The 103,989-nt window shown below is 42.1% G+C and overlaps 4 protein-coding genes across 7 annotated transcripts; 3 read left to right on the top strand and 1 right to left on the bottom strand.

Annotated features, from left to right (window-relative positions):
• Window positions 1-6,889: 6,889 nt before the first annotated feature.
• Window positions 6,890-48,416, top strand: LOC124273766 (monocarboxylate transporter 14-like). 4 transcript variants are annotated; one of them, XM_046709076.1, is made up of 6 exons: window positions 6,890-6,939; window positions 38,033-38,257; window positions 44,024-44,167; window positions 44,965-45,915; window positions 47,563-47,613; window positions 48,228-48,416. In XM_046709076.1, the coding sequence occupies exons 2-6, from the start codon at window positions 38,056-38,058 to the stop codon at window positions 48,356-48,358; spliced, it is 1,479 nt and encodes a 492-aa protein (XP_046565032.1). In that variant the 5' UTR covers window positions 6,890-6,939; window positions 38,033-38,055; the 3' UTR covers window positions 48,359-48,416. The 4 variants fall into 4 exon arrangements, with proteins under 4 accessions (XP_046565032.1, XP_046565029.1, XP_046565031.1 ...); XM_046709073.1 differs by lacking the exon at window positions 6,890-6,939 and adding an exon at window positions 11,382-11,549; XM_046709075.1 differs by lacking the exon at window positions 6,890-6,939 and adding an exon at window positions 17,032-17,133.
• An 8,477-nt stretch (window positions 48,417-56,893) lies between these two features.
• LOC124273765 lies at window positions 56,894-59,423 on the top strand. The gene is made up of 3 exons (XM_046709072.1): window positions 56,894-57,121; window positions 57,289-57,435; window positions 59,412-59,423. Exons 1-3 carry the CDS (start codon window positions 56,894-56,896, stop codon window positions 59,421-59,423), a joined length of 387 nt encoding a protein of 128 aa, XP_046565028.1.
• Window positions 59,424-60,981: 1,558 nt separating this feature from the next.
• LOC124273764 (monocarboxylate transporter 14-like) lies at window positions 60,982-85,666 on the bottom strand. Its single transcript, XM_046709071.1, has 7 exons — window positions 85,537-85,666; window positions 68,811-69,028; window positions 66,398-66,541; window positions 64,564-65,493; window positions 63,719-63,769; window positions 62,001-62,125; window positions 60,982-61,116 (listed from the first exon to the last, which is right to left on the bottom strand). The coding sequence occupies exons 2-6, from the start codon at window positions 69,001-69,003 to the stop codon at window positions 62,007-62,009; spliced, it is 1,437 nt and encodes a 478-aa protein (XP_046565027.1). The 5' UTR covers window positions 69,004-69,028; window positions 85,537-85,666; the 3' UTR covers window positions 60,982-61,116; window positions 62,001-62,006.
• An 8,561-nt stretch (window positions 85,667-94,227) lies between these two features.
• On the top strand, window positions 94,228-97,404 carry LOC124273763 (E3 ubiquitin-protein ligase TRIM33-like). The gene is made up of 2 exons (XM_046709070.1): window positions 94,228-94,368; window positions 96,315-97,404. The coding sequence occupies exon 2, from the start codon at window positions 96,316-96,318 to the stop codon at window positions 97,402-97,404; it is 1,089 nt and encodes a 362-aa protein (XP_046565026.1). The 5' UTR covers window positions 94,228-94,368; window position 96,315.
• Window positions 97,405-103,989: the final 6,585 nt, after the last annotated feature.

The raw sequence follows: 103,989 nt of genomic DNA, 5'->3' as shown, positions 1-103,989 counted from the left end.
CTATGTTTTCATAATATTGTAAACTTGTTGGTAAGACATACCAACAGCTCTACAAGTTCTGTAATAAACCATTTCTATACTAATGAAAGGTTTACCTCTGTCTTTTTTCAAGCACAAAATCTTATAAACCTTTGCAACAATCGTCTCTGCAAATAGTTGGCCATAGTGGACGCTGTGATAAAGATGTGCATGCATGACGGAAACTTATTTATAAAGACTTAACATTTATATTAATATTTCTTCAATAAAGAAACGATAATTAAGTAAAGTAACACAAACATTCAACATTTTTCTGTTTAAGAAAAACGTCAAATTATATTTTTACACCACCTGTATTATTAGCATAAATGTAGAAGACTATTTCCAGATTTCTGTTGTTGAACTCTGAAAAATCTTAAGTTGTTGTTTTTGGTACAAAATTCTCTCCTGTAAACCGCCCTTGTAAATGCATGAGATGTTAAAATCAATTGAAAATAAAAATTCAGGTACACTATAGGTGAGTTGATATATTGACAACATAATACATTTATCACCTTTCTAAAGATATTAAGGCTAAAAAGCATTTTTCTAGCATTTCCGACAGTACTTTAAGCTACCCCACCCAACCTCCCACAAATAAGGTGAAAGTGTATTACATTCACTCGCAAATAGGTTTAGTTTACAGCTTTTAGTAGTATTTGATAAACTATCTTTGTTAACCGAGCGTAACTTAGGAAAGTACCCCCAATACAGCGCTGATCCTTACGTTTTACACAAAGTGTGTGTGGGAGAAACAAGGGCTTCGTGTATTGCTGTAACGCACATTTATGAGAGATTAACAGGTTGTATCCTGTTTGACAGAGACGTCACTAAACATTTTCACTGTAAGAAAGAGGACGAAGTTCATACAGTGTATGAAATAAGGACCTTCCGACCGCCCGAGACGGGCTAGATTTCTGTCGGACGGTCTAAGTTTACAGCTAGCAAGCCCGATGGACGGGTGATTTTTTTTAATTCAGATAACGTGTCCAATGGCACTCTCTATTTAGTATATAAGAAGGACTGGTTAAATCTCATCTGGGCTGTAAGTTTTTGAAGTTACCAGCCCAAATGTCTGGCTGGGTTTTTGGCTTATTTCATACACTGGTTTATAGTACGCTTTACACATCCAAAGTGTTCCTTAGTCACCGTCAAAGTTGCGTTGCAAGTGTTTAATTTAGACCTATATTACACATCTATCAACTGCGAGACAGAGCCTCAAATAAGCTCCCGCCTACGGAGCTTCATCATGCTCTAAACCAGTTGTCTCTATGCTGGTTAAGATTCCCCAAGATGAGACTTCCAGATATGTCAGCAGAGAGGTTCAAACTGTGAATATGTACACTATTGAAATAGAAATAGCCACGCAAATTACAAAGATACAATCCCAAGAGAGTTTGCATCGTAATAATAAGCACATGACCCATTTTTAATTTTTCAATCCATTCTAACAGTAAATCCACACGTATGGTTGGTTACTTGTTTTATTTTATCGGCCCGATATCTGAAGTCAAGCGACCCGTGAAGATCCGGGTTGTATGTTTTATGCTCTTTTTACCACTGTCATTTTAATTCATGTGTACATTCACGTGACACAATGATAAAATATTGTGTCTGTCTGTCAGTATTACAGCTGTTGACGGAGCACAGTTGCTTTCTGTCCTCTGGTCTTCAGTAACCCATGCTTGTCATAAGAGGCGACTAACGGGATCGGGTGGTCAGGCTCGCTTGATATATGCTTGATTATATTGTCATCGGTTCCCAATTGCGCAGATCGATGCTCTGCTGCTGTTGATCACTAGATTGTCTGGTCCAGACTCGATTATTTACAGTCCGCCGCCATATAGCTGAAATATTGCTGGGTGCGTGGCAAAAACTAAACTCACTCACTTTCACTCTAAGGTCAACAGTATCTCCAAGGCGAGATCTGCTACACATGTCTAGTTAATGAACTTACCTGTCACTTCAACATGTACAGTTGTTAGATCATCATGAGTGGCTACGGGAATTGTGGGAATGACCAGGGTAATCTAACGGTAATAAGCTACGCACATATATAGTCAGTTTAAGTACACTGTTACTCCAGAACCATGCATAACTTCTATACTGCCCAGATGGCACCGTAGTGTTCTAGGTAAACTACGCTGTGGTACACTTCCATTAGAACTAGAACGTGGTGGAACTAAGACGCCACTGGCAGACAGGCTTTGTCGTCACTGTAGTGGTCAGGCTGTCGAAAACGAAGTCAATTTATTAGTTAACTGCCCTTATCATTCTGATCTTCGATACGATTTGTTTCAGTAAGTGAGTGAGTGAGTTTTGTTTTACGCCGCTTTTAGCAATATTCCAGCAATATCACGGCGGGGGGACACCATAAATGAGCTTCACACAATGTACCCATGTGGGGATTCGAACCCGGGTCTTCGGCGTGACGAGCGAACGCTTTTAACCACTAGGTTACCCCACCGCCCACGATTTGTTTCAAAGCCCTCAAGTTATTTACAGACCGCCGCCACCATAGCTGGAGGGCGGTGTTAAAAGCAACAACCCCAAAACAAACTATTAGTTCCCTGGCTCGTTCCTGCCTATTTATCACATAAATGTTATTTTATTGACTCAGTTGCTATTTCTTTAAATGGTAAAGTCTCCAATAGGCCCCCAGAACTTCTCATTTCCCGACTGATACTGCCTTAGAAGTCTAGGAGGTTCAGGTTCTGAATCTCCTATCTCACTGAGGTTTCTTTTCAATTTAAATGGGTTTCTGTGTTACTATCAAAATTATATATATTAAGAGTATAAGCGTTTGTATATAAAATTATAGGTCACTCAGACCGCCAGGGGAATATCAAACAACAGCAACAGATGAATCGATTACGTGTTTTCATGGCTCGTGCCTGATCTCTCGGTCAGGTCACTCGCGAGTTACCTCCCATTGGTAATCATCACATCATTAGTTATCGCCGACCCAATAAGGTGCCTGTAAGCTGATATTCGAACGTGGACGCAGCGTTACCATGGTTACATACGCTGCATTATCCCTTGCTTTAGAAAACGCTCAGCCGTGCTAGATCACCCTTTGAAGCAGCGCGACATCGTATTGTCAAGTGTGCTGCTGCCAACGTGTTGGAACAACCCAGGAGTCAGTAGGCGTACAGGCAAGTACATGTATGTTGTTGTATCCGGCTGGGCGAAGAGAGTAAATGGGAAAGCCTAGTCGTTGTCGGTGTTAATTGGCAGGTTATATATCAGTGAGCATGACTGACGGACACACACAAAAATAGACACGCACATCACACATGCATACCACACGCAAACACACACACACATCACGCATGCGCGCGCGTATCATACATGCATAACATCCCCGCCCCACCCCACCGACACACACACACACACATCGGACACACATCAAACACACATCGAACACATCAGACAGACATCGAACACATCAGACAGACATCAAACACATCGGACGCACATCAAACACATCGGACGCACATCAAACACATCGGACGCACATCAAACATACATCGGACACACATCAAACACACACCGCACGCACATCAAACACACACATAATCGCTCCATCATTGCCACCCAGGATTGCATTTCATCTTTTCATTTATTGAAAACTAGCTCTGGACATAGCGATACATTACTAGACATGCACAAGTCTCTAAAGCAATACTTCTTAGCTGAAATCATAATTCCTAGATTACATAAAAAGATATGATGGTGATGATGATGTGGTTTCCTTATGAAAATCATTCGTCATACGATGTGCTGTTCGCGTATATAGACTTGCATGTAGGGTTATGGTTAGCATACATCTGTGGAGTTATCGATCAGTACAGCCTTACAGATCAGTGAAGGGATTACTCAATTTCAGAACCTCAAACCATCACCTTCCACTCAAACCATTACCTTCCACTCAAGTCATTACCTTCCGCTCAAACCATCACCTTCCACTCAAACCATTACCTTCCACTCAAGTCATTACCTTCCACTCAAGTCATTACCTTCCACTCAAACCATCACCTTCCACTCAAACCACTACTCTTCCACTACAAGTCATTACCTTCCACTCAAGTCATTACCTTCCGCTCAAACCATTACCTTCCACTCAAACCATTACCTTCCGCTCAAACCATTACCTTCCACTCAAACCATTACCTTCCACTCAAACCATTACCTTCAACTCAAACCATTACCTTCCACTCAAGTCATTACCTTCCGCTCAAACCATTACCTTCCACTCAAACCATTACCTTCCACTCAAACCATTACCTTCTGCTCAAACCATTACCTTCAACTCAAACCATTACCTTCCACTCAAGTCATTACCTTCCACTCAAACCATTACCTTCCACTCAAGCCTTTACCTTCCATTCAAACCATCACCTTCCACTCAAACCATTACCTTCCACTCAAACCAAGTTGTTCCACTCAAACCATTACCTTCCACTCAAACCATCACCTTCCACTCAGACCATTACCTTCCACTCAAACCATTACCTTCCACTCAAACCATTACCTTCCACTCAAACCATTACCTTTCACTCAAACCATTACCTTCCACTCAAACCATTACCTTCCGCTCAAACCATTACCTTCCACTCAAACCATTACCTTCCACTCAAACCATCACCTTCCACTCAAACCATTACCTTCCACTCAAACCATTACCTTCAACTCAAACCATTACCTTCCACTCAAGTCATTACCTTCCACTCAAACCATTACCTTCCACTCAAACCATTACCTTCCACTCAAGTCATTACCTTCCACTTAAACCATCACCTTCCACTCAAACCAGTATCCTCCACGCAAACCATTACCTTCCACTCAAACCAGTACATCCACTCAAACCATTATCTTCCAAATAAACCATTACGTTCCACTCAAACCATTACCTTCCACACAAACCATTACCTTCCACTCAAACCATTATCTTCCACTCAGACCATATTACCTTCCACTCAAACAATTACCTTTCACTCAAACCATTATCTTCCACTCAAACCATCACCTTCCCTCAAACCATTACTTTCCACTCAAACCATTATCTTCCACTCAAACCATTACCTTCCACTCAAACCATTACCTTCCATACAAACCATTACCTTCCACTCAAACCATTATCTTCCACTCAAGCCATTACCTTCCACTCAAGCCATTACCTTCCACACAAACCATTACCTTCCACTCAAACCATTATCTTCCACTCAAAGCATTATCTTCCACTCAAAGCATTACCTTTCATTCAAGCCTTTACCTTCCACTCAAACCATTACCTTTCACTCAAACCATTACCTTACACTCAAACCACTACCTTCCACTCAAACCATTACCTTCCACTCAAACCATTACCTTCCACTCAAGTCATTATCTTCCACTCAAACCATTATCTTCCACTCAAACCTTTACCTTCCATCCAAACCATTATCTTCCACTCGAACCATTACTTTCCACTCAAACCATTACCTTCCACTCAAACCATTACTTTCCACTCAAACCATTACCTTCCATTTAAACCATTATCTTCCACTCAAACCAGTATGTTCCTCTCAAACCATTACTTTCCACTCAAACCATTATCTTCCACTCAAACCATTACCTTCAACTCAAACCATTACTTTCCACTCAAACCATTATCTTCCACTCAAACCATTACCTTCCACTCAAACCATTACCTTCAAACCATTACCTTCCACTCAAACCATTACCTTCCACTCAGACCGCCTCCGTGGTGTAGTGGTTAGAGCGTCCGCCCGGAGAGCGGAAGGTCGCGGGTTCGATCCCCGACCGCGTCATACCAAAAGACGTTAAAATATGGTACTTGTTGGTCCCTGCCTGGCGCTCGGCATTAATGGGTACAACAAGGACTGGTCGGCTCGGAGTCAGTATAATGTGTCTGAGTGGGGTATTCATGCTTTACTGCGGCATGGTATCTCAGTGAGCTGGCACTATAAAACCAGCTTCAGTCTGGGCTAGTACAAGCAGCCGCACATACACATACACACACACACACACGCATGCACGTCGTCATATGAGCGAAATATTCTCAAGCACGACGTTAAACCCCAATTTCACCTCACCTCACCTTCCACTCAAACCATTACCTTCAAACCATTACCTTCCACTCAAACCATTACCTTCCACTCAAACCATTACCTTCAAACCATTACCTTCCACTCAAACCATTACCTTCCAGCTGAAACAGGACGATGGAGTAAAACACCTCCAGATGAAAGATTATGTTCTCTATGTTATGCAAACGATATTTGAGACGAATTTCCCTCGAAGGAAAAAAATATATAAACAACTGTTATTGTAGAAACCCGAACATGCACCAAATGAAGCATCTGTGTCACTCTAACAAACTAGGAAAAATTATGAAAACAGCAATATTTTGCACAATAATAATGTCTCATTTTCAGCATCGCCCGAATAGGAAAAATAATAACGCATGAGTGTAACATTGTTCATTTAACTGGTTACATGCATGTACAGACTTAATGTATTCTTGCAACCAAGCGATAAGCATAATTATATTACCATTTGGTGTATCATACATGTATTTAACACAAATAAGCTGTACATAATAATGATGTAAGCATGAGCCTCTAAAGCCGCAGAACGACCGGAGTTTAAATAAAGTCCTGTACGCCTTGGGGCAAGGCTATATAACTGTACGTTTCAGGGCACAGCTGCCGCCTGTATTGGCAAGTGCAGCTATACTGCATACGGCACCATTAGGGCTATTTCACGACATATTGTGATTTAGCAATGGTTGGTCGGGTTTTGTATTTGATTTATATTGACTAGGTTATTTTCAGCCCCAGTGTTCGTATTTGACAGACAAGGATTTCTGGTGCGAAAGTATTCACAAGCGTTCCGACTCTACAGACCGTGGGTGGGGTGAGTGTTTGGTTTGTTGTTTAACGCCTCAGTGTTACAGCTCTTAACGCGGTGGTCTGTAAATAATCGGACTGGACCAGACAAGCCAGTGATTGACACTATGAGCAAGTGAGTGTGTGCGTGCGTGAACGTGTACATCACGATGATCTCGACAGTGTGTACAAAGCCGTCGAGACATGCTGAAAGCAGAAAGCTATTTCTAACTTAAGTGTTTTGAACAGACTACTTGTACGTTGTTTATCGTTGTTTTATATAGTAATAGGGCTGGGTCTATATACCTATATGTCTTTCTAACGCTGTTTCTAAGCGTGACACACCCCTGTGGTTGTGAGCATATACCGACGCCATGTTCAGCAGGAGTTTTCAAAATGCCATGTTCACCTTACATGTTTATCCACGGTCACGCGAACCGACGTCGTTGTAACCTACTTTTCTATGAATTAGGTTCATTGTGGTGAGGTGAAACAGAGCATCCCCCACAGACGTCTCTCATAAAGAAAGTTTTCTTCACTCGTATGTGTAGGTAAAAAGAAAGGTTAAGGTGAAAACCAACAAAACCAACAAAGGATTGAGGTACGCACGGGCGGACTTGTTAACCATTATATACCCTGTCCTTCAACGGTTGGGTGCCGTGTAGAACAACCCTGGCCTCCCAAATGGTGAGGTGAGGTGAAATAGGGTTTAACGTCGTGCTTGAGAATATTTCGCTCATATGACGACGTGCATGCGTGTGAATGTGTATGTGCGGCTGCTTGTACTAGCCCAGACTGAAGCTGGTTTTATAGTGCTAGCCCACTGAGATACCATTCCGCAGTGAAGCATGAATACCCCACTCAGACACATTATACTGACTCCGAGCCGACCAGTCCTTGTTGTACCCATAAATGCCGAGCGCCAGGCAGGGACCAACAAGTACCATATTTTAACGTCTTTTGGTATGACGCGGTCGGGGATCGAACCCGCGACCTTCCGGCCTCCCAAATGATTCCATAGGCTGAAATGTATACTACCCATCAAAAGTTTAGACTCACTAGTGTAAATGTAGCCACGTACTTCAGTCAACTGTTCTAAACTAGATTTTGCAAAATATACCCTACTGTTTAAAGGTACTGTTTACACATGAACTAATGTATTGTAAAACACGTGTATTGTAAAACACATTTGTAACGTTGAAAAGATTATTGTAATGAGTTCAATAAATTATGAAACTCAGTGAAAATTGGCGAATTCTTACAAAACTTTACATTTAAACGCAGCTATTCACATGCACGATATTTGCACATGCTTTTCAGCAATTTGATGCATGATCCTCGTGCAATTCATCTGCATACGGTTTGCAGTTGGTTCCCTCGAGTTAGTGGAGAAATTAATCTTCGATGTAACCATATATATAGTGTGAGTGCTTTAAGTGAGTCTAAACCTTTGATGGGTGGTGTAGAAAACACGCATACAGTCCGTTTGACCACTTGCTGGTAGAACAGTCAGGTGTGCGAGGTGTACGTGTGAGATTGAAATTTCACAGCTCACGTTGTTCATTACTTGGCTGTTCTACCAGCAAGTGGTCCCCCTCCTAAGAAATAGCGAAAAGTGACAACAAAATACTGATCGTTTGTTAAACAACTTTTTTATTCGGGTGTCCAAAATTATGAGACAAATCATCAGAGTTGGTCTGTCGATTTCATGTGACAGTGCAAAGTTTGATCTTGTTGCATTTATTAGGGTTTGTGTTAGTGAACAATTCATCGGTCTCAAATGAAGTCAAACGGACTGTAGTTTGTTGTCGGTCTAATCCTCATGTTGATAAACACGAACACAAGACAGAACAGAAGTACGCCATATTCGTTTTACCAGTTGTGAAACACAAAGGCAGTAACTCTAGTCTCCTATTACAAAAACAATAATTAACGGACAAGATTGTTACTAACATTATTTTTCAATAAATCATAAATAGTCATCGTTTTCAAAATGTGTAAAAAGTGTATACAAATAAGATCAAAAGGTACGATGACGGAAGGTTTTGGGATATAATGCAAGCTTTTCTTGTTCTGTGGAATTATGACTACATATTGTAGGAGTCAATGTAGATTACATGTACATTTACAGCAAAACTTCCTCCCATATGGCAAACCGCAATATCATATCCACTATATTATATATGGTTTTGCTTTTGATGAAATATTGCAGCAGGTGTTGAAAGTAGATGTGTACCAACATTTCAATATTTGTAATTCTATTGAATAGACTGTTTGGAAGTGCTGCATATTAATTAACATTTCTTTGTTATTATTGATTAATTTGTCTACTGTGTAACGCCGCACTCCGCAATGATATTCCAGATATATGGCGGCGGTCGGTATAGTAACGTCCTCGCCGACAACGTCAGTTTCATGTAACATATGTTATATTTGGGATTACACTTACTCAGTAAGTACAGGTTCTAATACTATTGTTGAATTGAGTCTCAATAGGGGACTCCGTAGGAAGTGGTCAAAATGAAAAATCACACGTGTTATATTTGGGATTACACTTACTCAGTAAAGTACAGATTCTAGTACTATTGTTGGATTGAGTCTCAATAGGGGACTCCGTAGGAAGTGGTCAAAATGAAATATCACACGTGTTATATTTGGGATTGCACTTACTCAGTAAAGTACAGATTGTAGTACTATTGTTGAATTGAGTCTCAATAGGGGACTCCGTAGGAAGTGGTCAAAATGAAATATCACACGTGTTATATTTGGGATTGCACTTACTCAGTAAGTACAGGTTCTAATACTTTTGTTGAATTAAGTCTCAATAGGGGATTCCGTAGGAAGTTGTCAAAATGAAATGTCACACGTGTTATATATGAGATTACACTTTCTCAGTAAAGTACAGGTTCTAGTACTATTGTTGGATAGAATTCCATCCGGGATTGGAATGTGGTCAAATGTAAAACATATTATATTTGGTATTACACTGTCTCAGTAAATGACATTTGTAATTCGCATTGTGTAGTCATAGCTTTCGCCCGTGGGAGCCGTGCCAATCTACGCTCGTCAGAGGGGTACACATAGTCTATTGGTATAGACTACCAGTTGACCGACTTCCAGTTTGTGGAAGCCGCGCTGGCCGAGTGGGTGAGATGGCTAACTTTATGTGCTGGCGATAAGGTGCCTGGCTCTGAGGGTGTAGGTTCGAATCCCGGATTCCCGGGTTCAACCCAACAAAGGTACTAGATCTAGAATCTGTACTTTACTACGAAAGTGCAATCCCAAATATGACATATGTTACATTTGACCACTATCTAAATGGCATTGTGTTTTCATAACGTCAGCTCCATCAATACGAGCAAGGGGCGGTGGGGTAGCCTTGTGGTTAAAGCGTTCGCTCGTCACGCCACAAAGGCCCGGGTTTGATTTCCAACATGGGTACAAGGTGAAGCCCATTTCTGGTGTCCCATATTGTACCCATGTGGGGAATCTAACCCGGGCCTTCGAAGAGAGTGAGTGAGTTTAGCTTTCCGCCGCTTTTAGCAGTATTCCAGCAATATCACGGCGGGGGACACCAGAAATTGGCTGCATTGTACCCATGTGGCAAATCGAAACCGGGGCTTCGGTGTGACGAGCGAACGTTTTAACCACTAGCCTATCCCATATGGGTACAATGCAGCCCATTTCTGGCGTCCCTCACAGTGATATTGCTGGAACATTGCTAAAAGCTGCGTAAAACTAAACTAACTCACTCACTCTTCAGTAAATGAAGTGTCCACTCCCTGAAATGCTACACCTAGTCTGTCTCACAGCCCCCGAACTGCGTTATTTTCACTTCTGCCAGGCCCTTTCTGCAATGCTAAACCCCTAAATGAAGCAAGTCTAGATTTCCTCTGTTTCTGAATCTGCCTCCGCACCCGGACTCCTTTTCAATTTAAAATTAAGGTGTTGTTTTTATCTATCAAGATTATATATATTCAGAGACTAGAGTTAGTCTATGCTTCACCCAGTGAACTATCATGCCGTCCCAGATCATTCAATGAGCTCGGCTGTGGAAACCCGTGGGTTTTTGTTTTGAGACAATATCTTTCAGTTAGCTCTTCAGAAGGTTCGAAATGTACTTTCAAGACCCATCACACCACCTACACTAATGTCCCTCTCATTGTTTAGTGCATAATGTTGAATTTATTTTTTAAACATGTTAATGGACCGTAACGAAAAACCTTGTACAGGTGTACAATGCAAATAATGCGTCACAGCGATGAGCTTTCGTGGCCTTTGCAAAGTCTAGTTTGTCGAGGCGTATCTAAACATAGGCACATTCGTACCGCCTTAGACTAATGCTTAGTCTCTGAATATATATAATTTTGATAGTAACAAACAAGCCCATTTAAATTGAAAAGGAACCCCAGGGAGACCAGAGATTCAGAACCTGAGGAAATCTAGACTTGCTTCAATTAGGGCTTTATAATTAGCACTGCAGAAAGGACTTGGCAGAAGGGAAAATAATGTGGTTCAGGGACTGTGAGACAGGCTACTATCGCCTGTAAGATCGAGGACATTTTCAACCAGTGTGTCTGTTCCGTTGAGACCGGCTGTATTGATACAATGGCTGGCTTCGCGGCAGGAAATGGCGCGGTAAGTACATGGAGGGAATCTAGAGGGTTAGGGAAGCCGAAATGAGATTCAACGTCTCGATCAAGGTTATTTCACTTTAACGATGACATGTCATTCGTGACCAACTCGTGTTATTTCGGGACAAGCCGAATAGCGAGGTTACGGAAAGGGCGAGTGGTGACGAATGGATGACATGTGTGTGTTGTTTGTCACCACTCGCCTTTTCCGTAACCTCCCGCTTGTCCCGGAATAACCCGAGTGCGTGAGAGTGTACGACCCTGAGGCGTGTTCAGAACCGCGAGCGCCCGCGCGATTGCCTCCCGCGAGCGCTCGCATCGGCCCTGAACGGACGCGAGCGCTTGGTTACAATAAACCATTCGTGACCAACTCGTGTTGTTCCGGGACAAGCCGAATAGCTTCTTTTATTATATTCTTAAGGGTGAAATACTGTAAATATTGGTGAAAAGAAAATGGTATTTTCATTTTCACTGAGTAGAATATCACTTTTGCCTGGAACTACGAAACGCGAACTACGAAATCGATGTCTCGATCATTTATAAACAATGATCAAAATATAATAAAGGAATATTTTGTTAATGTTGTCAATGGTTACGCCACTCGTGAACATATCAACTTTGTCAGACCACTCGATGAAATATACATGTTATTTGACAACATTAACAAAATATCCTCCATGCCTTCTTTTTGGAGGTTCCATGCAGGTAGCAAAACACTGTAAGTACCCATGGTCCCTAGTATGGTGATCTACCTTCAGTTGTTGGCGATCTATAGCCCAATTTTACATTGTACTGTCCGGAAATAATTTTCTACTTTTAAAGATATATGCTAGCTAGTTTTAACTCAATCTGTGATAATCTAGTGGTTTTACTGTCCTTCGTTGACAGGGTTTTATATATTATATGTATGTATTATAAATTTAGAACTAGTTTTAGTCACGATATGGCTGAAATATTGCCGATGTGACTTTAAATCTTAACTCACTCACTCACTCACTCTTTTGGAGGTTACGGAAAGGAGCGAGTGGTGACGAATGACCTTAAACATGATCGCCATCTTGGTTCGCTTGGCGAGGCAGCTGTGAGAATGGTTCGCGTGCGCGCGCGGACGCTCGAACGGACACAGGCGTTCAGGATCGAGCGCTCGCTTGCGTTCGCGGGCACTCGCGATTCTGAACACGCCTCAGCTGCTTGTACATTCGCACCACTCGCCCCTTTCCGTAAACTCCAAGAAGACCCGTCCCCGTCTCGATGCTTGTTATGTGCGAAAATACGACAAACCAATCAGAACGCACGTAATAAAGGCGGTGCTTTGATAAATATAATCCCGAATACTTAAATCGTTTATGGCATTATGTCATTGTTTAAAAAATCTTGAAAAGTATGTATCATCATATTGAAAGTACAAGGAATGTAGGTAACATTATTGTTTTGGCTCATGTGTAGTTTTAGTAAAGATATTGCCATGGAAGGTGAGAGATTCAAATCCACGCACGTGCGTTTGTTTACATAACGGCTCTCATGGGTCCAATTGAGTGTATTTCTGACGATCTTGCGGGCTTGTTCTGGTGATTGTACGTGCGCTTCCAACAGTTTTAGGAAACGTAATCATAAATCGCTACGAGTTTCAAAACAATTATGTTATATCTGTATGTAACTAATCAACTTTAATCTTTAACATTAGGCATATATTTCACATCTCTGGGAATATTTTAGTCTGACTTTTTTTGTCATTCATATATTTTCAGCGAATTCATTTAAAATTCCACTTGGGGTGTGACAGCAAGGTTACACGAATGCTCAGTGTGAGAAATATTTTAAAGTCATTTCTGAGTATCTGCTTTGGGACTTCATTTAGCTGAGTTTTAAAACTCTTATTTGCACATTCAGTTAAACAAATCCCATTTGTGACTATTAAACCCTATTCAGAAATATAATTGGAAACAGCTGGTAATAATTACGTTTGAATGTTGAACAAATATGTCTTTTCACCTTCTTTTAGTTGTATCAAAGACGTTTAATTGCTTAAAATGAATAAGTAAAAACCAAAACAGCAATACAATGTACGAGTGCTTCGGTGATATTAAGTACCAGTGGAATCAAACAGGAATAGAGTTATCGTTCTTGTTTAAAGTAGTTCTGATGTTCATGCGCCAGTATGAAAACCTTCCGGCTTGTCCCGGAATAACACGAGTTGGTCACGAATGCTGCTTGTAGTGAGTGAGTTTAGTTTTACGCTGCTTTTAGCAACCTTCCAGCAATATCACAGCGGGGGACACCAGAAATGGGCTTCACACATTGTACCCAGGTGGGGAATCGATAATAGGTCGTGACGAGCGAACGCTTTAACCACTAGGCTACCCCACCGCATCCTGCTCGTAGTACTCCAGACTAATACTGACGTTTTCGATATCATGCCACATTTAAGATGGGTTCCCTACTGAGACCCCGACCCCTGTCCTTGATTTATACCATCATTACTGAGCGCCTGGTGTACCCGTGAAGACCCGGGTTAGAATCGGCCTTCAGTAACCCATGCTTGTCGTAAGAGGAGACCAACGGGATCGGGTGGTCAGGCTCGTTGACTTGGTTGACACATGTCATCGTGTTCCAATGTAGATCGATGCTCATGCTGTTGATCACTGGATTGTGTGGTGAAGATTCGATCATTTACCATCCGTCGGCATATAGATGGAATGTTGCTGTGCGCGGCGTAAAACAACATACATACCTAGCCAAGCCCGTGTGGGCAACAAGTACAATCTTTTAGAGTCTTTTGCTTGAGGGATCGAACCGCAGACCGTCCGCTCTCCGTGCAAACGCTCTGTCATCTAGACCATGAAGTGTGGTATGATTCCAAATGGTAGTGTAAAGCAAGCGGTAGCATATCTTTATCGAAACTTATGTTTCTGAGGTAACAGAGGCTGTTTTGTTCCGGGAATTGGATATAAACTTGTATACCGATCTATCGTTTATCTCGAAGGTGTCAACTTCGACAATGTGTGAAGCCCATTGAAGCCCGTGATATTGCTGGAATATTGCTAAAAGCGGGTAAAAAAAACCTCACTCACTAACTCACTCAATCTGATGTTTTGGTCTTTGCCTCCTACAGTGAATTATTTTCATACCGTGTCGAGATTCATGCTTTATCTACATATCAAATGATGATGAGTGAGTGAGTGAGTTTAGTTTTACGCCACACTCAACAATATTCCAGCTATACTGGCCACATAAAGAAACTGTGCACACAGAAATATAAATATAGGCACACAGCGTATTTATACATAAATACATTTGTGAACATAGCAAGTATTGGAGACATTCAAACGCTCATGCACGTGCCAGGCGACGTGACGTCATTGACGGTCGCGTATGACCTTGCAATGTGTTACTGCACGTGCAGCCCGTACAGCTGCACACAACATGTGAAACTCTGAAATTGCTGTCACTGTCGAAAGCGTGATCTTTGGTCATTTAAACGTTCACAAATCCACATGAAAAGTCACATGCACATCATGCCAAGATTAACATCTGCTCAACGTCATGAAGCCATTGGAATGGTTCGAACAGGAATGAGCCAACAACAGGTGGCAGCACTTTCCAATGCCATCGCCGACCACCCACGTTCTGGGCGTTCCCGACGTAACGACGCCAAGACAGGACAGGTGGATTCGGGTGACTCATCTCAGATACAGGTTCCAGACAGCAGTGACCACGTCCCAGACCATTCCCCAGGCCTCCAATGCTCATTTGGTAGCCTCTATGCGTCGTCGTTGCACTGCTGTGCTTCACGCACATGGTGGTCATACCCGTTATTGATTTTGTGACTTCGTCATGTGACCACCTACTCGATTTTGAACTTCTGACGTCATCGTTACGGATATTGTTCATGTTCTTTTGACATTTTCCTGTGGTCCGATACTTCAGCTTATAAAGTGTCTACATCATTTCGTCTTTGCTGTGTTGTATTCCAATTATGAAGGCATTTTCTGTGTGCACAGTTTCTTTATGTGGCTAGTATATGTGGCGGCGGTCTGTAAATAATCGAGTCTTGACCAGACAATCCAGTGATCAACAGCACGAGCATCGATCTACGCAATTGGGAACCGATGACATGTATCAACCAAGTCAGCGAGCCTGACCACCCGATCCCGTTAGTGGCCTCTTACGACAAGCATGGGTTATTGAAGATCAATCTTCAACCCGGACCGTCACGGGTCAAATGTTGATGTCTCTTCCTGACATCGACACACTGTTGTCTCGAACACACTCTCAAACCTGCGTGTATACTGAGGCTAACCCCTTCACAGTGAATAACGGATATGCCGAACGTCATTGACTTTCAAATTAGTTCGTTATATTCGAAAATTGCACGTGTACATGATGCCTATGCGACTAACGGGATCGGGTGGTCAGGCTCGCTGACTTGGTTGACTCATGTCATCGTAACCCAATTTAGATCAATGCTCATATTGTTGATCACTGGATTGTCTGGTCCAGACTCGATTGTTTACAAGCCTCCGCCAAATAGCTGGAATATTGCTGAGTGCGGCGTTAAACAACACACCGACAAACCAATACGTGGACTAGGGTAGCTCGGTGGTGGATGCGTTCGCCCGCGACACCAATGTCATGTTTGATGGCCTACATTGGTCGTACAATGATTCACAATTCATTTGGCTCACTGGTTACACCTGTTATGTGTTCTTTGTGCTAATTAAGTGTATTTAAGCAACGTACATTGTGATTGATATAATATCAAGTCCGTACCAGACCGCCAAACCTTTCTAGCGGCCGAGCCTCGTTTTGAGGTTTCCATGATTTCCAGATTTCCGTTTGTCAGAGCGCGCTGTGCGACAGAGCACGCTGCACGACGGGTTTGCTAGGATTAGAAGGAGCGTATTGTTGCAATATACACGTAATTAGATGTATAAAAACATACTGATTAATATTTATATATAGGGGCGGTGGGGTAGCCTAGTGGTTACAGCGTTCGTTCGTGAAGTCATAGGCCGGGGTTTGATTCCTTGCAATGACACCAACTGTGAAGCCCATTTCTGGTGTCCCGATATTCTGGAATATTGCTAAAAGCGGCGTACAGCTAAACTCAGTCAGTCAGTCCCAGCGTGTGCTGCTCGTAAGAGTGAGTGAGTGAATATGGTTCTACTCCGCTTTTAGTATCCCAGTGATGTCACGTCGGGGTCAAAAACGGCGTAAACCCCAACTCACTCACTAGTCTGGCATGACCTTAACCCCGACTGTCCTCCTTATAGCCTCAAGAGACCGACCCCAATATCCCCAAAACAAAACGGCGACTTGAACGGGACATAAAGATTACCCATGGCTCTCCTGTATACACGGTATCTGTGAAGTGTCATCTATGCAGTAAATGTCACGTGTTTCAATGTATACAGCCTACTGAGTGATAAACGTCATGCTTCACAAGTAAGGCTTAATGAGACAGCGTTACAGCTGTGTATTCCAGATGCCCGTGTATTAGTCATAGGGTCCCGGTGTTTTCTGCTTTGTGCGCCACAGCTACCCAGCTGCTTGTGTAAGCTTTCCCCGTCGGAGTTATACATTCTTGTGTGAGTACATCATTATATTTGTAAAGACTGGGGTAAATAGAACAAGTAAGAGGATTCGTGACAATATTCTTGACAATGGTTACTTCATATTTATGTTGCGGATCCATGAGCAAGTTATCTGACGAGTGAGTGAGTGAGTGAGTGAGTGAGTTGGGTTTAACGCCCTGATAAGTTCATTTCACGAGAGTTTCAATGGTCATTTATTAACCCACACCCCCATCCCCACCCAACCCCGCCCCTGGATCCGTTCCATGTTCACATTGGAAATTTCAGCAGACCCCCACCACGCAAACGAGAAAACGTGGTATTGGACAGCAGGATATATAGACTCAAATGGCGACTTTAAACATTTAACGTATAAGTTAAAGTATATTGTTTGTTTTACATACAGATTGAAAGAGTCGATTTTACATGAGAGGGTGTACATCATCTACAGTGTTTATTCAAGATCCCCCATTACCCCTACACCTTTTGACCCCGAAAAGTGTAGGTGACTTGAGAGTGTAGGGGTACTGGGGGGACACCTTTCAAAATCCCTACTCGCGTGTAAGCCCCAACCCCACCCACGCCTCCCTATCTCACCCACCCCTCAAACTCTTGTGACCGTCGATGATGTATTGACTGTATTGGTTCATGCTTGCATCCACGTTATGACTTTTTGGGACATAGAAATAGTTTTATGAAAGGTCATCACCAAATGTTCAAGAAAAAATTATGGGATACATTGATATTCATTTTTAGAGCCAGGAAAGCATTGATTTTAACCTTACTAATGAGGACACAAAAAATATTGACACATCTAGTGATCGAACCTGACCCTATACCCCGAATACAGGTCACAGATCACTCAAAAGTTCACGACTTCCTGTCCAGACTAATGCAGGTGCTTCCCGCGATGCCTCCTTTGGCTAGTGACAGTTTGAAATGTGTCCATGTTCAACCAGCAGTGAGTGGGTACCCGGTAGGATGACATGTTGATGCAACTGTTAACCTTCTAGCGCTTTCGGCTGGATTAAATTATTTCGTCTGTTAAATGATTGATTTTGACGATCTGTTGATATCCCAGAAGAATAGTGCCTACCAACTTTAAAAATGCACCTATAAAACGTACGAATGTCTCTTTAGGGGTTTCACACGTATGTTTACTAAAATCCCCGACAATCAAATTAAAGATGCGAGTTGTTGTAGGGGTATATATGAATATTTTATGTCACCTTTCAAGCATCACTTCCTCTTCTGTGGGAATAAAAAAATAAATATAATTAATCAGTGTCTTGTGCGGGTAGCCTAATGGTTCACTTGTCACGCTGAACACCCGGGCACAATGTGTGAAGCCCATTTCTGGTGTCCCCCGCCGTGATATTGCTGGAATATTGCTGAAAGCGGCGTAAACCCATATTCACTCTCATTCCACACCACTTGGATTTATGCCAAGTCAAGGAGAGAGACAAGGGAAGCATCTTTTTGAAGTGTCATAGTGCAAATATTTGCTGTATAATTCATATAATATACTATCCAAAAAAAGAAGAAGAAACGCATAGGCCAAAAATCTGTTGCGAAAATGTAATTTGAAACATCTATAACTCGTCCACAAATAGACTTTAGTACATGAATTTTTACACCAGTTTAGAAGAAGGAAATGTCTATACAACCAAGTGGATAATTTTAGATAACGGAGACGCTGAGCGCGATGGTGACGACATAGCACGGTCCAGACGTCGGGTCTCCTGGCTCTCAGTCCAATCTCTCTCAACCTGTTCCGTACAGTTTGACCGTATATCCTTCGAAGTCCAGGCACCCTGGCTGCTGTGCTCTCACCCGTGGCAGTATGATCACGTAAATGTAGTACCCGGATGTATTGATCTTGGGCTGCAATGGTGACTCGAGGTCTGCCTGTACGGGGACGGTCATTTGTTATACCTGTTTGGTTGTAACGAGCTGCAAGCCTCGGACTAACATTCAGACGCCTGGCAGCTGAAGATTGGTAATCTCCAGCGTGCATTCTTTCAATGGCGACGTTCCGTGTCGCAGCGTCAAGACGTGGTGTAGTGATTTGACCTTGAAACTCCTTCAAAACGGATTTCTGAATTTTTATAGCCAGACAGTGCATGCTCTTTGCAGCACAATTTTCAACTGGAAGTTGTGTTCTGTTGCGATGCCTTTTTATCCTTGTAAGAAATCTCACCAAAATCAACATTTTCAGGTGCAATTGTGTAAAATCATGTTATCAACACTTTTCTTACATATTTTGGCGATTGTTTGAACACATTAAGTAATCAATAGATTTTAAAAAATACAAAACGTCTATACGTTTCTTTTTTGGGATTGTATATTTATATAAATATGATATTCCAAATTTATAAATGTATCTTCGTAATTATTCCCCTTATATAAAATGAGAATATCCCACTGAGGTTGTAAAACACGCCATCAGACATATTGTAGACAACAGAAGCCCCTTGACGCTAGTCACCGGCTGCTTGTCACTTTCAGAGTGATAGGCTGACCGATCAACCCCAAGTTACAATAGTATTGTCAAGGGTTATCAATCAGGGAGTTGCTATGCGACCTCCGATATATAAGTATGTGCAGTTTGACTGCTCGTACCTCATCACCATCGACTGCTAGGAACGCTGATGTCATAATTTATCCTGAATTCATCTATTTCATTTTTTTAAGGTAAGACATTTTCATGCGTAATTGTCCGTGCTCGTCTAAAACCTGTTGAAAGTGTTTCATGATTATTGTATTAGATTTCGGGAACTTAAAACTATATGCATTAATGTTTAATTTCAACTGCATGTTTATGTTAATTGTCAAGTTACAGTTCAATGCTTTCCGGGGGCGATGGGGTAGCCCAGAGGTTAAAGTAACCCGGGTTCGATTCCTCACATTGGCACAGTGTGTGAAGCCATTTCTGGTGTCCCCCGTCCTGATCTTGTTGGAATATTGCTAAAAGCGGCGTAAAACTAAACTCACTCAATGAGAGAGAGAGAGAGAGAGAGAGAGAGAGAGAGAGAGAGAGAGAGAGAGAGAGAGAGAGAGAGAGAGAGAGAGAGAGAGAGAGAGAGAGAGAGAGAGAGAGAGAGAGAGAGAGAGAGAGAGAGAGAGAGAGAGAGAGAGAGAGAGAGAGAGAGAATAATTTTTGACATGTTTCTACATCTGATATCGTAAGATAGGCAGTGCGGGTTTCAGGCCAAGGTCGTCAATGGCGAACGGACACAATTCTGTTTGCGATGAATAAATACGTAAACTCATTTTCACAGTGAGGTGTAAGTGTCTCCGAAAGAATGGCAACTAGCGCGTTGACAGGCGCCATCAGCTCAACATGTTTTGGTGCATGTCGTTTGTGTATACAGTGAAATAAACAAGAAATGGGTGAGTTACCGCTACAAATTCTGAGCAGTGATTTTGGCTCGGAATCGAGAAAGCACGATTCCTAGTAATATACGGAACATAATGGGTAGATCCACATCTTACAATACTTCCTTTCTACCGTCTGTTATCCAAATTTGGAACTCCCTCGCTAATACTACCCGAGACACCCCGACACCTGCACAGTTTAAACGTATTTTAAACAAGGATAGACCTCAAGGATAGAACTTCGGATCACCCCATTGTCAGATGATACTATGCAAACTCCGTTTTGGTTGTAGCGGTTTGAACTCTCACCTTGTTGATTAGGGCTGCGCAAAATAACCGGTTTACCGGTATTTACCGGTTCAGACATGCAAACGATACGTACTGCGATACGCTGATCGAAAACCGGTATTTCGACATGCATTCGGAAAACTTCGTAACACTCGGAAATCTTCGGATATTTCCGTTTTATGAATTGTTCTTTTCCGTTTCATTAGTGCCAAATGTTACTTTCATTTTTATTTTGTCATGATTAAAAGTTTTTATTAAAGGTTAATCAATCATAGTGATTTTGTTGTGTTTATAAATAGTTTTTGTTAAAAAAATAATTCTTGCAATATATTGTGATACATATCGCAATATATGCTTCCGCATCGCAATATATCGCAATATGAAAATTCTCTGCAATACCCACCCCTATTGTTGATAGACATTTAGGTGACAACCCCTCCTGTCCTTGTGGCCCTTCCACATAGCTATAGGATCCATTACATTCAGTTTTTGTGTGTCCTCGTTTTAACCATTTAAGACAAAACAAATACGTCTACGAGTGTATGTTCCGTATTATGTTGGGAGAGGCATTAACACAGGCATTTTTGCCTGTTTGCCAATCACCAAAAATCCCGTCACATGTAAATGTATTCAAATATGTCATCAAAGAAATATATATTGTTTAAACCACTTAGAATAGATGCTTGCGTCACATGAAACAGTTTTATAACGGTTCTAGGAAATGATTTCCCAATATTTGAACGTGCAGATTATAAGGATATTCAGACAAAAATCCTCTCGGACCATAGACTTGCCGATTGTTAGTATATTACATAATGCTTTATATATTCTTTATTTCTACTTAGATGTGGGTAATTTTGGCTACCTGTAGAATAATTTGCAGAATAATTTTTTTTAAACTTATCCTATCTCACGGTATGCACCTCTCTTCTTCTTCTTCTTCAGCCATGTGTGGAAACGTGCTGTAGGCTAAGTTGAAGCAAACTTTCTGGCCTCTGACCCCTGACCTCTGCCCCACTCCATAGCAGGACCTGTCAATCATCTCAATAGGCCTGCAGATCGCTCAAGTGATCACCTGACAGCCTGCCCTTGTCATTCTCTTTCTTGTCGCCCACTGCTGTGGGCGTGTGTTATGCTCTGTCTGCCACTCGTCTCTACTTTTTATCATGAGGGAAGTAATTGGTCTTCTCGGTAGAGATAACACTGTGACAATTACGGAAGTTTTTTGTTTTTCATGCCACTGATCCTCATACACTGTACGTTGATTGTATCGGAAGGTGTGACGGGCCTCACCGTTGCTCTTATTGTGCCAATTTGGACAATGAAGCTTTCTCCGTTATCGTGGAATGAACACAAGACGAGTGGTAGACAGGGATGGTCGGAGGCTTTCTGAGGTACCATCATGATCTCAACATTCGAAGTGAGATCGTCCGTACTAAACAGCTCGCCGTTTATCACCATCACCGGACGAAGATTCTCGATGCAGCATCGGATTACTAACTCAGCGAGAATTACGTTGGGTATTCCGACCCAGACTGCTAGTCCAGTGTCGGGACAGGATGACTCCCCCCTACTCGGCAGTGAACTTCATACATCGTCGCCACAGTCCCGATTGACAGTTCTACTGTAGCGACTTTACTCAAACACATGATACGGCATTGTCAGCACCTACTGGCAATGTGTCTCTAATTTTCTGTATCGGCATTTAACTTACTACAGTGATTAATTGTAGTGCGAGCTTGTCTACGGCGATCCCTCCAACTCCAGTGATGATATCAAGTACAACAATCCCTGTTAGTTCGGCGTTTTCTGTCGGTGTTACGCTCCAGTGCGTCGATTATGTGGGTCGAGTGTACTCCAGTGCGTCGCTCTCACACAATTATTATTATTTATTATTTATTATTACGGGATATTTATATAGCGCACATATCCACACACCAGTGCATGCTCAAGACGCTGTTATTATCCCTCGATCATTGGATGTCAATCTCAACGGCTCATCGTATTATCAATCTCAACTCCCTGGGGAGTATACAACTCTTGCTGACACAAGGCGCACCGAGTTATTGTGGCTTTCTCATCCTAACGAGGTACCCATTCACAGCTGGGTGGACTGGGACACATAGTCACAGTACTTTGTCCAAGTTTACTGCACGTTGCTGTACCCGCAACTAGGTGTTTGCACGTATTCATGTGGCCACCATCTGGTCATATACCAACGGATTCGTGTTTTTTTTAAGTGCTCAGGGTTGTGTACTGTACACTAGGGGTTCATTCGTCACCACTCGCCCCTTTCCGTAACCTCCAAGAAGACTCGTCCCCACTCGATACTTGTTATGTGCGAAAATACGACAAACCAATCAGAACGCGCGTAAATGAGCGTGGTGCTTTGATAAAATTAATCCCGAGTACTTAAATCGTTTATGGCATTATGTCATTGTTTATAAAATCATGAAGAATATATATCGCCATATTGAAAGTACAAAGAACGTAGCTAACAGGATTTTACTGCCTATTATGAAGTTTTTAATAAGAATCATGCGATTGACGGTGAGAGATTCAAATACACGCACGTGCGTTTGTTGACATAACGGCTCTCATGGGTCCAACTGAGTGTATTTCTGACGATCTTGCGAGCTTGTTCTGGAGATTGTACTTGCGCTTCAAACAATTTTAGGAAATGTAATTATAAATCGCTACGAGTTTCAAAACAATAATATTATATTTGTATGTAACTAATCAACTTTAATCTCAAACATTGGGCTTATATTTCACATCTCTGGGGATATTTTAGTCTGACTATTTTTTGGTCATTCATTTTTTTTTCCAGCGAATTCATTTAAAATTCCACCAGGGGTTTGACAGCAAGATTACACGAATGTTCAGTTTGAGAAATATACTCTCACAAAAAAGAAACGCACCATGAAAATAGCAATTTCATGTAGCAATGAATTAAAACGTGATACATTTTACAAAAGGTTTTGCTCTGTTTATGAGTCCTATGGTGTTTATGTTTTGAAACATCACAACAAAACGCACCATCCGTAAATACCCGTATTTAACAGCATGATTTTCAATTTTGGCGTGTAGTGTCACAGAATACACAATTCACATGCAATGCACGTGAAAGTTGGGGATCAGATAGTCTCAATGATGGGTATAAAAGGTTGATCGCTGTCTGTCGATTATTCACTGTATTTGGAATATTGTTGACGAACGCAAAATGCCACGTCTAAGTGAAGCCAACCGTTTTATCGCCATTGGTTTGCTTGAAGATGGCCAGTCTCAACGTGCAGTTGCCCGACGCATGAATGTGCACCATAACACCATTTTACAGCTCTGGGAGAGATATCGCCGGCAGAATGCGGTAGCAGATGCCCCTCGTAGTGGGCGACCTCGAGCGACCACTGCGGCGCAGGATCGCTACATCCGGGTACATCACCTGCGTCATCGAACAGCTACGGCCAGACCAAATACCCGGATTGCTTTCGCACAGACCGTCAGGAACAGGTTGAGAGAGGCTGGTTTATGCAGAAGATACCTGTGCTTCGACAACAACATCGTCGACATCGAGTTCAATGGTGCACCAACGTTCAGGCCTGGAACCTACCGAATTGGCGTAGAATCTGGTTCAGTGATGAATCACGATTTCTATTGGAACGACGCGATGGAAGAATGCGGGTGTACAGACGTCGACGTGAACGTTTCGCCGACGCTTGCGTTCCCCAGGTGGACAGATTCGGCCGGGACAGTGTTATGATGTGGGGAGCGATCACCTGCCGTAGGAGAAGTGATTTGGTAATGATCCAGGGCAACCTGACAGCTCAACGGTACTGTGACGAAATCCTACGCCCACACCTCCTTCCAATCATTGATCGCCAGAGGGAGCTGTTTCAACAGGACAATGCCAGGCCCCACACAGCACGTCACACTAGAGACCCGATCGAACATCTGTGGGATGCCCTGGACAGACGGGTGCGACGCCGTAACCCTCAGCCCAAGACACTTCAGCAACTCGCACAGGCACTACAGGCAGAGTGGGCTGCGATTGGGCAACACGAGATTCTGAGACTTATTCGTTCGATGCCGAGGCGATGCCGTGCAGTTCTGGATGCCCACGGTGGTCACACGAGGTATTGACTTCAGCGCCACCACACGTCTCCATGTGACACTCAAACTGACATTCCTCGAGTTGGTGCCAAAGACGGATAAGTCTGCATTCCCAGTGTGCAATTTCGCTATATTTCATTGACTCATAAAGCCTACAAGATGTTTCAAAATGTACATAAAAATACAGTTTAAATTCCTATATGCGTTTCTTTTTTGGGAGAGTATATATTAAAGTCATTCTTGAGTATGTGCTTTGGGATTTAATGTAGCTGAAACTATTAAACTTTTATTGGCATATTAAAAAAAAAAAATTCCCATTTGTGATTAGTAAACCCTAATGGGAAATATAAGGTTAACAGCTGGTAATAATTACATTAGAATGTGTCTTTAACAAATATGTTTTTCTCCTTCTTTTAGTTGTATCAAAGAGGCTTAATTCTTTAAAATAAATAAGTAAACAACCCCCCAAAACAACAACCTAGCAATACAATGTACATGTGCTTCGGTGATAATTAAGAAACATTGGAATCAAACAGGGATAGAGTTATCGTTCTTTTTTAAAGTAGTTCTGATGTTCATGCGCCAATATGAAATATCCTTCCAGAGGGACACAAGTCGCTATTCGGCTTGTCCTGGAATAACACGAGTTGGTCACGAATGACTAGGGGTTGTGACAACACCGAAAGAGTCTGCACACAAAGTTGACTCGAAGGTTTTTACACCCGGTCACAGGTGGGCTCGATCCCGACACGTCGACCTCGCTGGATCACTAGCCTGGTGCCTTAGCCAGCTCGCCCACCGCACCCCCAATTCGACGCTCCAGAGCGGATCTACTGCAGTACGCTTCTGTTTGGTTCGTCACTGCAGGCCAGAGCGTTGTTTCAGTTCGGTACGGCACTTTGTACCAGAGTGTCGCTCTCAAAGGGAAGAAGAGGCCAGTTCACCGTTTCACTTCAGTTCACCGCTCTTGTCCGGTCCAACTCATTAGCCCAGTGCGCCGCTTTCGATTGGATCAACACTTCAGCCCAGCGTGCCTTTTCGATTGGATCAACGCTTCCGATCAGTGTTCCATTTTCGATTAGAACGATTCAACCTAGTGAACTGTTGTTTGATCGGAACACCTTTGCAGTCCAGTAGAGCATTACTGTATGCTACGACGTTTTAGACGAGTGCATCGGTCTCGATTGACTCAGCGCTTTAGATCACACTGCCGAACTGGATCACAGTACCGAACCAGATCATCTGGTTACCTCTATGCGCCTACTGTCATCATGACTTTGTTGCTAGTTCGCACACTACGTTACCTACAGCGACTTTCTCTACTGCGAGTCTATCTTCCACACTACTTCCAACTTCGGTGTTGATGACTTATTCTACAGTTTACCGGTGCTCAGCTTTGCTTTGGGGTTATGCTTCCTGCTTCTGTGGTGTTCACGTACGGACAGTGCGTTCACTCCAATGCGGTGTTTCTGCTGGTTGTACAGAGGTAGTAGTTATGTCAGTAGCGCAGGCGTCTACATTACGGCGGCGATTGACGATCCCGGATCTTTAAGATTCCTCCGTCATCTACCTTCCGATCTTCACCTTGGATGAATGATTCGATTCAACGACTCTACCCTTCGACGCAGTTGTCAGCTCTACAAAAACCCGGTTTGACATATCTGTCCAGAATTTGTTGATGTAAAGGAATGATGATGAGGATGACGAAACAGGCCATAATTACACCCAGCGATACATCATAACGCTGCTTCGAGTAGTCTGTAGTAACAAGACTCAGTGAAGCGTCGTAAATATTCCTGAATATCAAGCTGGTCTAGTATGCATAGTTTCTGCGTGGGGTACCAACAGTGAGTTGTTGTCAAGTAGCTAGCGTCCATTAACCTGGAATCTTATGGACTATGAAGTGTCATGACTGACTTGTCTTGGTCCCACGATGGGGATAACTATCCCAGCCTATAATTGCCAGTGATGTTGGACGGTGCCATTCCCGGTAAGAGTGACTATGTCGAGATTCGTCAGTCAGGCGAGAGATACTCGGTTTTTTACATTAGTGTAGCCCTCAGTGCAGGGGTCACTGCAGTTATGTCCGGATGGTCCACAAGCATCGATTTTACTGCCTTCGTGTCCCTTACGACCGCTCCTGGGATCTTGTACCTCCGCCATTCCATCAACTTTACAAATGTTCTGGCAGATTGAAGATCCCCATGCGTCAAATCTACTACCTTCTCTCACTCCATCTGGCGGACCAACACTTCATTTGGCGAACTTAACGTTCCTGCGATCACCGTTTGCACAACCTTCATCACCTTCAGAATACTAAAGATCACAGCTTATCAATCTCTTGTAAGATCGGTACTGGAATATTGCTCAACTTTATGGGACCCCTACCATCAAGTCAACATCACATCTCTTGATAGAGTACAGCGTCGAGCAGCCAGATTTATAACATCAGTCTATTCACAGACTAGTTGTGTCGCTAGATGCTAGCAGACATTGGCTTAAAACCACTCAAAGACGACACAGGGAACAAGACTTGTACTACTTTACAAGATAGTGAATGGGCTAGTGGCACTACCAACGATCAACTCTGATCCCCAACACCACCAGAACCGGGAACATTATACACCGAACTTTAAACACATGCTTTGTAACACAGAGACATTGAAGCAATCGTTCTACCCAAGACTGGAACTTACTCCCTGACAGGGTAGTACAGTCATCAACAGTCCGTTTGGCTCAAAAGCGGACCGATGAATTGCAATCTAACTCGAAAACTAATAAACATAACATACTCAATGAAACGCTGATCATAATCAAAACATCATACCCACTCTGTGAGGTTTTTGCAGAATTTTTGTCCTAAAAATAATGAAGATGTTTAACAAACTATCAGTAAAATATTGACACAGTTCACTATTTGTTACGGGGGGAGTGCAGAGAAAGGGACAGCCAGGTGTTCGAGAAGCACGTTCACAGACAAAGTTGACACAGTTCACTATCGTACCTTCACTAGATCACTCTATGATGACCAGTGGAAGAATTCTGAAGCGTACTGCAGGACGAAGGGTGTAGCATCTCACCACAGATGGTTGCGGAGTACCTTCAACATTTTCGAACCTCCAGGAAGCTTAAGGGTTCTACACTGTCTAGCTACCTGGCTGCTCTTAATACAGTTATTGCACCAGCCTCGGGTCCGAAGGTATCTACAGTTCCTGAGATCCAATCTCTCCTCGGATCTTTTAAACTTGATCAGTCCCGGAAGTTCTGACCACCAGCTTGGGACCTTTCCGTTGTGCTTAATCATCTTACGTCAGCAGACTATGAACCTTTGGAGGAGAAGGACTTTGAACATGTCTCCTTTAAGACCTTCTTTCTCACGGCTTTGGCTACTGCTGCCCACATTTCGGAGCTACACGCCCTCGACATTTCCTGGGTGAGTTTTAAGAGGTCAAGACATGCTAAAGTATTCCTTAGGTTGAGATGGGACTTTGTCACCAAGAATCAACTACCAAGTCAGCCGGACCGCACGTTTACGATCCACCGCTGTCCACTATATTTGATCCTGATGACACGGAAGACCTTTCCCTGTGCGCAGTTCGGGCATTGCAGATATACCTGGCTGCTTCTTAGGACCGACACAGTCTGTGCAAGAGACTCTTCATCCCGTTGTCTACTGCCTCTACCTCAGAAGTCTCTCGCACTAATTTGGTGTTCTGGATGAGATCCACTATCCTGCGTGCCTATACTTATGCAGACCTTCTTCCATCCTCGACAGCGAATCCTCACGAGACCCGGACCTTAGCCTCTACCATGGCGCTCCATCGGGACTGCTCCATTACAGCCATCAGGGATGCTTTTGGAGATCGGACACATTCTTCGCCTCACACTATCTCCGAGACCTCTCAGTTACGGACGTGGAAGGTCTGCACCCTTTGGTCCTTTGGTCCTGGCCCAGCAGCTGTCATCGACCCGTGCTCGCAGATAAGAAGCAATCCTTCCTTGGGTCGGTCTTGCTCTCTGTACCTAATAGAAGATATCGATGTCATCCATATCTTGGTACTGTTTTCGTTTGGGCATAGACCACCTCACCTAGGGAGTCATAGATATGACTCAAAAGACTGAGAGGCCAGTGGTTTATTTCCGAAGCAGGGACTGTCCAGGGACTGCGGGGTCTACTTGCCAAACTGCGTCCTTTTGCTTGTCAAAAGTTGCGGCTTAAAACCACATTAATTCGGAAGCGCCCACTCCCTAGAGTTTTTGTGCTGTGTAAGCCAAGGGGTTATCCGAAGCAACCCATCACAAGTTCGGAGTTAGCATATCGGGAGTTGGTGCTTTCTCCTGGCCCCCTTGTGTTATGCGTCCTCACGGTTGAAGAGTTGACACAGGGTAATCTGCGACCCGCATTCCAACCATGGGATAATGCAGACCGTGAGTAGGATAAGCTTAAAAAATTTAGAAATTTTAACATAAATTGTATATTTAGATACTTATCCTATCTCACGCGATGGATGCCCACCCGACCTGCACCACATCACAGATTACTGGAAGCTCCAAGACGAGAATGACAAAGGCAGGCTGTCAGGTGATCATCGGAGCGATCTGCACGCCTATTGAGATGATTGACAGGTCCTGCTGTGGAGTGGGGCAGAGGTCAGGGTTCAGAGGCCAGAAAGTTTGCTTCAACTTAGCCTACAGCACGTTTCCACACATGGTCGAAGAAGAAGAAGAGTGCTGCATACGGTGAGATAGGATAAGTATATAAATATACAATTTATGTTAAAATTTCCAATTTTATTATGCAGAGATTGATAATACATTCAGCATTGGGACAAGATATTTTCAGAGTAACATACTTTATGCCCCGGTTGATAAAATGTACGTAAACTATTTGCAACTTGCAAATGTGGCAATGTGGAGAGTACTCAGGAATCAATTACACATAGACTATATCAATGAATACATTTGTATTCATGGTAACTATAATCTTTCGGTGCAGTATGTCTACTTATATTTATGACAGGTCGACATCAATTAATTTGTTTTTCTGGTACGTGATCGGGAACGCTTGTTTTTAACCATATACTCAACCGGGTGGTAGGGTAGCCTAGTGGTTAAAACGTTCGTTCATCACGCCGGAGACCAGTGTTCGATTCCCGACATTCGTACAATGTCTGAAGCCCATTTCTGTTGTCCCCTGCTGTGATATTGCTGGAATATTGCTAAAAGCGGCGTAAAACTAAACTCACTCACGCACTATTTCTGCTCCAAGTCACCCTTAAGCTATCCCACCACTAACATATATTTATTACCCACGAGGTCAACGTATGGGTAGTTGCATACTAATCTCGTACGTCACACGAGTGTCGTATCGCGTTGACCTGTGTCGTAACGACTTGACCTGAGATTCTAACGATTTGATTGGATAACCGATGACCTCTCAATTAGGTCACATTCTGACGTAACTATTTTTTCATTCATAACAAACACGTGAATTCATTCATTCTACAACTTACATGCATTGTGGGAATGTAAACATTGCGAACATTGCCGTGTTGCTGTTTATTTGTGAGTCGAACTGAGACATTATATCCGTCGAAAAACATAAACGCAATGTTTCCACCAGTGATATTAACCGAATGAAGCAACTGCAAACCAAGAAACGGGGTGCTACGGCGTAGTTTACTGTAGGAGGCTGTACGAGGCGATGACAACTGATATGCATCGTGACGTCGGTTACCAAGGCAGTAACGTCATTACAGTGTGACGTCATGCAAATATTGTACTACAGTACAAAACTCTTCCGCAACCTCTTTATGAAACCGGTTTTGGTTTGAAACCAAAAACATAACAAAAATACGCTATTTTGTCAATTTAATGCATGTAAGACGTGGGTAATAAACAAAATACCACACTCGGTCTCATTACATACGAATTATACGAAACTCGTGACCTTCCTATGTTATCTTACCTCGCTTTCGCTCTGTCAGATACCATACGAAGGACACTCGTTTCGTTTAATTCGTATGTAATGAGACCTTGTGTAGTATTTTCTATGTATGACTGAGTTTGTTTGTAAAACTAATAAAATGTTCAATAAAATGTCTAGTACAGATATATAAGCATAAATACCAATAAGTGACGTGCTGTTTTAACCATTTATTATCCTGTAAACTAAATATTATTTCTTTACGGACATGTTATTACTTGGACTAAAAAATATTCATCAAAAGTGAAGTCAATCTGTATCGAATGTATCTGTGTTGGTCCTTTTGACCACAGCACTTCCACTCTCTGCGCATCGAGAGCTCTTATCACTAAACCTGAAACAATTACAATGTTGCTTGATGGGAATTTAGAAGTTGGAAGGCAAAATTGCCCCTTCATCAGGTGAATGCCCATTCAACCTTCACTAAGGTTAACGTTGACACACATTCTTTAACATTGCACTAAGGTTACTTAGTGTCTTACGATCACCTTAGTGCTTTGTGAAAGGAGGCCCAGGCCAGTAGTGGCCAGATGATGAGAAAGTTGAAGTCCCATAAAAGGAATAATATTTAATGAAATTATTTATTATCATAAACATTTCTCTCCATCTGACACATGTGTGATTGACATGATTCAGTACAAAATGGCATGACTTCGCTTGTGAAAACAGGTACCAGACTGTCCGACTCCCCATTGTTTTTAGCATCTTAGGTTTGATACCTCCCGATCTTATGGCAGGGGGCGGTGGGGGTAACTAAGTGGTTAAAATGATGGCTCGTCACGCCGAAGACCCGGGTTCAATTCCCCACATTGGTACAGTGTGTGAAGCCCATTTCTGGTGTCCCCCGCCGTGATGTTGCTGAAAGCGGTGTAAAACTAAACTCAATCAATCAATCGACCCATTCGCTGTCTGAGCGGCGTCAGGGGCGCTTGGGGGAACTAAGGCTAAAAGATAATAACTTTGAGGGTGAATTCAAACAAAAGAATAACTGACATGAACGTTTGGGTCTTACAGACGAAACTGCATTTATCGACTGTTGTATCATTCCACGTTTGTAAACGCTTTGCAAGAAGCCACGATACATACATGTGTACGTTGTTGACATTGACATTGAACCCACACGTGAAGATCAGGGTGAGATTTGATCTTCAGTAACCCATGCTTGTCGTAAGAGGCGACTAACGGGATCGGGTGGTCAGACTCGCTGACTTGGTTGACACATGTCGTCGGTTCCCAGTTGCGTAGAACAATCCTATGTTGTTGATCACTTGATTATCTGGTCCAGACTCGATTATTTACATACCGCCCCATATAGCTGGAATAGTGCCGAGTATGGCGTTAAACAACTAACCAACCAACACAATGAACCGATGCACATGCCTCTCCAGATGATGTTGCGTCGGTGAACTGTAACACTCGGGCGAACATACAACCAATATTAAGCACATCTTGTTATACGCGAACAGGATTCAGCGCTGTGACCGTGACGTTTTGATAACAGTGAACGTGATCAGCAACTTTAATTCAGTGCGTTGGAGGTAGATATTGAACGCTGAGACTAAGTGCTGCTTAATACTAAAAAACGAGGCACATTATTGTTTTATGGGGTACTCGTACTGCTGTCAATCACTCTTCAATGTGCCTCGTCGGGTGGCACTCGTGGACCAAAAACTTTATGACTGCTCTGTAATGAAGCGTATCTATTTCAGCCGTTTTAGTAGGGTACATGTGATTAGATGTCACGTGGCCGTATACTACCAACATGTGCATGCCAATATTACGTTTATGTGAATGATATAAACCATTCTTCAATATCATACAGTTATTTTTATCAGGAACACATCAGAAGTATTTTAGGCTCAAAACTGTTTGATAACTCCTCGTATTTGTAGTGTCTCACGGGATAATCAGCACAGATGTCACTGGTAGATATAATGCTGGATATTCTACTTGACGGATCAATGGATGACACTGGCGTTTGTGGATGAACTATGTAACTCTAGCAATTTAGCGAACACAGGTTGTTATTGATATAACTGACAGAAATAAGGACGAACGATATTACAGGTGAAGAAACGTCATGCGAGCCATGTTGATTTACACTTGCCAGAGGGGTACACAAAATAATTAAATTTCGATCTAGATTATTAGTTGTCTTGCATTTTCATGGAAGCTGATTTATATGGAAGACACAAGGCTGGGTGGGTTGGAGCGCTGATTTCTATGGAAGACACGAGGCTGGGTGGGTTGGAGCGCTGATTTCTATGGAAGCGATGGTGGCTGGGTGGGTTGAAGCGCTGATTTTTATAGAAGGCACGGTGACTGGGTGGGTTGGAGCGCTGATTTCTAAAGAAGCCAAGATGGCTGGGTGGGTTGAAGCTCTGATTTTATAGAAGGCACGGTGGCTGGGTGGGTTGAAACGCTGAGTTTTATGGAAGACACGGTGACTGGGTGGGTTGAAGCGCTGATTTTTATGGAAGACACGGTGACTGGGTGGGTTGAGCGCTGATTTTTATGGAAGACACGGTGACTGGGTGGGTTGAGCGCTGATTTTTATGGAAGCCACGGTGACTGGGTGGGTTGAGCGCTGATTTTTATGGAAGACACGGTGACTGGGTGGGGCTGGGTTGAACGCTGATTTTTATGGAAGACACGGTGGCTGGGTGGGTTGAGCGCTGATTTATATGGAAGCCACGGTGGCTGGGTGGGTTGAAGCACTGATTTTTATGGAAGACACAGTGACTGGGTGGGTTGAAGCGCTGATTTTTATGGAAGACACGGTGACTGGGTGGGTTGAAGGGCTGATTTTTATAGATGACACGATGGGTGGGTGGGTTGAGCGCTGATTTTTATGGAACCCACAGTGACTGGGTGGGTTGAAGGGCTGATTTCTATGGAAGACACGGTGACTGGGTGGGTTGAAGCGCTGATTTCTATGGAAGACACGATGGCTAGTTGGGTTGAAGCGCTGATTTTTATGGAAGACACGGTGACTGGGAGGGTTGAAGCGCTGATTTTTATGGAAGACCGGTGGCTGGGTGGGTTGAGCGCTGATTTTTATGGAAGACACGGTGACTGGGTGGGTTGAAGGGCTGATTTTTATGGATGACACGGTGGCTGGGTGGGTTGAGCGCTGATTTTTATGGAAGACACGGTGACTGGGTGGGTTGAAGGGCTGATTTTTATGGAAGACACGGTGACTGGGTGGGTTGAAGGGCTGATTTCTATGGAAGACACGATGGCTAGGTGGGTTGAAGCACTGATTTTTATGGAAGACACGGTGACTGGGTGGGTTGAAGCGCTGATTTTTATGTAAGACACGGTGGCTGGGTGGGTTGAAGCGCTGATTTTTATGGAAGCCACGGTGACTGGGTGGGTTGAAGCGCTGAGTTTTATGGAGGACACGGTGACTGGGTGGGTTGAGCGCTGATATTTATGGAAGCCACGGTGACTGGGTGGGTTCAAGCGCTGATTTGTATGGAATCCATTAACCATTAACCCGGATGGCACATGTCATCGTATTCCAATTGCGAGGATCGATACTCTTGTTATCTCCGCATTGTCTGGACCAGACACGATTATCTACAGACAGCCACCACATACCTTGAATATATTGCTGAGTGGGGCGTTATACTGTAACAAACACGTGACTATTTCGGTTGCACTGCATCATTTACCAGGATATAATGCATCACACACCTGGGTGCAATGCAGTATACACCTGTACACCGCATCATGCACCAGGATATAACGCATCACACACCTGGGTGCAATGCAGCATACACCTGTACACCGCATCATACATCAAGACATAACGCATCACACACCTGGGTCCAATGCAGCATACACCTGTACACCGCATCATGCACCTGTACATCGCATCATACACCAGGATATAACACATCACACACCTGGGTGCAATGCAGCATACACCTGTACATCGCATCATACACCAGGATATAACACATCACACACCTGGGCGCAATGCAGCATACACCTGTACATCGCATCATACACCTGTACATCGCATCATACACCAGGATATAACACATCACACACCTGGGTGCGATGCAGCATACACGTGTACATCGCATCATACACCTGTACATCGCATCATACACCAGGATATAACACATCACACACCTGGGTGCAATGCAGCATACACCTGTACATCGCATCATACACCTGTACACCGCATCATACACCAGGATATAACACATCACACACCTGGGTGCAATGCAGCATACACCTGTACATCGCATCATACACCTGTACATCGCATCATACACCAGGATATAACACATCACACACCTGGGTGCGATGCAGCATACACGTGTACATCGCATCATACACCTGTACATCGCATCATGCACCAGGATATAACGCATCACACACCTGGGTGCAATGCAGCATACACATGTACATCGCATCATACACCTGTACATCGCATCATACACGTGTACATCGCATCATACACCAGGATATAACACATCACACCCTGGGTGCAATGCAGCATACACCTCTACATCGCATCATACACCTGTACATCGAATCATGCACCAGGATATAACGTATCACACACCTGGGTGCAATGCAGCATACACCTGTACATCGCATCATACACCTGTACATCGCATCATACACCTGTACATCGCATCATACACCTGTACATCGCATCATACACCAGGATATAACACATCACACACCTGGGTGCAATGCAGCATACACCTGTACATCGCATCATACACCTGTACATCGCATCATACACCAGGATATAACGTATCACACACCTGGGTGCAATGCAGCATACACCTGTACATCGCATCATACACCTGTACATCGCATCATACACCAGGATTTAACACATCACACACCTGGGTGCAATGCAGCATACACCTGTACATCGCATCATACACCTGTACATCGCATCATGCACCAGGATATAACGCATCACACACCTGGGTGCAATGCAGCATACACCTGTACACCGCAGTTTATACCTGCTGCACCGAATCACACACCTGAGTGTAATGCGTCACACATCTGGCGTACTGCATCATACACCCGTACACTGCACCATGCACCTGCACACCGCAGTGTACACCTGTGGACTGCTTCATGCACTAGCATTATGCACCTGTAAACTGCATCATGCACCTGTACACATCAGTCTACACCTGATGTCCTGAACCACACCCCTGCGTGTACTGCGTCACACACCTGGGTTAAGTGCACCGTTCACGTGGATGCACTAAATACACGTGGATGCACCAAATATACGGGGGTGCACTGCATCAAATACCTGCGTGAAAAGCATGATTCCCATGGTGAGCTGGAGGCAGCAGGTGACAATATATGTTACTGACGGGTCAACGCTTTCAAAATACGCCCTTCTCTCGTGAATGACTGAAGCCTCGGTGATAGCTGTACGAGGCACTCAATAAATATTTGACAAGTGTTTCGTTGCGCGTTTGCCCTATTTCTTTCGTGTTTTTTTGCCCCGAAAGCTCTGACAAATCAAGTGTACACTTACGGTAACAGTAGGACAAGGGTCGGACGCCGCCGGGTGTGGCAATTTCACTGGACGACCAACCCTCCGCGGACGTGATCACACAAACCTCGTCAGCTATTGCTGGAAACGCTGGTACGTATGTTCTTTAAAGAGCTAAACAGATAGCATTTATGCTGAAACACATTTTACAGTGCGTGAGTAACCCTTGTAATATACAGCTCAACATGTGAAAAGGATGGGGATAAATCTGTCTGGTTGTTGGGAGCTAACGAGGATAACATAGTTTATGGTGACCTCAGATAAGATGAGTTGAAATCTCTTGGTTACCCAGAATGATATAGTGCTATTATGAAAACAAACCAAATGAACCCATGAGCAAACAAGTAATATTACCCATAGCACCGACTTACCTAATTGCTCAAGCTTAGACGATCCGCTATTATACAACCTTGATTGTATGATTTTTGTATAAAATGACTGTAACTAGAACTGTCACCTGTCACTGTGTACGATTTTTGTATAAAGTGACTGTACCTATTGATGTGAATAATGTGAAAAAAAAAAGATGAGTTGAAATGGGGGATGGATGTCGGGTAGGTCATTTAGCGAAAATGGTGACGCGCGCGCGCGCGTGCGTGTGTATGTGCGTTGGTAAGTGCTTGAGTGTCTGCTTGTGCTAGTCGTGACAAATCGTGGTTTAACAGAGATGGCCGACTATGGTACCATGCTGCATTTTAACATGGTTACTCCGTACAGTATTCTGTCTCAGAAGCGATCATCTACTTCATGCCGAGACCGGGGCCGGTGGGGTAGCCTAGTGGTTATGGTAGGTTATGGTTATGGCGGAAAACCCGGGTTCGATTCCCTATATGGTTACAATATGTGAAGCCCATTTCTGGTGTCCCCCGCCGTGATATGGCTGGAATATTGCTAAAAGCTGCGTAAAACCATATTCACTCACAGAAGTAACACATTTGTAAGGCTACCGATTGTATTCTTAAATTGTGTAGTTCGTGTTGTGAATTCCATTCCTATATTTCACGATATTACACGTCATCGTATCCCATTTGCGTAGACCTATGTTCATTCAGTCTGGCCTGATTCATACGCCATTACACACCAGGGGAGGATTCAGCTTTTCGAGTTTTAGTGGTCATTTTATAACCCATCAGGACAACAACAACAAAAAAGGGGGGGGGGCCGCTGACCCCCCCCTCCTTTTACATCCCCCTTCCCTTCCCCTGGATCCGCCTATGCACACATCATATTGCTTGAATATTGATGAGTGTGGAGGTAAACAAAAGACAAACAAACAAACACCAGACGAGACCATCAGGACTGACCAAGCTTGACCACAATGCTGTCTTGTCACCTCAATTTGTCCTTCCTTGTACAGGGATACCCTACAGAAATTAAGTACATGCAAATTTCATTAATATGTTTCTGTTTGTTTGCTACGCGAACGGTGGACTTCGGACAAACATTCCATGACAAAAGCCCACTTGACATTCAGCATAAAGAATGATGACTGTTTTGTGTGTGTTGGGTGCCCTGTGCACCGTGTCGTGACAGTGTTCCAGGGCTGTCAGTTTTATGTTCTGGCATTGTCCAAATAACTATCGCAATTGTAACTCTTTCAGACATGACCTGAAGCAGCCCGGATATGACATCACGGCAGTCACGTGACATAGATGGCGGCTGGGCCTGGGTGGTGCTGCTGGCAGCCTACGTGAACCTCCTGATAGGCCCAGGTCTAGCGTACGTGGGAGGCATCTTCCAGGCGGTGTTCCTGGAACAGTTTCAGGAGAGCGTCGCGCTGACGTCATGGGTGACGTCACTGTTTGCGTCACTCTTGCAACTGGCAGGTACGATCCATCACAACGGCATACTTTCATAGCTGGTAAGAATGGCCGTGAAGTAATGGTGGATATATTCAGGATGTATTAATATATTGAGACTATTGATTCCACTCATATACTGATTGCATCATTTTGTGAAGTTATTAACATTTGTGACGTGGAAGTGAGTGCCGTACAACTCAGTGCAATGTGATGAGTCCCCAGAAACATATTATATTCTAGGGGCCTACAAATTGGGCTGATTGGCCAAGTTCGATATATCACATTGCCATTCGTCAGTTGTCTCCAGTTTCATCATAGGTCAGTTTTCGCCATAAGTCCATGTGTTCAGTTTTCCTCACAATGACCAATGTTCAGTGTTATATCCCAGGTCAGTTTTCCTCACATAGTCTAGTGTTCAGTTATACATCACATCTTATTGTCTTTCAGGTCCAGTGTTATATCACATCTTATTGTCTTTCAGGTCCAGTGTTATATCACATTTAATTGTCTTCCAGGTCCAGTGTTATATCACATCTTATTGTCTTTCAGGTCCAGTGTAATATCACATTTCATTGTCTTCCAGGTCCAGTGTTATATCACATCTGATTGTCTTCCAGGCCCAAGGTTATATCACATCCCATTGTCTTCCAGGTCCAGTGTTCAGTGTTATATCACATCCCATTGTCTTCCAGGTCCAGTGTTATATCACATGTCATTGTCTTCCAGGTCCAGTGTTCAGTGTTATATCACATTTCATTATCTTCCAAGTCCAGTGTTCCGTGTTATATCACATCTCATTATCTTCCAGGTCCAGTGTTCAGTGTTATATCACATGTCATTGTCTTCCAGGTCCAGTGTTCAGTGTTATCTCACATCTCATTATCTTCCAGGTCCAGTGTTCCGTGTTATATCACATCTCATTGTCTTCCAGGTCCAGTGTTCAGTGTTATATCACATCTCATTGTCTTCCAGGTCCAGTGTTATATCACATCTCTTTGTCTTCCAGGTCCAGTGTTCAGTGTTATATCACATCTCATTGTCTTTCAGGTCCTGTGTTCAGTGTTATATCTCATCTCATTGTCTTCCAGGTCCAGTGTTATATCACATCTCATTGTCTTCCAGGTCCAGTGTTCCGTGTTATATCACATCTCATTGTCTTTCAGGTCATATGTTCAGTGTTATATCTCATCTTATTGTCTTCCAGGTCCAGTGTTATATCACATGTCATTGTCTTTCAGGACCAGTGTGATGCCTCATCTCATTGTCTTCCAGGCCCAGTGTTATATCACATGTCATTGTCTTCAAGATCCAGTGTGATACCACATCTCATTGTCTTCCAGGCCCAGTGTTATATCACATCTAATTGTCTTCAAGATCCAGTGTGATACCACATCTCATTGTCTTCCAGGCCCAGTGTTATATCACATCTAATTGTCTTCCAGGTCCAGTGTTATATCACATGTCATTGTCTTCCAGGACCAGTGTGATACCACATCTCATTGTCTTCCAGGTCCTGTGTTATATCACATCTGATTGTCTCCCAGGTCCTGTGTTGTGTCACATCTTATTGTCTTTCAGGTCATGTGTTCAGTGTTATATCTCATCTTATTGTCTTCCAGGTCCAGTGTTATATCACATGTCATTGTCTTCCAGGACCAGTGTGATACCACATCTCATTGTCTTCCAGGTCCTGTGTTATATCACATCTCATTGTCCTCCAGGTCCTGTGTTATATCACATCTGATTGTCTTCCAGGTCCTGTGTTGTATCACATCTTATTGTCTTGCAGGTCCTGTGTTCAGTGTTATATCTCATCTTATTGTCTTCCAGGTCCAGTGTTATACCACATGTCATTCTCTTCCAGGCCCAGTTTCAAACGTTATACCACATCTTATTGTCTTCCAGGTGCAGTGTTATATCTCATCTCATTGTCTTCCAGGCCCAGTTTCAAATGTTATATCACATGTTATTGTCTTACAGGCCCTGTTTCAAATGTTATATAACATCTCATTGTCTTCCAGGTCCAGTGTTATATCACATTCCATTGTCTTCCAGGCCCAGGGTTATACTACATCTCGTTGTCTTCCAGGCCAAGTGTTATATTACCTCTTATTGTCTTCAGGGTCCAGTGTTATATAACATCTCATTGTATTCCATGTTCAGTGTTATATCACATCTCATTTGTCTTCCAGGTCCAGTGTTATACCACATCGCATTGTCTTCCAGGTCCTTTGTTATATCACATCGCATTGTCTTCCAGATCCAGTGTTATATCACATTCCATTGTCTTCCAGGTCCAGTGTTATATTACATCTTATTGTCTTCCAGTTCCAGTGTTAAATCACATCTCATTGTCTTCCAGGTCTAGTGTTATATCGGCTGTGAATATTCAATATTCATAAGTTATTATACCATCTTGCCTTTTGAATCACAATCTCCAGCTGATTTTTCGCTTTCATGAATCTTAAGATGGGTCGAGTGACCTAGTGCATGAGAGGTCCAGTGGCCAAGTACATGGGAGGTCCAGTGACCTAGTGCATGAGAGGTCCAGTGACCTAGTGCATGGGAGGTCCAGTGACCTAGTACATGGGAGGTCCAGTGACCTAGTACATGGGAGGTCCAGTGACCTAGTGCATAGGAGGTCTAGTGACCTAGTACATGGGAGGTCCAGTGACCTAGTGCATGGGAGGTCCAGTGACCTAGTACATGGGAGGTCCAGTGACCTAGTGCATGGGAGGTCTAGTGACCTAGTGCATGGGAGGTCCAGTGACCTAGTGCATGGGAGGTCCAGTGACCTAGTACATGGGAGGTCCAGTGACCTAGTACATGGGAGGTCCAGTGACCTAGTGCATAGGAGGTCTAGTGACCTAGTACATGGGAGGTCCAGTGACCTAGTGCATGGGAGGTCCAGTGACCTAGTACATGGGAGGTCCAGTGACCTAGTGCATGGGAGGTCTAGTGACCTAGTGCATGGGAGGTCTAGTGACCTAGTGCATGGGAGGTCCAGTGACCTAGTACATGGGAGGTCCAGTGACCTAGTGCATGGGAGGTCCAGTGACCTAGTGCATGGGAGGTCTAGTGACCTAGTGCATGGGAGGTCCAGTGACCTAGTGCATGGGAGGTCCAGTGACTTAGTGCATGGGAGGTCCAGTGACCTAGTACATGGGAGGTCCAGTGACCTAGTGCAGGGGAGGTCCAGTGACCTAGTACATGGGAGGTCCAGTGACCTAGTACATGGGAGGTCCAGTGACCTAGTGCATGGGAGGTCTAGTGACCTAGTGCATGGGAGGTCCAGTGACCTAGTGCATGGGAGGTCCAGTGACCTAGTGCATGGGAGGTCCAGTGACTTAGTGCATGGGAGGTCCAGTGACCTAGTACATGAGAGGTCCAGTGACCAAAATTCAACCTGAATACAACTTTGCTGTTTAGGAATCATGGTGTAAGTTTCACCTGACCAATATTTACCTTGACGGGCGGGCAGTAATGGATGATGCACGTGCATTCCACCCTCTTATAGCACACCCGTCACATCACTTACTGCACGGACTCAAGTTCATCTGTACTGAATACTCTCGAACCCAAATACACAACCACGTATTAGTTAATATGTTTATTTTCTAACTTCGTAAACTCAACCGAACATAAAACATTTACAAATAATCACGCAACTCTGTATTTGGGGACGTTCACGTCAGCCTCAAGAACTAAGAGAGCGGGCAAATGAAAGGATAATATAAATCTTTTTAATCAATCATTTACAACTGGCAACAGGAGATCACAACATTCAAATTCCCAATTTTTTCTACACACTGAGTCTTGCTAATAGGCTATCCTTCACATAAGAGTCTTTTGCAGTCTCTGACCGCCACCGACCGTGACGCCTAAATAGCCTGTCCGGCACTCCAGCATTGGCCGCCTCGGTCGTCTCTCCCGAACTGAAGCTGTGCACCCCAAAATCTTGTCTCTTTAGACCAACAGTCTCCAACACACTCCAACGTACTCAGAATTATCTCTCGCATACGTGTATAAGAGACTGGCTTGCTGCCTCTTAACTTATAAGTCTTTGAGTGTTTCTACAATAATTAACTGGTTTAAAGATATATTCATCACAGTAATGTTTAAATGCTTGTTCTAGGTATGACTTCATAATACTAACTCAACTGCGCAGATCGATGCTCATGCTGTTGATCACTGGATTGTCTGGTCCAGACTTGATTATTTACAGACCGCCGCCATATAGCTGGAATATTGCTGAGTGCGGTGTAAAACTAAACTCACTCACTCACTCATAAAACTAACTGGGCACATTTCTGATTGGGTTGCATCAACAACCAAGTGATGACCATCTCGATATTTATCAATTTTGCTTTTCTCTATAAAGATAACATGTGACCTTCCCGGAAGATTATGTCAGAATATCTTAAACTTGGTGCTCCCGAAAACCTGAGGAAGCCAGCAAAAGAAACTATACAAAATGTTAAATTTCTCATGTTATATAAGCTGTCAACAGGAAACCTATCTTTTAACATTTTAGTAGAATATCTCCTGTTATAGGCTCTTTTCGCTTGATTTGTACACCGAGAGTTCTCCATGTTTGTAGATACAGCCGAGACACGCAACAGCTGTCCTGCCCCGTCAGTCGTGAATCTCAAGTGCCTGATGCACGTGCATTCCACCCTTTTAAAGCACACCCGTCACATCACTTACTGCACGGACTCAAGTTCATCTGTACTTATACTCTCAAACCCAAATACACAACCACGTATTAGTAAATATATACCTCATTGCCTTCCAGGTCCAGTGTTATATAACATGTTATTGTCTCCCAGGTCCAGTGTTATATCACATCTCATTGTCTTCCAGGTCCAGTGTTATATCACATCTTATTGTCTCCCAGGTCCAGTGTTATATCACATCTTATTGTCTTCCAGGTCCAGTGTTACATCACATCTCATTGTCTTCCAGGTCCAGTGGTATATCACATCTCTTTGTCTTCCATGTCCAGTGTTATATCACATCTCATTGTCTTCTATGTCCAGTGTTAATATCACATCTCATTGTCTTCCCATAGGTACAATGTGTGAAGCCAATTTCTGGTGTTCCCTGCCGTGATCTCGCTGGAATATTGCTAAAAGCGGCGTAAAACCAAACTAAGTCAGTCAGTCATTGTCTTCCATGTCCAGTGTTATATCACATCTTATTGTCTCCCAGGATCTAGTGTTATATCACATCTCATTGTTTTGTCGGTCCAGTGTTATATCACATCTCATTGTCTTCAAGGCCTAGTGTTATATCACATCTCATTGTCTTCCAGGTCCAGTGTTATATCACATCTTATTGTCTCCCAGGTCCAGTGTTATATCACATCTCATTGTCTTGCAGGTCCAGTGTTATATCACATCTCATTGTCTTCCAGGTCCAGTGTTGTATCAGATCTTATTGTCTCCCAGGTCCAGTGTTATACCACATGTCATTGTCTTCCAGGCCTAATGTTATATCACATCTAATTGTCTCCCAGGTCCAGTGTTATATCACATCTCATTGTCTTCCAGGTCCAGTGTTATATCACATCTCATTGTCTCCCAGGTCCAGTGTTATATCACATCTCATTGTCTCCCAGGTCCAGTGTTATATCACATCTCATTGTCTCCCAGGCCCAGTGTTATATCACATCTCATTGTCTCCCAGGTCCAGTGTTATACCACATCTCATTGTCTTCCAGGTCCAGTGTTATATCAGATCTTATTGTCTCCCAGGTCCAGTGTTATATCACATCTCATTGTCTTGCAGGTCCACTTTCAAGCGTTTTATCATCACAAGTCAGCTGCCGTGCGTCCGTCATCACAGGGGCGACGTTGCTAGCAGCTGGCCTCGCGATCAGCAGCTTCGTCAACAGTCTACTCCTCCTTCTTATTTTCATGGGTATTGTCTCAGGTGAGAATGCTTGGGGTTGTCTCGGGTGAGAGTGCAAGGGACTGTCACAGATAAGTGCAGGCTATTGTGAGAGATCAGACCATCGTCTCAGGAGAGGCTGCAAAGCATTGTCTTTGGAGAGAATGTGGGAAATTGGTTCAGGTGAGACTGTAGAATATGTCTCAGGTGACAGTACAGCGTATTGTAGAGAGTACTGAGTATTGTATCAGGCGACACTGTGGAGTATTTGTTCAGGTGAAAGTGCAGTCTTCTAGTCTTGTAATATCCAACTTTTCTGTAGAAAATATATAGCCCCACAAGCTCTAAATATAACTCAGACTGACCCGCCTGTAGGCTCTTCAAATGTGTACCTAACCGGGCCGTCTCTATTATCGAATGGGCACACATTATAACAGCATATGTTAATCTTTGAAAGCAGGTTCCTTTAGCACTAACCTTGACTTGAGATAATTAGCTGTGAAAAAGTGACCGATCATTTGACGTTCTCGTGTTACTCTGTGTGTTTTCAGGATTGACAAAATTGTTTCCAATATGACTAGAAAAAAACTAAGACTGACTCGTCCTCGATTTTCACACTAAATATTAAATGGCTGAAAAATTCTGCAATTCCGTTTATACGCTTTCGTTTTACTGCAGGTATCAATCATGACAGGAAATCATCCGATGGCCCTGAAGTTCTTTTTATTAGTATTCTTGTTTCTCATAATCATGATAATAATTTTTCACGCCGTTTGAAATAGAGATCGGGTGCTTGATGTTGTGGGTGATTTCTAAATATCCTATATTCTTCTACACAGGTATAGGTCTTGGACTCACCTACTCTGCCTCCATAGTTGTCGTCAATCTGTTTTTCGTGAAACGGCGGACATTCGTCACGGGACTTGCTCTGTCTGCAACAGGTGCCGGGATACTCATACTTCCGCTCGTGTGTCGCCACCTGCTGGACGCTTTGTCATGGCGGGAAACTCTGGCGATCCTTGCAGGGTTGTCTTTACAGATGGCGGTGTGCGGAGCTGTAATGTTTCCGGTTCATGAACACAACGACAAAGGCTTCTGCTTCAAGCTGTTTAGGAAACGTGATAAACGTTTGCCAGATGCCGACTCAGAGAAGGGGAAAATGTTTACACAGAATGATTCACCTCAAACAGAAAGGGCTGCAACTTGTGAAGACCAACACTTGACCGCCAAAGACCAACATTTGGCTGTCAAAGACTTAGTCAATTCAACCATCAGTATTTCAGGATCTGTAAAATTTGAAATGTCAAAGATCAAAATCCATGAACCAAAACCACTTTACGCTAATATAGGCTTCTTGATTTTGTGTTTCTCTCTTTTTCTCAATAATTCTAGCATAGGTATATTTCTCATTCATTTCCCGAGCTTCGCTAAAACGTTTGGGGTCACCGAATCGGAAGTGGCCTTCGCCATGGCGATGAACGGTCCAGCACTAACAATTTCGAGAGTTCTGATTGGTGCAATGGGGAATGATAGTAAAACGGACCCTCTCTCAATCTTCGTTGGTCTGATACTGACATCGGCTCTTATTTTAATGTTGACGCCTGTGTTAGCTACCACGTCTACTACACAGACACTGGTCATGGTGTTGATGGGGTTATATTGCGGGGGTTCATACGCTTTTCTGACAGTTCTAACCATTGAGTGTGTTGGTCTTGACAAACTTGCTGCTGCCTTTGGCTGGGAAATGATTGCTGCCGGAACTGGTTACCTGGTAGCGCCACCTATTGCCGGTAAGTATGTTTGGCCAGTCGTTTACTATAGTGTTTGGCAGTGGGGTAGCCTAGTGGTTAAAGCGTTTGCTCTTCACATAAAAGGCCCGGGTTCAATTTCATTCATGTGCTGAATGTGTAAAGCCCATTTTGGTGTCTCCCGACGTGACTTTCCTGAAATATTGCTTAAAGCGGCGGAAGGCCTGACCCACTCACTCACTTTAATAGAGTGCAACCCTACGCCGTACTCAGCAATATCCCAGCTACAGTAGTTGGCCATAAGTGAGTCATCATTAGTGAGATTTCCAGAGACTTACATGTTAATTAACTGCTACAAGAATAATTTTCATAAATTTAGTAGAAGTCATTTTTTGATAGTTTGCAAACATCTTGGAAATCATCTTCAGCTTTCGTTGATTAGTTATCGAATGACGCCTGATTAAGGTACCATAAGTACAACTTAACTTTAATTTATCCCATAGACAGCCATGTTAAACCTGATTAAATATGTCTAATATATGTTGTTTAAATAGTTGCAGTTTTCTTAATAATCATCGGAAAATTGAATGGAAATTATTGTATGTAGCTGACATGATTTCCCAGCTGGTAGATTAGTATTGAAAGCACTTCGACCGAAACAAAATTTATGAAAATTATTCTTGCAAGAGTTAACTAACATGCAAGTTTATGGGACTTTCACTAATGATGACTCGCTTATGGCCAACTACTGCATATGGCGGCTGTCTGGACCAGGCAATCCAGTGATCAGCAGCATGAGCATCGATCTACAAAATTGGGATACGTTGACATGTGCCACCACGTCAGCGGGCCTGACCACCTGATTCCCTTAGTCGCCTCTTGCGACTAAATCTAACCGGACCTTCACGGGTCGGGATCTCTGTACGTCTACGAGTAATTAATAAAAATATGTGGTGTGGGGTGCTACCGGTTGTGCAGGACATGCTTACTCATTTCGTGAACACCTGGTGTCAACACTGCTTTGTTCACATGATGATTCACATGTTCCACGCAACCTCCAATAACAATCTGACGAAAGGGGCCGACCGGGTGGCCTAACTGTTAAAGCGTCCGCTCTTCAGGCTGAGGACCCGGGGATCGATTCCCTTCAGTGCTACAACGTGTGAAGACCATTTCTGGTGTTCACTGCCGTGATATTGCTAGAATATTGCTAAAAGCGGCGTAAAACCATACTCACTCACTCTTACAGAAGAGGAAAAGAAGTCTTATAAAGAAAGGAAATTAGCATCTTTTTACAATAGTTTACTGAAATGGTAGCATAATGTCTAAATGCTGTATCTAATGGTTAAGTGAGTGAGTGAGTGAGTTTAGTTTTACGCAGCACTCAGCAATATTCCAGCTATATGGCGGCGGTCTGTAAATAATCGAGTCTGGACCAGACAATCCAGTGATCAATAGCATGAGCATCGATCTGCACAATTGGGAACCGATGACATGTATCAGCCTGACCAGCCGATCCCGTTAGTCGCCTTTTACGACAAGCATAGTCGCCTTTTATGACAAGAATGGGTTGCTGAAGACCTATTCTATCCCGGATCTTCACGGGTCTCTAATGGTTAAGTATTCAAAGCCCTAATTTGATGCCCGACACTGATACTGATACCAAAATATTTCTAATTTTGCTTTTAGGATGGATTGTCGATTCTACTGGTTCGTATGCCAACAGTATATATCTATCAGGTAATTAGAAACCAAATATATATCATAACTATCCCTACACTTGCACTAAAGCTGGAAACCAGGATCCATGAGTTCGAATCCAAGATTCTGATCCACTGGTATCTATACTTAAACATATTGATGCCCATTCCAGATTGCACATAGAGACTGTCGTTTTTAAAGCTATACTTAGCCATGGCTGTGTTTAAGACCTTGAGAAATGTTAATTTCAGAGAAAAGTCTCAGCACATTATCTAGTTTTCTTTGTTTCGCTGTGTGTAGAAATCCTGGTTTAAAAGTTCAAGCCTAAAGAGATACAGAAAGAGATCTAGTCCTTGTCTTATCCCCTATCTGTATGGTGTCATACATCTTTTGACATATTTTGGTAAGATGCGGTTGGGAATCTAAGCACCCAGATCTAGTCCTTGTCTTATCCCCTATCTGTATGGTGTCATACATCTTTTGACATATTTTGGTAAGATGCGGTTTGGAATCTAAGCACCCACATTTCGCTGTTAACTTTACTAACGGTCGACTCTTATCATGTAATGTGACGTGAGTCGTTCCACAAACAATCAACTGTACAGCTTATGGTTAATGCTCAGAGCTACACGCTGCCAATGTCCACGTTTCAGGAGTGCTGTTGTTTGTGGCGGTGTTGGTGATTATGATGATACCTGTCTGCGGTGGACGTCGTCATCAACACTCTCCCCACCACCCTGATGACACGACGCTTGAGGTTGACCAAGAAGACAGCCCGACGTGATCGGGAACGCTTGTTTTAACCATATACCCAATTTGGAACAAACATTGTTTTTAGAGAAGTATATTTGTCTTGTTATGATTTCGACAACTATGCCCCGGAAAGTAACAGAGGAAAATCACTTCGATCACCTCTGGCTTGAATACACATTGGTATGAAATTCCAAAAGACAATAATATGAGTATCACGTGGCTGTCACATGACCTGACTAGATCATAATGTCATAAATGGATCTATATCCGTTTGCCGTCATGTTCAAGTCATGCATATTTCTATTAACTACCTGTCTTCACGAGCTGTCGCGTGGCAAGATCTATACATCCTGCAGGGTCTGGCGTTAAAGCAATATTACTCAGGTATGAGTGAGTGAATTAGTTTAGTTTTACGCCACACTCAGCAATATTCCAGCTATATGGCGGCGGTCTGTAGAGTCTAATAATAGAGTCTGGACCAGACAAACGAGTGATCAACAGCATGAGCATCGATCTGCGGAATTGGGAATCGATGACATGTGTCAACCAAGTCAGCGAGCCTGACCACCCGATCCCGTTAGTCGCCTCTTACGACAAGCATAGTCGCCTTTTGTGGCAAGCTGGGTTGCTGAAGACCTATTCTACCCCGGATCTTCACGGGCCCTTAGGTATGACGAGTGCGACGAGTTTACGCCACGAGTGAGTTTAGTTTTACCCCGCTTTTAGCAATATTCCAGCAATATCACGGCGGGGGACACCAGAAATGGACTTCACACATTGTACCCATATGGGGAACCGAACCCGAGTCTTCGGCGTGACAAGTGAAACCTTCAACTACTAGGCTAGCCAGCCAACCATTTACGCCAAGAAGGTAAAGGTATAATTGTAGTTGACCTGAGTGATTGTGTGTTGGCTAGTTCATCCGACATAGTTGCCAGTTAAAATCTGGACACAACTGATTTGTGAGGTTCGTTTTCAGAACATACTTGTGCCCCTCATAGATTCATTCACAGGGGTTCGAATCAATGTTTGGACAATATTTTATTTTTTTTTAAATATAAATCTAGACTTTTGCAATGATATTTTCCTTTATATGCTATCATTAATATACTTTTCAGATGTGAACCAAATCGGTGAAGAAATAAAGATTTTAGAAAATTATACAGCTACACTATTATATAGTATACCCAAGGGCTGACACTTCCGATGCTAAAAACCTGATCGAGAACCGGGCAGCCCGACTCTTTTAACGTGCGGTGCTTACGTTTTTCACAAAAACGTGTGTTGAGCTTGCAGGCCATTCTTTGACCTATCTGCTCATCGTGTGCAATTTGTCCAACTGCATTTCACATGTGACCACTGACCCTTAACGTTCGTTGGTTCGAATAACACATTCGCTGAAAGGTAGATGTGTGTGTCGCATTCGCGACAGAAACAAAGAATTAAATATAGTTTATATGCCATACTGGAATTATTTGAGACATAGTAACCCATACTTGTCGTAAGAGACGACTTATACGGGATCGGATGATCAGGTTCACTGGCTTGTCATCGGTTCCCAATTCCGTCGATCGATGATCATGCTGCTGATCACTGGCTTGTCTGGTCCAGACTCGATAATCTGAAGACAGCCGCAATATAGCTGGAATATTGCTGCGTGCGGCGTAAAATAACACACCAACTAACCAACCAATGTTTGAGACATACCGACAAACATACGCTACCTAGATTGTTCAGTTGAGAGGATGGTACGCTTTAGCATCCGGGCTCAAAACACAAATCAATGTAATATACTCATGCCAATAACGGTTGTCACCCCTCCCCCACCCAACCCTCTCAATAAAAAATTGTTTAGGGGTGACAACCATTATTGGCATGAGTATATATACCAGTCAGCTGTATGGCCTCGTTCTGTAAATAATCGAATCTGGACCAGACAATCCAGTGATCAACAATATGGCCATCGATCTACGCAATTGGGAACCGATGACATGTGTCCACCAAGTCAGCGAGCCTGACCACCCGATCCCGTTAGTCGCCTTTTACAAGCATGGGTTACTGAAGATTAATTTTAACCCGGATCTTTACAGGTGATAGAGACATAAAAACGATCAAAACGAACTGATCAAGATGGTCACCGGCTGGTCAGTCTGTGTGACTTGACGGTTTGGCATCACTGTGTTTCGATGGCAGAACAGAACAGAATTTTTATTACGCTCAGGCCGGGATACTCGGCATATAAGGTACAAATATACAGTTGAGAATACATGGGATGGCGGGATGGTTTACATGGAAGATTGTACAGTTTTCATGTTGGTATTACAAAATATGCACATTTGTTTTTAAAACACTAATTCGTTTACAGTTAAACAATTCATTAAATCTTACCACATTGTTTTTTTAACATAATGGTTTGGGATATATGTTTTCCGATGATGTTTGAAGAAAGGGCAGAGAAATATTCCAGCAACATAATGAAATTCATCGCCAACATCACACTTCATCATTCTTCAGGTTTGAGTTTAATGTGCCACCTACCCGTACTTCTGTGGGTAAACGATGGCAGGAAGTTCTAAACAAGAGAAACTTAAGAGCCAAGGAGAAAGGGATATATAAATATTTGTCAAGGACAAGTTCAGTTTTGAATACGCGATAAGTGGTATCTACAGACTCGTGCTAGTTATATTCGGACACTTGACGTCATTTCTATAGACTTACATGTTCTTTCAGTGTAGCATAAATAATTTTCATGAAGTGAGTTTAGGATGGATCTTTGTAAAATTTGACAGGCATATGTGAAATCATCTCTGCTCTGCGCACAAAATTTCAGTTCAACTTTCCGACCACTACTTAACTAATGACATCACATTTATCAACTTACGTATGGTTCCACAATGCACAAGTCCGCCATGTTAAAGGAGTTCACTGCACTGTACATATGTTGGTTAAATTGTTGCCATTCAATAAATAAGCAACGGAAAATTAAACAGAAAATATTTATGTGATTGTAGGTAAGATGATTCCTCACAAATGTGCAAAATTTGACTTGGATCATAAGAAAATGAAATTCATGAAAATTATTTATGCTACACTAAATTAACATGTAAGTCTATGGAAGTTACTTCAAGTGTCCGAATATAATGCACAGGTCTGAATATAAGAACTTGAAATCTCTACGCGCCATGTTTGAGTTGCTATATCATGTACTAGTAACCTTAAGGGAGCAATCGATTTAATTTCATTGGGAAAGACAGCTTGTTGACTTAGCCAGTAAAAGCTATAGCCAGTTTCATTAAAACAGCTTGTTGACTTAGCCAGTAAAAGCTATAGCCAGTTTCATTAAAACAGCTTCCACAGATTTTATCCATTTTAGATTGTTATTGTTCACACATGCTTCATTATATAACATATGGTATAACGACCGCCTCCGTGGTGTAGTGGTTAGAGCGTCCGCCCGGAGAACGGAAGGTCGCGGGTTCGATCCCCGACCGCGTCATACCAAAAGACGTTAGAATATGGTACTTGTTGGTCCCTGCCTGGCGCTCGGCATTAATGGGTACAACACGGACTGGTCGGCTCGGAGTCAGTATAATGTGTCTGAGTGGGGTATTCATGCTTCACTGCGGCATGGTATCTCAGTGGGCTAGCACTGTAAAAAACCCAGCTTAAGTCTGGGCTAGTACAAGCAGCCGCAGAGACACATACACACGCATGCACGTCGTCATATGAGCGAAATATTCTCAAGCACGACGTAAAAGCCAATTTCACCTGACCTTACATATGGTATAACACTCTTGGCAGCTTTTGTTAGATAGGACAGATAGTTTAGCCCAGAAATATACCATACGATATTTGATCGTTAATTAGGGTTACCCTTTCAAGTTCTCCATGTAAAATGTACAATAGCGTGCTTCTCTTAACGGAAAGTCAGTGTCCGTGGTGTAGCTGTAGAATTGGTGATTTCGCCTATAAACAACATTCACTCACACCCATCATTCACACATTTATTTGGGTAACACGTCGACCTTTGCACTCATATAAAGGTATTTGAATATCACAAACGCTCAGGGCACTGGTAAATGCTTTTGAAGTTACATTAGGGCACTAAAGGCTTGTTCCTATCTCGAACCTGAAACGCAATTCAAAAGGCATATTTGAGTCAAAAACAAATCAGACAAATAGAATTAAAACGCGGTAGGGTAGCCTAATGGTTAAAGCGTTAGCTCGTCACGCCGAAGACCCGACTTCGATTCCCCACATGGGCCAATGTGTGAAGCCCATGTCTGGTGTGATATTGTTGGAATATTGCTAAGAGCAGCGTGAAAATAAACTCCCTCTCTCATTAAAAGTATAAAGACTGTGCAAAAGTAAGGTGAGGTGAGGTGAAATTGGGTTTAACGTGGTGCTTGAGAATATTTCGCCCATATGACGACGTGCATGCGTGTGTATGTGTATGTGCGGCTGCTTGTACTAGCCCAGACTGAAGCTGGTTTTATAGTGCTAGCCCACTGAGACACCATGCCGCAGTGAGGCATGAATACCCCACTCAGACACATTATACTGACTCCGAGCCAACCAGTCCTTGTTGTATCCAGTAATTCCGAGCGCCAGGCAGGGACCAACAAGTACCATATTTTAACGTGTTTTGGTATGACGCGGTCGGGAATCGAACCCGCGACCTTCCGCTCTCCGGGCGAACGCTCTAACCACTACACCACGGAGGCGGTCCTGTGCTAAAGTGACTGAATGGGTACCGTTGTTGCCATGTCATCTTTGGCTATATTGAAGCAATATCGTGTCAGAGACGATTGCAATAAACTTCTCACATTGCACAGGGGCGGTGGGGTAGCCTAATAGTTAAAGCGTCGGCTCGTTACGCTGACGACCCCCCACATGGGCACAATGTGTGAAGCCCAGTTATGGTGTCCCCCGCCGTGATATTGCTGGAATATTGCTAAAAGCGGCGTAAAACCCAACTCACTCACTCACTCACACATTGCACCCATACTGGGATTTGAACCTTGACCTTCGACGTGACGGCTAACGTCATTACCGAGCTACTTCGCCCATTAAGAGTCGATCAGCTTCAAACGATCTTTTAAAGATCACATATACTCTAGGGGGGTACAAATACATAAATCACTAACTGGCATCGCTATAAATGAAACCCCGTCATTAAAACTACTCACTTCGGTCTTTAATTAACTTAAATCGACCTTTTTGACAACAGTGCACAATTCTCACCCGCGAACGAAATTTCAACCAATCAGAGTGGGGCGTCTCTGTGACGTCATATGAGGAATAGCTATGAGGGCCGATGCAGAATTCATCTACATTTCAGGGGGTAAATTATCTTGTTTACTATGGTGGCTGATTAGGGCCATCGCTTTCTCGCCTTAAAATTCGGAGGCGAGAAAGCGAGAAAGCGATATCACGAGACGAGAAAGCGATAACACGAGACGAGAAAGCGATAGCACGAGACGAGAAAGCGATAGCACGAGACGAGAAAGCGATAGCGCGAGACGAGAAAGCGATAACGCGAGACGAGAAAGCGATAACACGAGACGAGAAAGCGATAGCACGAGACGAGAAAGCGATACCATTACGCGAGAAAGCGATAAAGCGAGAAAGCGATAGAGCGAGAAAGCGATAAAGCGAGAAAGCGATAGAGCGAGAAAGCGATAGAGCGATAGCGAGAGAAAGCGATATTACCCACAATTCAGTGCTGTCTGCGCATGATCGACTGCAAACGGGAGCTCAGTCGCCATCGTAATTTCTGGATAGTATTAAATGGTTTTCAGTAATGTTCTTGCCCACGAATGGCGGTGTATGACTAGACTTTTAGAAAATATGTAGACTTTCCTTTGACATGCAATTTGCACGTATGCAATAGTCATATCGTGAAATAACGGAAACGTTCATTTTGTGATGTGACTTAAGGAATTACATATTTTTTGACATAACTGGATTCGAATTGTCTTAACCAACTTAATCACACCAACCAATTGAATTGTTTCTTTGATGGGCATTTTAGATTTTGAGTTGATGAAGAATAATGACAATTATATTGGATATACAACTTCTTTTATTCTGTGGAGGCGACGTTTCGACATAGATTCTAATGTCGTTGTCAAGCAAGTGATACATGAGTAACAAATTGAGAGAATATATACATGAGTTGTTATTACGGTAGATAGGGGATGAGTTGTTTATACATTAAATGAGGTTGATGTACAACGCTTGTAGAAGAGATTGAGTAAGTTGATTGGAAGCCAGAAGGGTGATATACAAGGACTGAATTAGAATTTATAGCAGGCCAGGTGGATGTATATACAAAAGATGGGTTTGATGTACATAGTTGAATTGAAACAGATAATGTACACAAGAAATATTATTGATTACTTTATCAAGTAATAATAGGCATTGGGAATGTACTATCCTTGCTCTCTGTTGAGAGCGGATCATATCTTCTTGATGTGTACTGCTTCCAAAAGTTTCCGAATTTTCTAGTCTGACTGGTTCTTTTTTATGGTTTTCTTTGAATTATGATGTTGTGTGAGAAATGTGTCGGAAGTGCCAGATGAACGGGAGGGACCTATGACAAATAAGGCATTGTGACGAGTATATTTTCATGTCAATTTCCACCATGAGTGGCCAGCACTAAGACAATCAACCACATCCAAACCAGCATCCTAAAATAAAATCACCGAGTGAGTGTGTGAATTGAAATACATGTATATGTCGCCTAAGAGCAATATTCATGTTTTAGGTTCATTGTTGATGGTTTTGTGACGCCATATTGTACGCCATCAGTTCAATTCCAACTTAATGGAATGGTGAGTTACACTTACATTTCAAACAAATTGGAGCTTGCGTTTCTTTTGCAGCTCAGTTTATTACATATACATCACATTCAGAGAGTTTTGAAGTATGTGACACTATAAATGAGCTGTATGTAGACAATTCAAAAATAATTATCAGTTCTCGCTGTTTGGTTATAGGTGGAGAAATTAGAAATGAGGCATGGGAACTTAACCGTTTATGTTTATGTCACTTTATTGTATTTCAGGGTGATCAAAATACAGCTGTAGTTTCTTTGAATTAATAAAAACGATGAAATTTATTAACTGAAGAACTTCACCTACATGAACCCTATTCGCTCCTACCCAAAGATAGAGGAGACGCACGTGACAGTAAAGCACCTTGGTACCTCAATGTAGTAACAGAACCATTCCACAGTCAATGGTGTAATCTAAGCAAATAAAAGGATGCAGTCAAACGTTCGTCTAATCAAAGCTGAAAATAGTACGCAGTTAAACGCTGGTCTAGCCATATATAGTGAACTTCTTTGGATGGCATTTAGAAGTTGGTGTGCTTAACAACGGGGAAAGTTATATGGATATACAACGCCTTTATTATAATGTAAGAGACATTTTGGTCCGCCAATTTCAAACCTGTTCTGCCATCAAAATATCTATCAAAACCCATCTTTTCCGCCATGTTTTCTTCTGACAAAAGTTAGATAATAGACATGTTATACCAACAACTGTTTTTCTACAATATATTATTACCCTCCGCCGCTATTTTGACTGTATGTAATAATTGATGTGTGTGATATGTACTCTTATACCACCATTGGTGGTCTATTGAGAATAAAAGTAAAGTAAAGGCTACAGCTGGACGTGGTCGCATAGGTTTTGAAAAGCTGATTAGTGTATCCAGTTAATCCTTGTAACATTTTCGTTTCCAGAGGAGGACTTGAAACTCGTTCAATATATGGAACTATCTACCTGTATCATCTTGTTTATAACCTGGTCAACTCATGTCAAAACGATTCAAATCAAATAGAGCAATAGGTGGCATTCACTGGGATGCAGACAAATAAACCCTCCTACACATCTACAAAACATTTATCTTGTACACACAGGAGTGAGTCGCTCCCGTCCTTCTCTATCCCCAACGAAACTCCTTACAATATATTAAAAAAGTCACAGGTGCAAAGACTAGTACCTACTACCTATTACTTACTAGAAGAAACCAAATGACTCAATAACTACCAGACTGGGTCAGAAAATAAAATATCAGAATATATATAGAATAAACCCTTTAAAACATCCCTATCCAGCCACACATTACAGTGTAAACTCGATTATCCAGACTAACTCACAATGTCAAGGCCACGCACCACACGTTTCACAACCAAAACATAAACACCGTACCCTCGCTGGTGTCGTACCTGGAAGTAGACATTTGTTATTACAGTAAAAATCCTTTGATGTTCGGCCGAGGTAGATACATGTTGTTTTAAAGGATTAATGAGATGGGTGACACTAAAACTTGAACTGGTGAGTGAACTCGGAGTTCACTAATTAGTGATATGAACTCACTAGTTCTAACTATGAACATAGTTGCTGATATGAACTCACTAGTTAAATGACAAATAACACAATTATGATTATTTGATTGATATCAACTCACAAATTAACTATAGAATTTAGATTGATTGATATAAACTCACACTGGGTATATATCATGGTAATTCCACCAAGAATCTATCACTGTCAAAATGGCAAACCAACAGTTAGACTATAAGTTTCTCTCGACTTCACGTGGTGGACGTTATCTAGTTGTTGAAGGCTTTGTGTTTCGATTGAATCGAAGACGCAACGATGCTTCATGGGCATCTTGGAGATGCCAGGAGAAGACATGTGCTGCGACTGTCTCTACTGTGAACGACATCATCACCAAGCATCCCAGCCCACATAACCATGGACCTGTCCATAATGAGATAAAGGTATGTTGTGCGTAAATGTATCTATAAATTATAATATTAAAATGGTATAAAGCTCTGCTACATTTGTTCATTATTTGCACAATTTTAGACAAATGTGCTCGAAAAGCACTTCATTAGATTTATGCAGCCATAACATTACATTAATTTTGGTTATATCTTATTTACAGGTCAGAGAGACACTGGACAGGATGAAGATGGTGGCCAAGTCATCTCTGGGTCCGATACCGACGCTGTACAACGAGGTTCTGGCCTCAGTGAGCGATGGTCCTTGTTCAGTACGCTGCTGGGAGGAAACCGCCACCAAAAAGGAGGAAGTACATCCATGTCAACTCAAGACTAGAGACTTTGAAGCAAGAACTCCGAGCAAGAACTCCCAGCCCTACTTTTTAACATTTAACCCCAATTCATCTATTTAGTAGACTCCTTATGAGCTTATCAGCAACAGTTTAACTGTTCTGCACAATAAGTCACAATATACTTTACACCACTTATTGAACTTATACGCAATCAACTTCCCACCTTCTTCCGTCCAACTTCTCAGCTCCCCATCTAAACTAACGTATTTTCAATATACAGGTGTTCATCATATAGTGCTTTATTCCCCAAGCAATAATTTTATTACGTTTTGGTTAAACACACCTACCACGTCGGTCGATGAATTGTGGCACTGTCTCAAGTCGATAGTTGGGAGTTCGGGGACAGACAGACATATACGTATGTACACAAGCCATTCTTGTAGAAGTATGAGAGGTTATGGCACATACATTTAGAACAATACCTTTTCCACATAATAGTAGATATATATATGTGTGAAATATGCACACATTAAACGACCAGATGAAAGGCACATGGTGCATAAAATTCCACCACGGATACAATACAGCCCGACGGGGAGTTGGTTTGGTTGGTCTGTTGTTTAACACCGCACTAGGCATTATATTACAGCTATATGGTGGCGATCTGTAAATATTCGAGTATGGACCAGACAATACAGTGATCAACATTATGAGCAAAAAAAACGCCACGGAGTTGGGTTACGATGACATTGTCAACCAACCAAGTCAGCGAGCCTGACCACCCGATTCCGTTAGTCACCTTTTACGACAAGCATGTGTTGCTGAAGACCAATCTAGCCCGGATCTTCAGGGGTAACATGGGGAGTAGGCAAATGTGTAGCTTAGCCCAGTGAAAAACAGAGCTCATAAAACAGGACTCATAAAATACCTAAAGGTATTAAGAGCAGTTATGGGCGTAAACTTCTGTATTTGTATAACACGATGCAACGGAGAATATTCTTATTCTCCATCGAGTGAATGAAAGCTGAAGACGTACAGTGATAAACAAACAGTGATAAGATAACAAGGGAAGCCAGTACTTAATTAGCGCTAAATTGGTAGGGTGGATGGACAAATGGAAGCCAGGGATTGTTAATCCCGGCATGAATAATGAGATAACAAGGGTGGCATTTAACAAGGGAAATGACAATAAAGAAATGCAAGCCAGGAATTAATCCAGACCTCATTTCAACGAAAACACACTCGGTTTCTGGTGTTATTGTTGGATTATTGTTTGGACAAGTCAAAGGATTAATTACAAAAATGCCACAGAATTCGAAAGCATGTTCATTTTGTTTCTATACGATTAAACCAAATGACAATAAAGCCTCCTGTTGGATTAAATCATACGCAGGTTAGACGTCATGTGCAGACAGGGCAGAATTATGTGAAATATCGCTTTCTCGCTTTCTCGCTTTCTCGCTTTCTCGCTTTCTCGCTTTCTCGCTCTATCGCTTTCTCGCTCTATCGCTTTCTCGCTCTATCGCTTTCTCGCTCTATCGCTTTCTCGCTCTATCGCTTTCTCGCTCTATCGCTTTCTCGCTCTATCGCTTTATCGCTTTATCGCTTTCTCGCCTTGGTATATCGCTTTCTCGCTCTATCGCTTTCTCGCCTTGGTATATCGCTTTCTCGCTCTATCGCTTTCTCGCTCTATCGCTTTCTCGCTTTCTTGCTTTATCGCTTTCTCGCTCTATCGCTTTCTCGCTTTATCGCTTTCTCGCTTTATCGCTTTCTCGCGTAATGGTATCGCTTTCTCGTCTCGTGCTATCGCTTTCTCGTCTCGTGTTATCGCTTTCTCGTCTCGCGCTATCGCTTTCTCGTCTCGTGCTATCGCTTTCTCGTCTCGCGTTATCGCTTTCTCGTCTAAGCACATTTTTATTTTGTCAAGGAAACCTGGATAGGCGAACAAGCCTAGTGGCTTATATAGACGCAACTCCATTACATTGTTCCAATAGCTGGATACATGATTGAAATAATTTGACAACAAAAGAAAAATACTGAGACAAAAGAACAGATAAATGATTGAATAATAAATATGTTCGGTATAGTGTTGGATATGCCTAGCAACGAAATGAGCAGCCGCAGAAAATCAAATATATAAAACGTGCCTTACATTGAATATATACGTAGATTTGATAATTACTGTAAGCGGTTACTTTTAGTAATGAACTGTTGTAATGAGTTCAGAATATCACTAATAGTTGAGTTATTCAATGTGCCGTTACCGTATAAAGTAGTTTTCACATCGTATCCTTGAATATAAAATACATCATTGCTCTTAAATTTTGATAGTTCGGACATGATAGTAGATGTATTTATTATCTGCAATCCGATTATCTTATAACAAACTAATTTTCCCTATAAGATTTTAGTTGGTGCCGTTTTCGCCATCAGATTTGTAGCCGTTTTCGCCAAGTCGAGGTTCCGTTATGTCCAAATGGTGCCGTTTTCGCCAGGTGCCATTTTGCTGTGGTTCCGTTTTAGCCTGAACCCCTGGTGAGTGGACGTTAACCACGTGAATGTAGCAAGAAATTTATCGCGCAGTATTGTCACTTCGACACCCACCTCGCTTCCGTGGAAGAAATCGTTATGTTATAAAGTTGTGTCATGCAAAATCATTTTGGTTATGATTCAAATACATATTTAACTACGAGTAGAAAGTTGTTTTGATTTTCTAACTTGATGAAAACAAACCATAATCTCATTAATTCTAACAGACTTTAGCCCGTCGCTTTTACGATTTTCAAACATGGCGGCCCCTGTCGCGAACATACGCTAGTCTGAGGATAAATGCTATTTAGGTTTGTTTTCACCGAGTTACAAAATCAAAACTTCTTTCTACTGGTAGTAAAGTATGTATTTGATTGATGGCCAATAGGGTTTTGCATGACATAGCTTTATAACATATCTCGTGGCAGCGAGCTGGGTGTCAATATAATACTACTGACAATATTATTGTTACTTCGACCACAACCTCACTTCCGAGGAAGAAATCGTTATGTTACAAGTTGTGTCATGGAAAATCTTTATGGTCATCAATCATATACATATTTTACTACAACTAGTAAGTAGTTTTGATTCTTTAACTTCGGTGAAGCGATCTGAACACAAGTTCAGCGCTCGCTTCGCACTCACAAACATACTAGTAACCCATTTTAGCACGAACTGCGGGGTCCTGTGGAAATCTGTGCATGGTGACACCATCGCCCGACCCTAGAGCAATTGACGACAAAGCAACGATTCGGCATGTCGTCCTTGATGTCGAGAAATCATCAAAATGATGAGCGTGCTACACACTTTCTATACAATTAACTGAAAATCGTTCCTCATATGACGTCACTGCAGTGCTCGGGCGAAAGAGTTACGTAACCTGTCTGTGGTTTCGTTGGCGGCCGAGAGTGAAGCAGGCGACTTTTTGGCCACTTTTAATCGCTCGGTATTAATTAACCACAAGTTTTTTAAGAATGAATTTGGTGTTCCGCATAAGTCTAACCACAAATCTTTCATATGTAATAGTTAAAAGAGTACAAAAAAGCAAAGTTTATTTGTTCTTTAAACAATGATTTGAAGCTGTCCGCCCGGGGAAGTTTTGCTTAGTGCTCCGACAGTGAATGCTACTTGCTTGACAACGATACAAGAATCTGTATCGAAACGTCGCATCTACCAAATAAAGAAGTTGTTTATCCATAAAGTTTGTCTGTATAAAACGTCACGACAGGGTTGTCATATTTCCTCCACCAACTGACGGAGCCAAACCACACATTTAGATGTCTCACACTCACAAACATACAACACGTGGCCCGTTAATATTCACAGCCCAACTCCAGAAATAAATATATAATATGTCGTATGGATAACTGCATACTAATCACAAACATCCAGGAGTGACGTAGCACATGGCGTTTGGTTTGTAGCATGTAATATCATCATGGACGTATTAGGTGAGGTGAGGTGAGGTGAATTGGGTTTAACGTCGTGCTTGAGAATATTTCGCTCATATGACGACGTCCATGCGTGTGTATGTGTATGTGCGGCTGCTTGTACTAGCCCAGACTGAAGCTGGTTTTATAATGCTAGCCCACTGAGATACCGTGCCGCAGTGAAGCATGGATACCCCACTCAGACACATTATACTGACTCCGAGCCGACCAGTCCTTGTTGTACCCATTAATGCCGAGCGCCAGGCAGGGACCAACAAGTACCATATTTTAACGTCTTTTGGTATGACGCGGTCGGGGATCGAACCCGCGACCTCCGCTCTAACCACTACACCACGGAGGCGGTCTGGACGTATTAGGTTTGCAAAGATACCCGTGAAGATCGGGTAAGAAATGACCCATGCTTGTCGTAAGGGGCTACTAACAGGATCGGGTGGTCAGGCTCGCTGACTTGGTTGACACATGTCATCGTATCCCAGCGAAGATCAATGCTCATGTTGTTGATCTTTGTCCAGACTCGACTATTTACAGACCGCCACCATTTAGCTGAAATATTCCTGTGTGCGGCGTAAAACAACAAGCAGACAAACGTTCTACAATTTTTACCCGGAATCAACTGTTTCCACGTCCACAGCGTATTCTCTCTGGATATATTATATGGTACTCGTTCTTAGACTTGATCAGTTGTGGCACCACGAAACCCACCACTACAGACAGGAACATTAAACCACCTACAACAGTGGAGCATTTAGAAATAGTTCTCAGGACTTTATTTTATAATATGATAAGGTAGAAACGACCGAAATGATACATATCACTGATATTAGAGAGGTTTGGGGGTTACCATGAATAGCACTCTCCTACCCAGAGTTCCATGCGGCAAGCCAGCATAGTATCTCTGCCACAGGCCAGAAAAATGTGACGATTCGTCACATCTTGCACCGTCCATTCAATATAATTTACATATTTCTCAACTCTTTTATTTTTGACGAGTCTACACAACTAATTAAACATCCCTGATAGAATGGTTTAGTTTCATTGAGAAAATATCCTAAAACATGTAACACTATTTCGATTTGCGTAGCGATCCTTTGTTTACATAAGTTGTATGGCTCCACGTGCTGTCATCGAAGCTGATGGACAGCAAACGATGCAGCCAGTTTGATATCTAAATATGTACTGTCATAGACCTTACTGTCTCAGTTGTGGAAGAATATATATGTAACAATGTAAAACATTATGAAGAGAGCGCCGAAAAGCTTTCGTGAGTCAAGTCTCTTCTTATAATGAATATGCGCGTTTGATTACAAACAAGAGAAAAGTCCGGTCACGTGGTATGCAAATTAGCCTGTGGCAGTGATGTTATGTTAGTCATCGCTGTGCCGGAGTGTGCATGAATAGAGCTCGCTGTTTCCGGCACGCCCAAGGGACGCGACTCTGCACAGCGGATTTAGGTGTTGACATACCCCTGGGACACATTACGAAACACATCTGAAGCATGGTTGCGTAATGATGCGAGTAAAGGCATTAGGTCATTTGTCCGTATCACGAAAGGTATGACAGGTTCAGCTTACCTTGCACTTGAACATCGATACTTCTGTCAAGGGGCGGTGGGGTAGCCTAGTGGTTAAAGTGTGCGCTCGCTCCCTCCCTCCTTCCCTCCCTCCCTCCCTCACTCACCGAAACCCACATACTCACTCACTCACTCACTCACCCACCTACTAACTATACTCATGCCAATAATGGTTGTCACCCCCTTCAATTCTTTTTAATTGGAGGGGTGTGGGGTGGAAGTGTGAGGTGTGTCTGGGGTTGGGGTGGGAGGGGGTGACAACCATTATTGGCATGAGTATATTTATGCTAGGTATGCTTACACTATTCGCAAAACCCCTTTTCATCAATAATTTTCAGTGATCCATTCATATATGTATATTCTGCCTTACGCACCCAATAATGGAAACTGGTTATTCCCAGGCTTTGACATTCTACATTTTTCAATGAGTTAGTGAGTGAGTGAGTGAGTGAGTTCAGTTTTACGCCGCTTTTAGCAATATTCCAGCAATATCACGATAGGGGACACCAGAAATGGGTTTCACACATTGTACCCATGTGCGGAATCGAACCCGGGCCTTCAGCTTCAGCTTTAACTACTCGGCTACCACCACCGACCAACATTTATTTCAGTGATTACGTTACATTGTTCCCTGACCCATGCTTTTCATTCAGGAAAGCGTCTCTCTGACGTTTACACATTTTTCATTTCCAGATTTACTCATATACCAAAGATGGCAGTACACACTACATCTGTGTCGGCTCTGTCTCACCTGCAAGGTACATACTGTAGTCATATGATCCTGTTAAATCCACAAACCATCCTGAAAATGAAAAAAAGTTTGTATAACTGCAGTTTGCTCAAGACAAATTTCAAATCACAAACTTACTTCTGAAGTATTATGTTGTTTGGTTGTTGTCTTAAGTTGGTTGGTTGGTTTGTTGTTTAACGTGAGTAATCGAGTCTGGATCAGACAATCCAATGATCAACATCATGAACATCGTTCTAAACAAATGGGATACGATGACATGTGTCAACCCAGTCAGCGAGCCTGACCACCCGATCCCGTTAGTTGCCTCTTACGACAAGCATAGTTGTGGAGATAAATTCTAACCCGGACCTTCACGGGTTATTGTTTTAAGCCACATTTAGCTATGCCAGCTATATTATGCTATCAATTATGGACTGTGAACGACACAATCCAAAAGACTCACACCGTGAGCATTGATATACGTACATGGGAGACTTGGAAGTCACAAGCAAAATGAGAGACTAGTAAGTCAAAATCAAAAGAATTTTCAAAATATTTACATTGTGTTCATATTACATATTGTGTTAAAGAACTTAATAGCCCCCCCAAAAAACAAACAAACCCAACAACAAACAAAAAAAAAAAAAAACAAACAAAAAAACCAAAACCAACACAAAACAAAAACGAACAGACAGACAAAAAATACAACAAAAAACAAAAAAACAAAAAACGTTCTTTAGTATATCAGTTTTTACGTCTAATATATATGTTTCCTTGTTTGAAAGAAATATCGGTGAAAGTTTTAACCGACAGGACATTTGCAAATATCTGAAGCGAATTTTGTGAACATTCTCTCTCATACTCACCTGCTAGCGGTGGCGCCACAAGCAAGCCAAGCCCAGCACAAATCAAAGTCACCCCGAACGCTGTCGCCAGCCTTGTCACACCGACACATTCTATTGTCAGGATAGGGGTAAGAGCATACGATCCGCCCAGGTACGTTCCGATGAGAATAACAGCTATCAGCTGAGTAACATATGTTTTGGCAAAGAGAGGCATTAAACAAAATATTGTACCGGAAGTCAACAGAACTCCGTTGTAAATGATCCACACGTTCTTCTCGCTGGCGTGTGAAAACGCCCCCAGCAGGATTCGCGACACCATGTTGGCTGGGCCGTTCACTGAGAGAACATAGGCGACCTTTTGAGGAACTGTTCCATAGTACTCACAGAAGGCTGCTAAATGAATGTTAAAGATACCACAAGATGCATTCACCAGAATCTGATTCACACAAAGCACAACGAAAGCCAAGTTCTTGAAAATATCCAACTGACTTTCAGTTGTCCCACCACTCTGAGTAACGGTTCCTATTTGAGGAGGTTCACTGTCCCCTCTGAGAATTTTACTTTCTTGCCCACTGTTCTCATTGAACGTAACCCTTGGGTGATTACCATCATCGCTTGCATTTGCTTTGATCAAACTGCAGGAATTGACATCCTCTGAAAGGCCTTCACGTCCCTCTTTGCAAAACTTTGAGAGATTTCGTCCTCTTTTTCTTTCGTGTATCGGAAACATAAGGGCTCCAAACAGGGTTATATGAAAACAGATTCCCGCCAAAATGACCAGGCACTCTCGCCATGCATAGTTGTCCAGTAGGTATCGGAACAGTAGAGGCGCGACCAGGAATCCGGTGCCGGCGGCTGAGAGGGCCACGCTCGTCACAAAAATCCGTCTTTTTTCAAAGTAGTAGCTGACAATGACGACACAGGGTGTGTAAGTTAATCCTAATCCGAGTCCTGTGTGGAAACAGACAAGTATGAATGGTGGACACAAATCATAAATATAATACTAGTAATAATCTTTGACAGCCGCAACACATTTATCTGTGTCGGTGTGTGGTCATGTGCATATAGCTAGCCCAGGTCACAAATCAGGTGAATTTAAGCAACGTTGGGCGCGGACAGGCCTTGGATGCGTGACCGTGTTCAGCCGCTTAAATCCTGAGAGTTTCTTGGACTTCTGTCCTGCCACAACGAAGCACACGTGACACATGTGGTCTCACCGCAAGTAAATTGCCTCTGTTCACCCAGCAGTAAATGGGTACCCGGTGGGATAAGTCATATGACTGTTAATCTTTATCGCCACACAGGCAGCTTGGGTTATCCGATGAAATAATGGGTCAGCGCTTTGATCATGCACAGGTGCGTGGAAATAGGCGCTTTATAAATAGCCATTATTTATTATTTTTAATAACGGAAGTGAGAACAATCCAGAGGATTCCGGGTAGGAACATAGGCCTCAACGAAATGGGTCGGGTGTACACGCTGACGTGGCTGTCCGTGTCCCATCGAACCCCAATTTCGTTGATTGATGTTCTTAATGTCAATCACAAAATTATCTGGTATTTACAGATCAACGTTATATGGCTCGGTTATGGCTAAGTTGCCTCGTTGAATAACAAACAAGTAACAGTATTCGACGATGTCAAGTATGGTTCTTTCTCACGTGATACATAAATAGATACTTATCAGTGTTTAGAAAGTAGCTGTTAATGAAGTGAAATGATAAACAGGCATACCATCATTCAGTCGACAAAGACAAGCTTCGATTGATGACAGTCAAATCTTTAAGCCGTGCCCTGAACGGACCCTTAACTATTTAGGTACTTCACCCAGTGCCATGTCCCGGAGTAAAACCTACCGGCAATAATTCCGAAGAATACAAAAAATACAGAGAGAGATGTTGCAAAACTACTTCCGGCCAGACCTCCCGCGAGGAGCAGACCGCCGAGCATCACGGAAGTCCGACAGTCGAAGTAGGAAGTGATGAGACTCGCCAGTGGACCTGCAAGTAAACGTGGTCTTCAGACGATGCTATGGAAGATTGTACAGCTTCATATTAAGGACGACATTCTCAAACACAAAGTTGAGCCATAACAGTAAACTTACATCTGTATTACCAGTGTACTATTGGTACCACAACGTTACAAGACAATGGATTCATATGTTCTCAGCTCTGTAGCCCTTTGACGAGTAGAGTGAGATGTGAAAGACATGTTGCTGAGATATCCAGTATGAATTCGTGACACCTGGTGTTCCTGTTCAGAGCGTTTCCTTTGTGTTTCCTGCTGGTAGTGATGGAAATAAAATTCAAAAACAGTATGCATTGGCCAACCAAACGCGTGGTTGTCATTGCTCTCATTTGCTCCATTCCAAATGCACCATTTTCTATCTCATTTAAGCCTGTTAAGGTTCGAATGATTGGCTATTTCCTATATACAAACACGATATGTCAGTGTAAACTTTCTTTTGCCCTTCAGTATTGTTGAACCATGGCTGCTTGTTCTTATTACGTTATACAAGCGCATAATCTTGATTCAGTACACAAAGAAGGACTACCTTGCGAATGACCAATCCAGTGACCTTCACCTCAAACGTCGCCACCAGAAACTCGAACGTCATGATGATTAAATTTTACCCTTTTAGAGTGAACGCACGTCGAGGTATCGTGGACATAATACTTACACCTATAGTGAATGACCTTGATAGTGAATAAGACCTTCAACCTAAGTGAAAAGTATTTGAAGAACATTTCTGACGGTAACGCAACTTAACGTAACATAAAACAATTTAACGTAACCTTACCTAACGTAACAACAAGAAATAGCACAAATTACACGTCACCGACAACTGAGCTAATATTGTCATCATATATGAGTATTCAAATATCCAACTCAGTTGCGTGGTTCAAGATATCAGTCACTGGTTTGTCTGGCCCAGGCTCGATTATTTTCAGGGCCAAAGCTTGAATATTGCTGACCAAACGAAATATCACTAGCTGTGAAGATCGTGATGAGCCAAAACGTAACAGAGACTTCTCTCAGTGATAAGCACATTACACGGTCATTGTCCCTTTAATGTCATGTTGATAAGGTGCCGGTTGTTAAAGTGAAAATGAAACCGGCTGACAAATATATTATTATATGTCTTCTTAACAAGACCATGTTGAACAGTAAGTGAGTGAGTGTAGTTTTACGCTGCTTTCAGCAATATTCTAGCAATATCACGGCGAGGGGCACCAGAAATGAGCTTCACACATTGTACCTATGTAAGGAATGTTGAACAGAGATGTCTGTTGTTGGTAAAAGCAGGGTATGACAATCCCCAAAATTTCAGATTAGATGTAAATCTTGCCAGCCCTGACCAAAACTTACCTGCCCACACACAAAAAATATACTAATATATATGTCTAAATTTTAACCCGACCGTCGGGCAGGTGAGTTTGAAATCTGGCAGTACGTGTTGAAAATAACCCGTCCCGAGCGGTCGGGCAGGCAGGTATTTCGAACGCTGGTAAAAGGTGACTTTGAGTGATATATTAAGAAATCGTTATAGAAACAGAAGGTGCCGCACCGCGCAGGGTGCTGTTGTACAAAACAGCCTTAACGCTAAGACTACCTGAAGTCTATGTAAAGGTATGGGAGTTACGGTCACCTTAGAGCTAAGACTACCTGAAGTCTGTGTTAAGGTATGGGAGTTACGGTCACCTTAGCGCTAAGACTACCTGAAGTCTGTGTTAAGGTATGGGAGTTACGGTCACCTTACCGCTAAGACTACCTGAAGTCTATGTTAAGGTATGGGAGTTACGGTCACCTTAGCGCTAAGACTACCTGAAGTCTGTGTTAAGGTATGGGAGTTACGGTCACCTTAGCGCTAAGACTACCTGAAGTCTATGTTAATGTATGGGAGTTACGGTCACCTTAGAGCTAAGACTACCTGAAGTCTATGTTAAGGTATGGGAGTTACGGTCACCTTAGCGCTAAGACTACCTGAAGTCTGTGTTAAGGTATGGGAGTTACAGTCACCTTAAGGTATGTTAATGTATGGGAGTTACGGTCACCTTAGCGCTAAGACTACCTGAAGTCTATGTTAAGGTATGGGAGTTACGGTCACCTTAGCGCTAAGACTACCTGAAGTCTGTGTTAAGGTATGGGAGTTACGGTCACCTTAGCGCTAAGACTACCTGAAGTCTATGTTAAGGTATGGGAGTTACGGTCACCTTAGCGCTAAGATCTCTTCATACAACAGCACCCTGAACACAAAATTTACTTTACCTGCTAAAAACATGAGCGAGGCATACACTGACGTGACCCAGGCTGTGAGGCCCACACTCTGCTTGAAGTGCTCCAACAGAACCACCTGGAACATCCCACCCATGTAACACACTCCTGACAGCAGGAACCCGTTCATATAGGACGCCACCAGAACCACCCACGCCCAGCCTCCGTCTACGTCCTTCTTCGTCATGGCGGTGTCTGCCGAGATGTCACCTCTGAAATGAAACAAGCTCATTTCACCAGTGCCAACCTGCGTGATATGTGAACCAATACAGATTATGAATGCATGAAAAATGAATGAACGAGGAGATAAATTCTTCTAAAATTGTGAAACTTCACAAATATGTACAGCGCATGGAGTGTTATCCCTCCCTTCAGCCCAGGGGGCGGGGGTAGCCTAGTGGTTAAAGCGTTCGCTGACGCCGAAGACCCGGGTTCGACTTCCCACATGGGTACAATGTGTGAAGCCCATTTCTGGTGTCCCCCGTCGTGATATTGCTGGAAAATTGCTAAAAGCGGCGTAAAATTAAACTGACTCACTCACTCTACAGCCCATATAGCTGGAATACTGCTGAGTGCGACGTTAAACAACGAACCAACCCTCCCTCTCGTTACATAACACGAGTCCTGCCTATCGCAGCGAGTCTGTCTGTGTCAGAGGTTTCACATTTACAGGATATCATGTGAAACAAACCGTATGTCGTGAGAGATTGGAAACAGTCTGTGAGTTGAGAAAAATCATGGTCACGTCTGTAGTATATCGGCTTTATCGTGACAGAAAGCAGATTAAAAAATAATAGCACGTGCACATGTTCTATTTGAGGTGTGAGTGAGTGAGTATGGTTTTACGCCGTTTTTAGCAATATTCCAGCAATATCACGGCGGGGGACACCACAAATGGGCTTCACATATTGAGCCCATGTAGGGAATAGAACCCGGGTCTTCGGCGTGACGAGCGAACGCTTTAACCACTAGGCTACCCCACCGCCCCTCTTTTTTAGAAACCATTCTTAAAAATTAATCGAAGTAGTTTTCTGAAATGCGTCGCTAACGGGAATATTCCTACGCTTTAGACTATGACAGCCAGGGCCTCCTTTCACAAAGCACTAAGGTGATCGTAAGTTACTAAGGAAACCTTAGTGCAATGTTAAACAAAGGGAGTTAAAGTTAGCCTTAGTAAAGGTAACTTCAAAAAGGAGGGAATTGACGTTTAATGTTAGTGATTAGGTGAGCATAGTTTTACGCCGCTTTTATCAATATTCCCGCAATATCATGGCGGGGAACACCAGAAATGGGCTTTACGCATTGTACCCATGTGGGGAATCGAACCCGAGTCTTAATCACTTGACGAACCCATCGTCCCCTGGTCTACTCTTAGGTCATAGTGAAGAGCAAACATGTTGAATCGAAAATCTCTTGTGTGTGTTTGTCCTGAAAAGCCACACTCAACATTATTCAGGCTACATGATAGTGTTCTGTCAGTATTCCACTATTACTTTGTTGCTTAACGCCGCGCTCTGCAATGTTTCAGCTATATCACTGTGGTGGGTAAACAATCGAATCAGAAGGACCGCCTCCGTGGTGTAGTGGTTAGAGCGTCCGCCCGGAGAGCGGAAGGTCGCGGGTTCGATCCCCGACTGCGTCATACCAAAAGACGTTAAAATATGGTACTTGTTGGTCCCTGCCTGGCGCTCGGCATTAATGGGTACAACAAGGACTGGTCGGCTCGGAGTCAGTATAATGTGTCTGAGTGGGGTATTCATGCTTCACTGCGGCATGGTATCTTAGTGGGCAAGCATTATAAAACCAGCTTCAGTCTGGGCTAGTACAAGCAGCCACACATACACATACACACGCATGCACGTCGTCAAATGAGCGAAATATTCTCAAGCACGACATAAAACCCAATTTCACCTCACCTCGAATCAGAAAGACACAATCCAAACATTTGGATAAGAAATTAATGTATCATCCCGGTTATCATTGTAATCAAACAGTTCTTGTGTGTTCATATTAACGGTACTGAAACAAGATGATCACAGCATTTCCCACTATGTGAAATACTGGGTTCACAGATGTTGTAGCCTTTGACATGAAGGTTCATATGACCTCATTAAGCTTCTGCCGATCAGGTCTGGTTAGGCAAGAGGACACGTTTCCATTAGGTCACCAGCTTAATCACTTCCCTTCAACCCCTTGCCAGTTCTTTAGTCAAATCTGACTTTGCGTTTGCTTACATGTTGAATTATAACTCTTTTTTCGGTTTATTTGGATTCTTTTCATAACCCAGGACATTAAACTTTTCGGTTATTCAATTTCTTCATTCGTATCTGCACAAGTACTCAAAGTGAAATGAGTTATTCTTCTTTTAAAAGTATTTTGCGTATTGTAAGGAAATACGCAGCGTATCTGGCGTTCTGGAGACGTATCAATGCATTATCCCCTTGCACAAAACACCTCCTCTCCTTTCCCTGGTTCCATAACCCAATGGAAAATTGAGGAAAGTCATGCCAAATGAGAGATCACAGATAACGTTTTTTGAACTGAAGACACACATATCACAGTAAAGCATAATGTTAGCTTTTTCTCCATTCCTTAAAATACAAAACGACAAAGTAACAAGTACAACCAATAAATACATCAAGAATACTGTGGAAATGTTCGTAATCGACACTTTGTCTTCTAAACTTATCTTCTATATTTACATGGCGAAATGGGCCGCCTCCGTGGTGTAGTGGTTAGAGCGTCCGCCCGGAGAGCGGAAGGTCGCGGGTTCGATCCCCGACTGCGTCATACCAAAAGATGTTAAAATATGGTACTTGTTGGTCCCTACCTGGCGCTCGGCATTAATGGGTACAACAAGGACTGGTCGGTTCGGAGTCAGTATAATGTGTCTGAGTGGGGTATCCATGCTTCACTGCGGCATGGTATCCCAGTGGGCTAGCACTATAAAACCAGCTTAAGTCTGGGCTAGTACAAGCAGCCACACATACACATACACACGCATGCACGTCGTCAGAGCGAAATATTCTCAAGCACGACGTTAAACCCAATTTCACCTCACCTCACCTCACCTCACATGGCGAAATGTGTGAGATATTGATATTGACAGACAGTAGTACCGTTGAACTATGCACGCAATGACAAATATAACAATAGTTATGTCCTCACCATCCATCAGTCTCGGCATAAACATTTTTATGAAAACTGTGGAATATAGTTAATAGCGTCATTTCTCGTCTTCAGAATCAATGAGAGACACGTATTGTTCAAATATATCTACTGCTGTAACAATCGTTATATCCGATGATAAGATGCTTATAATTGACATTGTAATATTTTCAGGTCACTAAAGAGGTAGGAAAATGAAAAAATGTCTCGGCTTCAACAACTGAAGACAGAATGTTTCCATTTTACATTTATGCAGTTGCCTGTGAAGCATGACCATGTGTACAATATCAATTATAAGCATCTTCTATTTAGCAAGTGATTTTAGTTTTACGCCGCTTTTAGCAATATTCCAGCAATATCACGGCGGGGGACACCAGAAATGGGCTTCGCACGTTGTACCCATGTGTGGAATGGAACCCGGGTCTTCCGCGTGACGAGCGAACGCCCCCTCTACTGTTAGGTCTTTGTTGACATATGGATGAGCGATCGTGCTGTTTTCTCTTTTCCTTTGGTTTATTAACTTGCAATTGCGTGAACATTTTAGATAATCAGTGGGATCAATAAATACAAGAGTACACAACCCAGTATAATTACGATGCTCACAACGTCTAGAACATGACTCATGTCAACAGTCCTACTAGTAATGGATTCCTTGAACGTTGTAGGCTCGTGACTTGGGTCATTGATCAATGGCGGTAAACACCACGAACACTCGGCTTTCTGCGGGACATATTCCACTGTTTGTAGATATAAATCGACATGGCAAATGGATATCCCAGTCTTGACTGTCCTCCGAAAGAGATTCCTGTTGGCGTAAAGGGACAAATATACTCATGGAAACAAATAAGGGAACACGTGAAAGTACAAGTGTTCCTTTATTCTTTTCCAGGTTTCTTCACAAGGTATGTATTGCACTGTGAATGAAATTCTGGACATAAATAAAGGAACACTTCTACTTCCATGTGTTCCCTATTTCATTTCTATGAGTATATGTGTGAAGTCACCGTTTGTTTGTTGTTGAACACCCCACTCAGCAATATTCCAGGTATATGGTGGCGGTCTGTAAATAATAGGGTGTGGACCGGTCATTCCAGTGATCACAGCATGATCATCGGTCTACGTGATTAGGATACGCTGACATGTGTCAACCAAGTCAGCGAGTCTGATCTCCCGATCCCTTCAGTCACTCACAAGCATGGGTTGGTGAGTACCAAATAACCGGGATCTTCACGGGTCAGTTGATCACTGAAGATCAACGATAACACCAGGTGTTCCAAAAAGGCTGAGCATGTCCTGTCATGAAAATTTGTTAGGCCAAACAGTGGTGCAAATGAACGCAACCAAAACAAACAATTAGAGAAGGAGTCATGGCACATCACGGTTTTTGCAACATTCATTTTCCTGTTTGTTTCAGTCAGTAGCCGTACGTTACATCACCACATCGCCGTTTGAAGTAGATGCTGTGAAGTAGATGCCTGCTTTCACAATGAACACACCACACAAGGATCTACTAAACAAAGACTGGCGTTTAACGATCAATGTATTGCTAACCAGTCCGTTAAAGTAAGTGAGTTGGGTTGTTCATATGTTTAGCAATATTCCAGCAATATCTCGGAGGGGGACATCATAAATGGCTTCACATTGAGGACCGATTTGGGGAATTGAACTTCGGCGTGATGAGCGACCGCTTTAACCTAGAGACTACCCTACCGCTACAGAGAAGCAGTAAGATAAGATGAACACACCTTGTATGCAAACCAAAAATGGGATCAAAGATTATCGTGACTTACCTTCCGCACGAATCGAATCTGCTCTGGACTACAGGGCGACGAAGGACGAATATGCTTTTCAGCGTAACAGCTGGACTATTTTCATATTCATGTCAGTCATGTAACACGCCCCTTCAGCTTATATTAGCAGTATATCACATCGTTGCTTTTGTATCGCGTTATTTCTGTGGAAACTATGTTGATGTTCATAACATTTTGTTTTGACAATACACTTGTCAGGAATGTACCCCTGTAATGTAAGCATGGCATGGAAGCTACTGTACTAACGAGCTTCTGCAGTTCATTATGTTTCTGAGTAATTGGTTTATTCAATAAAGGGGTCATAGGCCCATTATACAGTTACATGAGTCATATCATGAAAGTGGAAATCTGGAGCGCCATAGCACTGTACACTGTGCATCAATAAACATACACTTAATGGGTTGTAAAAGTTTTGTTAAGGTAATTGTTACGTTGTTTGAATGCAAGGAACTTCGCTAAACGATTTAAAATACCTAAATCGTGTGATGTGCAAAGTAATACAAGTTTATCATAAGAAGGATGAGTAGAATAGAGCTCAGGCAAAATTGTATGTCTGAGATTATAGCAAAAAGGACATTCCAAACATATGTGATATTCTGTCTCAATTACAGGTATAACACAAAATGGACATAATCTAGAATTTCTTGTCAGACCAGATTTTCTTCCAGACTCTATCATTAACTGATGACCTGAACAGCGAAATATACTCAGAGCCTTACGATAAGCTGGTACATCCAGAGAAGTTAAATACACCTCTCTCTCAAAAGAAAGTTTAATGTCACAATATAAATTCAGTTTATGATAGGAATGAATACGTGTAAACCAAGTTTGTGTATCGATATCAATACATCTATTTCTGAAGGTTTCTATAAAAAGACGAAAGATCTAAGTCTAGTTGGTTTTACCATACATATCCAAAACCATACTTGTCTATTAGCTGTTTTGCTGTTTTTCTTGTAACGCCCAACAAGGTATTCCAATTTCTGCTAGTCTATGTTGATAAAGATAAGCATTTGATAAGATTATATTGTCATTCTGTTGAATCAACCGTACCCAAAAACTGATAATTCTTACAAATTGATTTACTTTCACTGAATAACGACCTTATTCACCACGAGCTAAAATATTTGGAACTCCTCTTGGAAGATGCAATATTTCCTTTAAGAATTTATCATGTACATTAAGAATATCTTGAGAAGGATGGAAACCCCAAATTTCTGTAGCATACATCAATATAGGTAATATCTTAACATCGAAAAGTTTTAATAGCACATCTAATGGCAAATTAGTAAACATATGGATTCCACTTTTAAAGAAAACAAAGTTTTCAAAGCTTGCTGCGACAAAATCTTTTGGGTTACAAACCAGCTTCCAGATGATGACAAATGAATACCAAGATATTTATAAGTGGGTACAATGTCAAGAGGGGCGGTGGGGTAGCCTAATGGTTAAAGCGTTGGCTTGTCACGCCGAAGACCCGGGTTCGAATCCCCACATGGGCACAATGTGTGCAGCCCATTTCTGGTGTCCCCCGCCGCGATGTTGCTGGTATATTGCTAAACTGAAACGTTCATATTTGCGAAGTCGCCCGGCCTTACTGAAAACAATTATCTTACTTTTGTCAGTGTTTATTTTAAGTTTCCATCTATTACAATATAAAAGCAGTTTATCTAGACGTTTCTGTAACCCGTTTCTGGAACAGCAGATTCTAATCTATCATAGTATGGAACAATCCGGAGGTCATTCTAACACGTCACCATTCTTATTCTGGAAACCCTTTTGTTCAGAAACTCTAAGCGCTGCGGGCAGTTTCTGACAAAGGATTTCACCTTTGGTGATTTTAACACCCGGTGTTACCGTTGATCATTGATGTGTATACATATCTTCAAGAAAGAAGGAGAAAATATTCAGAGTAACAAAGCACCGCGTGGTCACTGGAATAGTGTGTGAGTGAGTTTAGTTTTACGCCGGACTCATCAATATTCCAGCTATATGGCGGCAGTCTGTAAATAATCGAATCTGGACCAGTCAATCCAGTGATCAAAAGCATGAGCATCAATCAACCTAGTTGGGATACGATGACATGTGTCAACCAAGTCAGCGAGCAGGAACCCCCGATCCCGTTAGTCGCCTCTTACGACAAGCATGGATTGCTGAAAACCAATTCTAACCCGGATCAGCACGGGTCCGGTACCTAAACAACCCGTTTGGGGTCTCTCATAGTTATCGGACAACTTCATTGTCAGGTTCCGTTTCCCTCATGAGAGAAATATGATATCACCAAGCACACTTTTCTGAACTGTTTTAAAACCACGAAGGGATACAAACCTGCCATCTTTGCGTTTGACGTCCATCATGGTGCCAGCTGCGCTATACAGATTGTTGTCACAAATGTCAATGTTTGTAGAGACCATTGTCATTGTTTATCGTCCGTTTGGCTCAAAATCGGACCGATGAATTGCAATCTAACTCGGAAACTACTAAACATATAATACTCAATGAAACACTGATCATAATCAAAACATCATACCAACTCTGTGATGTTTTGTCCTAAATTTTTGTCCGAATTTATGTCCTAAAAATAAAAAAGTTGTTTAACAAACTATTATCATTAAAATTTGCCCTCAGTTCTCTATTTGTTACGAGGGAGGGGTGCAACGAGAGGAACAGCCAGGTGTGCGAGAAAGGATGGAGACAGCACAGCACAGGTATAGTTTGGCATGAAATGCATGTGGACCCGTTTTTTTGTAAATATCTCTTCATCCAATGACCAAATCGATCTCAAACTGTGCAAGTGGATGTTTTGTCAGACAACCTAATCACATTGTAAATCACCGATTTTATGCATTTGTATTAAAGAATCTGTCTATGTAACTGTCAACAAAATAAACAGCAGAACGCAGAAGGCTTGCAGATGGAGGGAGCCTTTGACCTGTAACAGCGGCAGTGTTTGGTCATAAAGGTCAACGATCGTCAATGTAGGTCAGCTATGCTGATGACCCTGATGTCAAAAGAATCTAACTTTGGATGCCTACCTTTTTGTACAAGGTTTTGTTTATTGGTTGTTGGTTTATTTTTCATAATTGTTAGCACGATGTTCTTTTTCATGCCAAGAGCAAAAGTTGTACGTTTCATGTAATCCGACACCTTATAAATCGGTTTGCTACGTTTGCTCTCTTTTTTATAAAAAATTAAACACATTGCTAATTAAACGTTTAGCATCATCTGAATAAGCTTTCATGATGACAGCAAGAAGTAGTCAATGTTAATGATTCAAACGGTCTATCACTGTGCAGTGCACAGGTAACTATCATGAACTGCACGTGCATTTACCTTTATGACCCAACACTGCCGCTGTTACATGTCAATGGCTCCCTCCAACTGCAAGCCGTCTGCGTTCTGCTGTTTATTTTGTTGACAGTTACATAGACAGATTCTTTAATACAAATGCATAAAATCGGTGATTTACAATGTGATTAGGGTGTCTGACAAAACATCCACTTGCACAGTTTGAGATCGATTTGGTCATTGGATGAAGAGATATTTACAAAAGACCGGGTCCACATGCATTTCATGCCAAACTATAAATGATTCAATAACTTTGTCGGCACTTGTGCATGTGCTCCGCGTACACCTGGCTGTTCCTCCCTTTGCAGTCCTCCCTCGTAACAAATAGTGAACTGTGTCAACATTTTAATGATAGTTTGTTAAACATTTTTGTTATTTTGATGAGTCTCGTCTGTAGTTAAAACATTAAAAGACCAATAATTCATTTTACAAAGAAGTGGTGCCGCACAACTGGACCTAAAACATTAAAAGACCAATTCGTTCTACATTGTTTTAGACAATAGAGCATGCAAAATTAGACGAAACCATGAAACGCATCATATTACAAAATGGAGCAGCTCAGCTGTGGCCATTAAAAGTATTTGGTACAGCTCAAACTGAGATATATTCTTAAAACACCAACTCATTGTCGCACACCTAAACTTGAGTTGAACCAGAAAAGACCAACTCATTGTCGCACACCTAAACTTGAGTTAAACCTTAAAAGACCAACTCATTGTCGCACACCTAAACTTGAGTTAAACCAGGAAAGACCAACTCATTGTCGCACACCTAAACTTGAGTTAAACCAGAAAAGACCAACTCATTGTCGCACACCTAAACTTGAGTTAAACCTTAAAAGACCAACCCATTGTCGCACACCTAAACTTGAGTTAAACCAGGAAAGACCAACTCATTGTCGCACACCTAAACTTGAGTTAAACCAGAAAAGACCAACTCATTGTCGCACACCTAAACTTGAGTTAAACCTTAAAAAGACCAACCCATTGTCGCACACCTAAACTTGAGTTAAACCAGGAAAGACCAACTCATTGTCGCACACCTAAACTTGAGTTAAACCAGAAAAGACCAACTCATTGTCGCACACCTAAACTTGAGTTAAACCTTAAAAGACCAACCCATTGTCGCACACCTAAACTTGAGTTAAACCAGGAAAGACCAACTCATTGTCGCACACCTAAACTTGAGTTGAACCAGAAAAGACCAACTCATTGTCGCACACCTAAACTTGAGTTAAACCAGAAAAGACCAACTCATTGTTGCACACCTAAACTTGAGTTAAACCAGAAAAGACCAACTCATTGTTGCACACCTAAACTGGAGTTAAACCAGAAAAGACCAACTCATTGTCGCACACCTAAACTTGAGTTAAACCAGAAAAGACCAACTCATTGTTGCACTGCTAACTCTCAACCTGTTGCTCATTCTTGCACTTCTAAACTTCAGTTAAACCTTAAAACACCAACTCATTGTCGCACATCTAAACTTGAGTTAAACCAGAAAAGACCAACTCATTGTTGCACACCTAAACTGGAGTTAAACCAGAAAAGACCAACTCATTGTCGCACACCTAAACTTGAGTTAAACCAGAAAAGACCAACTCATTGTTGCACTGCTAAACTTGAGCTCAACCTTAAAAGGACAACTCATTCTCGCACTTCTAAACTTCAGTTAAACCTTAAAACACCAACTCATTGTCGCACACCTAAACTTGAGTTAAACCAGGAAAGACCAACTCATTGTCGCACACCTAAACTTGAGCTAAACCTTAAAAGGCCAACTCATTATACTGGAAGTTGCGCTGGTCAGCTGGCGCGAAACCATTAAACGACAAACACATTATGCTAGTAAGTGGCATTAGTCGACATTAGTCGACTGGAGGTAAACATTAAAACACAAAGGGTGTCACAGCTGGAACAACTAGAGCTGAAACATATGAAGTATAACTCATGTAGAAAAAAATGCGTATCGACTAAAAGTAAAACATTTAATAGACAGTGGTGCGTATCAACTGAAGGAATACCTTAAATGCCTACATAGTTTAAGCAGTATTTGGGTCAGATGAGTTCGTTGCACCAGAAAGTGGCGCGGCTTAGCATGTAAAAACAAACTGTTTATAAAGACATGTGATGCAGCTTAGATGGACGTGAATCGGTAAAAGATCCAACACGTTCTATACTGAGTCAAAAAAGAAACTTCACATTCTTTCTTCAGGGCACTATAAAAGAACAAGAGATGGTAAGATGGTTAAATTGTTATTATTTCATTGCTGAGATCTGTGTGATGTACTCGATACACTGACAGTGCCATAATCAGTTCCATTAGGCTACACCGCCTTTCCAAAACATGGGTATACAGAATGTCAAGTCACAAGAATAAAAATGCGAAATTTCTCAGTTCAATATCGTGTATGGCCGCCCTGCGCATTCACCACTGCCAAACACCATCTCCTCATCGACTGCCTGATGCTTGTGAACACGTGGTTGGGGATTCTGCGCCATTGCTCTTGCAAGGCAGCGCCAAGTTCCTGCAAATTCTGAGGTTGGTTCCTAAGACCACGAAGCCTTCTCCCAAGTGCATCCCAAACGTGCTCTATTGGATTAAGGTCAGGGGACCTCGATGGTCAGTCCAAGACGTTGATTCCAGCGTTCGTTTTGAAGGAAATGTCGTGTCAACATCGCAGTATGCGGCCGAGCATTATCATGCTGGAACTGTAGACCTGGGCCATGAGCCGCCATGAAAGGAACGAGTTCAGGGGTGAGCACCTGGTGACGGTAAGCAGCAGCTGTGAGGTTTCCACGGATGACCAGAAGTCAGGAGCGGTTGTTCCCACAGAAAGCACCCCACACCATGCAACTTCCGCCCCCGAATATGTCGACTTCCTTTACACAACATTGGGCATACCGTTCACGACGTCGTCTCCAGACTCTATGCCTGCCGTCCGCGAATCTGAGGGTAAACCTGGATTCATCGCTAAAGACGACTCGATTCCAGTCTCTCTGGGTCCATCGGAGGTGACGTTGGGCCCACAGCAGACGTTGACGTTGATGAAACGGCGTCTATATTGGCCCACGATATGGACGTCGAGAATGGAGATTGGCAGCCCGCAACCGATTTCGAATGGTCTGTGAGGACAGTCGACCTCTAAACATCTCAGCCCTGTTTCGTGTAGCCGGCAGAAATCTGTCACGTAGGTGACGTAGGACGATTTGACGGTCTTCTGCTCGTGACGTCACACGTGGACGACCCGACCTCGGGCGATCAGAAGTGGTGCCAGTTTGTTGTAGACGACCTCGCAAGTCATACACAGTACGACGGCTGCATACCATTGCTCTTGCGACGTCAATAACTGATCTTCCCGCTTGCAACATGCCAACGGCACGTTCACGTTGCACATTTGACAATCGTGGCATTTCAAGTACCGTTAGAACTGTGGTTTAAAAGTGTTTTTTTCAATTCTTGAGGCCAATGCAAACACGTGCATATGGAGAAAACTTCGATGCGAAGATCACGTGATCGACTGCACGTGCAAAACCTGATTTGGCACTAACGTCATTTGCACGACGAATGGATGGGTTTGAGTTGGTTTTGCTAACGTTTTTCTAGAGTCGACAGATAGGGATCCCATTTCGGATACATAGATGTATCATAAGGGAACATTATTCATTATTTTTCAAATTACATTTTGTGAAGATTGTAGCGCTAAGATGATCGTAACTCCCATACTTTAACATGGACTTACGACAGTCGTAGCGCTACGATCGCTTTGAGTAACGGGACAAGGGCAAGGCTCACCTTGAGCTGAACATTTGAAGAAAAAAACACTTAGTCAAAGGAAGTGGCGCAACTCAGCCGGAGCTACAACATTAAAAGACCTGCTATATATATTACCTGAAACATTAAATGAAAATCTGATATACAGATATTACGCGGTTCAACTGGAGCTGAAATATTGAAGGGCAAATTCCTTATGGGAGGAGGTGGTGAGGTGAAATTGGGTTTAACGTCGTGCTTGAGAATATTTCGCTCATATGACGACGTGCATGCGTGTGTATGTGTATGTACGGCTGCTTGTACTAGCCCAGACTTAAGCTGGTTTCTTTAACCCCCCTGGATGCCACAGGGACATATATGTCCTTCCCTTTCAACCCTCAATTTCAAGTCCAATAAAAATCAAAATATCCCACGCACACAAATACACTTCACAGTTTCGAATTCTGCGGGACATTTCCTGTTTCTTGATACCATCCAATATTATTTTAGACAAAGCTCAAGTGCTGAAAATGACCTTTCCAAATAGGCTTCATCGAAAATGTCGCCATTTTTGCCACAGTACGAAATCGCGATTCACAGCGTTATTTGCTGTATGTTTTGAAATGTGAAAATCGGATAATTACTGGGAGTATTGAATTTCAAAAATAACATACTCATGATCACTGATATCAGTTTTACATGAAATCGCTAATTATAATTCTGAAACGTTGCCGATGAATGTAGAATCGGTTGGGATGTTTTCGAAAATGCACTTACACGAACGCCATAGAGCGCTTTCCGCCATATTGGATAGTGTTTACAAAATCACGTTTTGCGAAGGCCGGTGTTGAGACGCCTATTACATCACGTATATTTCATATTCAGCTTCGAAAAATGCATCACTGAATTCCCCATACATTTTAGAAACAAATTGCAACTGGTCTTCGTCACCAATACCAACTGTCCACATAAAATGAGACGAAACATATTGGGTGTGAAAACGATCGCTGTGCTCGAAAGACTGCGCTGGTTCGAAATGTAAACAAAGACAAATTCCGATTTTACACTGCGTAGCATTTTCTGAAATTTTTCAACATTCATCCGTCTATTCATTGCTTGCAATGGCTCAATACCTTTGGAATATGCATGGAAAGAGTATCGTAGTAAGAAATAGGAAATTATAAATAGATACAATGCAATGATTTGATAATTCATAAGAAATTGTCAAAGTTTCCGTGCAGCGTGACGCCATGACTGACGCAAAATCACGCAGAACGACAACTGTAATTATCAGCATTTCTGGCTTCTTCTCTTACTTACGGTGAAAACGATAAATACATATAACAATACACAGATAGTCAGAATCATTCTGATTACTTACATGTCACATTTATGTACAAACGATCCCTGAATCAATTGAAGGATCCTCGCAAAATCCTGTGTATCCTTGACAGCAAAGCCGCCATTTTGTAAGAAATAGGTCAACGATGGTGATGTCATACGTCAACATTGTTGTACATATTAGGCAATTTCTTTGAGGTGAAGGTCGGTTGAACAAGGGTAAACACAATCGCCCAATCCTTCCGATTACACTGTCAGTATTATGATGTATATTTTGCGGATAGTTCAGATACTTTTTTTATGAAACTGACCTCAGTATCTACATTTAGCCTTGTCCAATATCATATCATACGTGCATATAGGATTTACGGTGTTTTATTCTTTGAAAGTTTTTGATTGTTTGAATCATATTTACATAAGAAATTGACACATTTAGTGCAGTAGACCATATTCTAAACCTTTACACAAGTGTTAGAAGATCAAACGTAGCCATAACTGCAATTACTTTAGTTCCTATGATGTACAATATTCAATGCATTTGAACTAATATTGCAATGAGCAGGTTAATGAACGGCGATTTGATTAAACCTTATATGTAAAACTGATAATATTTAATGAAAATGATTTATGTATGTTATGAAATGTATATGCACACACATTTAAAGGAATTGTCTTGTTCATTACACTTTTTTTGTGTCGTTTTATAGAGAAAACAATGATGTATATTGATTGGCCAGGTGCGCGTTTGTCGGAAACGTTTTATGATTCACTATCATTGTTTTCGATAATATAATCAATTCATATTCGATTTAAAAATATTGTGATGACAGGATATCAAACTCTAACTATATTTATACGAAAATTGTTTAAAAATATATATACCATGTCATGCCTTCATTAATTTGGACAAATCTTACATCCATATTCTAATATTTAGTACGTACTAGTTCCATATATAAAAAGCTATCTTTTTGCATCTTCCATTGCATACTTATGAAGAGAAATAGCTACATAGTCATAAATAAAGAAAATTCTTATCCTAAACAAAATATTCGGGTGTTGTGAAATGTTATTTTTCATTTTCGTTAAATTGATGCCAAACAGGTGCGCGTGTTGCTCATGATAAGATACACAATATATCAGTCAAACTGTCTAATTGTTGATATATTCAGGACACTATTTAAATGGAAAAACCAGTCATTTTATGTTTTGTTTAAAGAGTGTTAATTCTGACAAAGAAGCCGAGTCCTTTCACACAGTAAATGGAAATTAGGTGCGATATATACTAATCAGCATACCAATGTCGTCCTTTTCCGACGTCGCAAAATGCATAAAACAAGCAATGACGTCAACTAAAATGTTGTATTATTTTCAGCAATTTCATTACATTTCAAGATATGGCTAGTATTCTGGTAATAACGATGCACAATTAGTCAAAATACATCTACACAAACAGGAGAATATGGGAATCTAAGAACTAACTTATATATCGGATAGGGCCATTCAAATCGCTATTACGTGCTTTCACATGTAGTTCGTTGTCATCTTTTCTTATAAACTGTGAAACTACCAAAGCGTATCCGCTCACATTGGGGAACTTTGAATTGGAATAGTTTGGTTCACCGTGAACAAAAAATAACGAAAATATAGCGTCCGTATCCACAACAAATTCTCTCCAAGTGATCTGAGTTACATTGACCAAGTGTTAAGCATAACGGAGTTATGCCCCCTTATCCTTATACGTGTATGGCCTCTCTGTCGTTGTCTGACGTCATAGAAGAAAATCCATTTTTTGACATTTATTGCGAGTCATTTTTAATGTTGAGCGTATAATGTTATGCATAAGCACATAAATCCAATTCACATACACTTATGTCGTTCAGATATCAGGCTGTATTTTCTTCGCTCACTCTTTCCGGAAAGATGCCAAAATAAAAAAATCGTAGCACAGTGCTTTTATCGGTGCGCGATAAAAGGCGGAGAAATTTCCTGTTTTTTAACGCATAACAAATATTTGGACAACATTTAGCAAGGTCTATTTCTCAAACCGCAGAGGTTGTTGCACTTATATTTATACCAACGGATAGGAAATTTAATATTCTACATTTCTGTGTAATTTTATAGCCGTACGTAGATCCAGCACCACGCGAGCGCAATTCTCGCACAACGTTCACTTTTCAAAGCATATGAAAATGTGCGCCTGAAAAAAAACTCGGCAGCCAGGGGGTTAATAAATAATGGAATAATTCATTCATTTCATTGAAATTTTTCATGGTTTACAAAGTTAGTGACGCCGAAAAAACATTTACTGGAGCAACCATTGTTTCAAAGTCTATGTCCCACCCTACAGACAGGCGGTAGGGTAGCCTAGTGGTTAAGGCGTTCGCTCATCGCACCGAAGACATCGCGAACGTTGCCGTGTCGCTGTTTAATTGTGAGTCGAACTGAGACATTATACCCGTCGAAAAACGTAAACGCAATGTTTCCACCAGTGATGTTAGCCGAATGAAGCAACTGCAAACCAAGAAACGGGGTTCTACGGAGTAGTTTACTGTATGAGGCTGTACGAGGCGATGACAACTGGCATGCAACGTAACGTCGGTTACCAAGGCAGTGACGTCATTACAGTGACGTCATGCAAATATTGTACTACAGTACAAAACTCTTCCGCAACCTCTTTATGAAACCGGTTTCGGTTTGAAACCAAAATATTAACACAACTACGTTATTTTGCCAATTTAATGCATGTAAGACGTGGGTAATAAATAAAACACCACACTCGGTCTCATTACATACGAATTATACGAAATTCGTGACCTTCCTATGTTGTAGTATTCTCTATAGATACCCGGTAGTCATTCTAAATCTTTTGAAATGTATTTTTTGTAGCAGCGAAATAAACTTTGACTCTCACAACTAAAAGTCAAAGCTTAGATTATTCCTAACTGTGACTTTTGACATTGCTCCTGACGTCGTCGGTGATTCGAACCAATTACACAAACAATATATTATATTTGACAAAATGATATACATTATTTTTTTATCAAGAGTGAACCGTTATTGCAAGTATGTGTTGAAGCACTTTCTACTCACCTAGGTTTTTTTAACGTTCGTTCCAATCAAAACAATATTTTAGGGCTGGAAGTCACGTTGAAAATATTTTCTTCGTGGATTGTCTTCAAATGAAACCAAAATTGAAAACACAACTTTCAGAGTAGCGCTGAAGTAATCGAAACACGAGAAAAGGGAGTCTAAGCACATTGAATCAGCAATATAAGTGAATTGTTAAACGGCTTTACCATATTAATTTGTCATGCACCGCCTCATTTTAAACATTTCTGCACGTCTGCTTCCACCAAAGAGTCTGAATAACGCGCATGAAAAGTTCGTGCAACGGAAGTGTGTCCCGACTGGCTAAACTCGTAACCATGACAGCACGTGATTATTCTGGCGAACACCTGAGTGAAATATACAACGCTTTTGGCCTGATTGACACGTGTTTATGTAAACAATCTTAACCGATGGAGGTGCGGTGTTTGGGAAGTCGAAATCGAGTAAAGTAAACACAACACGAACTGCCGTGAACTGCAACGGTGAATCAACGTGTAATCAAAGTTGCAATAAATATGTGTCAAATATAATTACATGTCTGCGTGCGTGCGTACGTCCGTGCGTTTACACAGGCATTCGAGAAGTCGAAGTCCCTTTATCACAAATATGTAGTAATACGTGTACTTAAGTAAGAAATAAATAATTTAGCTATGACTAATTTCAAATTGTCCGACTCACCATTGTTCTCGGTGCATAGAGGTTGTCGTAAAAGGCCACTTACGAGATCGGGTGGTCAGACTCGCTGACTTGGTTGACACGTCATCGTATCCCAATTGTGTAGATCTATGTTCATGCTGTTGATCACAAGGTTATCTGGTCCCGACTCTATGATTTACAGACCGCCGCCATATGGCTAGAATATTACTGTGTGCGCCGTTAAACAACAAACCAACCAACCAAACCAATTTTAGTGCATAGGTTTTGTAGACATACAGACAGAAAGACAGGTTGTTTAGTATAGTCTCACCTCGTGACAGTCATTATGATAAAAACGTACATACATAATATATACATGATAAAAACTATACATAACATAAGACAATATAAGCATAAAAGTAACGAGCCACCCTGTACAGAGTTATGGCAGACTTTAAAATCATAGACCGCCTCCGTGGTGTAGTGGTTAGAGCGTCCGCCCGGAGAGGGAAGGTCACGGGGTTCGTATACTGTGTCTGAGTGGGGTATTCATGCTTCACTGCAGCATGGTATCTCAGTGAGCTAGCACTATAAAACCAGCTTCAGTCTGGGCTAGTACAAGCAGCCGCACATACACATACACACGCATGCACGTCGTCATATGAGCGAAATATTCTCAAGCACGACGTTAAACCCATTTCACCACCTCACCTTTAAAATAATAACATCTATAAAAACATTCAAATGTTAAGAACTGCAGTCACTCTATAAACTTACTGGCAAACAGGGTTAAGTTGAGCACCAACCTGATAATTGACCCGTATTAGCATGTATGAGTGCCTCCCACTGGCGCTTGCCATTGTTAGCGAAGGGGCCCAGGTTGTCCGCGATCAAGTGTAGAGCGATGTGCAAAACGCGTGGCCTGTCTCAGCAAACACCGAGTTCGAGGTGCATTTGTTTGCCTTTTACGTTAAGAAATAAATGGGAATTTATAGTCTCTCATAACCATTAATAGTTGGCTCATAAGCTACTATGCTTTATACGTTTACAGAATCTGCTTTTGATATCAGGCGTGACCTGAAAAACATAACTCTCCATCTGTCATGCAATTGTGTGAGCGTAAGATACACATGTGTACTTGCTGAAAATAAAATAAATTCATTTTGCAAATGTGAATGAATCACATTGTAATGAAGCAAAGTAGAACGTTCTTCTGTTTGGCATAAACATTACACGGTCATGCTTGAAATAACTGAAAGTAATGCCAAGGTGTCATAGGACCTATGTAACAATCCATTAATAATATCTTGTTCATGTTTATTGTGTGCCCGTGCACTGTCAACTTGATACTGGCAGCGGGATATAACAACACTAATCATCACAGTACGATTCGCTATCTGATTCACTCGTAAGACCAAGTTCGACAATGATGTTTTCCATTTCTGATTCAATCCGCGAATTCACGTTGCCAGTACCCATCTTCAATACCTTGGACATGCTTACAGCATTCCGACCATTCCTTGGAACCGATTGCTGACATTCTCTCCTCACATTGTGCCCGAAGCGATGTCTTTGTGAACTGCAAGTTTTGCCTGGCAACATGATTCTTCACATTGGCCCAAATCAACCCAAGTGGGTTCAAATCTGCATGGTACGAGGATAACCGCAGAACGATATGCCAATGTTCAGCGATATACGGGACCAGCTTTGTTAGATTTGGCAAGAAACAACAGTTCGGCTTTGAGCATTTTGTCGTTGAAGGCAATATCGTGCCTTTTAGCCAAGCTTTGATGTCATCCTTCCTATTGGCGGTTGTTAGGCACTTGTCAACTTGCTTGCTATGGTATGGAGCGTCGTCCATAACAATGACAGAGTTGGGTGGAATATTGGGTGTCAATTTTTCACTCAACCATTTTGAGAAATTCTCAAAATTCATCTCATCGTGATAATCTGCCGTTTTGAGTCTAGCGTCAAATATTAGCAGTGCATTTGACACAAATCCGTTCTCAAAGCCTGCATGCACTACTATCAGCCGATGTCCAGACCCAGACGGTGGTCGAACCCCACCTAGATCCATGTCACCCTCCAGTTGCCAATACTTTGGGACAGCATGGTGCACATGTAACCACGTTTCATCAATGAAGATGATTCGGCGGTTTTCAGCTCGGTATTTTTTAATTGTTCGTAAGTATTGCATTCGTTTTGCAACTATATCTTTCCTTTCCATCAATAGCTCGCGATTTGACAGCATTTTGCGCCATCTAAATCCCATTTGCTTCAGAGCTAACATTCTCGAGAACCCGCATAGATCTGTTTTGACCATCTCATGGATACTGTCAAGAGTTGGAAGCTGTTTTCGCACTACATATGATTTTTGCACAAGCTGGCGAATTGCACACTGGTTGAAATCATCGAGTTGGGATTTAATCACAGGACGATTTCGCGACTTGTTTGGGCTAACGAAACCACCATCCCCATTATCACGATCGACACCTTCTGCTCAGATGCGCCTCAGTGAAGAGAGAGATAAACTGGTGGCATTGCTAGCTTTTAACAGTGCCTGTTTCGTAGATGTACATTCTTTCTCCATGTGCTTAATAACATTGTATGACACTTCTCGGATCTGAGAATGTATTATCTGACCGTGCTTACCTAACTTTGACATGTTTAATTCTCTCGAAATATGTATCTATGTATCCGAATATTACCGGCTTGCTACACCGACCACGTGAGAGTCGTATGAGCAAGGCGTGTCCAGCTCGAGCGGAATCAATTTCATCGTCTTGTAATGCACGTGCACTAGCCTACATCTGCTCTACCTTTCACATACCAAATGGGTTTGCTCATTGCCGTGCACCGCCTACTTCCCCTAAACACGTTCTCGCCGCCGGTCCAACTTATCCTTGTTTGCCAGTATCTCTTGACCGACATTGTGAGAGTAGCCGGATTTGCTGCCAAGAACATAACCCTTCTGACACTCTGGATAATGCAGAAGGATGCAGTGCTAGGGAGTCTGCCATTCCCGAATAGTTCGACTGGGTGCTAAGGTACTAACCGGATAGAATGGCCAGGCCAGGTGATATGGTTGCTGCATGTCATTGCATCCAAACTGATCAGATCGATGCTCATGATGTCAGTCACTAGACCGCCGATCATATAGCTTAGCGTGGCTTTAAACAAAAGCCCATGATCATAATCATCTTGTTTACATGTGTACACATGCCCACAAACAACACAGCCGATTATATATAGTAGGGGAAACAACTCTTGGTGGCCTCTCGCCATCAATTCTTTAACACGAACAACGCAAGGGGTACAGTATGGTCAAGATGCATTAGCATTCAAGTTCCCACGTAGTAAATATTTTTTTCGCTGAAGTCTGATATATACTCAACCAAATAAGAAACGTGACACCCATATTATTGGTACATAATTGGGAGGTGGATGAACGTTTTCATTATGTTTTTGTGTCTCACACACGGTAACGACATGGTGTTGGACTGACTGACTGAGTTTGGTTTTACGCCGCTTTTAGCAATATTCCAGCAACATCACGGCGGGTGACAACATGGTGTTGGAGACCGACGAGAAAACAATTTAATCACAAAGCGTGAAAAAGAGTGAAACACAATAATAATGTTCAGCGAGTCACGTGGTTATCGCAGGAGCATTAGAATAAAACATTAAGACATTGTTTAACAGGGAAATGCATCAAAAAGTGCTTTGAAAGGGCAGGTGTACCGAGACTCACTCAGCTGTGACAGTTGTACGGGATTTGGAATGTAGTCGTAGGACCTGACGTCACGTGTACAACAGACGGGCAACGATGATCGCACAATGAATGGGGCGCCGCTTGTGACGTCACACCAACTTCTTATTTAAAGCTAGTCTTGATGTCACCCACTTGCCTTCCCGTTCTCCAGACTTGAACCAGATCGAACACATTTAGGATGAGCTCAGAAGACGACAGCGACAGCAGATGAAGTTTATGAGCACTGGCGACGACTTCGGGTTGGAGTCTTCCGACAGGTTATCCTGTCCACGTAAAGACGTCGCGTTGCTGTCACGGTCGTCCTTGGAGGTCACATCCGTTAATACGTCTTCCGTTCCAACAGTTTCAACAGTATGAGTTTTCGTTCGGGGTCAAGGGACGTTACTAGTGTTGGGAATTGGTTGAAATCTCACAATTGATGATTGCTTCATTACCAACGAACAATCCTCGACAAAAATTGGTTAGCGTCATTTTTCAGATTTTCCTATCCAGGTTGTTATTGCAGATATGTATAACATGATGCAACTTGCTACTTTCAAATGATGACTAATATATCATGAACATAAACTTCCCGGAGTCTTCAAGAAATATTCAGTCATATGTTTTCAGTTAGTGAAGTGAGTTTTCTAAGAATTAAACACGTTTTCAGGCCCTGACAACTTCAACGATATTTTCCATCGTCAAGTATTTCAAAGACTAAAGCATTAGTTCCAAAATCGTTTATGTTCGATTATGAGAAAATGTGATCGATTGCTTGGTCGTTTGGTCACTGCGACCAATCTTCGATTATTTCAATTAATCGGAACACCACTAGACGTTACACATCATTGTTTCAATAATGATGATGCCGCTATACACCTTTCATCGTCTGTGTTGTTGTGTATCTCTAGATCTGTTAACAACAACGCACACTTGCAGGATTCAGTTAGCTGAGAATATGTCTGGGGTATATTCCACACTGCAATGGTCAAGTGTCATCATTTGACCACACCTACTATACAATGATACCAGTTTAACTGCCAACAGACTTCGTTGCTTGGTGCATCATCCGAAAGAATTCACAAAGAAATGCCTCCTGGTGAAATAATTTGGTACAGTCATGTAAGGATGGTAACTATAAAACATTCTGGTCTGGTGTTAAGTCATTATCAGGTAAACCGGTTACACAGGCTACATCTATCAGCAGTTTGCAATGGGTTGATTACTCTAAAAATATTCAGAATCTGAATATTTGAGATGTTAACATAGACGAAAATGTTATAACCTTTGCCAAGTAGGATATATTGCAAAATGAATTTACATTGATTGATGATGACTCCAATAAAATTCTAAATAAAGAGATAACCATAAATGAAATAACAAAATTATCAGCTTTAAAACTTGGCATGTGGTCCTGATGGACTGCCTCCTGAAATGTGGAACACGAAGGTCATATTTAACTACCTTATTTGTATGTACTGTTTAAATGTATTTTTAACTCTGCTTGGTCACAATGTATTATCTTTCCACTTCACAAGAAGGGGAACAGAAAGGATGTTTATAACTATAGAGGTATTTCCTTGATGGACATATGCGAAAACATATTCACTTATATTTTAAGTGAAAGTCTGAAATCATTTGTTGATACAGAATGTCAAGCTGGATTCCGCTCAGGCTATTCAGCTGTTGACAATATTTTCAGCTTACAGGCTTTAATTCAAAAAATACTTGTCTTAGTCTAAAGGTCGTTTTTTTATTGTTTATATATTGATTTTCCATAAAGCATTTGATTGTGTAAACAATATTCGGGGTAAATGCTTTCAATATTGCGTACATTAAATCAATTTCAGCTGTAAAACTATCAAATTGTAGTATTTAAGAATATTACAATTCCTTGATTGCTGTACGCCAAGGATGTATACTAAGTCCAATTTCTATTCAGTATCTTTGTAAAACAAAGGAAGAGGTATTTTGTTGGAGCAGAATTTTTAGAGTTCTTTATTATTCTATGCTGATGATTAATGTCTATTTTCTGACACAGTTATAGCTTTACAAAGGAACTTTTAATATTTCATCCACATTTTGCACAAAATTGAGCTTAAATGTTAATTTTGCAAAAAACAAATTTATAATTGCATTTTCGCAACGGAGGTATATTAAAGAAGATCGAAGAATGGATGTTTTACTATGTGAAGTTGGAAACTACAAGCTATTACAGCTATTTGGGTATTTCAGTTTCCAGCAGCTTATCTTGGTCTAAAGCAGTCCAGACTCTCGTTCATTATGCTAATAAAGCCCTTCTTCCAAATATACAGCTTCATCATAAATTACAAAATCTTTTGCCCCTGTCTTATTTCAAATGATTGAAGTTAAGCCTATCGCCACGTATTGCTTGGAAATATGGGGTTTCATGAACGGATAATGCCAGAAAGATTTCTTATGTTTTTGGTGTTGGTATTACCACAACAAACACAGCTGTTTTATCTGAATGCAGTCGTCATTATATTTGTTGTGATTCTATAATAAGAAGAGTTAAGTATTGGTGTAAAATATTAATTATGGAAGCGACTAGATATCATTAACAAACCTATGTTAAAAAGAATGGACGATAATAACCGAAAGTCATGGGTTACTGAAGTGAGGAAATTAATTTATATTTCTGGTCTTAGCTATGCGTAAGTGTTCAAAATATTGTTAACACTGACCTATTTGTTAAGTGGATTTCTCAACGATTTAAAGGTTGTAACATCCAGTGTATATTTTCCAGTTCTGAAAAACATACTGAAATGAATGTTTCATTGATATTTTGTTTGTGATTATGACACATTAACTTTACATAGGAAACTAGATGTTAACACTTTGATGGTTTTGCAGACTGATCATTACGATGTCATATTATTATCATATTATAGTCATAGTCACACACTGTCTTTCAAATGACAGTATTTGAAAATGCATAAAAGCATTCAAAGTTTCTAAAACAGACTTTCTTGTGAAGCATAAGGTAATCTTATCTCGTAGATTTAATGCTCATCTGAATGAATCAGGAAAGAAAGACAAAAATGAAAGTTAATAAGTGATAAACTGTCTTTAAAACTGTAACAACATAAGTTGAAAGACATATAGCATACACATTTTTAGGGAAAATCTGGATTGTTACTCAAAATATGATCTTTAAGGTCATAATATGAGCACAAAGCAAATCTAGATGAACAAAGACCTACCGGAGATAACGTTTATTTTCAAATTTGTATTGAATTGTCTTTGCAGTTACAGAATTTGTCTTTCCAATAACGACCTTTTGACAAGAATTAGTATGATTGCATTCAGACAAGAAAGTCTGAAACATGTTTCAACCTCAGCATATATAAACCTTAGATCATTACCACAAGTCAACTGTTAATGACATTAACATTAAACTAAAAAGAATATGTGACTAATCAATGTTGATGTTTCTTTGAAGTAACACTCGAGGTCTTTCCAATAACAAAATAGCTGTTACAGAAAAGACTGTTATATGAAAAGACAAATTGTAAGAGTAAATTAAGAGAAAAAATAATGTCTAGTCCCTTTCCCATTTCAGACAACATTCTTGTGTTATAATTATGGTTCCAAATGCAAAAAGAAAAAAACATACTTGTGGAAAATTGGGTATTTTTTTAATAATTGATGTTACTTAAAAGACACCGTTAAAAAAACTCGAAAATGCTGACCTTTTCAACTTGATTTTCTTTGAAAATTTCGTCTTGAACTCAACACCACATGTTCATCACTCTCAACCAGAAGTTGTTAATAAGCATAACATGTAGTTCCACTTTCACAGGATGAGGGATCATTAATTATTTCATAATTCTATGGAACTGTTACAGGAAAGACATTTTTCTTGTATACAAGAAAACAAAGATGTTTTTATATCAAAATTCAACTTGAAAATCATGAACATCTACCAGGAGTGGGGAAAAAGGTCTATTCTTTCAACCCTCCAGAAACAATGTCTTCTTAAATAAAATTTATTGCGCAGCAGACACATGATGTTTGGTTTTTGCGCTTGGATACATGACAAAATGCATGCCCCTTGTTATAAAAAGGAAAAAAAAATAAACAGTATTTGATCCTTTTGTTTGTGATAAAAATTCCCAAGTAAGATTAGACATTGGCAATGAAGTAGAAATCAGATTTTAACACACTGATAAAATTTGACGGTTTTATTGAGGTTTTAATCCCGATACGGGGAAAAGCTGCATATTTTGAGAATGACTCAGCTACCATTATAAAAAATCCCGGGCTTACATATATGATGTTTGCTAAAGATCAGCATGAAAGTTGGGAAAGCACTCAATACTATCTAATTATAAAGCTTGGCAACCTATTGGGCTTACACGAAAAACATGGCTTGCTACTCGCCTGATATCCTCGATAACCTCCAGGGTATACGTTACGATCACTCTCCACTATACCCTGGATGCATCCACGGCTTGGAGATTATCGAGGATGCTCGCCTGACAGCACGAATATGCAGTCAGGCAGTAACACTGTAAACATGCACCGGATAGATTACACTTCAAGTATGTTAGTCACGTGTCATCTGCCGGAAGCGACCTCTGTGCCACAGAGAAGGAAGCTATTTGTCCAGGTAGGTGTGTTGTAACTGTCTCTCATCTCGCAGGCCAGTACACGGTTATCTGTCTGGTCTAACATTTGCTAGTATATGTCACGTTGCCACGTTGTTATTGCTGGAGATACAAATACCATGGTCGTACGTTGTAAATCCTGGTTATTTGTGATACGTAACAACAACAAGTTTCTACTTTTGTTCTACGATGATGGCAGCTTCGCCACTCATACACGCCATGATTCATCGTAATTGTGTCGCATCGTGCACAGCAAGCCTCTACCGTTTAAAAGTACGTTTTGTACAAAATCGAATCAGCTAGCTAGTCACATACGCCACGACACACTGTCTTTGTGTCATATTGTGCACCGTCAAGCCTTTGTCGTATCGTGTCGCTTTAGTTCAAAAGTGCGCTATACACAAAATCAATCTAACCAGTTATCACTGCGCCGATGTTGAAAGCAGGGAAAAGATCGGTTGAATGAATAGCTTTTTTATTGTTGTCGTTATGAAAAGACTGCACTGCAAGGGTATACCTTGTATGGATATATGTGGCGAGGGAGCTCTCGTTGTTATCGAACCGCCTCTCCTCTGTGTGTTGTGGATAGAATGTGGATATGTTGTCGGGCGACCAGTATTTCGTGGACATAAAGGAGGACAAGCATATACAGACACGGAGTAGCACTAATCAACAGGCGTCAGTTCTGTCAAAATACAGCCTGTCGCGTGTTGTAATTTGTGTTTTGCTGCTGTTTCTTGTTTGGTGTGAAACGCTGCAGTCTGAAAATAATCAAGACTGGACCAGGCAATCAAGTGATCAACTGCATTATCATACAATGGATAGTGTTCTCGGCAGGATAAAAGCCAACGGATATTTTCGGTATCCGTTGGGGTCATATACGGATATCGATGCAAATTAGAGAGGTGATATGCAAATTTCAGGGACTACTTTCACAGTGTAAACAAACATGGCGTCAAGGGTCGGCGGTCGTGTCCGGTCGTGTCTCGCCAAGGCTCGCTAATACAATGATTATTCCTAATGCAGGATATTAACCATCCCAAAAACACACTCGCGTGATAACCTATATTTATCATCCACGGAATTTGATACAATAACATGTGTCGACCAAGTCAGAGATCCTGACCACCCGATACCGTTAGTCGACTCTTGCGACTTTTCTAACGCGGATCTTCACGCTTTGTTGCTTTCCTATATGTGTCTCCGAGCACCTTTTATTATATCTAATTAATCTAACATATAATTAATATAGTTTAGGAATCATCAGTCCTGAAAATATGTGAATGTCAGACACTAGTTGTTATTCTACAATGGGGCTAACTCAACAGGACACTGTGTTGAGGACACAGACATATGTCTTATTTGAAATAGTTGGACAAGCGGACAATGCAAAGTTGGAATACTTGAAATGCTTACTATGTCTTGTAACACATCAGGAATACGTTTTTACAAAATGTTACATCAGCGTTATGGTACATTCTTCAATGAATATAGAAAATATAGGAAAGAGATTGGTCGATCAGGGCTTGTACGTCACAATAACCATCTTTGAAAAAACAGGTGTTGTTACGACTGTATTGTCACGAAGTGAAATGTCTACAGACGAGTACTTGAAATATGAACATGTGTAATTACAGATTAAAAAGTTCAGTGTTTACTACTGTATGGCACAAACGAAACTGTGCAAAGCAACAGGATAGATAGATACTGACCAGGACCGAATATTTCTAGTTTGTGGCAGAAAGGAAGATTTTAAAAAGGCGCTTTTAAGATTTCTACTGTGGACTCAAATGCCTTGGTCTCAATCAGCGATTTGACGTTCGGTATAAAATTGAGATGTTTGTTAGCTGTTCTTTGGGTGCCAACTATATGTTGGTTTGCAAACTACCTATCTCACCATAAAGGGAAATATAACAGAGATCACTCATTAAAGTCTACTGTCTTCCAGAATGGACATCTTCCCCAAGTGTTCTGTCTGTCATCAGCAGTTTGTCCTCAAAGGCCCCGCCCCCTACCTACTGCCCTGTCTACATGCTGTGTGTGAGACGTGTGTGACATCTGCAGCTGGTGGTGTGATATCATGCTCTTCTTGTCAGACGGAGGTCAACCTCACAGACACAAGGCTCAAGAAGGATGCAGTTAGACAGAAAGAAATATTCCATCTGACAGTCCAACATCGCCCCACAGAGCTTCTCTGTACACACGAAGATGACGGCAACCAGGCTGTGTGTTGGTGTCGGGAGTGTGAAGAGCTCCTCTGTGAATACTGCCAGAATATGCACAGCAACTTCAAACTTACAAGAAAACATGTACTTCAAAACCTCAGCGACTTTAAACCAGCTGTCTCAAACATTCCAACCCCTTGCAGTATCCACAGCCCTGACTCTCTTTATCTTTTAGATCGGAGATGCAACATTTTGATTTGTGGAAGATGCAGATTTGAAGATCACGCAGATCATGAAGTTGAGAAGTTAGATGTGGTAGCTAAAAGTATCCTCAAACAGCTGGACCAACGCAAAACTGAGCTGGCAACCTTACAAGCTCGCCAACAATCCCACATTCAGAATATCAGACGAGGGACCGAAATCACAGATACAACGCACAACACGTTGACAGAAAATATTGGCCATACTTTTAGAAGTCTGCGATCACAACTTGACCAACGAGAGAAGGAACTTCTGACTGATCTTGAAGGTCAGACGAAGGCGGCCAAGACAAGTCTCCGTACTCAGCTAAACACATGTGAAGAAGTTTCGAAGAAATGCTCTGAGGTTTTAGACTACGTCACCAAGGTTCTCACGTATGCCTCACAATCAGACCTCCTGGAGTTGGAGAGTTCTGTAAGGGAGGCAACTCGGGCTTTCCTTGACACTGTTGAGACTCAAACACAGGACATACCCGCAGCTGCCTTTAACACCAACGGCTTGTCAAAGCTGAAATCAAACATATCACGATTTGGGGCCGTCGTGACCAAGGAATTGGAAGAAGAATATGCAAGAGGTATTTATGTGATTGCACGTTCTTTGTATTGCGTGTAGAACTGGAAGAGCGTTCTATAGTGCTTACAGATACACTATTCTTATGGATTCACAATACCATTTAGAAAGTGGTCAGACGTAACATTTGTTGTATTTGAGATTACACTTTCTCAGTAAATTACAGATTCTAGAACTTTGGGGGTTCTAGAATGCATGCTTTACTTAAAAGTGTCAGCCCAAATACATCATATACATCAAATACATTTGGCTACTTTCAAAATGGCATTGTCTATTTATAGCCGTCGGCCATGTGAGCCGTGTCAATTTATATTTGTCAGAGGGGTACACAAAGTACGTGGTCTAGTCTACCAGTTGTCAGATGGGTACACAAATAAAGTACGTGGTCTAGTCTACCAGATGTCAGATGGGTACACAAATAAAGTACGTGGTCTAGTCTACCAGTTGTCAGATGGGTACACAAATAAAGTACGTCGTCTAGTCTACCAGTTGTCAGATGGGTACACAAAGTACATGGTCTAGTCTACCAGATGTCAGAGGGGTACACAAAGTACATGGTCTAGTCTACCAGTTGTCAGATGGGTACACAAAGTACATGGTCTAGTGTACCAGTTGTCAGAGGGGTACACAAATAAAGTACGTCGTCTAGTCTACCAGTTGTCAGAGGGTACACAAAGTACATGGTCTAGTCTACCAGTTGTCAGAGGGTGCACAAAATACGTGGTCTAGTCTACCAGTTGTCAGAGGGGTACACGAATAAAAGTACGTGGTCTAGTCTACCAGTTGTCAGAGAGGTACACAAAGTACTTCGACTAGTCTACCAGTTGTCAGAGGGGCACACAAAGTACGTGGTCTAGTGTACCAGTTGTCAGAGGGGAACACACAAAAAGTAAATCATCAAGTCTACCAGTTGTCAGAGGGGTACAAAAAGTACATGGTCTAGTCTACAAGCTCTCAGAGGGATGCACAAATAAAGTACGTCGTCTAGTCTACCAGATGTCAGAGGGTACACAAAGTACGTCGTCTAGTCTACCAGATGTCAGAGGGGTACACAAAGTACGTGGTCTAGTTTAACAGATGTCAGAGGGGTACACAAATAAAGTACGTGGTCTAGTCTACCAGTTGTCAGAGGGGAACACAAATTACGTCATCTAGTCTACCAGTTGTCAGAGAGATACACAAATGAAGTACGTCGTCTAGTCTACCAGTTGTCAGATGGGTACACAAAAGTACATGGTCTAGTCTACCAGTTGTCAGAGGGGTACACAAGTATGTCGTCTAGTCTACCAGTTGTCAGAGGGGTACACAAATAAAGTACGTCGTCTAGTCTACCAGATGTCAGATGGAATCAAAAAGTACATGGTCTAGTCTACCAGATGTCAGAGGGTACACAAAGTACATGGTCTACTCTACCATTTATCAGAGGGGTACACAAAGTACTTGGTCTAGTCTACCAGTTGTCAGATGGGTACACAAAGTACATGGTCTAGTCTACCAGTTGTCAGAGGGGTACACAAAGTACATGGTCTAGTCTACCAGTTGTCAGAGGGGTACACAAATAAAGTACGTCGTCTAGTCTACCAGTTGTCAGAGGGATACACAAATAAAGTACGTCGTCTAGTCTAGCAGTTGTCAGAGGGGTACACAAAGTACATGGTCTAGTCTACCAGATGTCAGATGGGTACACAAAGTACATGGTCTAGTCTACCAGTTGTCAGAGGGGTACACAAAGTACATGGTCTAGTCTACCAGTTGTCAGATGGGTACTCAAATAAAGAACGTTGTCTAGTCTACCAGATGTCAGAGGGGTACACAAAGTACATCGTCTAGTCTACCAGTTGTCAGAGGGGTACACAAAGTACCTCGTCTAGTCTACCAGTTGTCAGAGGGGTACACAAAGTACTTCGTCTAGTCTACCAGTTGTCAGAGGGATACACAAAGTACCCTCGTCTAGTCTACCAGTTGTCAGAGGGGTACACAAAGTACGTCGTCTAGTCTACCAGTTGTCAGAGGGGTACACAAAGTACGTCGTCTAGTCTACCAGATGTCAGATGGGTACACAAAGTACATGGTCTAGTCTACCAGATGTCAGAGGGGTACACAAAGTACATGGTCTAGTCTACCAGATGTCAGAGGGGTACACAAAGTACGTGGACTAGTCTACCAGATGTCAGAGGGTACACAAATAAAGAACGTGGTCTAGTCTACCAGTTGTCAAAGGGGAACACAAATTACGTCGTCTAGTCTACCAGTTGTCAGAGAGATACACAAATGAAGTATGTCGTCTAGTCTACCAGTTGTCAGAGGGGTACAAAAAGTACGTGGTCTAGTCTACCAGTTGTCAGAGGGGTACACAAATAAAGTACGTCGTCTAGTCTACCAGATGTCAGATGGGTACACAAAGTACATGGTCTAGTCTACCAGATGTCAGAGGGGTACACAAAGTACATGGTCTAGTCTACCAGATGTCAGATGGGTACACAAAGTACATGGTCTAGTCTACCAGTTGTCAGATGGGTACACAAAGTACGTGGTCTAGTCTACCAGTTGTCAGACGGGTACACAAATAAAGCACGTGGTCTAGTCTACCAGATGTCAGATGGGTACACAAAGTACATGGTCTAGTCTACCAGTTGTCAGAGGGGTACACAAAGTACGTCGTCTAGTCTACCAGTTGTCAGAGGGGTACACAAAGTACTTCGTCTAGTCTACCAGTTGTCAGAGGGGTACACAAAGTACGTGGTCTAGTGTACCAGTTGTCAGAGGGGTACACACACAAAAGTACGTCATCAAGTCTACCAGATGTCAGAGGGGTACACAAAAGTACGTGGTCTAGTCTACCAGTTGTCAGAAGGGTACAAATAAAAAGTACGTCGTCTAGTCTACCAGTTGTCAGAGGGTACACAAATTACGTCGTCTAGTCTACCAGTTGTCAGAGGGGTACACAAATAACGTACGTCGTCTAGTCTACCAGTTGTCAGATGGGTACACAAAGTACATGGTCTAGTCTACCAGTTGTCAGAGGGTACAAAAAAGTATTTCGTCTAGTCTACCAGTTGTCAGAGGGGTACACAAAGTACATGGTCTAGTCTACCAGTTGTCAGAGGGGTACACAAATAAAGTACGTCGTCTAGTCTACCAGATGTCAGATGGGTACACAAAGTACATGGTCTAGTCTACCAGTTGTCAGAGGGGTACACAAAGTATATTGTCTAGTCTACCAGTTGTCAGATGGGTACACAAAGTACATGTTCTAGTCTACCAGTTGTCAGAGGGGTACACAAATAAAGTACGTCGTCTAGTCTACCAGTTGTCAGATGGGTACACAAAGTACATGGTCTAGTCTACCAGATGTCAGAGGGGTACACAAAGTATATTGTCTAGTCTACCAGATGTCAGAGGGGTACACAAAGTACGTCGTCTAGTCTACCAGTTGTCAGAGGGGTACACAAAGTACATGGTCTAGTCTACCAGTTGTCAGAGGGGTACACAAAGTACATCGTCTAGTCTACCAGTTGTCAGAGGGGTACACAAAGTACATGGTCTAGTCTACCAGTTGTCAGAGGGGTACACAAATAAAGCACGTCGTCTAGTCTACCAGATGTCAGAGGGGTACACAAAGTACATCGTCTAGTCTACCAGTTGTCAGAGGGGTACACAAAAGTACTTCGTCTAGTCTACCAGTTGTCAGAGGGGTACACAAAGTACGTGGTCTAGTGTACCAGTTGTCAGATGGGTACACACAAAAGTACGTCATCAAGTCTACCAGATGTCAGAGGGGTACACAAAGTACGTGGTCTAGTCTACCAGTTGTCAGAGGGTACACAAAAAAAGTACGTGGTCTAGTCTACCAGTTGTCAGAGGGGTACACAAAGTACGTCGTCTAGTCTACCAGTTGTCAGAGGGGTACACAAAGTACGTCGTCTAGTCTACCAGTTGTCAGAGGGGTACACAAATAAAGTACGTCGTCTAGTCTACCAGTTGTCAGATGGGTACACAAAGTACATGGTCTAGTCTACCAGTTGTCAGAGGGGTACACAAAGTATGTCGTCTAGTCTACCAGTTGTCAGAGGGGTAACACAAAGTACATGGTCTAGTCTACCAGTTGTCAGAGGGGTACACAAAGTACTTCGTCTAGTCTACCAGTTGTCAGAGGGGTCCACAAAGTACGTGGTCTAGTGTACCAGTTGTCAGATGGGTACACACACAAAAGTACGTCATCAAGTCTACCAGATGTCAGAGGGGTACACAAAGTACGTGGTCTAGTCTACCAGTTGTCAGAAGGGTGCACAAATAAAGTACGTCGTCTAGTCTACCAGTTGTCAGAGGGGTACACAAAGTACGTCGTCTAGTCTACCAGTTGTCAGAGGGGTACACAAAATTACGTCGTCTAGTCTACCAGTTGTCAGAGGGATACACAAATAAAGTACGTCGTCTAGTCTACCAGTTGTCAGATGGGTACACAAAGTACATGGTCTAGTCTACCAGTTGTCAGAGGGGTACACAAAGTATGTCGTCTAGTCTACCAGTTGTCAGAGGGGTACACAAAGTACATGGTCTAGTCTACCAGTTGTCAGAGGGTACACAAAGTACATCGTCTAGTCTACCAGTTGTCAGAGGGGTACACAAAGTACATGGTCTAGTCTACCAGTTGTCAGAGGGGTACACAAATAAAGCACGTCGTCTAGTCTACCAGATGTCAGAGGGGTACACAAAGTACATGATCTAGTCTACCAGTTGTCAGAGGGGTACACAAAGTACGTCGTCTAGTCTACCAGTTGTCAGAGGGTACACAAATAAAAGTACGTCGTCTAGTCTACCAGTTGTCAGATGGGTACACAAAGTACGTCGTCTAGTCTACCAGTTGTCAGAGGGGTACACAAAGTACGTCGTCTAGTCTACCAGTTGTCAGAGGGGTACACAAAGTACATGGTCTAGTCTACCAGTTGTCAGAGGGGTACACAAAGTACGTCGTCTAGTCTACCAGTTGTCAGAGGGGTACACAAATTACGTCGTCTAGTCTACCAGTTGTCAGAGGGGTACACAAATAAAGTACGTCGTCTAGTCTACCAGTTGTCAGATGGGTACACAAAGTACAAGGTCTAGTCTACCAGTTGTCAGAGGGGTACAAAAGTATGTCGTCTAGTCTACCAGTTGTCAGAGGGGTACACAAAGTACATGGTCTAGTCTACCAGTTGTCAGAGGGGTACACAAAGTACGTCGTCTAGTCTACCAGTTGTCAGAGGGGTCCACAAAGTACGTGGTCTAGTCTACCAGTTGTCAGATGGGTACACACAAAGTAATACGTCATCTAGTCTACCAGTTGTCAGAGGGGTACACAAAGTACGTGGTCTAGTCTACCAGTTGTCAGAGGGGTACACAAATAAAAGTACATCGTCTAGTCTACCAGTTGTCAGAGGGGTACACAAAGTACGTCGTCTAGTCTACCAGTTGTCAGATGGGTACACAAAGTACATGGTCTAGTCTACCAGTTGTCAGAAGGGTGCACAAAGTAGTACGTGGTCTAGTCTACCAGTTGTCAGAGGGGTACACAAAGTACGTCGTCTAGTCTACCAGTTGTCAGAGGGGTACACAAAGTTACATCGTCTAGTCTACCAGTTGTCAGAGGGTACACAAATAAAGTACGTCGTCTAGTCTACCAGTTGTCAGATGGGTACACAAAGTACATGGTCTAGTCTACCAGTTGTCAGAGGGGTACACAAATAGTATGTCGTCTAGTCTACCAGTTGTCAGAGGGGTACACAAAGTACATGGTCTAGTCTACCAGTTGTCAGAGGGGTACACAAATAAAGTACGTCGTCTAGTCTACCAGTTGTCAGAGGGTACACAAAGTACATGGTCTAGTCTACCAGTTGTCAGAGGGGTACACAAAGTACGTCGTCTAGTCTACCAGTTGTCAGATGGGTACACAAAGTACATGGTCTAGTCTACCAGTTGTCAGAGGGGTTACACAAAGTACGTCGTCTAGTCTACCAGATGTCAGAGGGGTACACAAAGTACATGGTCTAGTCTACCAGTTGTCAGAGGGGTACACAAAGTACGTCGTCTAGTCTACCAGTTGTCAGAGGGTACACAAAGTACTTCGTCTAGTCTACCAGTTGTCAGAGGGGTACACAAAGTACGTGGTCTAGTCTACCAGTTGTCAGAGGGGTACACACACAAAGTACGTCATCAAGTCTACCAGATGTCAGAGGGGTACACAAAAAAGTACGTGGTCTAGTCTACCAGTTGTCAGAGGGGTGCACAAAGTAAAAGTACGTCGTCTATTCTACCAGATGTCAGAGGGGTACACAAAGTACGTGGTCTAGTCTACCAGTTGTCAGAGGGGTACACAAATTACTTCGTCTAGTCTACCAGTTGTCAGATGGGTACACAAAGTACAAGGTCTAGTCTACCAGTTGTCAGAGGGGTACAAAAAGTATGTCGTCTAGTCTACCAATTGTCAGAGGGGTACACAAAGTACATGGTCTAGTCTACCAGTTGTCAGAGGGGTACACAAATAAAGTACGTCGTCTAGTCTACCAGATGTCAGAGGGGTACACAAAGTATGTTGTCTAGTCTACTAGTTGTCAGATGGGTACACAAAGTACATGGTCTAGTCTACCA

Source organism: Haliotis rubra, unplaced genomic scaffold (assembly GCF_003918875.1).
Source record: "Haliotis rubra isolate DU_JTF1 unplaced genomic scaffold, ASM391887v1 Scf1839, whole genome shotgun sequence".
NCBI lineage: Eukaryota > Metazoa > Mollusca > Gastropoda > Lepetellida > Haliotidae > Haliotis > Haliotis rubra.
Note: the sequence above shows the minus strand (reverse complement) of the source record. Positions and strands in the feature narration are given on the sequence as shown.

Excerpts from the sequence above, each read along its gene's own strand:
- LOC124273763 (XM_046709070.1), top strand. The coding sequence starts at position 96,316 with ATGGACATCTTCCCCAAGTGTTCTGTCTGTCATCAGCAGTTTGTCCTC.
- LOC124273766 (XM_046709076.1), top strand. The coding sequence starts at position 38,056 with ATGACATCACGGCAGTCACGTGACATAGATGGCGGCTGGGCCTGGGTG. Across the intron at positions 44,168-44,964 it reads TTTCATGGGTATTGTCTCAG|GTATAGGTCTTGGACTCACC; the intron begins GTGAGAATGCTT and ends TCTTCTACACAG. Across the intron at positions 45,916-47,562 it reads GGTAGCGCCACCTATTGCCG|GATGGATTGTCGATTCTACT; the intron begins GTAAGTATGTTT and ends TTTTGCTTTTAG.
- LOC124273765 (XM_046709072.1), top strand. The coding sequence starts at position 56,894 with ATGGCAAACCAACAGTTAGACTATAAGTTTCTCTCGACTTCACGTGGT. Across the intron at positions 57,122-57,288 it reads CTGTCCATAATGAGATAAAG|GTCAGAGAGACACTGGACAG; the intron begins GTATGTTGTGCG and ends TCTTATTTACAG.
- LOC124273764 (XM_046709071.1), bottom strand. The coding sequence starts at position 69,003 with ATGACGAAGAAGGACGTAGACGGAGGCTGGGCGTGGGTGGTTCTGGTG. Across the intron at positions 66,542-68,810 it reads CTCGCTCATGTTTTTAGCAG|GTCCACTGGCGAGTCTCATC; the intron begins GTAAAGTAAATT and ends GTTTACTTGCAG. Across the intron at positions 63,770-64,563 it reads TGTGGCGCCACCGCTAGCAG|GATGGTTTGTGGATTTAACA; the intron begins GTGAGTATGAGA and ends TTTCATTTTCAG.